Source organism: Panicum virgatum, chromosome 5K (genome assembly GCF_016808335.1).
Source record: "Panicum virgatum strain AP13 chromosome 5K, P.virgatum_v5, whole genome shotgun sequence".
NCBI lineage: Eukaryota > Viridiplantae > Streptophyta > Magnoliopsida > Poales > Poaceae > Panicum > Panicum virgatum.
Window position 1 is genome coordinate 42,061,448 of NC_053140.1, and position 140,281 is coordinate 42,201,728.

A 140,281-nucleotide genomic window follows, 5' to 3' on the forward strand; every position below is an offset into this window, starting at 1 on the left:
GTTAGAATGCTAGTTTTACATGGTTCTAGTTATGCCTTCTTATCATTTTTGTTTCCTGTAGTGTCATCCTGCTCAAGCATTACGGTTGAAGACTATGGAGCAATGAAAGTGGATGGCATAGAAGGTGAAGAGCCAAACTCTGCAGATGATGTTGTAGTGTCCTTTTTTTTGGTACAGTACTTTATCGAGCAAGTTTATTTGGTGAACATAGGCGTCCATTTACTTTAGTTTTGTGTCACTTGGATGGTCCAAAACATGTGACAAAGCGACATGTTATGAAATGGTTGTAATGGCACATGATGTATAAATACCATGTAATTTTGAATGCTTCAATTGAGCAATTTTACAAGGATTGTCTAATACATGTTTGTGTTATCATAATAATTTCTGTCTGTTCGTCATAGACTAGTCATGCTGGTTCATGGTTTGTGACGTTCTGCTAAAGCATTATATGATAAAAAAACAATTGTCATAGAAGGTACAAATTTAGTGACAATAATCGTCATTAGAGGCATTTTATGATGATGAGGAAATCGTCACCAAATGTACTTTTATGACAATAAGCAAATCGTCACAAATGTGTTTCATTCTATGATGATTTTCATAAGAACGTCATAAATGACATTTTGTGACGGTCGTTCTGTGACGATCCTCATGACGCACTAAAAATGTCACTATTGCACTTCTATGACGAAAACCCATATTTTCAGTGACGATAATGGATCATCAAGGATAGTCAAATCTCTTGTAGTGTACTCTCGTAGTAATTATCAGTTAGATGCGGATCTGCAAAAAGGGAAGATAAAAAGAAGAAAGATATTTACGGATTCCCCTTAATTTATCTTTGATGTGTTGTGCTGCGTGCCAGGGGCGAAGCCACGGCATGCTAGCCTGGTGCACAGGCACCAGGGTAATACTAACTTTTACCACTAAATTTACAAATATTTACCGTATATCACAAGAAAAATTTTGTTTGTTACCTAATGGGTGCACTACCTTAATTTTTATGTTAGCTTCGCCCCTGCTGCGTGCTACACAAATAAACGGTACCTGGTAGCTTATCATTACTTAACTGTGTATCAAAAGGCACAAAGCTAGCTAGCAATCATTGGTGTCTAATCTTCTATCTAAAATGTGATATTTTTATGTGTTTTCTTTTGGAATTTGACGTGATTGCAAATTCATTTTATCTATCTCGCCACTGTTACACTTGTTCTCCCATTTCTTTTAACATTGTTTTTTTCTCGCAACACTAGAAAAACTCTCAAGAATTTTTGATGAATTAGAATATTAAATTGCTGCATTCTTAGTCAAATGTAGCGGCGAAATATCTCATATAACCCACTGTAACTTGTCATTTCATTGCCGGTTAGTGACACGTTGATCAGTTTGTACTAAGATCAATGTAAAACTAGACAGGCTAGGCTCTGACTATCTGATTTGTTATTTTGAATGACGGGGCTTCATTGTTAACGTCCTTTCCTGATGACCCGTAATGTGAAGTCGGATCGGAAAAGATGTGCGAACAGGAAAAGTAGCGCTGAAGCAAAATCTGGAGCTGTAAATAAAGCGCTGGCAGAAAGGGATACGAGTTGCGAAATTATTGAAGCCCCGTCAGGCTGAGACTTTTTTTTTTGCGAAAAAGGGAAGATATATTAAACATAATCAAGAGCACAGTACATCCTCCCAATTGCAAACTGGTCCTCGAAGAAAAAGAAAATTACAACTAAGTCCATCTTCTTCTCCGGGCACCAGATCGCCGCCGCCACCACCGTAGCGAGCCAAGTCCACCAGATCGCCGCCGCCGCCACCGCAGCGAGCCAAGTCCACCTCCCCTCCCGGCAAGGGACTCCAAACATTGGAACTGCCGCATGCGCCATCGCCAGGAACTCCAAGAGAATCGACTTCGATGAACGAGAATCAGCCGTCACCTTGCCAGAAAGGAAGAGGAAGAAAAGATTCGCCTGCCAGCCGGAGGGCCGGCGACCGGACCAGGAGTTCACTGCCGCCGAACCCAGCAACAGGAACAAGCCACTCACCCAGTAGGATGACCGGAGCTCTTGCCCTTTCGCAAAAGACCAAGAGAGAAGCACTCACGCTGTCAACGCCGGAGTCGGGGAGGAAACAGCGGAGAAACCTTATTCTCCATGATTCGCTGTCGGGGGAGAAGCAAGCGTTGCCGACGCAGCCGCCAGCACCACCGCGAGCATCACCATCGCCGGCGACCCAGAGCAGCAAAAGAAGTGGCGCACATCGGGGCGCCACTCCACCCTAACCCTAGTACCTAGCCAAGCTAAACACGGGACTGAACCGCTCACTGGCCGATTGAGCCTCCCCTCCCTCTCTGGCACCGGCGAGGATGCCGGAGAGGAGGGGGAAGCAACGAATCGAAAACCGGGAGCCTGGGAATCGCCTGTCGCCTCCGCTCCTTACTGTAGCAAGGGGAAGGGGAAAGGGATAGATGTCCATCGGAGAGGGAGGGGCCCGGGGGAATCGACGGGCGGACTGTATAGGGTAGTTAGTTTTCTAGCTTCTCCTAGGTTTTGCTTACCGGCGTTGTGGCTGGTGAAGCTAGGGTGCCCGTCGGCGTCGGCGTCGACTGGGGCTGCAGAGATGCCGGGCTTCCTCGTCGCCGGTGGCCTTGGTTCCGGGATGGATTTTGGGCTCAGGTGCGTCTCTGCTTGTCCAATAAGGGCTTTTTGTCTCATCGACGTCGGATCCGGCGACGGCTCGGGGGGCTTCGGCTTCAACGCTTGTGCGGTGTGGTGCTCCGCCGGCGGTCGAAGCAGGAGCTTCTTCGACCTAGCTGCTGATGTCGGAGTGAGTTCTTTTCCCCTTTTTCTTGGCGGAAGGGTGGGAATCTGGTGCATCCCTGTGGGTGCGTGGTTTGTCTGGGTCACTGAGCTATTTAGCGACGGCAGACTCTTCTTCCGGTCGTCGGTCGTCGGGCCGGCGATGGCGGACCTCTTGTTCCTCTCCTATCTTGTCAAGGTGATGGCCGATAGGCGTTCAGTGGAATCGATGTGCTTGGTGGAGTACCGGGCGTTGGCTCTTGCGGCTTTACCAAGGTTTGGAGTCGACTTGTTTTCGACAACGACGACCACGACTTCTAGTCCGCATGCATGTCTCGGGTTAGGCAGCAGCGGACCTGGAAATAATGGTTAATGATCGACGATGCTTGAAACAACTCCTTTTTCTCCCACCGGAATCAGGTTCTCTTTGGAAAAAGCTTGAATTAGGGCTTAGAAAAGACACAAGTTGAATAGTGGTAAAAATTAGTCCAGCAACAAAAATACCACTTTTGTGCTTATATATGTAGTATTTTTATCGTAAGAATGTGATTCCATAGCGATTGGAACAAATTTTGACGAGTAATAAACAAATACATCATGGATAACATATCTAACAAAAATGGGATTCACATTGTTAGGCCAACTAACCAAATATATGTTCTAGAATACCACTTTGATGATATGCACAATCACTTGAAATATTAATGAAGCTGGGTCTAGAATAGAAGGCTTTTGCAAGTCCCAACATTAATATGAAAAAAACTTTGAATCAAGAATATCATTGTGTAGTTAAATATTTTGTGAGATTACTTTACCTGACACTGATAGGGGTCAGAGGGTAGATTAGCCTCGTGCCACCCGAGGAACACTCCACCAGAGATGCGACCCGCGGGATTTGAATTCTAGTTGCCAGCCTTGCACCCACGCGGGCTGACCAACCGAGCTAAGCCTCGCTCCCTTTACCTAACACTGATGATACCAAAAGATACTAATTTATCTATAAAAAAGCTTGGATGTTATTTATTCTTTTTTAAATGGCTTGAAGATGCAATTTCACTATAAGCTTCTATGAAAAATAAAGTATTACATGGGACGGTATATGAAAACCACTAAAAAAATGAAACTTGTGACCATATCCATTCGATGACAAACTTGTGACCGAAGTCCAAGCATTACAAGTTGCCCTTGAGATACATAAATAATCTTAGGATACATAGCTAGCAACGTATTCCAAATTTGTCTTTTACTTTGGACATTTGCTGGGGCCTGGAGTGCTGGTGTCTTGAGCATGCTGCACCTCTTAACCAACTCCAACAAACCTTCACTCTATATACACCTGAAAACCACAGCTTTTGTCCTACCTCAACCGTCGCCCCTTATCCAGACCTCCTGGCTATAACAAACACAATGGTCTTTTCTTTTAAAGCAAAATTAAAGGAGCTATCCAAAATCCTTACAAACTACAAGTATTACTGAAATAATTTTGTTAACATACCTGAAAAGAGTATAAAACTCATCTAGTTTCTCCCAAGAATAAATAATATTTGACACATTAAAATCCCCTGCAATTGTGCGATGTCTCTTCAACCTGACAGTAGTGATATATATGCTGTACAAATTTGCGCACATTGTTTTGTCTAACTTTTCTCAGAAATTTAGAACAAACTATATTTTCTCCGAAATAATCACTATAAGATCGAATATATAAAAGACTCAAGCATGTTTTCTGTTTTTAAAAAAGGAACCCCGAATGCTATTGCTTGGACCCTTCCAGTTACACTATCCACCATGAGCCGTCACTTTCTCGGCGTTTTGCAACAGAAATCCAATGTGTTGCAGACCACAATCAGACACGGTAATACCCCCCCACCGGCCACCTGGGCTTGCCCAATACCTGTCCGGCAGCAACCAAAATCATTTCCTTTCTTCATTGTTTATTATACAACATGTCCGAGCCTGGAGGTTTTGGGTTGAGTTTTTAGTTGAGCTCTCTGCTCCCTCCTGGCACCGAGGCTCTATTTAACGGCCCCTCGTCCCCTCCCATTCCAGCCTAAAATCTTCCAACTCTGCCGAGCGCCTGAGCCCGCCTCCAGCTCCCCGCCCCTTGGCACCACACTATAGCCTAGTGCCTACTAGCTCGCTTGCTCCTCCCTGTTGTCCGCAGGAGCAGAGCCAAAAAACCCGTCAGCTCGGCGGCAAGAACGGCCATGAAGTACGTGCTGGTGACCGGAGGGGTGGTGAGCGGCCTCGGCAAGGGCGTGACGGCCAGCAGCATCGGCGTCGTGCTCAAGGCCTGCGGCCTCCGCGTAACCACTATCAAGATCGGTACGGCAGCCATTCCAACTTCCATACCCCCCCCCCCCCCCCCCCCCCCCCCCGCCGGGCGCCAGCTCGCTTCCTGACGATTTCTTTCTTTTTGGGGGGTCTCTCTGGCTTTGGCGTTTCCGCGCCAAAACAACCGCTCCCAGCTGATAATCCGAAAAAAGGGGGCGGATTTTTCGGTGGAAAGGCTGGATTTTAAACTGGGTCTGCGTGATCTCGCCGCGCCGTTTGCTGGCTGGGTGCCTGGGTTGTTGGCCTCGGGCTGAGCCCAGAGCCCAGGGCCCAGGCCCGAACGCCTCCCATTTTGTCGTTTCGGCTGCGGATCAAGTGCTGTTTCGGGCAAAGGAAACAGCATTTCCAGAAACCGGGGAGCTGTCTGGGGCGTGCGATGGCCGCGTGGCAGCCTCTCGAATGAATGCGCTCGGTGGCTAGTTCGTGGCCGTGTTAATTAAGCTGAAATGAAATGAAATAGGCTCTCAAATTCGGGTGAACTATCAACAAAACTGCCTCAAACGCATTTTTTGTGCACCAATCTGCTGTGTGGTTTTTGCTGTTTTTGCGTTTCTTGGATAATATTTGCTTCCCTCTATTACTTTGATGATTTCTGTTATCAAGTTAGTTGGGACCTCCAGCTCATTGATGTTGCTTTTGCCTTCTAGGCCTTGTTCTGTACTTCCACACATGTACGCTAACAGTGCTGTTGGTGATTGTTCACAAAACCTTTTCCCTCTCCCTAGAACACATATAGAACTGCATGCTCACAAAACTTTTGGCTGTTTTCATATTTTCTTTTGGTAATTAGCTGTTTTACGCTTTGTTTTCGGTTGTTGGTTACTCGTTCCTTTCTCGAAGGAGCGGATATCTGAACTTGGTGTCACAATCTTAGTTCCTTCAGAGAGAAGGAATCCTCAGTAGTTTGGGTCAATTTTGTCACCTCATGCATTAAAATTCTTTTGACAAAATTTTCATACCATTTTCTGAAGAAAGCTATTCACTTTGCTCCAATTGATTGGTGTGCAAGTACAAATTTTACAAATGATTGGGAATTTGTGCCTTTGTCTTCCACCGTGGTGCTGTGTACCTTTGTTGGGTTACGTTGATGGACATAACGACTCATTCTACCTTTATCTGTTGGCGCATTCATTAGTTCTCTTATGTTCAAGAATTTAGTTGTAAGGTTTCTATCTATACGGGAAGTTGGTGAAGGGTTTAAGAAGCCATTTAGTTTTGTTAGGTGAACATTATTTGCTGCTCGTAGTTTCTTATGGTTTTTCATTTGTGGCCACCCCTCTGCAGACCCCTACCTCAACACTGATGCTGGAACCATGTCTCCATTTGAGCATGGCGAGGTCTTTGTTTTGGATGATGGTGGAGAGGTAACTAACTACAAGATGCTCCAGCATATCCTTTCTGTTCCTCTCTTAACAGGAAAATACTGTTGGTACCATTTTGTGTGATCATAGATTCTCCCCAGTACCCCTCCTGTAATGGACAATTTTTTTTCATGCATTATCTTGTCGCATGGTTTCATATATCTGAAAAAGAAAAGGGTCATGCCGATATTATCTTTTCAGCTGACCGGTCTTTCTTCCTTCTATTTTTCTTGAAGGTGGACCTGGACCTTGGAAATTATGAACGTTTTCTGGATATCAAATTGACCCGTGACAACAATATAACCACAGGAAAAATCTATCAGGTAATTGGACAGATGAACCCTAATCCATGTGCAACTAAAACTTGTGTGGAAGATTGCACTATCAAGTCAAAAGTTTGCCTTTATACTTCCCTATTTTTTTTAATGAGAGGGGGGAAAAAGTCGTTTTTTCCTTTTTAAATTTAACGTTAACAAACCCACGTCATTCAATGGATATCTGTAAGTCATTGAGCATTTGATTGACTGAATGCACATGGAACCCACAAATCTTTATTGAGTCACTTTACATTTCGTCGTAAGATCCACTACAGTACAATTATGCATGTGAAGAATCAGACGGGCCTCTAGCCTGCCACCGTTGTCGGAAGCAGCTGAATAAGATTCAGCCTGCCACATGGTGGATTAATTGTGGAGTTGATGCTCCGTTGGCTGTTTCTATCAACTGGTTAATAAAGAATCTTTCTTCTATTGACCACCTGAATTTTGTATTGGATGCAAAAGTAAACTAGGTAACTAGGTCTGAAACTACAGTTGAAACAAACGCCACTAGCAGCTATATGTTCTTTTGCCATTGCAAGTTAGTAGGACCAAAAACATTACGCCTTTTTACTTCATTATCATGTGATTGCCTGTCGATTATACATAGTCCAACTCTTCTTGGACTTCACGCCAACTGTACCTGCTGGTTTCATCATCTGTAATTTAACATCAGTTTTCTTTGTAATGCTCGAATCAGGCTGTCATTAACAAAGAAAGAAGAGGTGACTACCTAGGAAAAACCGTCCAGGTGCGTGATCAGCATGTGATGGAGTTTTCAGTGAGAAAAATACCATTGTTGACACTTGACAGAGGTTACTAAACCTGTATTCATTTTCATTATCAGGTTGTGCCACATATTACAGATGAAATACAAGATTGGATTGAACGCGTTGCAATGAATCCAGTTGATGGCAAAGAAGGACCACCTGATGTTTGTGTCATTGAACTTGGCGGCACTATAGGTGAACATAATGATTCTATTATTGCATAGTAGCAAACACCTAGTATAGTTTATATTTGCTTAATTGTTCCCATAGTTGTGTAAGTATGCCGGTGCAGGGGACAAAATCTTTTCGCCGCATAATGACAGTGGCATTCTTGATGCAGGGGATATTGAGTCAATGCCTTTCATTGAAGCATTAGGTCAATTTTCGTATCGTGTTGGTAAGAAAACAACATATCTTTCCTGAGCATGACAATTTTACTTCTGGCCTGGTCCTTTGTACAGCTTCCTTTGGCCTCAATCGATATGCTTGTTCCTGTTTCTGTACTGTAGGACCTGGAAACTTCTGTTTGGTTCATGTCAGTCTTGTTCCTGTCCTAAATGTAGTTGGTGAACAGGTGAGTTTTACTACTACGAAAGGTCCAGGAGACTAGGATGCTCGTATAGTTGTTGGGACTTAGGACTGATGTCAGGTTGTAGTATTGTACAATGTAGCAAAATAGTCATGTAGTAATGTCCCAAAAGATGAAGTTTACTTCAGCTTACAATTTAGATTTAATAAAACCTATGCTTTCTTACTGTGCTAACAATAATAGTATTAACTCATTAGAAACTAAAAAATATTATTTTTGTTTGGTTATTTTAGTTGTGGTAGTCTGTTATCTGCTTCCTTGCAAATGATGTTTCTCTTCCTGATTTGTGTAGAAAACAAAGCCTACACAACATAGTGTTCGAGGGCTTAGAGGACTTGGGTTGGCACCAGATGTTCTAGCATGTCGCAGTACTGAGGTAGTCAGCATTCTTCCATTTTTTTCAGTCCTTCAAAGCTCTTTGCTGTTTATTTCAGTTTGATACTGAAAATACATCACTGATGCTCATTTCCGTATTTTTGGCAGCCATTGGAAGAGCATGTGAAAGTCAAGCTCTCACAATTTTGTCATGTTCCGGTAATGATACTACTTGCCATTTCAAGTACACTTTTGAGATTTTACCCTTGCTCTTTCTGAAAAATGCAACCTATGTTGCAGATCTCAAATATTGTGAACCTTCATGACGTGACAAACATTTGGCACATCCCTTTGTTGCTAAGGGTAGGACACCTTTTTTTTCGGACAGAATACCTACCATAAATTTGGAATCAATATCTTATCTAACCATCTACAATGGAATTTTTTTATAGGACCAGAAGGCCCATGAAGCCATTCTGAAAGTTTTAGAGCTTCAGTAGTATGTATTTCTGAAAGATCACTGCAATTTTTCCTCATCTCGCAGTTTGAAGGAGCAATGCTGATGTGTCCACTGTTTTTTTTATATTCCGGTTAATGTATGCAGTGCTGGAAAGGTACCTAGGGAACCTAAGTTGGCGGAGTGGACAGAAAGGGCCACCAAATTTGACAAACTGAAGACTCCGGTAGGATTCACTAGTCATTATTCTTCTTATTGTTCCCAGGGTGAGGGGTAGAGTGTTGCCTCTTATGCTTTTAAGCGAATGGCCATTTAAATCGAGCACTATTGCACAATCAAATTTTCAGGTCAATATTGCCATGGTTGGAAAATATACTGGGCTATCAGATTCGTACCTGTCTGTTCTAAAGGTAACGTTTTTATTCAGATGCACACTTGTACTTGTAATGATGATAATAATATTCTTACACATGAATTTGAAGTTGATCAATCGATAGATATAACTCCAAGTTTGATTGCGAAGCAACGAAAAAAACACTACACCAAAATGACTCACAAGTTATTTTTTTTCAAATACTACATTATCTTTCTGAAAATAAAGGCAGTGTCCCTCCTTACAACAAAATTCTAAGCTGGTGTTGCAGTATACATCATATATTAGTATCTCAGCTGAATATGAGCAGACCTAGGGAACCTGCTTGGATAGTTTCATTTTTTCTTACATGACGTGTGTTTTGAGTTTTTGTTTAAACTGTCGCTATCCTTCATAGTTCGCTGGAGTTCTGCCAGTCAAAACTCTTCTCTTGCTGGAAAAGCAAAGCTTCAATCCTGACAATATTGCTCTTTTTCTGTTGGCTAATTTACCAACCTGACCTTATTTCAGGCTCTTTTGCATGCATCAGTTGCTATGGAAAGAAAGCTTATAGTCGACTGGGTTCCTTCATGTGATCTGGAAGATTCTTCAGCTAGAGAGGTCAGTTTATTGTGGGCACCAAATCAATTTTATTCCTCGATGGTGCTTTTGCTGATGCTTTCAAGATGTTTGTTTCGTGCAGAATCCTGAAGCCCACAAAAAAGCATGGAAGCTGCTCAAGGTAAGCACACTTTACACCAAATGTATGCATTTCTTGCAAGTACTTCTGTGTGGTCATTTGACAGAATTTCCACCACAGGGGGCAGATGGTATACTCGTCCCTGGAGGCTTTGGAGATAGGGGAGTTCAGGGCAAAATTCTTGCTGCAAAATATGCACGTGAAAACAATGTTCCTTATCTCGGCATTTGCTTGGGAATGCAAATTGCAGTGATTGAGTTTGCCCGTTCGGTCATGAAATTATGTGGTGCTAATAGCACAGAATTTGACCCAGCTGCAACATCACCCTGCGTCATTTTCATGCCAGAGGTAGGTTATGTCAACTTACCATACTTGCTTGGTAATTACTATCCATTACCATTCATTTTCATCTGTATACTTCGGACAACACTTTCACAGGGCTCAAAAACCCATATGGGCGCGACAATGAGACTTGGATCAAGGAGAACATATTTCCATGTCAATGGCTGCAAATCTGCAAGGCTGTAAGAAAACAGTAGCCCTCATATTCTTCAGTCTCATGTATAATTGTGTACTTGATGAAGCGAAATATAATTGTTGCAAATGTATCATAGGTATGGGAATGCCACCTCTGTAGATGAAAGGCATCGCCACAGATACGAGGTAGTCTTACTGAATTGTCAGATAGCCATATTAAATCGTATATGCCACTGCTCTTTGTATAACGACGAAAAGTGTTTTGTATTTCAGCTGAACCCTGATATGGTCCCAGATTTTGAGAGGGCCGGACTTCAATTCGTGGGCAAGGATGAAAGTGGAAGACGCATGGAGGTGGACTTGAAATTTTTCTTGGATACTGTAGACTTACAGTTAGTTCCTAATAATTCAATACAAAACTTTCTCCATCACCTAACGGATGGTGCTCTGCTGGATGCAGATCATTGAACTGCCCTCTCACAAGTTCTTCATCGGCGCACAATTCCATCCTGAATTTAAGTCGAGACCAGGAAAGCCGTCTCCACTTTTCTTAGGTAATGCAACTCGAAAAAACAAAAAAAGGACCACGATATCAGTTTTGTTCTTATATCCACTCTTCTACTAATAACATTAATTCTGCTTTCTGAGAATGGCAAAGTGCTTCATCTGAATCAACAATGCATCTCTGCTGACAGGTCTGATAGCAGCGGCATCTGGACAACTAGAACCTTTGCTCCAACGCAGCTGCAACAATCTGCCAAAGACACATGTGAATAACGGTAAAGTCCAGATACGGAAACTGTACCCAACTGTACCTGTGAAGAGTCCATTAACCAGCTTGGTAAATGGGTACTACCCAAATGGCACCGGCATTCACACCTAGAAGCATAAACACTAAGCCAAGGCTTGATTGATATTTGCTCCTACCGTTTTGCTTGTACCCCTTTTCATCTTCCTTTTTGGTTTGTATTTGTCTCTGATCAACTGAGAAGGCTAAGATTCGGCAAGCCCGGCCCGGCCCGGCCCCAGCTCCAGCGACACACGGTTCCGACATTTTAACGAGGAACGTCCTCCGGTCCGTTGAAGCAGACTAGTAGCTGTAGGGTGGTGAGTTCTAGTGCGCGCGCGTGATGTTTCCTTTTTGTTCGAGGCCTATAATTAAGGCTGGCAGTGTCTTGGTAGCATTAGTAGAGCCTGGAATCTCTCAACTATTTGTACAATGTACATTATGGAAGAACTTATCTAAGGATTGAATACACAAATGCTTGGCCATGGTTGCGTTGCCGTGAAAAATATTATCTGCGACACTCACCGAACAGTTTGACTATCCGATTAAAAAAAATGGAAAGCAATATTGTTGCTATTAAAGTTGGTGCCTGTGTTGCAGATAATACGGGTGGCAGAACATCATATGTGCATTCTTTTGATGTTTCTCATTTCTAGTTTTGAAGCCCCAACAGTACTTTATTCATCTAGAAGAAAGTGCGAATTAAGATATATTGTAGGTTGAATTTGAAATAATGACGGTGGTTTGTTGGAGAGGAATAGTGATGAATTTCTGCATGAACTAAGTTGGGAAATTCTCCTTCATCTTTTCTGAAAAAATTAGATTTTTTTGCAGTTTTCCTACTGACAATGAATTTTACTCCACCAAACGCAAAAAAGGAAAATAACTGCAAGCATTACCTGAAGTCTCGCATAATGTTTTTGCCAAAAAATGACTATGAACTTTATGTAAGCATTTGATTTTAGCAACTATACTAGTCTGATAGTTTTATAAGAGACCAACCTTCTATCAATTGTGTATAGTAAACAGTAATTACTCATACAGGATACACCATACAATTGGCATGTATCATGAAAGGATTTTTCCTCTTTGTTCAGTACAATAATTCCACGGTAATTATACAAAAACATAAAATAGTGTAGTGGAATAAAAAATCCTCGAGAATGTAATAACTGATAAAACTGTCCATACAAGACAGCAAACTTTCAGAATTTTGTGTCGCTGTCTCCGGGAAAACCGAGATATGTAGCTTAAGCTAGCCTCCAAAATCGCTTCCCCATCCAGATAAAACACCTGTTCATTGAGATACTGTTAGATGCCAGAAAAACACTCTGAACACTGAAGCATAGTGGGTTCAAACGATAAGAAGATAGTGGTAAACCAAATTTACCCAAAAAAGCAGACGGCAAAGCAAACACTCAGTAATCACATGAATGAAAGACTGAAATTTAGAGGCTAGATGTACTTGTTAATATAAACCAATAGAAACATAATAACTAAGCCCAAAAATAGTAAGGAAAAAATCAACACTTTCAAAAAATTAAACTATCATATCATGTAGCTTCTCCGCAAAATTACTTGCTGAATTGCCAAGTTTCTATGCTGTAATGACTGACACTGTATTCTGCTAAGATTGTCATCTCCTATGCAAAGTTGGGCAAACATGTTGCAAGCGGTAATAACGAACTGAAGAATCCATCATCCTAGTAAAGGAAAGACTCACCGGTAAGCTATTGACTACAGCCAATGCCGCAGACGCATGAAGCAAACTACTTAAACCATTTCCCAAGATATATGGGACATCTGCAAGGAAAAGGAGTGGCCATCGAGGCCAGTAGGGGGATAACCTAACAGAACGCGCTGCTGATAAGAGATCACCCACATAAACAAAAGATCCCTCACAAGGATTCTGTCCAAGGTCATTATCTGTAGCATGTGATGATGATGATAAATTTCCTCCTCTCTGTAAACATCCCCAAGAGTATGGCTTGGCATAAGAGACCTCAATCCATGAAAAGCCTGGGGTCAGAGCAGGTACCAAGCAGTATTCATCCTGTCAGCATTGATCAAATAGACATGCATGAAGCACATTAAATCATACAAACAGATAACTACTTTTACAAGAAGGGCGGACTTCCTAAAGATTATTCATAAAGACTCTTAATCAATTGTCGCATTGTACTCCCTCACCGTCCACTTATCTTGGGCGACCCTTTCCCATTGATCTGTCCAGGACTGTTAGCGTCATGATCTTTTGAATGCATATTTTTTGCTGTTTGCCAATACTATCCCTGCACTTTAAATATGCATACATACACATACAGCTAGCAGCCATGAGCTCAGCCAGCGCACCAAAGCATAAATGGCAGTACTTAAGTGAATAATTCAGGGGCATTTAAGTCCATATAATTGGATCATTGATATAAGTGCTGCAGGAAAGCGCACCCAACATAAATGGACGGATAAAAACAAATCAGGGCTCTTACCTCAAAACATGCACGACTACTTCCGTTATCTTCAGTCCTCTGCCACCCGTTTCCACATTTTCTAAGCTTTACTACATCTTTTGCAATTAAGCAATATTTTCCCTCAACTTCCTTCTGGTCACTACCTCTGCCGATCTTCTCGGTGAAAATGGCTGAGTCATTAGAGATAGCTTTTTCAAAGGCTATCAGTTCATCTGGACAGGGCAGCTTGTCACTTATCTGCCAGAGATTTTTGCTTGCATCCATCCATGAATCAGGCACACAATAACCCTTGCCAGAATTGGTGGCAACATATCTCTGAGAGCCTTCAAGGAACTCAGGACCGCTGGATTTTGCTGTAGTATCTTGGTTCAGAATCTTGATCCACTCATCAGTTCTTGTTATTTTCATACCATCCACAGAGAGGATAACATCATGAGCAGACAAGTATTCTGACAGAGGTGATGTTCGTGGGATTCCTGAGACCTGCTCTGACAGTCTTTTAGATTCTAAAAGGTTGCCAAGATCAGAATTATTAAATGTAAAGAAGCACACCTACCATAAGGCCATCACCACTCACATAAAGAGGATACAACACCACCGGGAGTAATGATGTCATCAGCACACATACTGCACAGAGCTATTAAACATGAAATCATAACAGAAACTTGCAGAACGTCAACATGAATCGAGTACATGCATATACCATTATATTCCACCCCTGAACTACATCTAAAACCACAAGTGTTGTTACAGAGCCTACAGATCCTGACATCTTGTATTTACAGTTCTCTAAGGTCATTTTTCTAAAAACAGCAATTGTTTCTATTTGGCTGGTATAGATCGAGGCCCTGATTTAGGCTACAAACCTATAGTCAAGCAAAGGAATAAAAAAGGAGGCAAAACCATCTCATCTCCTGCATATCGACATCAATTTCTGATGTCCCAGTCAAACAAAACTCGAGTAGGCTGTAAGCAAGATACCACCGATGTAGCCCTAAAATATCAACTACTCCATACTGTTAGATGATATTGGTCCTTCACTTACTAAGTGCTACCTTATGAGAACATAAGGACATACTTGTTTAGTGTAGGAGCATGGTTTCCATTTTTTCAATATATCTCGACTCACATTGTTTAAACCTAATATTCAGTCAGATAATGGCCAGTTAAATCTTATATACTTATTTCTTGTTTGTTCCCTCCATAGTTGCAAGTGAACAAATAATTATGCATGTTTGTTTGATTAAAGCTTCTGTATGACTTAGCAAGAAGTACCACATATATTCAAGGGGAGTAGATGGCAATATCTTATGGAAATAAAAAGAGACATAACCAAAAAAGATGCTTTACTCATATGTTTTGGAAATAACCAATGCACAATAGCATGGCTTACCATAACATTATGCCAAATTCCTGCACAATAAATCCGGAGCATGGAAAAGAGAGGTCGATTCTGCAGTAGGTCATAGTTCAGAGCAACAAATGCTCCAGGAAAAAGTACAGCGACAAATATGGCAACATACTCAATCTCTACTCCCTCACTGTTGCACATGTAGAAAAGAATGTGAACGTGGCAGGAAAATTATTCATTAACAGGCAAAGTAAAACATAATACAGATGCTCTGAGTATCAAATGAGCACAACGAAAAGACGCAACACATCTAACAGAAAAAAAAGAAACGAGAAGGCAAGACATAAAGACCTTGCAGCAGCAATGGCATGTCCGAATTCATGAAAAGCAATAGACAAGATTGTTGACATTATGATGATTGTGGTATCCATAATAGATATGCTGTGCCCTGAAATCTGCAATAAGTACAACTGCATGGTGGGTTGTTGATGTAAGAAGCTAAAAAAAAGAAGTTCCAAATTCTACTTACCAGTAGGTTCTTTAACCAGGCACTAAGACATCCACTCCGGAGATAAAACACACCAATTGACTCCCAAAGTAGCATCTAGGAAATCAAACAGATCACACTACGTAAGGCTTACTCGAGGGAAAAATATAATCAAAGATATAACTCTGTTGACATTACAACAGAAGATATGTGGACTACCTCCTAACCCACAGCATATTTATAAAGAAATCATGGGAATTGATATGAGTGAAAACCCAGGAAATACAGAAATTTAAGATACATAACTACAGGTTGATAATATTAAATGCAGTTACTATAAGAGTATCAAGTGGTAGACTTAATTAAATTAACAAATACTTAATACTATCATAAATCTATTAGAGCTCTAATCATATCCGTGAGAAAGCAAGGACTAAAAGTTTGAAAACAAATTCTTTGGAAATATTGAACCGCCGTAAGGAAATCCCCGTGCTTTACCCGATAAGAACTTAATCATTATAAGCATAGATGTCAATTTTATATATTATAATAAGTTATAACAAAATTAAGAAGCCAACATATATTTAGGAAAGTGCATGTAAAATATCAGCATTGCCTCTGTCTGGAGAAGCAGAACGTCCATCCATCATGAACCAATACAACTAATGGAGGCATATATAGACTTGTATTAGGCATTGTAAATTATGTTAATAATCACGTCATACTGTGCATTATAAGGTACAACTGCACAAGTTGTTCTAACTGTTTGAGAAGCAACAGTCGGTGACATCACGGGATTCCATGATACAAATGAACATTTTTAACTTTTGTATATAATGTAGAGAACATTGGGAACAATTATCAGGCATCAACTGACCAAGGATATACCGACTAAAGCAATGAGAGAGAAACAAACGCCTATGGAAAACCATCCTCTCATGAATCTGCAAAAAATGGAAGGTAACTCAGTACAACTTTGAAAGCGGTGCTTTGATTGACATTCTGAGAGTGGCAAAGAAACTACACTTCAGTCTTTGTTTTGACACCACTGCTTGAAATGCAACTGAATTTTGAATACAAATGTGTGTACAGCGCATCTAGAAAGATCTATGGTTGTACCTAAGGGGTAAGAACCAAAAGGAGATCATAAAGTTTTGCAATGTAGAACAGCGAAAGGAAAGCAGTGCAAGGATCTGGTCTGAAAAAAGTACATGATGTTTAATATGGAACGGCTATCCCATATGAATTATAGAATGGTAGTGCTACCACTACTTATCAGTACAAAGAATACATACAGTTCTATATGCTTAAAATTCCAGAGAAGAAAAACGGAATAAGGACCCTAGACGACAGAGAGAAATGCTAAATTTCATGGTTAGTTGGTTACACAAATAAGTCAGGCACTGAATTGGTTATCAAACTATTACAACGCCAGATCTACCAGAATGACATGTTTAACTTCAGTCTTCTATATAGATAGCATTGCTTTAGACGAAGTTAAAAGCTAAGAAATTGAGAATACAAATGTGAACAATCTGGCAACAGGGTTTAGGGTATATGTAAGAGCAGAAAATTCTAAATGTATATTGAAATCCGCAACAAAAAAAAATAGTGAAACGAAAGCAATGCATGGATGTCATCTGAAAAAAAGAAGGGTACATCGGTTACGTAGTACTTCAATTCAGAATATCTTGCACCAGATGCTACGGACGTACACAACAAAATATTAGCACCTAAATTTTCTGCTCAAGCCAAAATCAAGGAACTAAATAAAAGCTTCAGAAACCATACCTAGCATACTTCGACCCCAAACTGAACAGGGTGTCATTGAAGCCATATATCTTGCAGTCACAATACCTGAATTTTGCGCATCAACAATAGCAAAGTTTAAAAATAACTCCCACTACGGTTACTAAAGAACAAAACGAAAATACGAGAGAGAAACCTAAGAAGGAAGCAATTTAGATCGAGCTTCACGAGAGAGCGCGAGAGAAGAGGCCGTGCAGTTCACTAACCAGCAGGAGACGGAGTGCTCGGTGCGGCGGGCGGAGGTGCTCGTGGGCAGGGACGCCGGCGGGCGCGCCCGCCGCCTGCCGCGGCCTGCGCCGCCGATCATTCGAGCAGCAGGGCGAGCCGGAGAGATGCGTCGCCGCCGGGCAAGCTAGATTTCAGTTGGGCTCGGTCATTGCAAAGGTTCTCACTCGCAATTTGGAGTAGCGTTTAATTGCCGGTGATTATTTAACCGTCGGATCTATATTGGAGGGTTGACATTGTCGTAAGTAAAATGTTGCAGATACACCCTTCAGCTCTCCCGCATTTACATCTCCCATCCTCCACTCTCTGTCCATTTCGCCGGCGGCCTGCTCCTTCCAAATCGCGTCCCGTTTCCACCAAAAAAGAGGTGCAGATCTCACGGCCTCGCGCCACGCCGCAGCTTCTAGAAGCTCCGTCGCCCGCCGCAGCACGCTTGTAGAACCTTCGGGTCGATTCGATTCGCGAGGGAATCCCATCGGATCGAGCGGGGCGGAGGGGTGCAAGCTTTGGTTGGAAGGAGAAGAGGGGAGGAGGAAGATGATATTGCTCCAGTCTCCGTCGAGGTTCCTGCTCCAGATCCTGCAGGACCGCGTCCTCAGGTAAGTCGTCCGCTGCCGCGCTGCTGTCGGCGTAGAGACCACAGAACCGCGTGCTGCTGCTGGCGGTATGGTTGTTTGCAGCAATTTCATTTCATTTCGGTCTCGGTGCGGTGCAGCGGCGAAAAGGTCATGGACATCGACTGCCACACGGTGGAGTTCGACGACGTGCGGTATCATATCCAGGTGAGTTCTGTCTTGTGTCGCGTCATAATTTGCTCCAAAAACAGTGGCCGCTGGGCCAATTATGGGCAACAAATGAATGGTATGCCACCAATGTGGCATGGGGTTGACAAATTTTGGCGTCCATCCAAATCAGTTTCGAATTCTTGGGCTAGCTAAGTTTTGGCTAGGTGGGTTGGGTCACAAATCGAAAATTTGATCTCAAGGTGGCTATCCATTTGATATTCCAGTGCCAAAAAGTAGATGCAGTTTACATTGTTAATTTCACAGAATAGAACAAGAGTCGCTCGTTGACTGAGAAAATTCTGCCAGTTTGTGCATGCCATTAGCATTTCCCTTTATTATCGTCGGACTGCCTATTTTGTTCATGTAAGAATAACTGTCACCTTTTTACTTTCTTAGCTCTTTCATATGCTGAAATTGTTAGCAGAATATATACTGATCAAGTAAGCAGTCGCAAACTCTTAGAGTCTTAGTGGTGAAATCGTGACTGTAAAGCTTTCTTCTGTGTAATCCAATGTAACAAATATGGACTTGCGGATTTTTAAGTGTTTCAAATTGATAGGTTGATATTGTTCTGTTTTAAGAGGTTTTCATCTAATTTCACTGTGTGTGTATAGCAGCTCCTCTTGGGAGCAGAAGCTGCATTTTACCCAATTGTAATAGTTTTCTTATTTTCAGTGTTGGAAAATTGTGGACATGACTCTGCCGTGTATGAACTAGCCGTTAGGACCAGTTATCAGTTGCCTCATGCTTAATATCATGTCCTGATGTAATTGGTTTTTATTCAGTTTTCTATGAGGAATTCAAAGGTAATGGTGCTATCAGTTGCTTTGCCGCTCCCATCTCCTGAAGCGATTCTGTGTGATGGGCTTCCAGTTGGTGCCATTGAAGCTATAAAGGCAGCATATGGGCTGGTTGTGCAAATTCTTGATCCTCCAAAGGATGGATTTGATCTCACGATGAAGATAAACTTGACAAAGCTTCCGCCAGATGAAGGTTCTAGAGTTCCTTTTCCAAGGTTATAATTGTCTTGTTGTGCTGCATGATCAAATTGGTTGATGCTTCCGTGTATCTTTAAATCTCACTCGTAGTAAAACTTCAATATAGTATAACATATCCAAGGTTATAGTTGCCTCGTCGAACTACACTATCAAATTTCCTGGTGATTCCGTGTGTTATTAGATGCCATTCATGGGCAAAATTTAATTTTAGTGTTGCCAGATAGTTGGAGACTGAGTAGATGCTTCAGATATCATGCACATGTATGATGCAGTTGGTTGCCTGAGACTTAGATTAGTTGTGCTTTGACTAGATTAAAGTAATTTCTGCCCCCACAAAAGAAAAAAGTGACAAAAAAAACTCCTGAAATAGTAAATCCTTCATTTTTCTGGCATTTTATCTATACATGCTCATTTAACTCAAACTTGTTTGCACCTTTGCATCTGCTGCCTAGTTCTGTTCCAATTATATCGTTTTCCTTTGTTCAGTTCTTCTTAATTTATTCCTTTAGTCCGGTAAGTTGTAACTCCGCCTATGCTGACTGGAAGACTCTCTCTCCTGAGTCGTCTCAACATAGCCGGTCCCAAACCCGGGTAAAGGAGGAGGGTTGCGTTAGGTTTTGGCAAACCAGCATAAAAAATGCCACTCTAATGGATATGAAACCTACAAGAAACTCGTTGGGGCGTAATCCTCTTAGCGACGCGCTACATCGGAACCCGGGTGTGGTGATAAATGGGCAAGGGCCGGGTCGCCATCCCCCCAAGGGCGCGTCGTATCATGACCTGGGTACGATGATAAGTGAGCAAGGGTCGGGTCGTCACCTGAATGGCGCGCTACATCTACGCTCGGGTGTAGTGAAAAATGAGCAAGGGTCTTCGCACTTCCCTCGATGGGTGCGAAGGGTAAGGAAGCTAGCCGAGCCAACTAGGTTTCGTATAGGTAGCTGGAACGTAGGGTCCCTAACGGGTAAGTTGCGAGAGCTAGTTGATGTAGCAATTAGGAGGCGTGTAAATATTCTATGCGTTCAAGAGACTAAATGGAAGGGCCAGAAGGCGAAGGAGGTTGAGGATACTGGCTTCAAGCTTTGGTACACGGGAGCAACTCCGGGTAGGAATGGTGTAGGCATATTGATTGATAGGAGCCTTAAGGATGGAGTCGTAGAGGTTAGAAGGCAAGGCGACCGGATTATCCTAATCCGGTTGGTAGTTGGAGATTCGGTTTTGAATGTGATCAGTGCATATGCCCCTCAGGTAGGCCTTAGTGAGAGCACCAAGATGCAGTTCTGGGAAGATCTAGATAGAATGGTTAGTACCGTGCCTACCAGCGAGAAACTCTTCATAGGAGGAGACCTCAACGGTCATGTGGGTGCGACTAATGTAGGGTTCGAGCGAGTGCATGGGGGTTTTGGGTATGGTAGTAGGAGTCAAGAGGGGGAGGATGTGTTGAACTTCGCGTTAGCCTACGACTTGTTGATAGCGAATACCGTGTTTACGAAGAGGGAATCCCATCTTGTGACGTTTCGTAGTGGACAACACTCGAGCCAGATCGACTTTATCCTTACTAGGAGGGAGGATAGACGTGATTGCTTAGATTGTAAGGTGATACCCGGGGAGTGTGTTGTCCCTCAACACAAGCTTGTGGTGGCGGACTTTCGTCTTCGGGTACGTGTCCACCGGGACAAATATACCAAGATTGCGAGAACAAAGTGGTGGAAGCTTAGAGGGGAAGCGGCACAAGCGTTTAAGGAAAGGATGCTAGGTGAGGGGCCTTGGGAAGAAGGAGAAGACGCAGATGACATGTGGCTAAAGATGGCAACATGTGTTCGGACGGTGGCCTCAGAGGTGTTTGGCGTGAGTAAGGGAGGCAAACAGGAGGGGAAAGACACCTGGTGGTGGAACGACGAGGTGCAAAGGGCTATTAAGGAGAAGAAGGAGTGTTTCAAGCGTCTCCATCTTGACAAGAGTGCAGCCAACATCGAGGGCTATAAATTAGCGAAGAGGGTTGCAAAGCGAGCTGTGAGTGTAGCAAAAGATAAGGCGTATGATGACCTGTATCAGCGGCTAGGCACGAAAGAAGGGGAAAAGGACATTTATAGGATGGCTAGGATCCGCGAGCGGAAGACAAGGGACATCAACCAAATCAAATGCATTAAGGATGGGACAGATCGACTGCTAGTGAAGGATGATGAGATCATGGATAGATGGAGAGAGTACTTCGACAAGTTGTTTAATGGGGAGAGTGAGAGCCCTACCCTTGAGTTAGATGACTCTTTTGACGATACCAACAGACGTTTTGTGAGGAGAATTCAGGAGGTAGAGATCGGGGAGGCTTTGAAGAGGATGAAGAGAGGTAAAGCGTTGGGTCCTGATGGTATTCCCATTGAGGTGTGGAGATGCCTAGGAGATAGAGCAATAGTTTGGTTAACTAAGCTTTTTAATCTCATTTTTCGGTCAAACAAGATGCCGGAAGAATGGAGGAGAAGTATATTAGTACCTATCTTCAAAAACAAGGGCGATGTTCAAAGTTGTATTAACTACCGTGGGATTAAGCTGATGAGCCATACGATGAAGCTTTGGGAGAGGGTCATCGAGCATCGCCTAAGAAGAGGGACAAGTGTGACCCAAAACCAATTTGGGTTCATGCCTGGAAGGTCAACCATGGAGGCGATTTTCTTAATACGACAATTGATGGAGAGATATAGGGAGCAGAAGAAGGACTTGCATATGGTCTTCATTGACCTTGAGAAGGCATATGACAAAGTATCGAGAAATGTCATGTGGTGGGCTTTGGAGAAGCACAAAGTCCCAACCAAATACATTACCCTCATTAAGGATATGTACAAAGATGCGACGACGTTTGTCCGGACATGTGATGGCAACACCACTGACTTTCCTATTAACATAGGCCTACACCAGGGGTCAGCTTTGAGCCCTTATTTATTTGCTTTAGTGATGGATGAGATCACAAGGGATATACAAGGTGAGATCCCTTGGTGTATGCTCTTTGCTGATGATGTGGTGCTAGTTGACGAGAGTAGGGCAGGGGTTAATAGGAAGTTAGAGCTGTGGAGACGCACGTTAGAGTCGAAAGGGTTCAGACTTAGTAGGACCAAGACCGAGTACATGATGTGCGATTTCAGCGCGACTAGGCATGAGGAGGGAGACGTTAGTCTAGATGGGCAAGTGGTGGTCCAGAAGGATACGTTTCGGTATTTAGGATCGGTGTTACAAAAGGATGGCGACATTGATGAAGATGTTAGGCATAGAATTTCAGCTGGCTGGTTGAAATGGCGGCAAGCTTCTGGCATCCTTTGTGACAAGAGGGTGCCACAAAAGCTAAAAGGCAAATTCTATAGGACAGCAATTCGTCCGGCGATATTATATGGTGCTGAATGTTGGCCTACAAAAAGACGACATGTGCAGCAACTGAGTGTAGCAGAGATGCGGATGTTGCGGTGGTTTTGCGGGCACACAAGGAGGGATAGAGTCCGGAACGAAGTTATTCGGGATAGGGTCGGGGTGGCACCAATTGAGGAGAAACTTACTCAGCATCGGCTGAGATGGTTTGGACATGTCCAACGAAGGCCTCCTGAGGCGCCGGTGCGTAATGGGATCCTCGAGCTAGTCGATAATGTAAAGAGGGGTAGAGGTAGACCTAAACTGATGTGGGATGAGTCGGTTAAGAGAGACCTTAAGGATTGGAACATCTCTAAAGAGATAGCTTTGGATAGGAGCGCTTGGAGACTAGCTATCAATGTGCCTGAATCTTGAACTTATTTCTTTCGGGTTTCATCTCTAGCCTATCCCAACTTGCTTGGGAAAAAAGGCTATGTTGTTGTTGTTGTTGTTGTTGTCCGGTAAGTTGTGAGCTAAGATATTTTTATGTCTACTGGGAATGAAAGTCGTTTTGTACTACTGAAGTGTTGTTTTGTTTTCCCAGGCCATCATAATAGGTTTTTGCTGATGATGACTATTTCTCATATTTCTCTTTTCATTAAAAGAAATTTACATTTAGGCCCTTGCACGTTTTCTTCTGAATGTAGGCATTTGGTCAGAGGATACTTGTCTGCGGCAATAATTCATTTATGATAAACCTTCGAAAGCCATAGTCATCTCCTAACATGTGATCCTTTTTGCATTTAAGTCATATTCTCAGTATTTATCTCTTCTAACTATCTTTTTTTTACTGTATTCCAGAACAAAGAAATGCTATCTTGACACAAATTGCATCTGTTAGAGAGGTTGTACTGGGTGCACCACTGAAGGTTCTGCTGAAACATTTAGCCTCGAAGACAGTTGCTCCTAATGTTGACAAGCTTGTTGCTCTTGTTCACCGTCCTAATGAATCCTTTTTCCTCGCTCCCCAGGTATTACTTTAGGGGCAGCCATATCATATAAGTGTGCATGTCACGCAACTAACACCTAGGTGCTATATTAGTTTTATTAGTCCTGGTTATTCTCTGTACATGAATGTATTACTTATGTATTTGATGTTACGATCAATCTGTTCAATGCTGCATCTATTTTATTGTTTGCACCAAATGGGATTAACTGTTGGCTTTTCAGGCAGATAAAGTTACTATTGTGTACCCAATGAGATTTCAGGACTCCATTGATATTGTTTTAGCAACATCATTCCTGCAGGTATTTTGGATGCTTCCTTCTGTCTCTTTCTCAGCTTCCTGGCCTCCTGTCCTCATGGCTATTGGTTTTATCTGTATAATATCAACTACAGTTTGCACCAAAGACTAGCATTAACCTTTTTCAGAACTGGTACAATTCATGCTGCAATGTATATATGCAGCAACCCTTTATTTATTGAGTTTTTCAAGCTCAAATAAAACTTGCCCTTTTTTAGGCACTTACTATCCTGCCAAAAGGCATGCATAGTTATCCTCCCAAAAAGCCTTTCCGTAATTCCGTTATGACACAATCTGATGGGACCATTTTGCTTACTCTTTTCTCCTCTTGCTGTTTAAATTTAGGAATTTGTGGAGGCAAGACGAACTGCTGCACTTAATAATGTTCCTTCTTGTATGTGGTCTCCGGCACCTCCTCTTGAGTTAAAAGGGGTACCTGCTGAGGCACTGAATGCAAATGCTGGCTTTGTTACTTTTGGTAATCTGAGCTTTTCCTAGTATGCCTTGTTCCTCCATGAAGCTATTTTGCCTCACAAAAATTTCTTTGTGCAGTTGTTTACCCTCGGCATGTTGAGGGTAAAAAGCTAGACAGAACAGTTTGGAATTTGCTAACATTTCATGCTTATGTAAGCTATCATGTAAAGGTATTTTCTGCATCATTTTTTTTTATAAGTTACTGACACCAGGCTCCCTGGAATATATGGGAATTTATTAGACATGGTGAATTTGCACATATCATATGAATGGCTGGATTTGACTGACAGGAACCAGAAACTGATTGACAAGAGGGTGCCACAAAAGCTAAAAGACAAATTCTATAGGACAGCAATTCGTCCGGCGATGTTATACGGTGCTGAATGTTGGCCTACAAAAAGGCGACATGTCCAGCAACTGAGTATAGCAAAGATGCGGATGTTGCGGTGGTTTTGTGGGCACACAAGGAGGGATAGAGTCCGGAACGAAGTTATTCGGGATAGGGTCGGGGTGGGCACCAATTGAGGAGAAACTTACCCAACATCGGCTGAGATGGTTTGGACATGTCCAACGAAGGTCTCCTGAGGCGCCGGTGCGTAATGGGGTTCTTGAGCGGGTCGATAATGTAAAGAGGGGTAGATGTAGACCTAAACTGACGTGGGATGAGTCGGTTAAGAGAGACCTTAAGGATTTGAATATTTCTAAAGAGATAGCTTTGGATAGGAGCGCTTGGAGACTAGCTATCAATGTGCCTGAACCTTGAACTTATTTCTTTCGGGTTTCATCTCTAGCCTACCCCAACTTGCTTGGTAAAAAAGGCTATGTTGTTGTTGTTGTTGTTGTTGAACCAGAAACTGATTGGTTTGCATTGAATGACACTATTGTGGCTTATTTTAAGTAACATGTGCTGTTGTTCTTTGTATGCCTCACTTACCCATGGAAACACACACGGTCTCTTGATAATGATTGTAGAGAGAGAGAGAGAGAGAGAGAGAGAGAGAGAGAGAGAGAGAGATTTGTGCAACAGCACACACCAAATGAGGTGGGGTGACATTTCATATATATAGCCAATAGGCTTTGTATACAAGGAAAGGAATCACAGTATACATGGAAAGCACAATTACAGCTATATCTGATAGATTTCGCCATTAAAAATATAGCAAATTTCCAACGAAGTATGCAGGCCTCCGTAAACCATCTGGACAAACTATTACAGTGGGGGGGGGGGGGTTGCATCAGACCAGTAGAGCTGCTAATACCTGTAGTCTCCAAAGGATTCTTTTTATTTTATTCCTTATTTGTCACTAGCAGGGTTGAGTGACCATACAACCTTCTTTTGCCTTGGCCTGTAATTGCATAAGGCTATCTGAGGACCGATTAAGAATAGCTCCCTTAGCAGTACCTAGCAGTCTCAATGGTTGAACAGCACTATGTTGAAACATATGATACTCATGTTGTTTCTGTAATATGTTAGCCCTATTTCTGCTATACAGCTTGCCAGTAAGCATTCAGTACTTTATGCATCTCCTCTGCCATTAGCTCAAAGTAATTGTTTCTATGTACTTATAGTCAAGGAGGGTTGCTCTAGTCATTACTTTATTTTTGAGCATCCCATTTGTCAAGCAGTGAAATCTTGGTTCTTACAAACCCCACAAAGCATTAATACCGAGATGCAGAGAATCATAGATTATTAGGTGTCAAACAATACTTATCACTTATATAAACAAAACATGCCTCCTTTTTTCTTTTTATTTGTTGTGGTAGCAGTTTTGTGCTCACAGTTATTATCTCGTATTAACTCTTGATATTGTGTTTACACTAATCTGTTATTTAATAATTGTTCAAGTTCTGAGTTGCTATTTCCTTTATCAGTGTTCCGAAGGATTCATGCATACCAGGATGAGGCGCAGGGTTGAGTCGCTGATCCAGGTAGATTCAAACAACCTCTTATTGGACCAAGCCATTCTAAAGATGTAGTAAATGCTTTATCCAATCTCTCCACTTCTCCAGTAATCTTGCACAGTTCATTCATAATTCTTAGTACCCTCTCAGCGTGAAGTGCTTTAGCAACAGGTGCTGGTTTAATCTTAATTAAGTAGTATTGAGTTGGTTACTACTGAAACAAGAAAAAAATACTGTGAACAATGTTTCTACATGAGCAGTGTTTCTATGGTTATTAATATTTTCTTTCAGATATCTGTATCCATCCATTAGGAACATGGGATGGTTACTACTTAAACAAGAAAAAAAACATAGAAACATTATTCAAGAAAAACTTATTTCCAAGCTAGTCCCTCCGTCCTTCAATGTTTGTTAATAGCACACCATGTGCACTAACCAAGAAAGCAATAGTTCCAAGTAAAAGTAAATGTGAAATTACGATCCATACCCGTACTGAACAATATGATACAAACAACCACGATTCTTCTTTTAAATCATTTAACTAGGGGTAGTGAGTGGAAGTATTGCAATGGAAATGTTTTTCTCCCAAGGCCATGGACAAACATAGTGGAACAGAGGGATTAGCTTTGAAATAACTTCATAGAAAAACCTAACTGAAATACTGATTGCTTCAGAACCATGCAATTTGTAGTTCAGGTACACAATGCTTGCCTGACCTGCTTGCCACTGCAGGCTTTGGACCGAGCGAAGTCTGATGCGGAGAAGCTGAAAAAGTTGGTCAATGGCGGATCTTTCAAAAGACTGGTTTGTACTTTGTGCAAGTAGCTAGCATAGGTGCATAAGAACATCCCTTGTACCACTACTGATTCGAACTATCCTCGTAGAGTCTAAAGAATGAAGGGAATTGAAGCTTGCGCTTGGAAATGTTTGACAAATGAGGTTGGACTTTCCTTGATGCTACTTGGTTGGTGCATTGAGCACAAAATCAAAAGGGGTGGAACCGTGGTTCTTCTCTTATATTTCGACGAATATTTGTATTCAGTGCTACTTGGTGATGTCCGTTCAATTCTATGGAGCACAAGATTGAAAGGGTGGAACAAAGCCGGCATCATATTGTTCCTCTTACATTTGGGTGAATATTTAATGTATTCAGTTCTCACAACGGAATATTGATGAGAAATACTAGGTGCAACATGCCTCTATAAATCATTGAGCAGATGCTTTAATAACTTATGAAAATTTTGCTCTGGAGGCGCTGTATTTACTGACTCTATTTACTTGTTGTACACTTCTACTGCAGAAAAAATATTGTACCTTCGAAGTTTGATGCACAATCCCCCCCCCCCCCCCCCCCCCCCCCCCCCCCCGGGTCCTTGCGCATGTAGCCTGGATCCCTCTAGCGTGCATCCTCTCGCGACCTATAAGCTGTAGCTCCGCCATGGGACAAAAACGTAGTCCCGCCTGGAACTCATCGATCATGAAAGGGTCATGACCACTCTTTCTTTTGAGGAAAGTGGGCACGTTATATTCATTTATAATAAAAATGTTTACGAGCACAATTCGAATATTGGAGATGCTGCTTTTGGGAGATGTGAAATCCTGCTTCTGTGCTTTATACCGTAGCTAATATGAAATGTATTCCCTCCGTCCTGGAATGTAAGGCATCGAAGGGTTTAAATTTGTACCCAAATATAAGATATCTTAAAGTCTTTTGGATTAAAAGGCACGCTAATCTTCTTGATTTTGGTGCCAAATTTGTAAATAAATCAATTGCGGTGGGCCAGAGTAGTAAAAAGAAAAGAAAAGATATGTCAATCTCCTTGGTTTTGGTGCGGCCGCTGAAAAGTAAGCAATTGATTAACTAAACAGTGCACTAATAAGGGATACATATGTTTTTTTTCCTACTTTCTAGGACGGAGGGAGTAGGCAGCAGCCCGTGGTCATCCACAAATTTTATTAGGTCTGCTGATTCTATATGAAAATATTTGGCTCGGTTTGATTATTCCACACACTGGACAGTAAAAGAAGAGATGAAAATAGAACGGCCAGGGTGGTTGCTCTGCCACATGCCAAGGGAGCACACTACATTCACTTTACAAAACTGCAAAAACTAGTAAACTACCATAGCTCATGGATTTTTGTCAATATAAGAATTCTTAAGAAAAATGAAACTAGAATTTTCCACGATGTTGTCAATCATGTTTTTTTTTGAGATGGAAAATTCATCGCTGTAAATCGGCAGCTACAAGTTTAGTAACATCGCAAGGTAACCCATCAGGCCACAACAACACAGCACCGGGCATCAATTTCGCATCCACTCTAGCTAAATGCTGCGCTACAGAATTACAGGAAAGCTTGTTTTGTTAATGTGGCATACGACTTCCGTCTTTCATCCCGTCGCGTGTTGGATGCGCAGTGATTCTGGGCCTGCTAAACCAACCTCTTGAGTCTTGACCCATTGGATATTGGGCCGCAGAGAGCTAGCTTCTTGTGAGTTGGGCCTCTATCTATTTGGTGTTATAAATTTTTATAATATTTTCTATAATTTTAATTAAATATGTAAATAATTGAACTCTCCAAGAAAATTAGGATAAATTATAATTTCGCGCAGAAAACTTGACTCGTGAGAAAACCACGCGCTGAGGATACTGCTGCCTGCTGGCTCCGTACTGTGCAGCTCGGCTCTTGGACTACTTGGAGCCGTCCCACGGTATCACCTGCAGCCGAGGACGTACACGCCCCCTGCCTCTGCAGTCTGCAGACGGCTGGATGTGCTTGCAAGCCACCTTGCTGGCTCGCTAGCGGAGCTAGACGCTCGGCTCCGGCATGCAGCTGTGACCGTGACTTGGAGGTCACAAGTCGTCGGACTAGTACACGCTCTGGCTCAGATCTGATTGTAGAATCTCCTTGCTGTCTAGTGATACAACTACCCTTGCGGCCTTGCCGCAATCCACCACTCCCGGAAGCTTTCGTCGTCGTTACCGGCTCCGGCAACCCTTTTCCCGTCGCCGACTCGCCGTTCACTAATCCATCCGTGTAAGCTCCGCAGTCTCTTCTCTTCCTTCAGTGTCTTGTTGTTTCCCTCAGTTCCTCTTCACAGAAGCATCCATTCGAACGGGGGGGGGGGGGGGGGGATCCCCCGCAGTTTCTGACTAACAGGCTGCTGTTCATCCGCTGATGTGCTGCAACTTCAACTTGCAACAGGTCATCCTTCAACAACGTAATAAACACGTGCGCTGAAAGAAAAAGAACAAAAAAAAATCAGAGTCTAAGATGCTATTTTGTTTAGTTGCTCATATTTTCATTTGTTCATGTTCTTTTTCCTCAGAAATCACCGCCGTCTAGATCTCTTCGTTCAACAGCACCCGTCACCCACAGGCCAACACCCTGACACGCACACGAAAAAACCGCCAAAACCTCACGCGCGGGAAGATTCCTGCCTCCGCGCCGTGGCCCTAGACGCCGTTCCCGCCTCGGCCTTCTGACGGCCCTAGACGCCGCCCGACGCCCGTCACCTCCTCGCCCGCAGCGAGGCCCTAGACGCCGTCGATGCCCGTCGCCTCCGTCAGTCCCGAGACCGACGCCCGTGCCTCCACGACTTGGCGTCTTCAACCACCGTCCGCCTCCTTGGTTTTGTGGCGCAAACCAAGAAACCCGCCTTCCGTCGCCGCTTGCGCCCTTGATCCAGGAGTGGACGCCACAGCTGCCGCCCGGTCCGAGCTCCGGTCCCGGTTGCCCTTCACCGCCGTCCACCACACGGTCCATCGGCCACAGCACCTCCACGGCAGTTCCCCGTCGACACTCGACGCCCGTGTACCTGCAATCCAAAGACCAAGCGCACGATCACACCGCACGGTTGACAATTCACTCATCACAAGCAGGATAGAGTACTCACGTTCCTCAATCTCCCCCTTGATGAGTGCATTGTCAACACACCACAAAACGAACCAAGAGAAGTGAACCAAAGAGAAACAAGAAAGTGAAGAACTCAAGCAAGTGACACAAAACTCAGAAAAGCAGAAACAGTCACTTACTCAAGCAGAAATCGATCCCCTAAGACAAGGGCAACGGCTCGACGCAATCGATCAAAAGCCAAAACATGACTCCTCAAAGACAGAGGTAACGTTCGACGCAGTCATGCAAGAAGCAGAGGGAAAACGAGGAAAACCAAGAGCCAAGAACAAAGCAGAAACTCCTCAAGCAAAGTTTTTCCCTCTCACAAGTGCAACTCTCCCAAAATGATGCACTCTCAAAGCCCTGTGCTCAACAAGTTTTTCAAAAAATCAAACAAGTCTCCCCTTTGTTCGATCACTTCTCTCAAAAATTCTCCCCCTTGTTGGCACATGCACACATCAAGCCTAAAAAGACCTAAAGCTCCCCCTGAAGCAAAAACTCCCCCTGAACCGATGCTATGCGATGAATGCAATGCAGGAGGTGTAAGTGAAAGCATTCAGGGATACAAAGGTATGAGCAACATCTAGTCTCAAGCACATGTGCATCCATAAACAGGACCTGCATCTAGCTCAAAAGGGTATATCAAATCAGTCTAGAGCTAGGCAAGTTCAGTTTAGGAGAAATAAAAGCATCACCCATGATCTAGCACTAACAAGTAGGAAATGGAAAGCAGTGCTACTCAAACTCATACAGGTGAGTCAAACCAGCCAAAACAAGTTGCCAACATTCCTTTTTCAATCAAATTTATCTCAATCAATTCTTAATGCCAGGGGTTGAAAGCTTGTCATGCTTTACTTAGCAACGAGGCCAAGCCTATGCCAAAAGACAATCAGAAGCTTAAAGCACTCGTTTCAGTCATGCACAGCCTTGCCCGGGTTCTCACAAGTGCAAAGTGAGCCGTCCCGAAAGCTCGATCAGTGCGACAAGCAATCCCACCTGGATCTTTTCAATCCATTTCAAGAACAGTTCAAGCAATTTTAACAGATTTAGATCATTTCAAGTATGAATTGCTGAACGAAAAGCCACACTAGCGTGAATAAGATAGCAAAGCATATCAACACGCCCTAACATGCTAGTAGCCAAGACAGGGTGATCATGTTTTCAGATTTTCAAATCAAAATAGCTTAACTCAGATGATGTCATATACACAGTGGAGCAAGCTATACATGATCAAGTTTATCAACTCACACTAGCATACACTAGAAGATCATAGCAATGTATATAAGAATGCTAGTGCAAGTGAGACAATGCAAAATGCAAACATGTATAATAAATATGCACAATGCAACTACCAAACCTAGAAAAACACAGAGAAGCAAAACAAAGACCTACCAAGCTAACCAAAACAAAAGTCAGCGATCAAAAGGGGTAACAAACCCCAAGCTCTCCTCGCAAGCGAGCAAAGGTGTCCTGCTCTAGCGGTTTCGTGAGGATATCTGCGGTTTGCCTCTCTGAAGGGACATGGATCAGGTCTATGTGTCCTCTCTCATGGTTGTCTCGCAGGAAATGGAATCGGATGTCTATGTGCTTGGTTCTGGAGTGTAGGACAGAGTTCTTTGCAATGCTAATGGCTGACATGTTGTCTATAAAGATGGGAACCCTACCGAAACTCAAGCCATAATCCTGCAAGGTTTATTTCATCCAAAGTATCTGGGAGCAGCAGCTAGCAGCGGCAACATACTCGGCTTCTGTGGAAGAAAGCGCTACGCTAGCTTGCTTGCGAGAGGACCAAGACACCAAAGATGTACCGAGAAATTGACAAGTGCCGGATGTCAACTTGCGATCCAACCGACACCCACCGAAATCGGCATCAGAAAAGCCCAAAAGCTAAGCAACTGAAGAATTCAGCAAATACAACGGCTCAAAGACACACAGGACTAGACCAATGAATCCAACTGAGTACCATGGAAAAGGCAACAATCAGAAAACCACCAGTCCATCCTGAGAGGAAAACGTACAAGCCGAACGCTATCATACCTTGATGAAGATCCCGCTGGACCTAGAGCATAGCAAGCTCGAGGTCACCTCCCCTGCGTCCTCAGCGGGTCCACCTTCTGCTCGACCAGGTTCTTGTAGAGGTGAACGATCGGAGTGGAAGTAGTGGTACTGGATCGTCCTCCTGAGCTGAGGTAGTCAAAGCAGAAGGGGCCGGAGCCTGCAGCTGGCGCAGTAACTCCGGATCATCATCGGCACCTGAGGTAGAGCTCCCCCTCAACAAGTGATACCTAGCACAAGAGAAGCTAGAATACAAGGAAATAGCAAACACCAAAGATCCAGAGCAAAACTCAAGCAAACGGTTAGGTGTTAGTCAAGCTACATGCAAAAGTATACCAAAAGACACTCTAGAACATATCAAGACAGAAGATATTCCTAGAAAAGTCTAAAGGCACTCAATAGTAAGAACCAATGCAGCAAGACTATATGAAGAAGATACTTGAACTAGCAACCAGAACTAAGGAGCAAAAGCTACACAAGCATGAGGGGAACTGAACAAAGCACACACCCTGAGCTAGCAAGAGTCATGACAATATGGAAACCACAAAAACTAGCATACAGAGTGGCTAGTCCACCATAGCACAAGAACAGTCCTAGCAAGCAGAGCAAGTAGAGAAGTAGAATCTACAACAAGTCACGCAGAAAATGTACAAAGAACTCAAAAAGCAAACTCAAATGTACATATGATACACAAACCACCACGGGCTATCCATCAGCCTTGGAGAACCATCAAGTCTTGATGAAACCTGCATAAGACCAAGATCCATGGAGCACTTGTTCTCCAGGCCTCCAACCTGCATCACCATCGAGACAAAGGAGGAGCAAACGTCTCGACACTGGGGTTAGCAAAGTGAGAAGCAAACCAGTGACGAGCCATCTGCTCTACAGAAGGGTAAGCAAAGTCAGGCAAAGCGTATCCCCTGTCCTGCCTACCGCGAGGCTGACGATCACCACCGCCAGGAAAACGTGGAGCCGCAAAACCTCCTCCAAAGCCTCGGTCTGGTGGTCCATAGCCGTACTGAAAACGACCAGGAGCACGGCCGACAAAGAGACCACCCGCTGGAGCACAGTAACCACCACCGTCTCCCTGACCTCCACCTACACGGCGCGTCCTAGCATCTCGCCTACCACCACGCCGAGAAGGATCATGCACCCGAGCAGAGTACATGTCTGCGTTCCGTCTCTCCTGCTCTCTCCTCACAGCCCGCTTCCTCCTGAAGCAAAACTCCTCCAAGTGACCTTCCCTATCACAGAACTCGCAGTGGTACCTCACCTCACGCTTGGGAGGTGGAGGCCTAGCCTGCGGACGGGGAGGAGCAGCCCTCTTCTTCTGGGCAACCTGGGCTGTGGCAGCAGGGAGCGTGTCGAGGGAGTTCCTCAGCTCATTGGGCTTTGGAACCCAAACCTGCTTCTGCGGAGGTGCTTTCGGTGGTTCTTTAAGCACACCATCCGCGGGGTCAATAAGCGAAGGCTGCGTGCTCGTGCTAGCAGTGTTTCCAGCAGCCTTGCCAATCTTACCGTACAACCTGTCAAAGTCTGACTTCGTGTATGTGTAACCGACCCCAAACCCATCACCACGCTTGAACTGCTTGATCATCATGCCCAACTGCGGCTCACTAGCAGAAACCCAATTAAGAATTGCCCTAAGATAGGTATTCTCGTTCTCCAGGTTGGCTTTTTCTACCGCAAGATTATCCAAATCAGAAATTAAATCAGGGCAAACAGAGCAGTCAATAGGTGGGCTAGACTCTATGACCTTAGTCTTTCCAAAAGACTTGATCAAAGCGTTCTTCTCCTCTAGCTCCAACCTAAGCGTGGGACAAAGCTTACAAGCACCAAGCAAAACTGGCCTAGACTTCATCTCCTCTAGCTCGCACACAACAGTAGCAAACTTGGACTGCAACGAAGCTAGATCGGACTTAAATATAGGACACTCCTCGTATTCAAGCACATCGCTAACAATAGGAGCATCCTTAACCAGTTCTAGTTCATGCTTGGCCTTAGCGAGCTCATGAGAAATGTCAGCAAGCAAAATCTTAGCAACATCTAAGTTCGCGACGTTCTCATCATGCTTGGCACGGAGAGCAACAAGATCGTTCATGTGAGATATGCAGCCAGCGCACTCATCCTCACTAGAGTTCTCCCTAGCACAAGCCAGCTCAGCCCTAAGCTTTCTACGCTCTCTAGCTGCTTCCTTAAGCAGCCTCTTCTGGTTGTCGAGAGCGGCGTACAACTCCCTAACCTCTGTATCAAGCAGGTCGATCGTGGAGTTTACCTCTGAATCGCTCTCGGATCCAGGAGAAGAGCCGGAGTGCATCGGTGTAGCGTGTCCACCCGAAGACGCACGAGCACCATTGGCTTCGCCCGCCATGGTGCAGAAGCTCTTGCGCCGACCGGCCGCCAAGCAAAGGCCGATGAAGCCGGTGGCTTCCTTGTCCCGCTTCTTCTTCTTGTCGTCGTCGTCGGAGGTCGGTGAAGAAGAGCGGTCGGTGTCGGAGCTCTTGTCGAGGTCGCTGAGCTGCGCCAGGAAGGCCTTCTCCCGCTTCTTGGCCTTGTACTGGAAGCGCTTCTTGAGCGACTCCTTGTCGAAGCGTCCTCCCCGGTCACGGCTGCGGTGCTTGTGGCGCCGACGCTCCTTGTTGGAGCCTCCCTCGTCGCGGTCGCGGTGGCGGTAGTAGTCGAAGGAGTTGTTCTGGCCACCGCCGGACTTCTTGGGGCAATCGGCGATGAAGTGGTTCAGATCGCCGCAGTTGTAGCACCCGGGGTTCTTCTTCCTCTGCCTGTTGTGGTAGACGCGCTGGAACTTGCTGATCAGAAGGCACAAGTCGTCGTCGCCCAGCGTCTCCAGCTGCTCATCTGAAACAGAAGGCAAAGAGGCAAGAGAAAAGCCAAGAGCAGAGTTAGCGTTAGAGCTCGATCCACCTGAGCCAGTCACAAGAGCGACGCTCTTGGAAGGAGGGGCACCATTGAGCTTGGCTCGTGTCTGGTTATCCACCTCCGTGGCCTTGAGCTTGCTGAAAAGCTCGTTCACCATCAGAGTCTCATAGCCAGCAGACTCAATGATGGTGTTCACCTTGAGATCCCACACAGAGCGATCAAGTGCGTAAAGCAACTTGAGGGCCTTCTCGTGCTCTGTGTACTCAAGGGCACCAGCAGATCTGTTCGCATTGACCTTGTTCACAATCGACTGAAAACGACTGAACATCAGGTCAATGCTCTCACCCGGCTCCTGTGTGAAGTTCTCGTACTCACGCCGGTGAGTCTCGAACAGTCTGGCCTTCACCTGAGGTGTACCCTCGTGGTAGTTCTCAAGGCACGTCCAAATTTTGTGGGCTTCCTGAAAACCCTGGACGCGTGAGAACTCCGCACGAGAAACGCCAGCGAACAAGGCATTGACGGCCTTGGCGTTAGCCTCGTGCTGGGTCACCTGAAGAGGTGTGGTCCGAATAGCCAGCACCTCGTAAAGCTGGTTCTTGGTAATCTCCCAGACCTCGGCTCCCATGCTCTGCAGGAAGGCTCTCATGCGAACCTTCCAGTAGGCATAGTTCTCGCCGGAAAACACCGGGATCTTACCAAGACTCGTCATGGTCGCCGAGTGGTTTTCGAACCGGTTAAGGTACTGAAAACCTCAACCGAGCTCTGATACCAATTGTGGGACCGAAGCCGGCGACCAGAGGGGGGGGTGAATGGGAGCCGATCAAAATTTCTTACGAAATTCAAACCGTCGGCCTATATCCCAAAATCGCCCAATCCCTCAAGCGTTCTGACCAAAGTTTGGAGTAGCTATGGAAAAGCTAATCCAACACAAAAGGCCTCGAACGAGTGAGCGAAAACACGAAGCGAATCGGAAGCAAAGTGGGAAAACTGCAGAACTGATCTGCCTGGACCGGTCTGACCGGTGCGCTGGACCGGTCTGACCGGTCGTGCCTACCTGTCTGACCGGTAGCACCCAGAAAACCCTCGAGAAATTGGATTCAAACGGTGAATCCCGAGCAAACGACCACGAAAACCGATGAAACTTGGGGAATTGCTTCGCCCCTACCCCGTGAACATATCCCCAAAAGATCTCGTCCTAAAGATCAACGAATCGTGAGAATTATGGGGGAGATCAAAAGGGATTGGGGTTTTCTCAAACACTCAAGAACTCGAATTCAAACACGCCAGTGATTCCAGAGGGTTTGGGTCAGAGTTGGGAGCACGGGAATCACAGCAAAGAACTCGTAGCCTCCTCTCAATCAAGTGTGCCAAAAACAAAATCGAAAATCCGTTGCACAAGGCACAAAACCAGGGAATTGAATCAAATCAAAAGCCCAGAGGGCACGAGGAGGATAGGGCCTCCTTTCCCAATCAAATCCCTTACAAAGTTTCAACAATCCATGGACAAAATCAACTCAAACGAGAAGAACAGAGGGAGGGAGACGCAGGGGCGGCGGCCTGGAGAAACAAAGAGTCCACGAACAGATTACAAAAGCCGCTCTTTAACCTAACACAAGTGAAGGGGTATTTATACCCGCGGGACCGGTCAGACCGGTACGCTGGACCGGTCAGACCGGTTGGTTAGACCGGTCAGACCGGTGCCAGGGACCGGTCAGACCGGTTGGCCTGCAGCACCCCCTGTACACGATCCCATCCGACGGCCGAGGTTCTTTCTTCGGAACGAAGTCTTCTCCGCGATGCCGCCGTCTTGATGAAGATCCAGTCCGCGGTTTTGGAGGGTCCAATAACCCGGGTAGGTGGCCGGTTTTGAGAAAACCGCCAAAACCTCACGCGCGGGAAGATTCCCGCCTCCGCGCCGTGGCCCTAGACGCCGTTCCCGCCTCGGCCTTCTGACGGCCCTAGACGCCGCCCGATGCCCGTCACCTCCTCGCCCGCAGCGAGGCCCTAGACGCCGTCGACGCCCGTCGCCTCCGTCAGTCCCGAGACCGACGCCCGTGCCTCCACGACTTGGCGTCTTCAACCGCCGTCCGCCTCCTTGGTTTTGTGGCGCAAACCAAGAAACCCGCCTTCCGTCGCCACTTGCGCCCTTGATCCAGGAGTGGACGCCACAGCTGCCGCCCGGTCCGAGCTCCGGTCCCGGCTGCCCTTCACCGCCGTCCACCGCACGGTCCATCGGCCACATCACCTCCACGGCAGCTCCCCGTCGACACTCGACGCCCGTGTACCTGCAATCCAAAGACCAAGCGCACGATCACACCGCACGGTTGACAATTCACTCATCACAAGCAGGATATAGTACTCTCGTTCCTCAATAAATAAGTGTGAACTCTTAAAGAAAAGCTGCCAACCTATCGGGGAAAACTGGCCAAAGATTGCCCATATCTGTTGGAAGCGTATCATATGAATCAAGCTTCAGATTCCTTGAGAGAGAGAAAAAAGGTAATCCTCCCTATAGTGTGTTCACACGGATAGCTTTAGCTTGTTTACCAGAGTACTGCTTCATTTCATTCATCCCTTCATTCTATTGGAGAAGATCTTTTATTATTTTGATATTTTGAATACTCATTTTCCTTTTTTTCATGAACATGAACAAATACTCATGTTTTTCATCGTTTTTTATTTATTATCACTGAAAACAGCCACTCATTACAAACCAGGCGCTAGCTGAAGTGGAATGACGCTCGTTCTATGTTCGAGTCCCTCCCTGACAGACTGCCGCTCTGCCTCCACTCCCCTGTTCCTTACCATTGCCAGTCGTTTGAGGCAGGACCGCAGGATGATACCATGTCTTCTAATTGGATCAAGGACTAGCTACTTCCTCCATTTTAAATTATATGTTGTTTTAGTTTTTCTAGATACAAAAGGCTATGCTGTTGTTGTTTAGTTTTTCTAGATACAAAACATTTGCTATGTATCAAGATATACGTTGTATGTAGATACATAGTAAATACTATCTATATAGAAAAATCAACACAATCTATATTTTGGAACGGAGTGACTATATACTTTTATATTTTGGATATTGCTTGCATACAACTGTGTACGTTTTTTTCCCTCCCAAATTGGTGATTTGTGCTAGCACAGTATAGTCTTGTTTCCGAATTCTGTTGTCTTGAAAATTGAAATGCTCACGTTCAGTATTCCTTTGTCTTTGGTTAGTTTGCATGCGGAGGCTACTTTTTATACTCCCTTGTTTTTGTTTAAAGGACTTTCACACAACAACTTCGGCCTGTTGGGGAAAAAAAAGAGGATATGAAAAACAGGAAAAATAGAGTATCATTTATCCGCGCCTTGATCGGAGGCACAACCGAATAATGGTTGCTGTTAGAGTATATTAGGGATATCTCTATGTTAGGCAAATTATGATTGTATCCGTATTCCACCATATCTGTAGAGAGGCTCCTTGCCTTTCAAGTCACGTACCCCTATATATTCAACCCCAAGACTCAGACTAATACAATAATCCATTATACACTAATTCAATTCTATTCTCCTACGAGAAATTTGATCCTCGGTGACAAATCCGAGGTGGATCATATTGATCTGGCCTTCTTCATCGTCGTGTCAAGCAGATGGAATCTACCTTCGCACAGACTGTGCTGCCACCAGCCAGCCCGGGGTGCGGGGCCAAGGTCCACTAGGCCGCCTCCGCTCACCGTCGCCGACATCGAGCCGCTGCCCAGTTGTGTGTCACTGTTCTCCACGCCGTCTGTCCGTGGACGGACGCCGTCGCCCACTTATATATGGCTATGCAGTCTGAGCCCGTTGGCCCTGTTCGGGGCCCGACTTTTTGACTCCGCCCAACCACGGCCCGGCCCGTTGACCTACGGGCCAGGCTGGCACAACCTGGGGGAGTAGGCCGTGCCTGGGCCGCACCTCAGGCATGTGGCCCGGCATGGGCACGCCCGCTTCCAACGATCGGCCCGTTGGCGGCCCGTGCCCCAACGGCTCCCCCGGCCTAGCCCACGAATCCCCCCTCCCACCATATAAAACTGCATCCCTCCCCCCGGGCACCACCCCGGCCTAGCCCACGAATCCCTCCCACCCCACCAAAAGTTTGAGGTATTTTGAAGATGTTGAACTGTAGGCTGGTACAGCTCGTTGCATTTGCCTTGCTTCATGGGCCGGCACGGTCCGAAAAACAGCTTGTAGTGCCGTGCCTTGCCAAAGACCAGACACGAAGCACGCAACGGCCCAGCCCGTGAGATACGGTGGCCCGTGACGGCCCGAGCATTAATAGGCCGTGCCGGCCTGACATCGTGCCGGGCTGGCCCGTTGGCCATCTATACGCCCACTCACCCTGTGCTCGCTGCCTCTGCCCGATAGGGATCTGCAGCTTGCCGTGTTCCTCTAATCTCTGTCTAATTTTTTTAGTCCTTGAGTTGATCGGTCGGTTGCCCATGGACGTGAACAGATAAAGATAAGAGAGGTGACGAGGAATTGCTAAGCACACCGTTATACTTCTATAAAGAGGTTTTGTGTTATCCTGTGGCTCAGATTAGAAGTTTGCATGATTGCATATTAGTTTGCACCTGATACATTGCTAAAAAATTATATATAACTGATCATCTTTTTATTTATAGAATCAAACAGAATAAACATTGTTGTGCTGGTGCATACTGCTGAATTCTTATCTTTTTCTTCCTCAATTTGCTTGCTAAGAACGTCTTAGCAGGCCGCGTTGTTGGGGCTGCGCAGAGGCAGAGCTTCGTGAGGGCCAAAGGGGGCCAGGGCCCCCATAGTTTTTTCAATTTCACACTAGATGAACAGGGATTTTGACACTGTTCATCACTGTAGCAAAAGGGTGGCCCCTCATTCTTCCGATTTCTTCGATCGAGCTCCGCCAGTGGGGCTGCGCAGTGTGTGAAGGAGGCGTAACGCCTGGGCTCATGCGCTCTTCGATTGCAGGCAACGGCAGATATGCATCGACTGCTCGGAGCAGTCACCGAGGGCGACGTCAGGTGATCCGGTTCCGCGGGGACACGGTATTTTCCGTTTTACATTAGCCATTGTTCCTCCGTCTTCGAGGTAAATTTTGTTGATCGGCAAAAATAAAAGAAACGTAAAAGAACTGCAGTTGCCACTGTACTAACAAGAAGAATAAAGCAGTTCAAAAAATTATACAGTAAAATAATTAAAGCACTTTACTATGCCTCTTAATGAAAGCAGTTCCCAATTTTCATATGTGTTATTTATCACTTTACTTTCCCTCTTAATAAAAAACATGCTCAAACAAGCGAAAAAAATTTATCACTTTACTATGCCAAGTAAAATGGATCCATAAAGTTGTCTCGAATCCATGAAAAATAGATAGAAAGGTAGTTGATTACATAATAACAGTAATTTGCACAAAGATAAGATAATCTGGCATCTACCACATTATACACTATTGAACTAGGCAGAGGCTGGACTCATTGGTAGCATTGCCTTTGAACAGCAAAGTCTCGCAGCGAAGATATCCCAACCCCGCCACCTTTCCCTCCACGTCAAACTCAGCCTTCCCCACGACCTGCAGCTCGCCCTGCACCAAGCAGCTCACCTCCTCGCGCAGCACAGCGCCCTCCGCTTTGGCCTCCACCGTGACCACATCATCGACGCCGCCGTCTTCAGTCGGACTGCCTTCAACACAGAACCAAGGCACGCGACCCCATGCCAGGATCATACCGTGGTAGTGGTAGGAGACGCGCAGCATCGAGTTGCCGCCTCCGCTGCAGTACCGGTAGCGCGCCGGCACCCAGGCCGCGTCGACGGCCAGACGGAAAGCCGGTGGAGCAGGTGGTGAGGCATTCAGGTCAAGCCCTTCGACGCCTTCAAGGCGGATGAAGAGGTTGGGTGGTGGTTGGACCACTTTCTTGGCCGCCGAGGCAGCCATTGCGCGGTCGTGCCGTACGGTCAAGATGATACCTGAGCATACAAGTATATTGAAAAGGGCACCAACGACGATGCCAACCAAGCGGCTTTGGGTGACCCAACGCCACCGATCACTGAAAGGGAGACGGGCAGTGTCATCTTTGAGGCAGGGGCCATACCTAAAGCCGAACCCTAGCCGAGTAGCCGGCTGACCGCCTCCCCACTGCCACGCCGCCACACCTAAATTTTTAGTCGTCCTCCGCCACTGCTTTGAGGTCTTGCATGGACCCAGCCGTCATCGCGATCAGAGTTGACTGCGCTCGAAAAGCCTTGCAGCTCAATTGATGCGTTGAAGAAGAATCAATCATCTAATAAAAAAACGTAGAAGGATGGATTCAGGCGGTGATTGGTTAAAAAAATGCAGTGCAAACTTTTCAAATAACATTGGCATTGCAAACGCAATGGGTAATCTGATTTTGTTTGGATAATCCTTATTAAATGGGAGCAAATGGCAGGAAAATCTATTTCTCGCATATGCGAGTGGAGGCTGGGACATCGCAGAAGAGGGACTCGGTCGCTGTAGGTGGGCCCGCGCCTCATATTCTTCTTCCTCCTCTCGACCTCGCGATCACCCCGACCTCACGATGGTGATGGCCGCCAGATTAGGGGAGGGGGCTGCTGAGGCTCAGATGGTCACTGGCGGCCTTAGAAGAGGGGGGAGCAGGGCGGAAGGGAAGACCGGCGGTGATGGCGGATTGCGGGCGACGGTGGTCGGAAGCAGGGGCGCCGCCAGCCGGGGCAGCGATTTGATATCTAGTGGACTAGGTCCCAGGCGGGGAGCTCAGGTCGGATGATTAGCGGCGGCGGCGATGGGTGATAGCAGAGGTGTCGGAGGCAGCGCCGGAGCCAGAGGAAGACGGGGGCGCCTCAACTCTAAGCTCCCGTCGCATAGAGCTACGCATAGACGCCCCTACTATGCGATGCTTGGATGAACATATTTTTCTTTTATTTTCCTTTTAAATAAAACTCTCTCTCTCTCTACTCCGGCACAACAAACAGGAGTTGCTGGACGGACTGATTAGGAAAGTTGGAGAAGTATTAAGAATCTTAACACTTTAACAGTCTAGAGCATTGTCAAACAGAGATTTCATGGGCGTGAATCTTAGCTGTACCCTCGTGCCGGCTGCCGTGCCGGCTGCCGTGTGACGAATTCCGTAACTGCTCCGTCGAGAGCCGCGCTGCCGAGGGAGTGGAATTCCAGCGATGCCCGTCAGCGGGGGAAGGATAGGATGGGAAGGTAATGGAGTGGATCGTGTGTATGACGAAGGGGATGCAAACGTGCCCTGTGTCAAGTATATTCCGGATTCGATGTAGTTTGTGCGCACCATCAGAACTCGGTCAGATCCCATAGGACTACCTTCGAACAAGGGGAAATCCAATCAACTAACGCAATTGTAAGCTAGGATTACTTACCAACAGAAGAACAAGCTGATTCACGTCCGGATGGACTCTGTCTAGCTCCTACAGAGAGTCGCCTGAAATAAAACCCTCCTGCGCTGCTTTCGTAGTTTTTATAGTTTACCAGTGTCCTGTTTCGATCTTTAGCCCTTGGGCTAATTGAGAATTAAAGTTGGGCTAATTGAGGACTAAAGTTTATAGCTCTTCAATTAGCCCTCCAAAATTTAGCCTGAGTGGTTTGAATCTATAGACTAATTTGAGGACTAAATATATATCCCAATTATTAGCTATGCATGGGAACGAGAAAAAAAGTAACTTTTCAGTGGAATCTACGCAAAAATAGCCCCAATAAGCAGCTCTTGGAGGGGCTAATTTTTTAATGCTAATTCACTTAAACCCAAATAGTCTCACATTTTGGATCTATTGGATCTATTGAAGCTAAAAGAGGAGCTTTTAGCACGGGGATCCTAATTTTTGTGGATCCATTGAAGTAAAAGGCGAGCTGCTAATTTTTAGCACCGGAATCCTAATTTTTTGGATCCATTGAAGCTAAAAGGGGAGCTGCTAATTTTTAGCACCGGATCCTAATTTTTAGGATTGGGATCCAAACAGGGCCTAGTTTCCGAAATTTTGTGTTTGCACAGAAAGTACTATATATTTTTTTTTTAGATTATCACATATCGGGTACCCGGAGAAGACGCATGTCCCGATTTGGTTTATACAAAATATAGCCATGATGTTTTGTTTGTAAAAGTAGTTGAACCGGGATTAGTATACACACTTCCTCCATTGTTCCCGCACCTTGGATCAAGAAACTTTAATTCCAAGTAAAAAGGCAATATGAAATTATAGTGCTCTCTTTTTTAAAGAAGAGAAATATGATCATCACCCACTTAATGTCAGAATCCTGGTGCTAATTGGTCAGTTAATGGAAAAAAAACACAGCATGCATGAGCAACCCAGCCTGCGCTGCTTCCTTGTCATCATCAAGCTTAGGCGTGGTCTGTGTCTGCTCTGCTTCTAGTGTTAGATTATTTCGCATCTATCGGATCATGGCCTCTTGGGCCATGTCCAAGTTTTTTTTTTCTTTGGTTAAAGATCCAAATTTGCTGTTAGAATAATGAACAAAATGCGAATTTCAGAACGGGTTGCAGGGAGTAAAGGTAGGATTCAAACCCGACGCTCCGCTAACATGTTACATAACATATTTTGTATTTTGCCAACTTTTAAAAAAATATGCCAAATAAAAAAAAATTTATCTCCAACAATTTGACATAATTCACTTGTCAAATTCAGATCTAACTTACATCAGGAACCCTGAGAGAGAAACAAAATTATATTTATGCCATTCCACTTTTTGAAAAGTTAAATCAGAAACCCTTCTCTTTTATTTATTTCTTTTTTCACCCTCCCACTTGACTAGAAACCACGATGCCAACCGCGCGCCGCGCGCGTATATTTACGCGTAGAGGTCTGGTTTTTCCCAAGTTGTCAAAAATTGCCAAGTTTTTTGTCAAACTGTTGGAGAAGTATTTTTAATATTTTTGCCAAAAATAAAAATGGCAACTCGATTTGCCAAACTCTTGGAGGTGCTCTTATTTCATTCATCAGTCGTTGCCATCAGAGCAGGAACAAACGCACAGCTATCGCGGACACGCGCACAGCACGAGCGCGCGAGCCATGGCCCCGGCCGGTCACCCTCACGCGCCGGTGCCGGTGGCCCCTGCGTCGGCGTCGGCGTCGGCGTGGCGGCCCTCCTTCTTGTCGCCGAAGGCGCCGCGGTCCACCCCGCGCCCCGCGGCATCGTCGACCTTGTCCTGCACCTTCTCGATCTGGATGGCGCCCTGGTCCTCCCGCGACCGCACGTCCGTGCGCGTGCGGTTCTCCCCGCCGCCCACCGACTCGTACGTCGTCGGCGTCGTCTGGCCGACCGGGTGCGCGCCCTGGGCTCCCGACATCCTCCTTCCCTGTCACTTGTTACTCCGTTCAGAACTTCAGATGCTGCTGGTGCTGTTGCCCGTCTCGTTGCAAGCGGCAGATGAATAGGTGAGCTGCGGCGAGAGGGTGCGTGCCCGCGTGGGGCGCGGCGTCGCCGCGTGGCCTCGGACGTGGTGCGACGGGAGCGGCGCGCCGGGGACACATGGGCGGGAGCGTCTTCGTCGCGGGTATCGGGAGCCGACGTGTGTCCGCTGCTGTGCAGCTCCGCCGAGAGCCCGAGACGCCGGAAGGGCAGGGCAGGATAGACTCGACGTACGAGCCACCTGGACGTGGGCACCAGAGAGTGGTCGGCGACGGCACGCCCGGCGAGGCGACGAACCACCTGGCCCGGCGGTTAGGCCAAGCGTGTATATTTGGGGTGGCAATGTGGCATATGCTGCGGGCGTCTCCACGTCGCGAGTGACTTTGCATAGCGTGGCATTTAGTAATTAGTAGGTCGTTTTATGCTTCGCAGACGTCATCTCTTCCAGGATCACTTCACCGGCAGCCAAATTCCATGCAAATGAACTCCCAACTCTTTGTGACGGCTAAATGAAACAATTGTGTAGCATAATTTGTTCGCTTCAAAAGTGCTAAAGTTAATAGCTAAATTTAGCATCTAGTAGCATATCTTTGCTAAAATTTTTAAATCTTAACTAAACTAGCACTCCTATTTGGATACACTGGTATTAAAGTTTAGCACTTTCACTTATTAGCACTTGAATTAAATGGAGCCTAAAACGACGAAGTCATTTACGAACTGATAGCAGCAGACTGAAACATTGGTACCATGGAAAGTGGCATCAATCACACACTTCATGCTTTAGAGCTTACAACTCAGCATATTGATCATTTTTTCCCCACATTTAATTATGGTTGACGAAGGACCCTTTACTGCCTCCTAAACACAGTAGAAAAACTGATGATTGGTGAACGACGAAGAAGCCATGCAATTCAAAGGAGAAAACAAGACACATCTCCACAAATACGATGGAGCTTATTGCTGGTAACCTAATCACAGCACTGGCCAACTCTATGTCCTTTATTCAGAGCGCGCATAACACTAGTAGCATCTTGAATTAGCTTACATCCAAATGGCAGAAGGCACATTCACTCCATTGCGAAGCGTGAATAACAATGCTAATGTAGCCGAAATGACTTAGTAGTGGTGGGTGGTGAAGCACTAAATTTGCCAAAAGCTTCCTGTAAGCTCAATTGGCTGCCAGTTTTGATTGGAGCTCAGCAGCAACGGCATCAATGAACTCTTCAGTGTTCAAGTAATGGCTTCTCGTGACGCTACAAGTTAGAAAAGAAAGTCACACATAAATAAGGGCAATACGAAAAGTCCGCAATCATGCAAGATGAAAATGAAGTACTCCAGAAGTAGATGAAGCAATAGCTTATAAAAGCATAACATACTTGGAAGAGCCGTGAACAAGAAGTGCAAGATCTTTTGTCATCTTCCCAGACTCCACAGTTCCAACACAGGCAGCCTCGAGTTTGAGTGCAAAGTCAAGTAGCCTATCATTGTCATCGAGCTTTGCCCTGTGATGCACAAACAGAGTACTTAAGTGAATCAACTAAGCCCTATAACCAAAGTCCAAGTAGAAGAATGATAATTCACATCTAAGCATACACTTTCAAAAATTCACAATTTTAGACTTCTGCTGAAACAAATAAATGATGATTCTTGGGTACTAATATTATGTAGCTGAACAAAGACAAGCTCCCACATTACAGAGTGCAGCCTATAAGCCAGCAAGGCTTGGGCTCAAAGCAAGTAGAAGTTATACCTGTGTGCAAGTCCTCTCGTCCAAGCAAAGATTGAAGCGATGCTGTTCGTACTGGTTTCACCTCCTTTCTGGTGAACACGGAAGTGGCGGGTAACTGTGCCATGAGCAGCTTCAGCTTCGATGGTTTTCCCATCAGGGCACACCTACAGACAGAATGGATCAGCGTCATTGTATTTATTTATGAGAGTGTGAAGCATGTAGAGATAAAGAAATATGTCCAGCTATGCCACTGACCCAACAAAAAATAAAGTTTTCTTTGGCATAAGACTAAAATTTGTAGTCAACGTGAATAAGAAGTCAGGAAGTACATACCAACACTGATGTCATCAAACCCAGCGAGCCAAAACCTGCACATTGATAAATAGAGTCATCACAGCGCACTTTAGCCCACATAAGGGGAAGACATAACATTAAGCATCTTCTATACATGGATTCAGAAGTTAGCATATTATGACCTTGAGCCAAGAAATCACTCTGCACATCTCCATCATAGTTCTTGCAAGCCCACACATAGCCTCCTTCACTCTTAAGCGCATATGCAACCATGTCATCGATCAGACGATGTTCATACCTGCCAGATTTCAGTATCATGACATACAGTGAGAACTTTCTGGAAGATTTTGGCAAACAACACAAGATGGAAATTTACCATATTCCAGCAGCCTCAAATTTGGATTTCCAGTCTGCTTCGTAGACCTCCTGGAAAATGTCCTTAAACCTGCAAAGTAAAAGAACATAAAAAATAAAGACCAATTTGTCTAGAAGACAAAAGGAAGCTATGAATAATAGGATCATATTAACTATGTAAGTACCTCCCATCGTATTTCTTCAGGATTGTATTCTTGGTGCTAAGGTAGAGCGGCCATTTCTTCTCATAAGCAGTTGTCATAGAAGCCGCAGCAAAAGCTCGAATTGACTATCCATAGCAATAAACAATCTTTAGAAAAAAAATACTCACAATCGAGAATTATTTGTAACTAAGACATCGAGCTAGCAGTGAAAAGCGGTACCTCATCCGTGTTGTACATAGACAAGGCAACTCCTCCAGCACCAGTGAAGTTGAATACCTCCAGATCGATCTGCTCTTCCTTCCCCTCTACCAATTGAGAACAAAACAAGGAAAAAAAGAGGATCATTTCTTTTACTCACAGCAATTCTGTGAATGACAAACAATACAATAATAATATGCACGATGTGAAGATGTGAGACAGAATACTGTTCAGAAATTCAGTTGAATGATGTGACGTAGGCAACCATACCAAAAACTAGCTTGAGCTTCCCAGGCCCCTTCAGAACAGCATCAGTAGCCCGGTACTGATCACCGAAAGCATGCCTTCCGATGCAAATGGGCTTAGTCCATCCTGATTTCACCAACATTTCAATTTAGAAGGAAAACATTCACATCAAAATGTATAGTAGTTCCACATTTTCCTTAAATACCTGGAACAAGTCTTGGAACATTTTTGCAAATAATTGGCTCTCTGAAAACAGTACCTAAAGATAACAGGCAGAAAGAGGAACATGAGCAACCAGATTATAGGCATTGCAAAATTACAGAAGCACCTTACCATTTATAATGTTCCTAATTGTTCCATTTGGGCTCTTCCACATGTGCTTCAGGTTGAACTCCTTAACCCGAGTTTCATCTGTCAGTGTTGAGAACTTAAGATAGTAAGAGATCTATAAACTTGCAGTGTAAAAATTTCAACAATATGAAATTATGAAGAGTGCATGGTTCATCTGCATAACAATCAAATGTACCTGGGGTAATGGTAGCACACTTAATAGCCACATTGTACCTGCAGAACATTGGGTTTGATGTAAGAAATATGGAAAAGTTATAAAAGTACATGGAACAGTCACTCAGCAAGCACCTTCAACAGAAAAGCTGAATCTCATTGTTAATCAAATAAAACAAAATTCCTAAGAATCTAATAAGTTAATGATGATAAAAGTTGGTTTTACATCAAAATGCAACTGAAAAAAAAAAATCGGGAACAGTAGTGATTGCAAATCAAGCATGTCCTTTGGATGGGACTGAAAGTATTTAAACAAACATACTTGAGAGTAGCCTCTGCAGCCTCCACGGTGACCTTGTCATCAGTTGCATCACGGTGTAGAATCCCCAAGTCATAGTACTTGATGTCCAAGTCCAAAAATGGGAAGATAAGCTGAAAGAACAAAAATTATCAGAATTCAGACTAATCAAACCAGGAAAAACTAAAGAACCAACCCAGATTAGTCAGAAAATGGAGAGACATTAAGTATTGATTACCTTGTCCTTGATAGACTGCCAGAATACCCTGGTCATCTCATCGCCTGTAGTAAGAAAATGACAGAAGATATTAGTGCCACAGTGGATGAGCAAAATAATTAGTTTTGCGCCATTAGGGTGAAAAACGCTGATTACTGTAATTTATGTACAATAATTTACGAACTCGTCAATTATCATAAGATGGATTTATTGTTTTTTTCTTGGTTTAAAGATGGAAGAGCGGGGGGTTTTCGTTATTTGAAGATGGAAGAGTGGTTAGCGTATGGGTCGCGGCCACAAGCAGAGCAACCATGGTGATTGAACGAAAAGTCAGACTGTTGCCCTAAAATACAAAAGTTGCAGCTTAAAAAAAAATATAACTAAGCGAGATCCAGTCGCTAGGCATCCAACACCAGGAAAGCACTAGCTCCCCCCACTTCTTCGTTATTAACCTCCTCCTTCACAGGCTACGTCCAAATTTTCTGCACCTCCCTCCGTACATAGATCATCATCTGCGCACCAGCGCAGCATCTGAATCTCGCTGCGTGCCCAAATTTAATGTCTCAAGCGGCAGGGAGCCGCCTCCCGCGTTTTCCGCGGACTCACGCCGCGGCAACTCGACCACACAGTGTAGAGAGGGTTTCCTCGCTAAAACCTCTGTACACGAACCCAACCACCCAACAAAACAAAATTGAACCAAGTATAGAACGGCGTCAACGGTTCAGTCTCACAGATCTCGCCGCACCCGGAAACCCCCAGCGGAAAAATTAAATTCCAGCAGCGCAACGCGAAGGGTGCGATTGGATTGTGATCGGCGAGCGAGGGGATCTCACCGTCCATCTCGACGATGGGGTTGGCGACCTTGATCTTCTCGAACGCCATGGCCGCGGCGGCGGCGTCGCAGCTTGCCTCGGAGATCGGGAGGGGCGAGGCGGCGGCGGCGCTTGCGGGAGGAGGCAGAGAGAGATGGCAGGCAGAGGCAGGGGGAGAGAGAAGTGAGCGAGTTTGCGAGCGGATTTAAAGAACCGTGGGCGCTCGCTTTGGGATCGGATCGGACGGTGGGTGCAGCGTGTGTGGATCGGGGGCGTGCGTGTGGGTCGTCGATTATGGTGTTGTGACTTTATTTTTGTTTTTGTTTTTTTTTGGATGAGGGGATGGTGTTGGGACTTGGGAGATGACTTTGGTGGCCGGAGGTGTTGGTGTTTGTTGGAGTGTTTGGCCGTGGCAAGTAGTTGTGGAATCATGGGTTTCGTTTTGATTTTTTTCCAGCAGCCTTGGGTTTGGTGGGCTGTCACCCGAGAGTTTTGACAAATCATTGGGGATATAGGTAGTAAAGGATCAGTCTGAATCTTCTGCGATCCTCCGACCTCCATGTCTTATCTACAAGTAGACTACTTTTATGAGACTATAAACTGCCAAATACTTATCAAGAAGTGTGGGTTTTCAAAACTCCTATACTTGATTTAAACGTTGAGTTGGATATAGACAAATGGCTATGGGCAAAAAGGCAATGCTTAAAGACTTTGGAAACTTTAATAGAAAGACTAGTTAGATCCATGGTAGGGCGGGGACACCTTGGCATAGTAGAAGATATCATTTCGAGCCTTATAACATGTTATATGCACATAAGTCGAGTTAATCTTGTAACTCCCTCTAGAGCAGTAAGAAATTGTGTGCATGTCGGACTAAATCTCTAGAGACTAGTTTTTTCGAGATTACAGAGTACAACTCAGACACTCACAACGCACGCACACTCAGTTAAGTAGGGAGAAATTGTCCTAGAAATAGTCGATATATGAATAGGGAAGAAACCTAATGTCTAGATAGGAGGTTGCCAGGATGAAGTTCTTGAGGACTCTTACATAGAAAAAAAAGAAAACATGATCCTTCCTCCCTTTCATGAATTTATAAATTTATAAAATACATGGAGCGTATGGTAAGTGGACTAACATATACAAACATGACACGCTATGGCTCTTTTATAGTGCTTGGAGGTCTGTTTAACCTTATGAGTTGTGATCACTAAGTTGATCCTTACTCCTTTCTTGATAATAATTTCCGCATGAACCGTTACCAATATCAGTGGACAAGGTCATCACGCAGTTACTAAGAGTACCATATCAGCTTGATACCGGAATGACAGTGTCTTCCTTAATGTACAGTTACTGATTGATATCAATGATCAAATGTATCACGTGAGTACGTGACCGACAGAAGTTGATGAATGTGTGTAGATGGAACTCAAATCCTCTTAATAGAGTTTCATTCTAGTTTTATGGCTCTCGGTATCTGTGTACACTAAATTTCATCACCATAAAACTCTATTTTTGTCTTTATTCTTAAATTATACTCCCTCCGTCCTGAAATATAGGTCATTTTAGGATTTTTCCAACAGATAATGGAGATGGAGAACTCTCCTATCTCTAATTATTAAGCATTAGAACTCTATATGGTTAATTAAATATGTACTAATTAAAGTAACATACTCTCTTCCATTCACCTCTCCCACATCCACCCCTACATGGTTGCATACAGATTTTTCTATTGAGAAAGATCCAAAAACAATGCACAATTAAGATGGTTTGGTCCACTCTCAACCTAGAATGCTTTACATTTGAGTATAAAATTTAAACTCTAGAATGTCATGCATTTCAGGACGGAGGAGGATGATATATTATCACTTTTGTCTATGTGACATGTCATTTAATGAGAATGAAACTCATATACTACTTGCATTGAGAATGGCCTAACGGATTAGGGTGCTTAGAGCAACTCCAACAAATTGATTTTCTCCTTTTCTCTTTCTATTTTTTTCTCAATATAAAGGATTGATGTTGAAAAAACCTACTCCAGCAGATTGATTTTCCATCTCCCTTTCCTTTTTATTTTTTCTCAATCCCCAATAATTTCTCTCCAATCCTCAATAGAAAGAGGAGATATCGCATCTCCCTTTCCATATAGAAAGGGGAGAATCAATTTGCTAGAGCACTTTTTCCATATATATTGAAATTGAGAAAGGAAATTTCCCTATATAATAAAAAAGGAAAAAGGGAAAGATCGATGTGTTGGAGTTGCTTTTATTCTTTATCCGCACTCTACAGTCCACACCTAGCGCCCAACTCCAAAAGCGCTCAGTAATCACTAATTAGCGACAGCGTAATACTTGTTGCTTCAGAGACATATTACAACCAAAGAATACTGTATTGTCACCATCATTCGTCAGTGCGTCCCGCAGCATCTGCACCAACCTGAGCCCACTTCATATAAAATCAACCTTGTCTAATCATACTATGTAACATTCTTACGCAAGACAGTCCAGTTAGCTTTATCCAATGCACTGACGACCGGGGCCCCACGAGATGTATGTCCCACGTGTCAGTCACTCGGAGAACGTATCGCCATGTTTGTTGTTGTTGGATAAAAAGCGAAGCAATTTCCTATCCCACCTACTCTTTTCCACCTGCCCCTCACGATCAGGTCCGCACCACCAACAGGCTGACAGGCAGCAAGCAGTCCCAGCACTCGCTGAGGGGGCGTTTAGTTTCCAAAACAAAAAAAATTTTGGATGTCACATCAGCGTTTGACCAGATGTCGGAAGAGCTTTTCGAACACTAATTAAAAAACTAATTTCAGAACTCACTTGGAAACCGCACGAATCTTTTGAGGCCTTTGACCGCATCATTAGCACATTGTGGGTTACTGTAGCACTTATGTCTAATGATGCCCTAATTAGGCTCAAAAGATTCGTCTCGTCGTGTACATCCAAACTGTGTAATTAGTTTTGTTATTTAATTACGCCTGAGACAAATGACTCCGTGGCGTCAGAGAAATTTGTATAAATGGGACTGCAAATCATACGAGCAGCTTCCGTACGTGCTGACTCCTGTGCATACCATACGAGCTTGACCGTTGAGATGTCCGAGCCGCCATGCCCTATGCTGCAGCTCTGCGAGAAGCAACTTTAGCCATATTTTGTTTTTGTGCAGCAAAGATTATGCATTAATTAGTATTTTTTTTCTCGAATATGCACGCAGCGTATCATTGTATTACGTGTACGACGAAGTAGGGGTGGTAATGGGCCATGACCCTAGTGGCCTCTTCACAGCCCAATAAGGCCCTTAAAATTTTTAGTTCAAAAATACATATGTTTAGAGCCCAGCCCTTTTAGGGCCCGATCCTTAGATTTTCTAGTTCAAAATGTTGGGCTCTTTACCACCCCTACGACGAAGATGTTTTAATTAGTTGAGTACATATATAGCTATCGGTTCTGTTGACTGTCAATCTTTCAGACCTTAAGGGCATGTACAACGCGGCTGTATTCACTTTCTCCAAACTTTTTAAACTTTTCATCACATCGAAACATTAAATATAGTAAATGCCTCATGTATGGAGTACTAAATGTAGGTAAATAAAAAACTAATTGCACAGTTTTGATGTACGTTGCGAGACGAATCTTTTGAGCCTAGTTAGCATATAATAGAATAATATTTACCACGAACAAACAAAAAATATTACAGTATACTACAGTATCCGATACAAACTTTTTCTATTAGATTTTCGCGTATCTAAACACACCCGCGTCTTTTTCAGCCGTCTGTATGCTGTAACTTGTCGTGAGGCGACGGCACGGCTCGTTGCCCCAGGCCAAATCGACTGCAAGCTCCCCCGTTGTATGCAGCGTTGCAAGTCACCGACGGCTCCACGGATCGAGTGCTCCGAGAGCATGTATTTGGCGCGGGAAATCAGTGAGATGGTGGCGGGAAATCGAGTAGCAGCCCGGCGCAGGGGAAGGAGCGGCGGCCGCCGGGCTGGACGACGGAGCCCCCGGCGGCCGGCGAGGCGGCGCGCCACGGTGGCGGCGAGGGCCTGACGGGTTCGCGGGCGGAGCCGCGGAGGTGGCGGCGGAGCGCCAGCGCCGTGGACTCCGCCTGGCGCACGGCGCACCAGAAGCGGGCGGCGTGGATGGCAGCAGCCTCCATGGCCTGGGCGTCCGTGGTGAGGTCAACACAATGCATCCACCACGGCTGCTGCTGGGGGCAGATGCTGCTATGGTGAGTGAAGCGGCGTGGGGAGTCGTCGCCCGTCGTCCCAAGCACAGGAGAGGATAGAGATTGTCTTGTCGAGAGAGATCGAGAGAACAGGACAGGAGATATTTTCTATAGCATACAACACGAGTTCCCATTGCGCGTACTATGTATATGGTTTTGTATACTGAGTTTTTTTAAAAGATTGTATACTGTGTTGGAGGCTAGTGTGCACACCGCAAGCACATCTTTATTTTTTTCACAAGCATTTTTCTCGTGTAGTTATTTAGATCCCAAAGCGTTTTTTTCATATATACAACAAAATAGTATACAAAGATTAATTTATAGCTGATCATCATGTTTTATGTGCCCATACATAGATTAAATAATTTACAGACAGACTAACATGCACACCATTGTACAAGTTGTCTGTTTGATTGTCTATATACGGTGTTCTAGACACTTACAAACAGCACACGTTGTACATGCCCTAATCCGTGCCAAGCTTTCGAATTGAAGGACCACGCTGCCGTCAGACGGGGCAAAAATATCTACGAGGCAGTGGAGCCATGAAATCCGGCGTTCTCCTCATGAGAAGCGGCTCCAGTTGGCGCACCAGCACCACCCCAACGGCAGTTCGAAGAGCCGGCGCCGGCCAGAAGGGGGGCAGCCAGCAACACCTGGATGGCACACAATCAATGACAACAAGAAGGACACTACTACACCGTGTCATTACCCGTCCCCGTAGGCGTCCAGGTCCACCTGCTGTGATCTTCCTCGTTGCAGTCGCTGCAGCGATAGATGCGGGGAGCCCAAGCCTTTTCCGTTTCGGGGTTTGGGATTATCAGATCAGATAAGCTCGGCGGCTCCTGATCGGAGCATTCTGTTCTTCGTAGGATAGCGTTTTGGACCAGGAATCCAGGATAGCAACACGCCGGAGCTGTCACACTTGATTTCTGATGGGTGATGGGCCGTTGCGCTGACTGCTGATTAAACTCGTCTGCTTGGGAGTTGGGAGTCGCTGTTCGTGGGGTTGGCCATCACCATTCACCAATCGCAAACACCCGGTGGTCTACCAGCCCGGAGCAGGGTGAAATCCTCTGACGGCCTGGAGCAGAATCATGTTTTTCAGGCCGCGACACCGGCCTCGTCTCCAGCTTCTGGCGTCTCTCTTAGCGCAGCATATGCATCATCTGTGTCCGAGAAAATGCAAAGACTGCATCGACCACTGTAAATATCCGGAAGCGACACAGGAAATCTCTCCCCCCTGCTCTTGAGTCTTGACAGCCGCTGTCTCAAGCGCTGATTGTCTTTTATGCCACTTCTCAAGCACTGATTGTCAAGAACCGTGATCAGTTCATCCAATTGCTAGCTGAGACTGACCGAGCGTGTAACTGCGCTGTCCCTGTCAAGGAGATCCGAACTCGCAATGCACCGCGAAACCGAGACCAACTGTTTTACGCAAAGCTAGACAGAGGATTCAACTCATTGGACTGCCAGCCTTTTCATATGTCGGTTTTGCACGGCGCAATCACTCTTTGGTGGGCACGGACACCGGGTGCTTGGAGCTTGACTGGCTTTGTCAGCGTAACGCGAAACATGGCGTTCTCTTCTCTCTCAGAGAAAGACGAGCACTCCATGTGGCGTGTGCACGGTTCTATCCTATGCACGACGCATCCCCAGGACCAGGAGGCAGCACTCGATGCTCGACATTTCATTCTTGACCCGGTGGTGGACAGAGGGAGGAAGCTTGGCGCCAGCGCCAAAGCAAGGACTGAAAGCAAGACGCGGGTGGACGCCTTGGCGAATGGCGACTGGACTCTCGCCGCCGGAGGCCGGAGCGGCGCCGCGGCCGCCGGCGGGGCGTACTGTATGTGACGCAGCAGCCCTCTCCAATCCTACAGGTTGCAGAAAATGCATACTGACAGAAACTCTCCAGAAAGAACATCAAAGTACACTACATGGCAGCAGAGTTGATTTCTCAGGGATTGTAACCCAAAGAACTCAAGTTGAAAATGCATGAGCCATGACCAAAAGAGCAGACAGAACACGCGATTCCCAGAGGGAACGGACGAGTAGGCTCGCAATCATCAGGAAAATGCTGGTAGATGCCACAAGATCTTTCGCAGTCGCAGGTAAACCACATGCGGCTGCAGCCTGAAATCCGACGCCGCATCTCGACGCGCAGGGGCGCAGCACGGGGGAGTTTCCGCACCAACACGAGCCCGTGCGCGCCGGCCGGACGATTTCCCGCTTCCGCTGGCAGCACGGTCTTGGCCTGTTTGGCGTGGGCGCGTGGCCCGAGCGGCGCGCCACCGCCACCCCACCGGCGGGGCGAACGCAAAGCCGCCGCCTTCCCCGTGCAAACTTTGCCAGGCTTGAGCGGGGCGGGCGGCTGTGTGCTTTGGTTGGGCGCTTGGTTACCACAGGCAGGAGGAGGACCCCCTCTCTATCCAGTATCCACCTCAATTCCTCTGTGCCCTAATTGGGCGAGGTGACGTCTCCATGGCCATGGGCGCCTGCCTACCTCCGGGCCCTCCTAGTTGCGCAGGCTGAAGGTACACGACGAACAAAAACGAACTGAGTTAGCTAGCCCCATATCTAAAGAAAAAAAATACGGCAACAACAATAGCGCTTCTAGAAGGCTCGTAACGAAGAGGGGGACTGGCATTGGAGCGGCGGGCTCGACGGCGGCGCCCGCTCGCCGACTCTCAACCATGCCATCACAAGACGTGGCGCCAGAGCTGGAGCTCGCCGGATCGTCTTGGACATCGCCGGCCGGGGGGGGAAGAAACGCCGCACCCGCTGCTGGAACGAGCCAGGCGGCGCTCGCATGCCGCACCCGACCCGACCTGCCCAGAGTTCCGGAAGCGGAGCCACCCCCGTGGCTCGTGTCATGGGCCGGCATCCTCGGTGGTGGTTCACTGGTTTGTACGCGCGCGCGCATCCTCTCCGTCGCTCCCCCGCCCGCCTCCATTGGCAGAACAACCCAGCCCGTGCCCATGGCACAGACCGGGTGTTGACTAGGACGAAGCTGTCGCCGCCGCCTCGCTAATCAACAAGTCTCCCTCCCCTCGCACGAGCGCGCTGGAATCCAGCGCACCGGATCACCGTCAGAAGCCACCGCCGTGCGTGCCGCGGGAATACTGAACCGAGCCCCGGACGTGCCGCGCTGCGATTGGTCGGGCCTCCACCATCGGAAGTCCGTTCGCAGTCCGCCCAACTCCGGCGAAGTCGTCGGTCACGGCAACAAAAACGCTCCGGCGAGCGGCGGCCGGGGTTTAGAGCAGAGGAATCAGGCGAGGCTGCGCGAATGCACGGCGGAGATGCGGCGAGAGGGAATCACACCGTCGTCTCCCCCGCATCCGGCAAAGGGATAAAGAGGCACACCTTTTTTTTCTCCGCCCGTGGATTCGAGCACGGCCACCAGCCCACCATTACCAGAGAAGATGACTGAAAAGAGAGAGAGAGAGAAAAGAACAAAACAGAACAGGACTCCATTAATCTTTCAGACCTTCGTCTTGCTCGGACTCGCAAACTTCCCAGGTCGCTCGGCTCGTGCTGGATCTACGCCTTCCCAGCCGACGAGCGCAACCGGCCGTGCACGATTTTTGCTTCGCCCAGGGAGGTCGATCGACACGAGACCGCCGAGAAATCGAAGCTCCGTAGGCAGAAGAACAGCAAAATCGTTCCACGGGCCGGATTGGGCATCCCAATCAGACCAGGCTTCTTCGTCAACATCTGCTTCCGTCGAGATGGCCAAATCACCAATCCATCGGGGGGCCTCCTGTAGTATAAGCATCCGAGCTCGACCTCCATCAACAGCGCCTGCCACCTGCCTACGCTACTCGTGACATCATCCATCCCCGCACGGAGGTGGTGCGCTGCCGCTCCGCCGCTGAACAAAACTTGTTCATGGCCAAACCTCCCTCCAGACCACGCCAAACCACCAAAATTTCCTCACCAAACCTTCACCAAAAAATCGAACTCCCAAGCACAAATCATCTCCAGTCGCTCGAATCCCAGATCAAACCCAAGGCCACAACAAGCTCAAAATCATACACCGAGCCGCCCGAAAATCCGAGACCGAAGCTGCCAAGGCAGATCGCCATCTGACCACGATGCCACACCAGAGTGCCACGCCCAGAACTCGTGCCACCCATCCCTCCTGCTCCATCTCCATGGACGCACACCGCCGCGGCCACCATCAGCGACCACAAAATCGAGACGGCAACCGCACGAGCACGAGCCGCTCTCCCCACGACGAAGACGACGACTCCCATCTAACGACCCTCCCTATCCGATCCACTCCCCCCGAATCGCACGAGGAAACTTAGGGGAAAAAAAACGCATCTCCCTCACCACCGAGCCGCACTCCCATCTCTATTCACCCTGACACTTGGGAAGCCCATTAGAACACACAAAGAACAAGAACCGGAGCGCGGAGAAGAAGAGAGAGAGAGAAAAAAAAATCCCCAAAATCCCAGGACGATTCCTCTTCGTCAACATCTGGCCATCCCATCCAAGGTCGTTTCCGGTTCGCTTTCCGCCGCCGCCGCGAGGGATCGGGAGGTGGGAGGAGCACCCCAATTCACCGAATTCGCGCGGCAGGCTGGTAGGGTTAGGGTTTGCCAAGGTGGTTCGGGCCCCCACGATTCGCCGGGGCGGTCTAGCGGCCTATCCGGCGGTCCGGGATGATCTTCAAGCGGAACCAGCGGTCGGAGATCCTCGCGCTGCGGCGATGCAATGCCGCGGGCGGCGGAGGGGAGGACGAAGGGGGAGGCGACCCCCGCCCGAGGAAGAGGCGGAGGGGCGACGAGTTCTTCCCCGTCGAGCTGCTCGGCCACGTCCCTGCCTCCGGCATCCCGTACGCAGCATATGGGTTCCGGTGGAGCGAGGAGCCCGAGGCACCGGCAGAGGCCGCGCAGCCGGTGGCCGCGGCGAGGCCGCCGGTGGTGCGCACGTCGCGAGGCCGCACCCAGGTATTGCCCTCCAGGTTCAATGACTCTGTTCTTATCGACCCCTGGAAGAAGGAGAAGCCGGCAAAGCCCCCGGCGCCTGTCAAGACAGAGCAGTTGGTGCGCAAAAATGGGGTGCTGCACGACAGAGGTGCAATCTCTTACAGGAGCTATGCATTGTCCGAGCTGGATGACGATGATGATGATGATGACGCCATTGTGGCTCCTTACCAAGCACGCCGGAATTTTGGTGGCTCCAGGAAGTACTTAGCCTCCCACAGCACGCTTACCTCGGTACACGATGAACTGTACAGCAGTTATCACAGAAAGGAAGTAATGCTTAGGCATTATTACGAGGAAGATGATGAGGAGGATGAGGAAGAAGAGTATGAGGAAGAAGAGGAGGAGATTTTTTACTGTACAGAGGAGTTTGTGTATGGGGACATTGTCTGGGCAAAGCTTGGCAAGCGGCAACCGATGTGGCCAGGAGTGGTGGTCGACCCAACTCAGGAGGTCGCTGCCGAGGCAATGCCACCACAGCCTCGCGGTGTCTCTGTGCTTTGTGTGATGCTATTTGGCTGGCGCGCAGAGTTCAGTGATGATGAAAAGGTACAATTTTGTAATGACTGCTGTATTCAAACTGGCTGATATAACTGCTGCCGGTTTTTTCTTTGGGGATGTTTATTGCTTAATGATGCATTTGCTGATATGGTGGATTGCAGAAGTATGTGTGGGTGAGGCAAGGGTTGATATTTCCATTTGTTGACTACATGGACCGGTGAGTAGTAATTCAAAACCTACTATAGGAATTAAATTTAATGACAAAAGCTGTTAAAATGCTGCTAAAACCCCTGCTCATGTATTTTTGACAACTTCATTATGGTTAGAATAACACCAGCTTGCGTGTTAAGAACTAGCTGTATTGCCATTTCAGATTTCAAGGGCAGACAGAACTAAGCAGTTGCAAACCTGCTGATTTCCAGAGGGCAGTAGAAGAGGCCTTTTTGGCTGATCGGGGATTCGCTGAAGTTTTGATGGATTGCAGCACCAAGGGCCAGCCTGTGGTGTGTCACTCTTTCCCAGATGATTTACATGAAGTGACTGGCTCAAATGAGTTGGAGTACCAACCACAGATTAAGGCAAGTTAATGAATTTTATTTTAGTTGATGCACAGCTAAGGATATGTGTGTATGTAGGAGATTTTAACGATAAATCAATTATGTATGCCTAATCTTCTCTGTTTTGTTTTATTGTGTCTGTTATGTTATTTCATGCGAAACTTTATGATGCCACATTACCTTGCCTCAAATTGAAAGTTTAGGTGAAGTCAAAGGGCCATAGAAGAATTGGGTGACAATGTTAAAATTATGAAAGAAATAAACTCTAGCTGATCATTTACTAATTACTATGTATAAGCAGAATAATATTGTTCAGGATTTCTCTGTGTGGAACATCAAAGTTTTCCCCTAGCTTGTTCTAGGTTTATGATCTACTGGCAAATGGTAGTATCAGGTCACTTCAGCATAGATGGCACTGTTACTGTGTTACATTTTAAGATCTTGTTGAAATTACTGCAGTTATATCATGTGTTGCCTCAGTAGACTAATATTTGTTTGATCTTTCACACAGCGGTACAGAAGAGCACTGCAGTGTGAGTGTTGTGGAAATTGCTTTCCAGATAAGGATTCAAACAAAATGGTGTGTGTGATGGAGCAACTTGCTTGCAGACTTTGTGCCATGGTATGTTTTGGCATACGAACTTGACTACTTTATTGTTATTATGTTCATATGTTGGCATAACTTGACCGAGTACATGTAGACCTTTCTCCTAACACTACTTGTTGCATCTGCAGATCTTGAGATCAAAAAAGTACTGTGGAATTTGTTTGAAAAGTTCGCAACATAAATGTGGTGGAAGATGGGTAAGACAATATGTACACGTTTGAGTATTATAAGTCTATCTCATCATCTGCAGCTCCAAATGCTCATGTTGATAAGAAATAACCAGGTTTGCTGTCATGGTTGTGAAAGCTGGGTTCATGCAGAATGTGACGAAAACTGCAGCGACCTCAAGGTTTGTGTTTATTTTCTCACAATAACCGAACTGATACATATGAAGTATTTTAGAAAATGGAATTTGTGATATGCTCACAATTAAATGTGATAGGCACAAGACAACAGTTATCGCTGCCCTTACTGTAGAGTTAAACTGAATTCAACTCTCCCAGGGAAGAATGCAAAATTTTCTGATGTCAAGTAAGCTAAAATCATTTGTTTTGTAGCACTCATATTTAAAGTTTGTATTTCATTAACAAGGACATGTATATATACTGTATAATTTTTTGTTAAGCAGAAAAGATAGTTGGGTGCAGAAAGGAAGCAAGCCTGACAAAGTTGCACTTGTCTGTTTTGACATGGAAGGAACGTACCTACCAGATCTCGAATTGTGAGCACTGCACTGTGTTAATTCTACGTGAAATTAGCAACAACAGTCCCCTTTCTGTCTGATGCTCATAGTAAAATTTGCTTATGACTACTGGAAAATCTTTTTCTGCAGAATTTCTTGTCATTGTGGCCCTTGCAAAGGACAGAAATTTTTGTTCAATGAATGGGAGAGGCATGCTGGCTGCAGAAGTAAAAATTGGAGGTCCAGTATTAAGCTTAAGGGCTCATTGATGCCATTTGGAAAATGGGTGTGTACAGTGGCCACAGCATACTTTTATCTTTTGGCACTAAATAATAAACAATGAGAATATGTTATCATCCAAACAAGTTTGTATCTTTGTTTTCTGTGCTTTCTGTTTTTGTGTATTAAGATTGCCAAACATTTTGATTTACAGATAGATAAACATCAGCCAGGAGTGTGTCCCACAAATCCTTCAAAACGCTTATCTCAGAAAATGAAGAAACAGAAGTTAATTGATTTACTAAATGGTATAAGAGCTTTGATTTTAATCTTAGTAGTTATTTGAAGATACTTCTCCCAACAGATCTGAATTCGTGGAACTTGATTTTTTTTCCCACATGCAGACCCATATGATCCTGTAAATGTAAAATGGACAACAGAAAGATGTGCGGTCTGTAGATGGGTTGAAGATTGGGATTACAACAAAATTGTGATTTGCAACAGGTAACTGAACTTGTATTATTTGCAAGGTTTTCCTCAGTGTAAATAAATTTGTTTTGAAATATGGTGCCAACCCCTGCAACTAACAACACTCATGTTCAGATGTCAGATAGCAGTTCATCAAGAATGTTATGGTGTGAGTGGTAAGCAAGACTTTACCTCATGGGTTTGTCGGGCTTGTGAAAAACCGGGACAAAAGAGGGAATGCTGTCTTTGCCCTGTAAGAGGTAATCCTTGTGCATTTGGTAACAATTTTGTAATTCTTTCCTTCAGTAACTGGGTGTGTTTATGTGCTTGAGAAACGAAAGTGGTAGTACTGGAATGAAAAACATTATTAGTACTGCTACAGACGTTCAACCTCAGTTCTGTTAAGCTATTAACTGTAGGGACATGCTTTTTACATGAAGACCTGTTTGAAATTTGCTCCCAACTTATATGGCTATAACAGTAGCTAAAATTGAACCAGAATTGGACAGGATGAGTTTACCAAATCTCTGGATTTGAATATTTGGGCAAGTTTTCTTCTTTTTTATAAAGTATTTTGCTAATCATTAACCTCTCCTGGTGACTGTACTTATTGCAGGTGGTGCTTTGAAGCCAACAAATGTTGATAATTTGTGGGTCCATGTGACATGTGCATGGTTTCAGCCACAAGTTGCTTTTGCTAGTGATGAGCTCATGGAACCTGCTATTGGGATATTGAACATTCAACCGCTGCTATTTATGAAGGTTGTTTATCTTTCATACTATTATTTAAGTTTCTTTTGCCAAGTATTACATTATTTCACATGCTGAACTGTGACAATCTAATTATGCTCCATTCTCATCTATTTCTCCAGATGTGTGTGATCTGTAGGCAAATACATGGTTCATGCACTCAATGCTACAGGTGCTCTACGTACTACCATGCTATTTGTGCATCAAGGGCAGGATATCAAATGGAAGTACGTCAACACTGAGTGATGGCAACAACCTTTATGCTGAATTAAATGTATCAATGATTATTTTTTTGTGTCCCACATTTGTATATAGGTTTAACTTTTAACATTAATTTTCATGTATGCAGCTGCACTGCTTGGAAAAAAATGGCAAACAGACGACAAAAAAGATTTCTTACTGTGCTAATCATCGGTAAGGCTTCTTTTGACTGGAGGAAATATGTGGGGGGGGGGGGGGGGCTCGGGTCGCAGATAACGCTTTACTACCATAAGAGGTCTTTGTTCAGTTCAGTGGTTTGTTTGCTAGTGAGAGTTGAAAGACTTCTTGTTTCTATATGCAGGAGCCCTAACCCTGATAATGTTTTAATAATTCAAACTCCTGCTGGAACTTTCTCATCAAAGAAGCTTGTTCAAAGTAATGGCAAAGTAGCTGCATCGGCATCAAGACTGATTAGGAGAGATGTACCCATGGATTCACCATTGGAAGTTGAAATTTCAGATAATTTATCAGCTGCAAGATGTCGGATTTATGTCAGGAAAGATCTAAAGGTATTATTGTATTATATTCTTATGAATGTCTATTTTCTATTTTTCTTGGAGAACTTATTTTCAAGACAGAATTAGGGAATGCAAAGCAATACTACTAGAGAAGCTATATAATTGACATTTAACATGGTAACATAAACAGTCCTTTGCAATGAAGTTCAAGAAAGTTGATTTTTGCATCATAGGATGCCAATGTTTTAATCTTATGGAAAGTTCTACTTAAGGATGCATGGTTCACTAGAAGAAAGCAATAGCAATTAACTACTAAATGTGCGAAGAGGCTAGTACCGAATGACTATTTTAGTGGTGGTCTTGGATGCTTGGTTTTTACTTAGCTTTGAAATTGGTCATACTATGCAAAAGCTTAAAGAAGATGTTCCATATGTACCTGCACCCAACAAGATATGATTAATGCTCTTGCCAATAATGTTGTTCTGGAAATGGTGACTTGCAGTCTGTGGTAATAGTATAGTTGCTACAATACTTTTACATGGAAACTTTGTATCTGTAGAAGTATAAGCAACTATTCCACAAAAAGTCAAAAGGCCTAGTTGTTGAAATCTTTTTTCTACCTTTCAGAATGCTGTTTTCATCACTAGTAGGTATCCTATACAGCAAAGAAAGTATGCATGGACCACGGAAATAAATTTGATGTTTATATTTCATGTTTGGGGCCAAGACGTAGATAGAAATAATTGTGGACTTGTAACCTATCCTCCCTTGGTCGATCATATGCTAGTGAACCAGTTTCTAGCGTGCCAAAGGGCCTGCCGACCGCAACTCCAAATCCACAAGAATATTAATTATCCTATGTTGATGTTCAGCCATTGGTATGCCACCTATTTGGAAAGCATAACTGTGCTTTATTAACATGCAGAGATCTAGAGAGGGAGCAATTGCACATCGTGTGAGGGGTCCTTGTCAACACCGCTGGGATGAAATTGATAATCTGAATCCACCGAGGGTAATTTTTCTGATTTACTGCACAACTTATTCTTTTATTTGTTTTTTTTCATCTCTTGTATTTAAGTTCAGTTTCATATAAAGGGTGCTTTGTACTACTCTGCAGGAAGAGAGGGACCCAGAATCCTTTTCTACTTTTAAGGAGCGTCTGCGCTATTTACAGGTTAGTGTTTCAAGTGTTGAAGTTTCTATCATACTTTCTGTGCTAGTATGATATATTGATCTTTTTACTTAAATATATTTCAGAAAACAGAGCATAGTAGAGTATGCTTTGGTAGATCAGGAATTCATAGATGGGGACTTTTTGCTCGTAGAGACATTCAAGAAGGAGAAATGGTACTTTCCCTCATTATGTGTTGCGCATGCCATGTTTTTTTTCCAGAATTGTGGCTATTAGGAACCTAGATTAGCTTCACTGTGATGGCTCACTCTACTTTCAAGTCATTTTTTTTTGCTACAATTCTATATATTCTGCAATAATTGGTTGTGTGCTAACCCTGGAGTAAATCGAGTTTCTTTTCTGCATCATTCCTCTCACTTAGCTTGAATCACTAGAGTTTATTTCTGATAAGTGCACTGCCTCGACATTCAACAAATTTGCTCATGCAAGCACTTTTTCACTATATATTTTTAGGTCCTTGAGTATCGTGGTGAGCAGGTCAGACGAAGTGTTGCTGATTTACGGGAAGAAAAATATCGTGTGCAAGGCAAAGATTGCTATGTGAGTTATCTGACATGATTATAGCTCCGATGAGCTTATTATGCTAACTTTGTCGTTGTGGAAGCAAAGTATGGTGTGCTGACTCTGAGTAGTGGTAGAGAAAGATCAAACAGTTTCATCTCTGATAACCCTTTTCTGCTACTTTTGATTTTTGGATGGTTATAGAGGAAAAGTTGCATTTTTATTCATGCGGGGGTGTATTCATATTTGATGTTTAGTGATATCATTATTGACCATGTCTTTCGATAATTTATCTAGCAAAAAATGATAATTACATTTTGTTGCTATCTTTCTTGTGTGTGCACAGCTTTTCAAAATCAGTGAGGAAGTTGTTGTTGATGCCACAGACAAGGGAAACGTGGCACGCCTAATCAATCATTCTGTAAGGATCACGTGCCCTAATTTCAAATAAAAATACGCAGCTCTGAAATAGATGCCCATTTGATGTTTCTACTTTTCTGTGCAGTGCACACCAAATTGCTATGCAAGGATTATGAGTGTTGGGCATGACGAAAGTCGTATTGTTCTAATAGCCAAGAGAAATGTTTGTGCCGGTGATGAGCTAACGTATGTTGGGTGACATGATTCTCTTTCTCGGTTGTTGAACATCTCTTGAAGATCACAATCCCGACTAACCATGTTATTTGTAGGTATGACTACCTGTTTGATCCTGATGAGGCTGATGATCGCAAAGTGCCTTGCCTCTGCCAGACTACTAACTGCCGGAAATTCATGAACTAGTTTACTGTAGATGTCAACGAGCCACTCACATAGTTTTTTTTTTACGTCTGTCCCCCCGCCCCTACCTCATAGCTCATTTTTGGTACATGTTGATCTGCCCCCCATTTTTTTTACATTAATTGTTAGAATAAGTTAGTTAGAGCTCAAAAGCCTGAGCTTCCATTCCTGTAAATAGCACAGATGTATTCACGGCCAGTTCATTTTTTTCTAATAAAAAATTTGCGCCATGCTGAGCTCAAAATTGAACATCAGCAGACTTGTGTATTCCTTGTGCTCGTGCAAGAGCAAAAATGGAACCTTGTTGGAATCATACGGTTGAGGCTTTATTAGTCTGCAACCAGCCAACAGTATTTTTCTCACACCAAATCAGCACTAAACAGTAGTATTTTTCTCTCACAACAAATCAGCACCAGTCATAGTTACAACCAGTGGTAGTTATTGCAGTTGCTGACTGGCCTTTTTTTTTTTTGATGCGGCAGTTGCCGACTGGCCTTGCCGGTGGTGAGAAACGTTGGTACGATTGCTCCAACATTTCTGTTATCCACCGCAGCTCTACCGGTGGTCCAGGAGCATCATACGGTTGCTCCAGTAGGACTCCAACCATACTCCGGTGTGGTGGCCTGGTTGGTGGTTGAGACGGAGGAGCGCGAGTCATGGTCGTAGTCAGGCAGGTTACCGCACCGCACAGGTGGTCCGCTGCGGGGTTCCACCTCACTACTGGCTTTGATGCGGGTACGATACAACGTGCTGCTTCTCGGCTGTCGGAGCTTCCGGGCCGCAGATTGCGGGGGCGCGAACGCGATCGCCACAGCTGCCGCACGTTTGCACGGTAATGAGCAGCTGGTTGCTTTTGCCGCTCGATCAGAGGCGCCCGAACCGCCCAAGTGCTTCCTGCTTTGACGAAGGGGGCCGTCGGGGAAGGTAGGGAGGCAGCGCACGACGGGATCGTCGTGGAGGCGCGCTTCCGGATTCGGGTTTTGTTAAACGCTTTCCATCACAGACCCCTTTGCGATTCGGAAGCCGTACCATTTGCTTGAACACAGTATTTCTTCTATTCGACTCAATGATCAGAAAGCTAGCGCAAATCTTTCCTTTGCGTGTGTAAATTTTAAATTCTAAAACCTACTTGAAAACAGTATTTTTTATATTCGACTAACGATGGCAAGCATTCTTTTTGTCGCACTTTTTTTTCAACAGCGGATATTATTCTCTAGCCTCATGAGCTGCCATAATATTTTGAAAGTTATTCAAGTTTAACCGTGTACTATTTTTGGCCAGTAAAAATTTGAGAACCAGGAAATTACTTAAGTAAAATTCATAATTACTGTCAAATTAAAACTACTTCAATTAAAAAGTGATTAGCAATAGAATTAAAATCATTGCAAGCCAGAAGACTATCTCATCAAACTTGAAATCGAGCCACAATGTCCCCAGGAGGTAAAGACACGAGTAACGCCCAAAATAGGACCATGAAGAACCAAAGAAATGGCCAATCCCAGAAACAAATCAAACAAGAATTTAACCACATATATTTAGAACAAGTTCCAAATGCGCTGCCGTTTGCGTTCTAAGAGGGTAATGAGGTATCTAAGTGAGCTCACAGATGGATGAAACACTAGTGCACTGTCTTGGAACCCTCTTTTTTCATGCAATCAGTGGCAGAGCTATAGGGGGACACCTAGCCAAAAGCTGCAGTTGAGACATTCATGTCTATAGGGGGGCACTAGTTCGTGCAAGCAGAAAACAAGGAATGCAGCTGGATGGGCACGGGATGTTTGAGAGGCGTCCCACCACAGCAGGTCCTGCATTCTACAGGCACATCCAAGTTCCCATAACCATACCTAGTACACTGAGAACATAACACTAAAGGAGAACGCCCATATGTAAAGAAAACAACGCAGCTCAAAAGGCTCAGCTGAGGGCACAAGACCCTCAGACAAAAAGGAATTAAAATGGAATAAAAAGGAGTTCAATGTGTACTTTCTGGGGAATTAGGTATCCGAGTTAAATTTACCCTACTTTCCACCAACAAAGCTCCAGAATCCCGATGATCGCTTGCAGCGACATCAAGCTTGGTGGCAAGGATAGAGCTCACCTCACCATCCCCAGGATTATCATCAATAACTTTATCAATCTCATCCTCAATAACTGTCTCCGCATCTGTATGCATGTTGGAGGGTCTCTCTTGACCATCAGGGGGGCTAGCAACAGCAGGATCAACCACCTTGCTTAGGCTCGGTTCTGTCATAGCAGGGGGTATAACCTCCACGTTATCACCTGAAGGTGCAACATCCTCCAGGCCATCAGCAGCGGAATCTTTCGGTAAGTCAGCAACATGTTCTAGAGTTGTCTGAGGTTCACCATCCTCCAGGCCATCAGCTGGAACTTCATTTGCTGAAGGTACCACATCTGTCATTTCCTTGTCAGGCACTGTGGTTGCTGGTGGTGCCACCACCAACTCCATCTCTTCATCAGGTTGTGTGCTTGCTGGAGATGCCTCAACACCAACAGATTCTGTAGTTGCTGCAGTAGCCATCCCTACCGTATCGCCAAGTTCCTGTTTTGACGGTGACCCCTCCTCCATGGCATCAGTTTGATGTTGCAAAGCAGGGTTGCTCACCACTGATTCCTTCGGGTTGCAGTCAAGCATTTCCATGTCATGGCCATCTTCTCGTTTGTCCATCTCCTCTTCCATTTTTACAGATGCAAAGGTAGGAATTAAAACCTTGCCAGTCTGGTTCTTGTGCAGGGCCAAAGCTCTCTGTATTGTGGAAAAGGAAAGGGGAGATATTTAACATTCCCATATCTCTATAAATTGATGGCCAAATCATAATGGAGCTGATAAACAGATTTCAATTTTCAAATACAGAATCATGGAGAAGATTGGGAAAGCAAAATGAGAACTTGCCTGGAAGATAGTGTTGTTACTCTTAAGGTAAAGTGAACTGAAAGAATTTGTGCTTCCATATTTTTGGGTTATCTTTCCAGCATTTCCATCAACCTGCTGCATAAAACATAGTAACATAAGAATAGAAAAACTGGATGACGAGACAGATATGCAAATTTCAACGAATGTGAATACCTGAGTAAGCTCATTCCTTACAGGGGCTTTTGCTATGCCTAAGTCTCCCAACAAGGATATGCACCTTTTGTACAGCTCAGACTCAACTAGATCATGTGACACACTAATTCTGGATAGATAGCTTTTACAAAAGACTGCACCATTCTTTGACAGCATAGAAGTCAGAAGTTGTGCTCCTTGAGGAGCTTCCAAACTTTTTGAAGCACTCCTAGAATCATCTTTTGCTTCAAAGTTTTCAGAACTCAGGTGTTCAATTTCCTTTTGCTCAACCTGAGGTTGAAGATTATATCCGCTAGAAGACTCAGAAATAGCAGCAACTGCAGAGTCAAGCTCTTTCCTAGCAACTGGAAGTTCAGCATCAGGCACTTCATTTAGTCCCTTAGATGCATCACCAGTCAGCTCCCACCCTCTGCTGCCAGCATGAGGTCTATTCTGATCCCACTCTTGCCTACCGTACAGATATGGTTCCCCTGGAAACACACCACTGCCTCCAGTCCAAACTTGCATGTGAGGTGGGCATGATTCATCCAGAGGATTAGGCCACCCAAATGGACGCATGTGGGTTGAAAACCTGTCAACAGCATCATGCATGGGATATGAAACTCCTGGTTGGTTCAACTTATGAGGCCTAAGGTTAAACATAGGTGGGCCCGGAAACTGAACAGGTGGGTGAAATCCAGGAGCACCATGTTGCATGGGGACAAAACCATTTGACACTGGAGAAGGCCAGTTTGGCTGATTGTTCCAGGCATGTCCATGTCCACGTACAGAATTCATATCATTCCTCTTTTGATGGCCATGGAACCTCCGATCTCCGTTTTGAGGCCTACGGTCATCATCATGTGAACCCAAGAAGGGGTCATCATTTCTGTGCCTGACAGAGGGTGGCAGAGGATGATTTGGTGAAGTGCCTGAAAAATGACCACCTCTACTTATGGATGAACCAGAAGGTGTTGGCTCTCTGAACGGAACTTTAGCTGGTGTTCTATCTTGATGATGTGATCGTTCTTGGGACTGATCACCATCTCGATCTCTGTATTTTGTAAGGTTGTTTCTTTCTCCTTTAGTATCAAGACTACGCCCACCACTAAGGCGGCCTGAAAACCTTTGGTCACCTGAAGATGGAGATTTTTCAGATAACTGTTTTGGTGAACTGTGTTTATCTTTCCTAGGCGTGCGATCATACTGGGATGATGTAGAAATTTCCAATGGTACATCACGAGGTTGGTGATCCTCCTTCTGTTTGAGCCTTTCAGAAGACCAATTTTCTGCATCCCTATCACGAAGTCTAGAAGCAGGTGTCCTTTCTCTCCCAGAAGATGTTCTCTGACGATTATTTCTCTCATCATGCTGTAATTCTCTCTTTCCATGATCTATCGCTTTAGATCCATGCCTGGACATCAATCAATTAACCATTCTAGATATTAGAAGAGAGCAAGCATTCAGGAGAATTATAGATAACTTACAACGTCAAAATCTGTTAATTGGTTGCAAGAAATTATAATGTTTGCCATCTAAATCTTGTTTACAGCAGTAAAAAATAAAATAAGGCAGGTGTACCAGGCTAGGTACGATAACCCTTCGTAAGTCAATCCACTGAAACGATATATTCTTTTTTTCTACGAGGCCTAGAAACAAATCAACCTCACAAGGACCCAAACTATTTTAGATGGACATATTAGGCCTCCACCTCGTAGATGAACTTACCAATTAACTAGTCTATTCCAGACCATACTAAAATCATATAAACTTTTTGAGGGCTACAAACAAAACAAACCACAAGGAACCACCAACCAAACTATATTTGATAAATAAATTTAACCCTGTATCACAGAGGAACTGCCCAACCTACAGATTTATTCCAGAACATGATAGATATTGTCTTCACATAATTTCTCACCCAAAATAACTAATTTAGTCAGCAAAAATAACTAACTATAGACGCTCATTCATAAAAGCTATTTTCATGGGGCGCCCTCGGAAACTTAATTCATTATCCCGCAATGCCAGGAGTTATTCAGTATTCACCTTGAAAATTACCCGTTAATAAAAATACAATTCAACTTGGAACGGTTATAAAATTTCTATCAGGCTTTCTCTGCCACAAAGAGGTGGCTGCTATACATAGAAATATCACAACAGAGCACAAACACCTAAAACATGTGCATAGTTAGGATTAAACAAACATTCTCATGATTAACATTAAATAGCACATATAATAAACAGTGTACTGAAAAACTAGGACAAGATACAGCTACAATGCTGTAGCCTTATAGGAGATGAATGCAAATAGAAAAGTTACCTGCTTTGATCTTTGTCATGATAAGAACTTGGGCTAGGTGAACTTCTTGAATGAATTTTACTTGGACTAGAACTACGATCAGGTCTTACTCTCTCAATCAGAGAATCCATGCGCCCACTGCCTGAAGATTTTTCCAAATTTACACGTTGATCACGTGTGCTTGGAGGCTTTAAATCATATTGGTCTTCGTTGTCCTCAGGAGGTCGTTTTTTCCCTCTACTTTCCTTGTACCTATTGCCATAATCCTCATAATGATCACAATCCTGAACTGCATCCTTTCTATAATGGCTCTCTGAGCTTCTGTGCCCATCTTTAGCACTCTTATAATCACTTCTATCACCTTCATGACGAGTCACGCGCTCATCAAGAAACTTGTCATCTTGTTGTCTTTTATCCCTTCCATAATCATCCTTGTACTTTTCCTTATACTTGTCATCGTCAAACCTTTGTTCCTTAGAACTCCTAGATTTCCCATGTTCATATCTGGACGCTTTTCTGTCATCACTGTCTCTATTATCAGCATGCCACTTATCTGTATCTTCAGAGTCATCTTTTCTTCGGCTATGTTTATCAGATTGCATCTCAGGATTATTGTACTTCTCTTTCGCTGAAATTTCTGCTTCCAAAAGAACTAGTTTAGTAAATTTAGTAAACAATACGCAGCAAAAGAAAAGGAAAAAAACATACATGAAGGAACTCAAATGAACAGCAGTCAAGCAAAACAAGTAAATAAGCATACACCATTTGGCACCCAATAAGAAGTTCTTATACAATCCAGCAACTTCACCGATACACCATACAATTGCAGATAATGAAAAAAAGATAGAGTTCAATCACATCAATGCTAACACTACTATCAGTTCTCTTAGATATAAATACACAGTATTCTCATTAAACAAATCTCCAATTAGAAGGCATGTTATAATTCCTAATGATCAATTGCAGACAATCTGTTCAATCTAACAGGTGAGAGGACGTACCAATGTACCAAAGGAAAATAGACATTACATTGTTCCAGTATAGCAGAAAAGAATACAATAGACAAACTGTTAACTCCACAGGTCACAATCACTTTCGCTAAGGCTAAGAAGATAAACTAGGAACTATTAAAACAATAGTAACAACATGCAAACCAAGTCTAAATACAATCTGCATAAGAAAAATGTTACACAAGATAGTATATCCCGATGACCCAAACAGTAGTAGCAAGAACATAGCATATGATTGCGCATACTGCAGGAATGCTATCAACATTGTAGAACATATAGAAAAAGGGTTAATTACCATTGACCTCGGTGTCTCTCCTATATGAGTAGGCCTCCTCTTCTGCCCTATTTGTCTTCGAGCCACTCTTCCTGCTACCCCCATCCTCATACCTCTCGTGTTTGGAATCATAGTCTTTCCTGTCCCGCTCCCGCTCCTTCTGCCTCTCCCGCTCCCTCTCTCGTTCCCTGTCCCGTTCACGATCCCTATCTTTCTCCCGCTCCCGCTCCCGTTCTCTATCCCTCTCCTTCTCCCTCTCTCTTTCCTTCTCGCGCCCTCTGTCTCTACTCCGTTCCCTGTCCCGCTCCTTCTGCTGCTCCCATTCTTTCTCCCTCTCCCTTTCCCTGTCCCTCTCCTTATCCCTGTCATCCTTATAATGCCCAGTACTCTCCCTCCTGCCCAAATCCTTCTCCTTCTCTGACCGCCTCTTCCCGGAGTCGCTCTTCGACGCAACCTCCTCCGCTCTATCATCCACAACCACCGCCCGTCTGCTTGACCTCTTGGACTCATCCCCTAATCCCCTGGACTTGTCAGGCAGTTTCTCCGCATCAGCATGCCCAAAAGTCTCGCTCTTAGACCTCTTGTCCACCAGGTGATCATCACAGACGCCGCTGTTCCACCTGTCGCTGACCACATCCACTACGGCCTCCTCAACCCTCTCCTTCCTCTTCTTCCCGTGCTCCACGTACCCGTTCCCCGATCTCACTGCCTCCTTCCCCGAGGACGAGCGGCGCCTCTCGGGCTCGGGATCTCGGGAAACCCTAGCCGCCGCCGAGGCCTCCTCCCGCGCGCCGGAGGCCGGCGCCGACTCCTCGCCCTCGGACTCCGACCGGTCCGCGGAGCCTCCCCGCCTGTGGGACCGGTGCGACTTGTGGCGCGAGCTCCGAGTCATGGCGGGCCAAACCGATCGCGAACGCCACCACCGAGTCAGATGCAGGCGCGGGCGACGCGGGGCCCTGAAGCCCTAGGGCGCGCGCGGGATCCGGGGGGGATCTAGGCGGCCGTGGCGGTGGGGGGAGAGGGAGCGGGCGGGCGCTGGGGTACGGCGGCTAGGGTTTTGGTGGGGCGGGGCAACGGAGGGAGGTGGGGTGGAAGGGGTGGAGGCGGCGGCGGGGGATGGGAGACGACGAGTTCGTGGGTGGAGAAAATGGGGAAGGGAAAAGGTTAGCGCTTGTTTAGTTCCAAAAATCGAAATTCTAATTTTTTTTCCGGCACCTGCATGAGATTTAAATCTAGACGAAATAAAAAACGCATTGCGACTGCTGGCTGTAAATCGCGAGACGAATCTAATAAACCTAATTAGGCTATAATTAGATGCTAATTTGCTACAGTAATACTACAATAAACAATCTCTAATGACTGATTAATTAGGGTCATTAGTTTCGTCTCGCGATTTACAGACGAATTCTGTAATTATTTTTATAATTAGTCTATGTTTAGTACTTCAAATATAGAAATATGGTTTTTCAAAAAAATTAAGAGAAGCAACTAAACACGGTCTAGTTGTTTTTCCGGCTTTGGATTTGGGGGGACGGGGTTTGTTTGAGATTTGGCCCGGCTGGTGGTTGCTGCGCGATGCCATGCGGTGCGGTGCGGTGCGGCAGGATTGGACAGCAGAGACGAAAGTCGAGGCGCGTCGCGCGGAGGTCTTGGGCTTGTGCTCTTCCCGGACCACGGTTTGGTGGTGTTTGGTAGTTTTGGAGGCACGTCATGCCAAAAACTTAAAGCATAGTACTCGTTTAGGTTGCTGTTTGGATTGTGGATGTACTTTCGGCGTATCGTATTTGTATAGTTATGATTACATCTTTTAATTTTAACGGATCAAAGAGCCGTGAAACTTTGACGCCGCACCCAGTTAGGTCAATGTTTGGTTTGTGGATGTGCTTTGAACGTGTGCATAGTTTTTAACTTTTTAAAATCTTGACAAACAAAGTATCGCCGTTGTTTGCTTTGTGATTGTACTTACGGCGTGTCTGTTAGCATGATCTTCATCTTATTTGAAAATTTGAAATTTTGTTGAACAAGAGCTCCACTGATCATGTGGCATGTTGGATTGATGATACGAACCAAAACACTTTCCCACACAAGGAGTTGTGTCTCGGGTCACCACCATTTCACTCCATGGTTTAGATTAAAGATTTGGCAAATTTTACTTCCGTTGTTTCGTTTCACATCTTCTCTATAGAGTTCAACTTCTCTTAAGATGCGCACGTATCAATTATAATTACACACATAAAACAAACTAATGTTTAATAGTTGATGAGAGTGAGTGCTTAAACACACGTGCTACATTTTAAGCCTTGTGCTGATGTGGAGCCTATTTTGGTAGAACACTAGTTTACATTGCAATTTCCATCTTAGAATTTGAATTATTCATTGCCGCATGTTCAAACACATCTTAGATGATGAAGGGTCTCATTGCCACATTTGGTACTTAGGATAAAGATCCCTCAAATAATCTAATGGTGAAGATAGACTTCAGTCTAAAGGGTGAAGATAGCCTTTGTAAAAATATAAAGTTGATGTCTAAAGATGAAGATTTACTTTATGAAATATAAAGCGCTACTCTGCATTTAAATATGAAGGAGCTTTTTAACAAAACAACATTAATATCCCATACATAGGATACACCATAAGTCCTACCCATAAACATTTTTTTAAAAAAAAGATTACCTATAAACATATAGAGGCACACCCTACCCTATGAGCATCCTTGAAGATTGGCTCAGTAGAACTTGGGTTGATAACTAATATTTTATGGACATGCTTTGTCTACTACAGAAAGAATCTACCACTAAAAGAAGTGTGTTGTTAATTTCTAAAACAGATCAGGAAAATGCAACCCACGCCATGCAGGAGTTCAAAAGTATTAGTCAATACTTACAACCCAATAGTTCTTATATGAATATATCACAATACTTTTATATAAATTAAATTTTACTAGGCAAATATGCCAGTGATTGATACAGACAAAATTGATATAAGTATTGGACAGAATAACTAGATGCTCATGTGTTAATTTGTAGGGATCTACGTGATAAAGTCGTGAACGGAGCGCTGGTCTGACTCGCATACAAGATGAGCTAAAGTCTAGCTATCAATAACACAAGGCAGACCGAATCGAAAATTTATGTGGAAACATAAATGCTTCTTTTTTAATACAGCTCAAGATCAGTCGAGGTGATGGTAAAAAAAAAATTTACAAGGCAGAACGTACGAAAATCCGTTGTTTGCTTTAGAATTAAAAATAGATTATGATGATATACCAATATCAATTTTTCTTTACTGAAAGTACATAATTTTTTCAAGAGGGAACTAGACCCTGTGTCATCATTTTTGCAATCTTTAATATATTTAGCAGAAATGATTTTTACAGTACGTGAACTAAATTTGTTCAAGAAATTTATATCACCATGCAGCAACATTAAAGCTTGGCAAGGCATTATGTATCTAACAAGTTTCTTTAATTTAATCAGTTTTGTTTGCATTTAATTATCATAATATGATATTGCTCATTTTCACGAGTTACAATGTTCATAATGATACACCTAATGGAAATTTGCATGGCAGTGAATGTAAGATTTGGTTAAAAAGAGTGCTTACCCAATTAAGATGAACTCGTGTGAAACACTTTCTTGCGGGTGATTACACCCAACAATTTTCTTTATATATTACATAGTTATACTACAACAAAATGATTACATTCAAAATGCTTGGAAGCCCTAGTGTCAAACCTAGTATCAAGATTCCCAATATATTGATTAGCGTCGCTAAATAAGTTCAACCGCTACATCATCATAGCGCCATACAGCATAGAAAAGTGCAACATCGTAGCGGCTCTTTTAAACACTCATGTTTTTTCGCGATCGTGCCTAAGCACGACTTAAACACTCATGATATAGTATTCTTTTATGTATGATGCTGTCAAACATGATGCGGAGCATATTGTTACTTGTTATTATTAAAACGATACTACTTTAAAAGTATGTTCCTGTTAGATCCTTCTTGTTAGTTCCTCCCAATAGCAGGAAAAAGATAAAAACGTACGCATAGCATAATCACTCCGGTCAAGGTAGAAATACCGTTCTCACACTTGACTGCCGCGCTTAACTTTGCACAGTGCGACAATAGCTGCCTAGCTGGACGGTAGACACAGCCCGCGGAGCACCACTCGACTTCGTCGCTCCACCTCAGTTGCCCAGACGGCGGAAACGGACAGCCCCGGCGCACGTCCGAGCTGGTGCACCGGGCCTCTAAAAAAATCGTGCCCCCCGCACGGCCGCGCGGCCGCTGGCGCGGCGCGGGGTGAGGCGGACGCGCGCCGGGCTCATGGCAGCTGCCGCCCCACCGCTTCCCTGCACGCAACCGCCTCGCGCCTCCGCCTCTTCTTAAGTCAATCCCCCCGCGTGGCCTCCCTCCGCTGCGCCGCGACGATCTCCTCCCACTCGCAGTCGCGGACCAACGGCGGCGACGGTACTAGGTACTAGCAAGTGCCGGCCCCACATGCCTCTCGCGGCGGCCGCCGCCGCTGCCGGCGCCTGCCCCATCCCGGTCGGCCTCGGCCGCCCCTTGTGCCGTGTCCACGCACATCCGCGCCGCCGGTGGGGGTTCCGGTTGGAGGCTAGCTCATCGGCGCCCGCGCCCGCGCCCGCGCCGGCCGCGGCGGATGAGGGGGCTGGAGCGGGGCCGTGCCCCGTGGTCAGGTTCGACATGGACGACTTCGCCATAGCTGACCGCGTCAGCGTCGGGCTCCACGGACGGGTGGGTGCTGATCGGGATCCGCTGATTCGCTCTCCAGCTCGCTAATTTTGTCGCGCTTCTACCTTTTTTGCTAACGGTTTGAGATTATTATTTTTTTTGGTCCGTGGTGTAGTCGGATGAGACGATCTTCGAGGCCACGGTGCGCGATCCGAGCAGGTCAGTGTCGTAGGACACTCTAGAGAGTACGAATTCGTTGCATTCGTGGCGATTGTTTCTGATTTTGGTGTTCAGCGAGCTGTACGGGTCAACGGTGGTGCTGCGGCAGCTGAAGAGCTCGCAGGCGAAGCGCAGGGGCCGGCGCGCGCTTGAGGTGGGTATCCTCTCTGATGAGCTGTTGATTTTAATGCGTTGGAGTACGTGTGGAACTCGGTGGTTCAGCTCGAGTTGGCTGTGTGATACTGTGATTTCAGGTACTGAAGAAGCTGGCTCGCCGCCAAATGATGTACCACTCGTACGCACTGCAGGTCCATGGTTACATCGCCCCGGGCAATGCCGTGGAGCAGGAAGATATCCCTTTCGTATTGGTGCATGGGGTTAGTGCTTTTCTCTGATTTGCTCAAGCTGATCTGGCTGGTCTTAAATGCGTTACTGTCACTATCAGGTTTCAATTTTGGGCCTAATTGCAGTTTGCAGTCATTTTCGTGTCGGCTCATGGGTTTTAGGGTGTATATAGTTGTACTTAAAACATTAATTTGCATATTTGGAACCCTTCAGAGTTATTTTTGTGTATATTACCTTAACTCTTCAATAAGGTGTAGGTTTAGCTTGCTTCTGCATCGAGCAACGCTTTGGTTGAGGCACTGCTTTCGTTGATTCATCATTTCAGTTTTTTTTAAAATACAGTATCATGGGAGTTATTCCCTACGTCACTGGTTGCAACTCTCGGATTGGCTCCCAACCTTGGAAGCAACATTAGCATTGGATGAAGAACAAGTTAGGAGGGTAGGAGATGACTCTGTTGGAGGACCGGCTGTATCTCGACAGCTACGTTTAATTAGGATTTTGATGAGAGACCTTTTGATTGGTGTAAGCTGCAAACACTAGATTTCTTGAAATGCGCTCATTACCTGTTCATCTGGAACTGAAGACACATTTTGTTTGATGCAGGTAAATTATCTACATAGCCATGGGCTGGCACATACTGAGCTTAGATTAGAGAATGTTCACGTGAGCCCAATAGACAAGCATGTTAAGGTGAGCAGCCTTTCTTTTTGTTTATATTTATGTAAATTGTCATCATCTGTTGTATCAATCATGCTTCATGTTTTATTGTGGACATTAAATTACATTTTTGTGCAATGTAGTCGAACAACTGAAAGTTACATTGCTCATTGCACAAGATTTTGCATCAACATGTGGTCAGCATTTGCATTGTACTTGGCTGTGATTTAACTGTTTACTTGTATAAATTATTTACCTTGCAATTTTTAAGTGTGTTTTGTAAGTTATGTTATCCTATTCACCGTTTTCTGCTGAACATACTCGTAGAACCTGTTAAAATGCCAAAATCAACAATTGTCGCTACCTTTTGTATGCCAATAACAAACTTATTTATGTTTGACTCTTCTTTTAGTTAAGGAATCAGACACGATGGTATCATAGGCTCTCAAATGTTAACCGTTGTTAATCATGACAGTTATAACTTGGGACACCGATGAACAACTGAATGATTGTCATGTGGGCTACACATTTCTGTTTGCTCTTCTGCAGCTTTATTTCTTGATAAATGAAAAGATTGAGGTCATTCTCTCTTCTGGCTATAAACTCGCTGCTCAAACAATGAGAGCTACTTGGAAAAATTCAACTTCTAACTGGAAAAATATGCCGTACCAGATGTTGATTAGTCTAAGATATCATTATCAGTGTTGTTGAAATGTCATAACAGTATCTTTGTACATTAACAATCTTACATTCTGATCACCCGCAATATTTTTCAGCTCTTCGCAGATACTGTGTTTCTGTTGTTGTTTTTTTAAAACAGAATTCTTAATGAGTTGATAATTCTCTCTCTCTTTTTTGGGGGGGGGGACCTTTTCAGATTCATACTGTGGTGAAGAATCCAAATGTCACCAACTTGATTTGGTTTATGAAAAGTTCGTAGATCTGTTGAAATCTTCTATTAGGAAGACCTGCGACTATTTCTTGAATGGAAATATTAAGTACGGTATTGATTGAAATAAACACCTAGACCCGGATTCTACTGTTTCTTGAATGATATTATGTGAACCAGGTCAGCAAGAATAGCTATTCTCTTCTTTTATAATTAAATATGACATTTGAACTACTATGATACTTAGCAATCTTAGGTCGTAGCTAATCCTGTCTCTAAGGAAACTAACCCCTAATCATTGTTTGGTGCCAACTTGCCATGAGCCCGTTTGGCCCAGCTATGCCCTTGACCCACACCCATGAAAACACTGATGCATAGAATGCACTTATACGAATTGCTTATACACATACGCATGACATTAATCTATGGAATATATAAATTGAACCAAACCATCGAGTTAATGTTCAAGGCTCTGGTCCGTTCAGTAAACTTTTTTGATTTTCTCATATGTACCTAACTTAACTAGCTTCTTTGTTGATTTATTTATTTATTTATTTAGGTTGGTATTCTTGGAAATGCTGCTGATTTTCATGACAATGATCCTAGCAGTAGCACAGTAGCAAGTAACAATGAAAGACGGAAAATGATGATAGCATTTGACATTAGGTAAGGTTTATATGAAATTAAGAAGCTCTTGTAGGCTTGTACACATCTGTCTAATTGCGTTTAAATAGTAGGTAGCATGAAGCATGAACCTTATATACTTTAATTTAAGGGTCTTTTTTCTCTTTGGTCTCTAGATGTGTTGGCTTCATCATGGCAAAGATGGTTTTAAGAGAGCTAATGGATTCTTCAACTTTCTTTAAATTCAAATCATTCCTGACAAAGGTTTGTTATATGCACTTTCCTGGAGTTATATCCTATTTGCCAGTTTATGGTTAAAGCCTTTACCTTACTAAGATATGTGTTAGCCATAGTATGCTCATACTGTCACATAATATACTTCCTAGCACATATCACAGAAGGTCCAATGCCATTTTTATGAGCTTTGCACGGAAGTAAGAATTATGGAAGTGGCATCCTGAGCCAATGAATGGTCTGCCTAATGAAACATATGCTCCAGAGTTCTCAGCCACATCGTGGTTTTGTTTTATTGCAGGATATTAGATGTTCTTCTGACCTGCATTATTAGACTTTGTTTTGTCTTACTGAAACTACCTGGTTTCAATTTTTAATACCACATGTTGGTGCAGACGAGTCCAATATTTAATAAATACTAGTACTAGAACTGACTAAACTATCATTTCCTTTCTTAGTCTGCTCTATTTCAGGGAAATGATCCATCCTGTTTGCGTGAGTTCCTTCTACCAATTCTGTGCCAAAATTCTCCATCTGGGAATATTGGTTTGCAGGCAAGTATTTATTTCCAGTAATCTATTGGGATATTATTTCTTCAAGCAATCTGATAGTGTCTTTTCTTACTGTTCCTTAGATGCTAGATAGGCAATGGGGTGCTGGTTGGAATCTTTTGGCCTTATTGCTGGCAACAAAACCTGAGAAAAGGATAAGGTAAGATTATCATTCTATCAAGTATCAACATTCCTAGTGAATTCACAAGCTAAACACTACAAATTTAAAGATAGGATGCTTTCCGGCATTATAGAGTTGTAGATTCTTATTTTCTTGTGCCAAATCTGCAGTTGCCTTGATGCATTGCGGCACCCCTTCCTCTGTGGACCAAAATGGCGTATAAATCCATCAACTAGTATCATTCGATGGGGCTTGGGATCGACTGCTGTCCGCATGGCTGAAGATTATATCTATGGAAGTCATCAGGTACTAATTTCTTCACATGGGTGGACCATGTCTTAAGCTGCATCTCGTTCCTAGTCTTGCCAAAAGGGTTGATCTTTGCACCTAAACTTGCCAAAAGCTGCATCTCACATTCTTTTTGCATATTTACAGCGTAGGCGGTTAGCGTATTTTGTTGAATTGATGGAGGTCCTCAACCCTAATTTAAGAACAGAGGTAATGTTTTACTTCTTCGAGCCCTGACAATGATGAACTATGTTACATGAACATTTTCCTGATATAGTTATGCTGGTAGCAACATTCCACTTTGGAGATTAGTCATTGTTTCTTGCATACAATAATTGCTCGGGTGTATATGCTATGAATTGCTCATACTCTATCATCATGATGAAGAAATGGATAAATATTTGTTTTCTTTTTTGGTATTACCTTCTATTTTTTTATTTATTGCTGCAAGATGGATAGTCTGGCTAAATTTTGGTTTCAGTTTTTATCTCTCTCCTCCCCCCCCCCCTCCCCCCTCTTCATTTCTTATTCTTTGGTTGACACTATTGTTTTTGCTTTTATTTATTATTTATATAGAACTGGCTTCAGCTCCTACATGGTCGCTGGCGTCTCTTGTACTGCACTGGAAGACACATTGGCCTCACGCTTCGTCAGCCGTCCCCTAGAATCCTCATCATTGATGTGTTCCTCACAGTTAGTTCAGACTCCGCTGATCCAGTCTTCTCACTGACGTCAGATATTGGTTTCAGAATTATGCCAGAATCTAATTGGCCTCATGACAAATCTGGCACTGAAGGAGTTTTGTCTGTCACAACATCAGCAAGGATAGCTGCTGGGAGGATTTATATTAATGAACAGGACAGTAAGGAGAGTAGGGCTGCATCTTCTAGATCTTCTAGGAGATATAATCGCGGTAAATGGAGAACAGCTTCAAAGATGAAGGAGCTGCCAGCTAGTCTCCCCAGTGTAAACATTGCCATGGATGAAGTCGACGTATCGATGAGCTGCAACTCAACTTTGAATGTGAATTCTGCACAGAAAGTGCTGCAAGAGATCCGCACGCAAACCCCACCAGAAATGTTCGATTTGTCAAAGATTGTCTGCGGGACATACATCGATGCAAGGTTGATGGTTCTTCGTGGTGTCAACGGGTCGGCTCTGCTTTTCGTTAGATCAAATCCAATGATCGATTCCTGAGGAGAATCCATTCGCCGTGTAATGTAATGCGTATTCTCTATGTACATTCTGTATTCCTAGCTGCGCATTCATTTGTAGCAAGTGTGGATAAGATGCTGTAGGCCATAGTTACTGCTAGACTGTTATATTCCTTTGAATGATCCTTGGTCATACGCTCAGCCCAGGGGCTGAGGCGCTGGCACCGTGCGTCTACATTCGCCCCCTGTATAGAACTGCAAGACTTTTCGCCTTTTGGTGAGCTGATAGCTACACGATGGTCATTTTCTTGGTCATCCACTCAGATTTTGGTGCAGTGACTGTAATGTCGTTTCACAATTTTTTTCTTTTTGTTTACTGGATCGTGTTTTTTTTTGAAACGGAAACTTGAGCTTCCATTAACTAATGGTTCCAAGCAAATTGCCGGAAACCAAGTCAGTTACAAAGTTTGGTGCATCACTCCAAAATACACTTGAATCTGCATCTAGCACACACGCACCATAGGCAGCAAAACAATCCGCCACTTTGTTACATGCTCGTGAGCAAACAGAGATCTCAAACTGAACAAACTGAGATGACATAAAGTCTCGTATTTGCCTAAATTAACATCCATTTGAACTCCTATCCATCACCTCCGATGTCAAAGCATTCCCAAGTGTGGCAGCATCTATCTCCAGAACAATACGAGTCATCCCCAATTCAGCTGTTTTCTCCAAACCTCGCAACGCAGCCATTGCTTCAGCCTGCAAGGCATCAGCTGCCCTGCTGATATTGCCAGCCCCGGCCTCAAGAAACATGCCATCATTGTCCCTGGACACAAAGCCCCATCCACCTTTCTTTGATTCAGCAAAAAAGGATGCGTCCACATTCAGCTTGTAATAGCCACTCGGTGGTGGTTTCCACTGAGCGTAGGGCCTGTGAATGGATTTCTTCTCAGACTTAGAGAGCTGTTCAAACTCATGCGAGTAATAACTAATAGCACTGCAGACTTCAGGAATAGTATCTTTCTTCCCCCCAGAGTTAACTTTGTTACGCACAGACCACCATCTCCATAACAGCACAAAAACTTGTTGTTGTAGATTTTGCTGCATAGCCCAGATTTTCCTGATGGTGTCTTTCCCCCACTGACACTTCTCCAGATCAAGTCTGACCTGCTCCAAATTCATCCTCCTCCAGCATTCTTTAGCACATTTGCATTTGAAAAATAAATGGCCACTGTCCTCATCAAGGCGATTACAAAGCGGGCAAATTGTGTCCAGCTTCACCCCTCTTCTTTGCAGGTTTCTTCGCACAGGTAAATTATTATGAGCAAGACGCCAGATAAACATCTTCACTTTGTTTGGAAGCTTGGTTTGCCAGATTTTATACCAGCTGAAAGCATCTCCCTCATTTGTTGTTGAAACTGAGGAGGAGGCATCCTTACCAGTTAACTGATCCCGGCCTTGAATTGCTAGCTTATATGCTGATTTAACAGAGAAAACACCAGCTTTATCATAGTGCCATGCCGGCCAGTCTACCATCTCACTATCAGCATGGATTGTTAGTATAACTTCAGCATCTTCCGGCCAAAAAGTGTCCATCACCAACTGCTCATCCCAAGTTCCAGTAGCAGGATCAATCAAGTCAGAAACTCTAGTGAGCAGGGAGGCTCCCCAAGGTGTAGCTGGTTTTCTAGTGGTGCCCCTCGGGACCCAAGGATCAGACCAGATATTCACATGATCCCCATTCCCAATCCTCCATATCAGGCCATGTTTAAGGAGCTCTATGCCCTGCAAGATGCTTCTCCAGGAATAAGAAATACCTTCACGTGCAGTACAAAGTAGGAGGCTAGTATTTTTGAAATATTTTGCCCTCAAGACCTGGGCACAAAGTGTTTCCGGTTTGACTAGCAGACGCCACGCTTGAAGCGCTAGCATTGCTTTATTAAACAAATATAAATCCCGGAAACCCAGCCCACCTTTTTTCTTAGAAAGAGTCAATTTCTCCCAACTCAACCAGTGGATCTTGTGTACCCTATCCTGATTGCTCCACCAGTAGCGCGCAACCATCGAGCTCAACTCATCGCATAATCCCTTTGTCAAGTCAAAGCATGACATTGCATATATAGGGATAGCTTGGGCCACAGCTTTAATAAGAATCTCTTTCCCAGCCTTTGACAAAAGTTTCTCCTGCCACCCCTGAATCCTTGTCCACATTCTCTGTTTGATATATTCAAAAGCTTTCCTTCTCGACTTGCCAATTGAGATGGGAAGTCCCAGATATTTCTCATTGCTTGCCTCACTCCCAATAGACAGCACAGTCTTCACCTGCCATCTGACATGACTGTTAGTATTTGGGCTAAACAGAATGGATGATTTGTCTTTGTTAATCATTTGGCCCGATGCCTTCTCATAAACATGCAATATTTGTTTCAATTCCTCAGCATCATTTCTATGTGCTCTCATGAAAACCAGGGAATCATCTGCAAAAAAGATATGGTTAATCCTAGGTGCCTCTCTGCAGACCTTCACTCCCATGATCTTGCCCTCAAGCTCTGCCTTTTGCAGCATAGCAGACAGGCCCTCGGCACACAAAATAAATAAATAAGGCGATAAAGGATCACCTTGTCGCAGCCCCCTTTGTGGAAAAATTTGTTCTGTATATTCTCCATTGACCTTTATTCAATATGACACAGTAGAAACACATTTTATTATCAGATTGATCCATCTTTCCTGGAAACCCATCTTCTTCAACATTTTCTGCAAGAAAGACCATTCAACTCTATCATATGCTTTACTCATATCAAGCTTAATAGCTGCTACTCCATTAGAGCCCTGTCTTTTCTTATTCAAGTAATGTGTTAGCTCATAAGCTAGCAATACATTGTCAGTAATCATTCGGCCGGGAACAAAGGCACTTTGAGATAAAGAAATAATATCTGGCAATACCTTTTTTAGTCTATTTGCAATGACTTTTGAAACAATCTTGTACAACACATTGCAAAGACTGATTGGTCTGAGATCTTTCAGTTTTTCTGGCGCCTTTGTCTTGGGGATGAGCACTATTATAGTATCATTCCAACCCTGGGGCATTTCACCACCATTTAGGACAGCAAGGACCTCCCTTTTCACCTGATCACCGAGCAAAGACCAGAACCATTTATAAAAAACTGATGGCATGCCGTCAGCACCTGGTGCTTTTAAATCACCAATGCTTTGAAGAGCTGACCACACCTCATCATCTATGAAAGGTGCAGATAGGTCCTCATTCATTTCTTGTGTGACTCGGCTCTGAACACAATCTATGACTTCGTCATCACGTCGACCTGCACAAGATAAAAACAAATTTCGATATTGGTTAGCAATATAGTTTTTCAGCCGTCTCCCTTCCACGACTCCACCCCCATCCTCCTTCAGCCTTCTCACATAGTTCTTCCTCCTCCTCTCTGACGCATAAGCATGAAAATATTTGGTGTTCCGGTCTCCCTTTGTCAACCAAGCGGTATGAGCTCTTTGCTTCCAGTAGACATGTTGTTGGTCCTGCAAGCGTTCGAGCTTGTACCGCAAAATATGCTCCCGGTTCACCTGATCTTGAGAAATGCTTCTCCTTCTACACTTCTCCAACTCCCTCTTTGCTTTGCTGATCCGCTTCTCCAATTCACCCAAGACATTCCTATCCCAATCCCACAACTCCTCAAGCACCTTTCGTTGAACCTCCACCAAAGTTGTGTTTCCCCCCTCCTAGCCGCTACCCAAGCCTCTTCTACTTTCATAGTGCACTCCTCCTCCTCTAACCACTTAGCTTCGAATTTCTTCATCACCTCCAAAGGCTTCTCCCACCTTCGTAACTCCCTTTCTCCCACATCCACAATAATTGGCTGGTGGTCCGAGTGCCTCTGGTCACCATTTGTGACACGAACCAGAGGAAAGCGTCCCCGCCAAGTGTTGTTGGCCACAGCCCTGTCCAATCTTTCCTTAGTGCAACTTGCCACAATATGATGGTGGTTCCTCCATGTGAAAGCATCACCTACAAAGCCAAGATCCTGGAGGTCGCAATCCTCCAAGGCTTGTCTGAACTTCTCCATGCTCCTCTCCACTCTCGGAGGGCCACCTTCCTTCTCATAATTGAAAAGTATTTCATTAAAATCACCACAGCAGAGCCACGACAAGTTAAATTTATCCTTTAAAGAGCGCAACGTATCCCATGTATTATCTTTGTCCTCACTTCTCGACTCCCCATAGACACCAGTAAACCGCCATTCCATCCCGTCCTCTTCCTTAATCACAGAGTCAATGTGGTATTTAGATAAGCTTTTCACTGTTAAATTCACCTCCTTTTTCCAAAAAAGAGCGAGTCCACCACTCGCCCCCACACTGTCTTTCACAACCATATTAGTCATGTTCAGCCTCCATCGTAACCACTCCATCCACCTCCCATCATGCTTTGTTTCAGATAAGAAAAGCACATCCGGGGCCTCCCTCTTCTGGACATCCAGAAGACCACGAACTGCCGGGCCATTCCCCAATCCCCGGCAGTTCCATGCAATGAGCCTCATTTATCCTGGCGGAGCTGCCCATGCAGCCCCGCCTTTACAGCATCGATTACCTCATGGATCACCTCCTCTTCGTGCAACGTTGCTCTTTGTTTTTTTTCTGCCCCCCATCTATCACCACTTCTCCCTCATCCCACTGTCTCTTACGATCATTCAGCTTCCCTGTATGTTGTGCCTCCTGACTTTTAATATTATTGACCCCCTGCACTATGCCTGGATGCAATTTAAGCCCATGTGCAGCACCTTCCTCCACAACAGATTCCTCATCAACCTCCATCTCCTTTTTGTCTCCTTCCTCATCTCCCACTATCTGCATGACACTTTTTGGGACTTGCCCTCCCTCCTCTACAGAAGCAGTTCCCTGCAAGCCAAGCCCCTCAATGCTCATTTCCTGTTCTCTCCTTGCCAATCCTATCTGGCCCTCCTTTAATTGGTTGTCATTTACCCTCTTTTGCTGCTCCTCTTCCTCCTTCTCACCTCCCTTATTATCTGTACCAAAGGACAGCTTACGTGAGGCTTCTCCACCTTCCCCTTGAGCCCTTTTTGTATTCTTAATTGGGCTAGTGCCATCACCACAGAGATCGGGATCATCATGGGATGAGTCCTTCAAAGACAATTGTTTAGGCTTCTCCTTTCCCGAGCTTCGACCCCTACTATCCATGCTCCTCCATTGTCGACTGCTCTCTGAACTTCCTCCTTCCGACCATCTGCTCCGAGATTCCCCTGGCATTTTCCACTTTGCCGGAGTAACTCGCAGCCAATCCCCAAACTGTTGCTCCTCCTCTTTCCCAACCCCCACATCACAATCTCTCTCCACGTGGCCCAGCAAGCCACAAGCATAACAGAAATTCGGAAGAAATTCATACCTAAAAGGACAACATCCCCCTTTCACATCATCCTCATCCTCCAACATCACCCCCCCCCGAAGAAGTGGTTTTCGGATATCCACCCTCACCTTCACTCGGAGGTAGGTTCCCACTGCTGACCCATCTGTATCAGCATCCACCATCAACGCCTTACCCACTTTGTTCCCAATCCGCATGCCAGTGGCTGTGTTCATCATTCCAAGTAGGAGATTGAAGACCCTAACCCACACAGGGGTGTCAGTGAACTCCAGGTCCTTCAGCCTTTTACTTGCATCAAAATCCACCACAATTATCAGATCACCTCCAAACTCCCATGGCCCCTCCATCAAGGCCCTCCGCTTTCCACCCGACTGCAAGAAGGCAAATAAGAACAGATTGTTGCCTAGCTCCTTGCATCTGATTTCTTGTTTGGGGCACCAAATTTTCCCCAATGTCTGTACCATGCCATCCACAAAGCCCGGCTTGCTGGAGAACAGCTTCCCTACTGCCTGTGGCGCTTGGTCCGCCTCCTCCTCATCCGGCCTCCACGAACCTCTCACGCCCCTCCTCTCCTCTTCGGACAGCTTGAGCTTCCCCAAGAGCCCTTCCAGGCCCTCACCACTAGCACCGCCACCAGCCTTCACCATCAGAGCCCTACACTACAGAAAAGGATGGGAGAGAAAGCGAGAAGCTCCACCGCTCCAGAGCTGGGACCGGTTGAGAGGCTAGCAGATCTGTGAGTAGGACAAGGACACGGATCTTTTTTGTTTTGGAAGGATTGGAGAAACCAACCCGAAGCTCTGGATCTAGGAACCAGAGGTCGGGACCTCCTCTGAGTCGCTGGGGACCAGAGACATCTGCACCTCTTGGAGCCACCGGCCGTCGCCTCCCTGGGCGGGCGCATCGCCCGCTGCCTCCTCAGGGACGCCGCGGAGGGGGCTTCGCCCGGCGGCGCCCCCTGCCTCCTCTGGGACGTAGCTCTCCCCCGCCAGCCAGTCCGCGCTCAAGGCGCACCTCCTCACTGCGCTCCAGTCCGACCCCCAGAAGCCCATCGCGAAGAAGATCTGCGACGCCATCTCCGAGCTCACCGCCTCGCTGCCGCGGCCGCCGGGAGTGGACCTCCTCCCCCTCGCCTTCCCCTCCGGCGATGCCTCCCCGGTTTGTCCTCCCCATCCTGCACCCTAACCTGCCTACAACCGCCGGGCATGGCGCCTGCAGATCTGATGCCGCCCCTGCCCCTCGCCTCCTCCTTGCAGGACCTCGCCGGCCACTCCGGGCTCCCTGCAGGTCGGCACCCCCGGCTGCCCTGCAGGCCGACTGGTCGCCTGGTCCCTAGAGGCCGGCGCCCCCTACTGCCTGCATGGAGGCCGACACCCCCTAGATCCTGCTCCCTCTAAAGGTTTGTTCAAAATTGTAGTCAATATGGTACATAATTTTGGCCACATTATTGATTATTGATGCACTTTATTACTTTGTCTGTAATCTGTTGAACAATTGAACTATAAAGAGTAATGGGGATATTGCTAAGAAAAGCTTCAGTCAAAGCTAAGAAAAGAAATAACTTGGGTGATGCTCTTTTGTATGATTGTCTTTGTCAAATTTATTGAGCGGGATAGTTTCTTTGAGGTGGATGAGAATGACATAATCGAGACTTTCATGAACTAGTATGTTTGAAGTACTTGTATTTAACTGTTGAATTTAAGATTTGGAATGTAATTTATGTTTTTGGTAACTGAATTTCTCGGTAAAATTTAAATTTTATTACCGAATTATATAAGGATTATACCTAATTGCAAGTGGAAAAAATGCAATGAACTAGTTCATTGATTAGCATATTCCCTGATCTTGGTCAAGTATGATTTTTTTTTCATTTGAGCTTAAGGACCATGGCCTTTGATTGTATCTGTGTTAATCATTTTGAAAAAAAATGTGATCTTTGATTTTTGTTTGTTTTTTAATGTAGATGGTACAGCACCCACGGTATCCCCTCCTACAAATGGTTTATGATGAGCGGCACTGTGGCAAGATACTAGAGGAGCGTACGGAGGTGAACTTGTGATTGAATTTTTTTGTGTGAAATTACTAATTTGACTTTAGTTAATTACAATGTTGACTGATATGTTTATAGGTTTTGAGGCCTCTACGTCCCCGCCTTCACAAGACTCACACTTAGGACGATAGGTACGCACCGTACCTTAAACGGGCTGGATTCCTCCCGTTGGCGTGGTTGGTCAAGGATGGGCTCCCCAGGATGGATAATGCAGCTCTGACAGCACTTGTTGACCGATGGAGGCCTGAGACACACACATTCCACCTTCCTGCCGGTGAGATGACCATTACACTACAAGATGTGGCTATGCTCTTTGGACTTCGTATAGATGGCAGAGCTGTGATCGGGAGCATATGTCCAAATGGATGGAGAGATAGAGTGGAGTTGTTGTTTGGAGTGCACCCACCCGAACCACCAGAAGACACGAAGGACAAGAAGCCTACAGGAGTGATGTCAGCATGGTTGTCGGATCATTTTGGTACGCCACCTCCAGCTCATGCTCCGGAAGGGGTGGTTGCTAGGTTCGCCCGAGCGTGGCTATGGCAATTGGTCGCAGGGTTTCTATTCCCGGATTCGAGCGGGAACACAATCTCGTGGATGTGGATAGAACTAATTGGTCAGGATTGGGACAACATTGGCAATTTCAGCTGGGGAAATGCAGCACTAGGATGGTTGTACCGTCATATGTGTGATGCGTGTAGGCGGAGCGGAGATAATGCAAACCTTGGGGGTTGTGCTTACCTTTTGCAATTGTGGATGTGGGAGCGCTTTCCTATTGGCAGGCCCAAGAGGCATAGTATTGGTGTAAGGACCTGATTTGTGCAGTTGTTTGGCACTATTGTTGTCTGCTTCATATAATCTTGAATATTGGATAACCTCATTACTTATTGTCTTCAATAAGGTTGTTCCATCATACGAGGAAGAGGCGGTGGGTACTGTGGGTTGGCTGTGGAACAATAGTGAAACCGTGCACGGGAATCCAGGAAGGCGGTACGTAGACTACAACAATGCTCTTGACTGCCTCAGTGCTGCACACGTAAGTCTACTACGACTTCCCTACCGCAAATCATGTAATGTAGCCTAGCCATACCATTGTTGTAATCATATTGAATATGTTGTCTTAGGTTGAATGGCAACCATACAATCGCGAAGAGGTGCAAAACATGGAGCATAGTCCGCAATGCACCATGGATACTCAATATTGGCGCTCCGTCTGTCCTTTTATTTGCTACTATATTGTGGAGTTTCACCTCCAAATCGCGTGATGCGCCAATTTGGAATACTTCAGACATGTCCTCCCGAGCATCTTAGTACTAGCCAAGAGCTGCATGTGTAAGTTTTTTATGCAATATCATGTTATGGAAATTATTTGCTTGCTTTGCTATAAATTGGAACTGCATTAATGCTTGCAATATTTACATGTAGAATCGATCGTCGCAAGCAAAGGGGTATGAAAAATTGGGAGGAGAAGCACGTTGCGCATGTCAATGCTTTGGAATCTCCGGGCAAACAACATTATTTTTGGCGGACCTGTTCACCGTGAGTCCCATTTCAAGACATACTTGGAGTGGTTGAAGCAACAAACAAGGCTGAAGCTAAAGGTTGCAATGGACACTACCAACATCGAGGATTTGCCTTCGGACCCCGAAGATGTCTTCGACGAGTATGTTGCTCACACGAGAATGGGTAGACAGCCAGAGAGAGGACCCTTTGAAGATTACATTGTAAGTTATAATTTACATTACTTGAATACAACGAATCATGCAATAGATTGTGACCTGTGTGTATATGACCTATGCACCTACAGGGTCATCAAATTGGTCCTCAACTGCTTGCTGCCTTACCTGCTTTGGTTAGGAGCTTCTTGGCACCTTTTGCCTATAGATCTTGGTTGGGCCTAGAAGCTATTTGTTGCCTTGCTTTCTCCCGTCTATGCACAAAGTATGAATTGACCTTGTAGAAGGTGTACTCCACAATGGCAGAAACGGGCATACCACGGATCCCTTTAAGAACCTTATTCAACACTTCTGAGATATTTGTGTTACATACACCATATCTAGAACCATCATCAAAGGCAAGAGTCCACTTAAACTTATTTTCCATTTGGTCCTCCAACCACAGCGTTGCCGGTTCGTTCATCATACCTCTTAGTTTTGCAAGCCTAGTTTCAAATGTCTTCTCCGTCTTTGATGCACATAATAACTTTAGCTGCTTTATGACCTTTTTACTCTTATGTCTTTGCCATATATTAGCAGCGAAGTATCTCATACACCACCTATGCACGACTGGTTCGTAGCCTTCCATGTGGTCCTCAACTGCATTAAGAATTCCTTGATGCCGGTCTGAAATAATACACACCTTACGGTCCGGTCCGGTCCAACAACATCTCTACGCACCAAATGCAAGAACTATGATCAGCTGTCGTTGTTTTCACCCTCAACCAACGAAAATGCCAGGGGGATCAAACGATCCTCGCCGTCCATGCCTGTTGCAATCAACAATGCCCCTCGGTACTTCCCTGTAAGAAACGTGCCGTCCACACTTACAACAGATTTGCAATGCCTGAATGCCTGTACACATTGTAGGAAGCACTAATATGCACGTTTCATTACGGGCTTCATGGAACCCTTGTGCATCTCCTGCCTGCCAGTGGTATGAGTGCACCATTTTGTCCCCGGGTTAAAGTGTGAAATTGCACTTAAAATTCTTGGAACCCTTCCATAAGCTTCCTTCCAATCGCCCCATAACATTGCTATAGCATGCTGCTTGGCCCTCCAAGCCTTTCCATATTTTACTCGATAATTTGTAAAACCATGAATAGCTTCAATAATAGCCGCCACATAAATGTCAGGGTTAGCATGAACCATTGTGGCAATGCGTCTCCCAATGTAATGTGCAGTACATTGGGAGTGCTCTTGAGAAACCTCAGATGTCCCACATGTGTGAGGTTGTTTAATATTACTGATCCTCCATTTCACCCTATCATCAGCAACAGGACATGCCCAAACCTTCCAAGGACACCCCTGCTGGCAATGAACCATGTACCTCAATTTAGCCGAGGAATGCACCACGTCATACGGTCTATGGTGCCGCACAGAGTAGTCCCTCAAAAAAAAATTTAAGATCCTCAAGGCTATCAAATATCATTCCCTTCTCTATCAACTGCTCACCACTATCGGGCTCCAGACATGCATGACGCAAACCCGAATCACAAAAACCCTCCTTCGGAATAGAATGGAAAATAGGGACCTCTGGAACATCAACATGCACAGCCTTCAATTGCCTCAACTCAACTGTAGTCAATTGGGGTATACGTCTTCCAAAAAGTGTTGATCTATGTTCTCTAACTGTCTCTTCTGGCATTTCATCTCCAATTGGTGTTGGTGTCACGAATGGAGTTTGCTTCTGTTCTTCTTGGAAGAAATGCAGATGCTTGGCACACCCAAACCGACGGCAGCACATGTGTTTGTTACCCAATATGTGTCGTATCAGTTTCTGGAGGTACCATGACATTGTTGTCTTCACCGCCCTCATTTTCTTCTGAGCCCTGAGATATGTCATCATCATCGACCTCCTCATTCTCAAAGCCGCCTTCATCGAAATTATTGTTTACACGGCATGTGTCAAATCTAATTTCATCACCACTATCATCATCATCTGAGTCATGAGAAAGATCATCACCACAACTTTTATTTTCCTCCTCTGGTGCATTGGAATTATGATCCAGTAAAATGCCTTCTTGAGTTACATGTTCAATGGGGTAATCATCACCATCTTCAGTAAGGACATCATACTACGATTACACACATCAACCACGATCTCCACACAACCCACTTGTGAACCTCTGACCAACTCTTTGTAAAATAACCAATCATTCTCACAACCAATTGGCATCACCACATAGTGAGACTTCCCTTTCCAGCATCAAACCTACCACGAAGTCTTAATTCTATTCGCTCATTTCCTACTTTGAATAATGAATTTACTCGACACATTATACCATCAAATGAAGGTGCCACATCGAATCTTGCTACTTCTTGGCTCATTCTTGCAAACTCTCCATTATCTTTAACCGTCCCTCCAGAAAATGAACGAACTAAACGATCCATCTACACACATACATATACACAAAATGACTAAGACAAAACTTTACTATTATAACTACACCACATTTCATTACTTCATACATGAAGAAGATAATATAACTATATATAGCATAACATAAAAATCTTTACCAAAATACACAAAAAAAGGTTTGCTACTATGAGCATTATTCACACTTTATAGCTCTTTGTACTAAAAAAATCTAAACAACACTATCACCTCCAAATTGATACATGCAACAATTATTACATGATACAAAAGTGTCACCATCGTTCAATTGTACGATACACCACAACTAATCCTACCCGATTCGTACGCAATCCCCATTTCAACTCAAACCCTACATAAACTCTACCCAACTCAAACCCTAAAAAATCCACGAAATGGAGAAAAACCAATCGGATAGAGGTGGAGGATGAGGCCGTCCAGCGGGTGGGCCTATATCAGGCTGAGTCGCGCCACGGCGCATGGCGCGACTCAGTCGTGCCAATGCATGTAGCGTGACTCAGCCTTACCACGTCGGCTGCCTGGCCGCGGGGGTTCCAGCGTGGCAGCTTGGTCGCGCCAAAGCATATGGCGCGACTCTTCAGGAAGTCACGCCACGGAACTTGGCGTGACCAAAAGAGCTAGTTTTTTAAAATTTAAATCTGCATGGGTTATTATTAAAATATTAGATTAAAAAGGATTAAAATAAAAAAATTTGTCGAAGGCGGGGACGCGATGCTGCGCGCGGGTGTCGTACCTAGGCGCCTGATCCTTGACTGGGGCAATGTGTCGCGGTTCACCAATCAGCATCGACATCAGGCGGCTGGGGCGGACGCGATGCTGCGCGCAGGTGTCGTACCTAGGCGCCTGATCCTTGACTGGGGCAATGTGTCGCGGTTCACCAATCAGCATCAACATCAGGCGGCTGGGGCGGAGCGCGGTAGGGATGTAAATGTTACTGATATTTTCGGGCCATATTCGAATTCGATCCAGTCTGGAAGGGTTTTTATCCATTCGTATTTATTTTCGGGTATTCAATATCCGTAACCGATCTGTATCCAAATATTAAAAAGTTATATTTTTAGGGTGTCGGTATCAATTACAATTTTATCCAAAATAAATTATTTGTATTTGACTCTGTATTCGAATAAAAATATAAAAATAAATGTGATATCAATAATATCTGTCTGTATTAAGTCAGTTTACATCGCTAGAGCGCGGCGAGGGTGGCAACCGTAGTGGTTAGGGCGGAAGGATCTGTGGTGCGGCAGGAGATGTGGAACATGATACGGGCTGAGCAGCGGGCCTTTGGAAGGGTAGAGTTTGACGTCGACACGGTGGGCTTCCGAGTCACCTCCGCTGCAAGAGACCTATCTGCTCCGAGGTCAGCCCATGGAGGCGCCGTCTCCACGCTTGGGTTCAGAAAAAGGTGAAGTATTAGTAAGCTTTTCAGCTTGTTTTGACGAGACTAAAATGCAAAATCAAAACTATCACCTCGAGAGAGAGAGAGAGAGAGTTCCTCCACAAGCTTACCTCCATTTCTAGAGGTTCAACCAGATGGTGATCTTCATGCACTACAAGTCATTTTGGAATTTGTGTTGGTCGCTGAATGCCCTTATTTTGATCTGCAACGCATGAAATGGTTCCTTTGGTGAGGAATGAGCATGGTATTAGAGGTGTGAGTTTAACAGGGTATTTATGTTGTGGGGATAAAAAGGAGAGCTTAAAAATAATCATTGGATATGGATCGAATAGCCTAGATGCATCCCTCTTCTCTTCTTATCTCTTCTTTCTCCTCCCTCCTCTCCTCCCATTATATGTCTTCCTCGCGCCGGGGCGCGCGACGCACATGTCTGATGCCATGCCCCCTCTATTCATTTGACCCAAATGCCCCGCTACCTCCACTACCCACCGGGATCCTCCGCTGTCGACTCTAGCGGCGCCCTCGCCACCTCCGCTCCGCCATCGTCTTTCCCGCCTCCACCGCCGGCCGGCGAGCCACTCAAATTTCCCTCTACAACCGGGCACCGAGGGTAGCCCCGAACACCCCCCCCCCCCAACCCTAACATGAAACCTTCATCCTCATTCAATTTTTAGTATGAATCTTGGTGATTGATGGATAAGTAAGATTTTAATCGGTTGGCGAGGAGTAAATCTGTAAACGTTATCAGCTACTTGTCCTTCTTTGGTTCATGGGTTTGGGAGTGAAAAAAATTATATCACAAGTTACTAAGGGGTATGATATGTTCGTCCACTTAATTAAACCATAGTTTCCATTCAATTATCACCCCTTCCCTCCGAATGATTTTGGACTCATCACTCATGATCTCTCATATATCCTCCGCCCTACTAAAACTCCTATTTTCTTCAAACAATAAAGAATCTTATTTGTTCTTATTTCCTTTCACTAATTCACCCCTCCCCCGCCGAACACAATCGTGCTCCAGTAGTTTTGGATGGCGTTTACCGACGACACCTCGGAGCCTCGCATGTTCGCCGGCTCGTCGATGCCATGCCAAGGCCCACGCCTTGGAGCTGGCCGTGGACGTCGACACGGTCCCGAAGATTGCCACCTCTGGTTGGAGATGAGTTCACGGAGTTCCACCCCCATGTTGGGTTCAAAAAAGTCAAATTTGGACTCTTAGTGACCATGGTTGCTTATAGCAACATCTTTCTTTTTATATAAAAAATTACACATGCACTTTTAAAACTAAAGTTTAGTCTTTAGTAACAGTTACTACTTGGTGTATGCTTTTCGCTGATGATGTCGTGTTAGTTGATGAAAGCCGTGCGGGAGTGAATATGAAGCTGGAGTTGTGGCGGCAAACGCTAGAGTCTAAATGTTTTAGACTTAGCAGGACTAAAACTGAGTATATGAGGTGTGACTTCGGCGCCACTCATGAGGATGGAGATGTTAGTTTGGAAGGCCAAGTAGTGCCCAAGAGGGATACCTTTCGATATTTGGGATCGATGCTACAGAGAGATGGAGATATTGATGAGGATGTTAGTCATAAAATCAAAGCAGGATGGATGAAGTGGCGCCAAGCATCTGGCGCCCTTTGTGACAAGAAGGTACCTCAGAAGTTAAAAGGTAACTTTTATAGAACGACGATTAGACCGGCAATGTTGTATGGTGCGGAATGTTGGTCTACAAAAGGCGGCACGTCCAACAATTAAGTGTTGCAAAAATGCACATATTGCGTTGGATTTGTGGGCATACAAGGATGGATCGAGTTCGAAATGATGATATACGGGATAGGCTAGAGTTAGAACCAATTGAAGAAAATCTTATCCAACACCGGCTGGGATGGTTTGGACATGTCCAACGGAGACCGCCAGAGGCACCAGTGTATAGTGGTATCCTAAAGCACGACGGTAATATGAGGAGAGGCAGGGGCCGGCCGAAGTTGACATGGGAAGAAATAATTAGAAGAGATTTGAAAGACTGGAGTATACCTAGAGATTTGTCCTTGGATATGAGTGCTTGGAAAGCCGCGATTCACGTGCCAGAACCATGAATAATGGTTTTTGTTGGATTTCAACTCCAGCCTATCCCAATTTACTTGGGATTAAAAGGCTTTGTTGATGTTGATGTTGATGAGTCTTTAGTAACAGTTAGTCTCTAACACTTAACGCATAATTTTAATCAAGATTCAATGCGTTGTTTATAGTGTCGTCTTATAGTTTATTAGGAAAATAGAAATTTACATTTAGTGAGTAGTTTTACATACCGCGCGCGGGCACAAGTCAAAGAATGCTCAATGCATTGAAATTGATTTCCACAGTACGAACATGAGTTGGGGAGATGTACAAGTTTGCCTGCAGAAATAAATTGTTTCATGTGAACTGTGCTGGAATTAATCACAACTCCGTAGAATGATGAGACTGCACTAGTGCAGGCACGGCAGCATGCGTGCGTATAGGACGGTAGCAGCCGGATGACTTTTGTCCTTCCTTGAGTTCAATCTAGTCTTTTCCAACCGAATTATATTTTTTTAATTACACAGTACAACTCAGACACTCACAACACACGCACACTCATACTCCTATGAACACACATACGCAAATCCTACCTCTATGAGTATCTTCGAATACTGAGCCGGCAAATCAGACGAAGTCACCACATGTAGCATATTCGAAGACTGAGCCGGCAAATCCTCGAGATTGACGTCGACGGGAACGTCGCCTACCACTTAATGCACAACGCCGTTAAATCTCAAAATATTCGCTCTCATGAGAAATTGAACCCAAGACCTCAAATGCTACCGAGACTCTTATAATCACTAGACTACGAACCTTTCGCTTCCAACCGAATTACGTGACCCATATGGAGGCCGGCCCAGCCGGGAAACGCGCACGTTCTCTTATGTCTTATCGATCTTTTCGGAACCCGTCAACAAAACTCTCCGCCGCCATATATTGGCATAAATAGTAGTATGATTGATCTAATCTAATATAAGCACCTAGCAGTCCCATCTTTTCGTTTATTTTCTTCTCTTCGCCGTAATTAACCTAGCGATGTGCCTCCTGCCACAGGCCACACGTACGACCCGAGCGCAGATGGATGGAGCCGCCGAGCCCCGCCCGCAGGCGGCGGAGGCCGCGGGAGCCTCCCACAGCTCAGGCAAGCCCAAACTAACCATCATGGAGCTTTTCGGCGGCCTCCTTGCCTCATTTGCCATAGTATTCATCACCCAAGCTGGCCGTCTTCGAGGCGGATCTAGGCTCCGACGTCCCGGAGCCCCGGCTGTTCATCCGGCTGGTCGAGGGCTCGAGGCCCGGGGGCTGGATCCACAACCACAATGTCCGTGCGTCGCGCTCGCGCGCGTGCCTTCCCCCGTCTTCGAGCTGGCCGTGGAGGCCGATCGGGTCCAGGGCCGGCTCTATGATTTCGGGGGCCCTGGAGCGAACTAGATACTATGGGCTCTTCTTTTTTTATTTGTACAACGTGATAAAAGATATAGTAGTACTAATGATATATGTTAAATTTTTTACGAACATTATGGATAGTACAAACTAAAAGAATGGCAAAAAAAACTAGTATAATTACCTCAAATACCTCAGTCCTTCGAAAAAAATCTCCAAACATTTCTTGATGCAAAATCATTAATAATAGTATCAAGATCAATGATGTCCAAGATGGTGTTTTCAATCAAATACTTCAGACTTTCAAAAAAAACTTCTCTGGGCATTTCTTGATGCAAAATAATTAATAATAGTATCAAGATCAATGATGTCCAAGATGCTCAATGCTACACATAGCCAAGCCATTTAATCTTAACATAGTTGACCACAAATAATTTTTCAAAAATTTCAATTTTGAGAAACATTCTAACACCTAAATTATAAAGGAAAATAAAGAGTGATTAGAAGTTTAAACCTAGAAATGTAAGTATCTAACACCATTACGAAGTAACAGATTATTAAATTAGTTACTCACTGATTTTCTGTTGTTGGTTGCAAAGTGCCGCTGCGGTGGAGGGGACGAGTGCTGACTGCTGAGGCAGAGCGGCGGTCGATCACCAGTCGCCGGGTGGGTGGGTGGGCGGGCGGCCGCAGCCAAAAGGCAGAAGCGAAGTCTGCGAAGCCGATAACGGACGACGCGATGTTTCAGTTCTTTCCGATTGCCAATGCCAAGCCGAGGATCGAGCCCCTGCCCCTGATTGCTGAGCGATCGAGGCACCAGACCTGCAGCCGGCTGGGCCTAATGTGTATTATAGGTGTATGCATATTTTATCCTGGGCCCGTCGTGGCCATGGGCCCTAGGCGGTCGCCTGTCCCGCCTAGGCCCAGAGCCGGGCCTGATCGGGTCCCGGACGGCAAGCGGGGCCCTGTGCCGGCGATCCAACTTCTCTGACTTCATGAAGCGAAGTCACAAAGAGAAATAGTAATCTGAGTCTGGATGAACAGTGCTCCCTGTCGTGATTCACTACAGCAGGTACTGTAGCGATCGGTCCTATTCATCCATCTCAAAGCGGACGGCCCACGGAGACTCAAAAGTCACGGGGAGATGTTCAGCAAGTCGGGAATCCCGATTGCTGCGCCGGAGGCGGGGGCGCCACGCGGCGGGTCTCGTACCGCGTCGTCGTCTTGGCCTGGGGCAGCGTCCCGCGGTTCTGCGTCCACAGCCGGAGCGTGGCGAGCGTGGTCGCCACGGCGGAGGGGTTCGTTTTGCGGGAGGAGCTGCGGAACCTTGGTACGGGCTGAGCTGCGGGCTTTGGGCAGGGCGGAATTTGATCTGGACGGAGAGATTCCGGGTTTGGGCGGCCACCTCTACTGCAAAACCTACTTGTTTGAAGAAGACGAGCACACACATGCGCCACCTCCATGCTGGGTTCAGAAAAGAACAAAGTAGTACTTGGTAATTTTTTTTGTCGTGGTTCACACCTATATTTTTCATGTCTTAAACTTATAAGTTACAGTTATTAGTAAACAACCTGAACAGTCATTGCATTTTATTTTCTTTGGTATAATGTAATAAATAAAAAAACTAATGGATCTGTGCTTTTCCTTCGGTGCCGCCTGTTTGACTTTCTATTGAATTGCAGCTTTGTTCGTTGAATATAGTAAAGGTGCAGTAATTGGAGTGCGCAAGTTATGTTGTTTGGTTCAGACAAATTTATGTTGTTTGGTTCATCACAACATGTTTCCATGTTAGTCACAAAAAAAAACATATTTCCATGTTTGTTTTTCAATCCATACATGAGGCGTGGAAAATAATTTATAGGCAACTTTTTCCAAACAAAGACAACCCACTCAGCAACTCTAGGCACTACCAGAAATAAAAAGACTTTCATGACCGTGATGTATTTTCGTGGGAGGCATTAAGCAACCGTCATGAAATTTTTTAGTGAAGGTGCATCAAAACCGGCCACGAAAATGTATTTTTGTGAAGTTGTTCCATACACCGCCACGAAAATTTACAATTTTCGCGATGTTATTTTGTAAACCCTCATAAAAATGAACCATTCCCTTCACGAAAACGCAGGGGCACAAGTGATCTAATGGAATGTTAATTCCCTTTTAAGGGAAGATCTGTGATGAAACTATGCAAAGAAGGGCCACTACGACCTTTAAAGCTCGAGCCATGTTGAGCTACATTATATCACACCGAATTTCCACCATTAGATCGTACTAGTTCATTTTCACCTAGCCATTCTTAGCTTCATCTTCCATTGGCTCCATTTCCTAATTGAAGCAACAGCTGAACCATGTGTGCCTTCAGCGGCTTATTTGCCTCTTCCTCCCAGGAGCCTGTTGCTATACAAGTACAAATAAGCTATATCGATTGTGGATTTCTTAACGATGAGGCTGAGTTACAACTTTAACGTACTTTTTTTTTTGAAATGGAACAACTTTTTTAAGAAAAATAAACGGAACAACTTTGACGTACTAGTGTATACAAGATTACAAGGTAAATTGCTTCTCCCAGTTTCGCTTTCTAGTGATGATAACTTAAACTTCTCCTAGTTTCTTGTTGAAACAGAAGAGCTCACGAGTCACGACGCCACGCCAATGTTTCCCTACCACAAAAATCGCAGCATTCCCATGCGGATGGACGTGTCACGGAACGAATGAGAATGACCTCGTTGGCTTGATCAGGAAGAAAGTCCAGATCGCTGGTCCCAGCGCTTAGGCTTTCTCCAACCATTCCCCCCATCCAACTCCTCCCAAACATACTATTTACTATATTTTACTACCTCCCTCCAAAAGATTTCTCCCCCTATAACTCCTTCTCTCCAACCATTCCCCCATATCTATTCCCCCTATATACTATCACTCATTAACTAACTATTTATTTAACATTTTTGAATTTAAAAAAAATCATACAGTATTTGTACTGTCATAATACGCATTATCATCATGTTACGGGGCTCAAACGAGATTAATATCGCGAAAAAACGGTGTGATTACAGATATAGAGGGAATTGGAACTCACCCCATACGTAGGGAGAGTTTCAACTCCCTCCGTATATAAGGGGAGCTGTGGGGGAGCCGTTGGAGCGCTCCCTCCCCAAACGCCCCTACTTAGAGTGGGGGGCGCTGTCCAGGGCGCCGTTGGAGGAAGCCACCAACCGCACCCACCCGAACCCGATGATGCTCCGTTGGCCCATTGGCCGGTGGGGCCAGCGTCGCCTCCGTCCTGGAATTCTCCTCCACTCCCAGCGGCCTTTGCTTTTTAATCCCCCGTCTTTGCAGGCGTCTCGCAATTCCATCCCTCCCTACTCCCTAGTCCCCCACCCCACACTCGCTGAAGTCCAAGGCAGACGCTGCCACGGATTCACGAGCGGCGGCGAGGAGAGGAGATGCAGAACGTGGTTGAGGTCGAGCCAGGCCGCCCGGCCGCCGATGGCCGCCCCTCCGTGGGGCCCACCTACCGGAGCGCCTTCGCCCGCGACGGGTTCCCGCCCCCGGTCCCGGGGCTGGACAGCTGCTACGACATCTTCCGGTGAGCTCTCTCTCGCGCGCTTCCGTGCTGCGGGTGCGGGCAGGGTTTATGGAGCTTGCTGTTCCGCTAGCGAGCCGTGAGGCGAGAGAGGTGGCGGGAGATTGCTTGCTTGGATTTTTTTTTTCTCCTTTTGGCTTCGTGTGGTACATGTGTGTGCGCTGTTCGTGCTCTTGCACAAGATTCGGAAGCTGTGACGAATGCCCCTTTCGGTTATTTGCCTCTATTCCCTTTTAGGACTGGGATTTCAACATGACCAATTTTTCCGTTAGTTGCTTCTTTATGCCAGCATGGGGATTTGTCTGATTTTTTAATACCCCCGAATTAAATAGAGTAGCGGATTAGTTGATTTTTATCTGCTGCCTTTGCTTTTCAAACCCCCCGAAAAACAAAGTAATCCAATTCTGTATGAGATTTATTGCCATGCTCACCTACTACCTTTTGCTGTGAATGCTTTGAGATCCTAGTTAGTTATAGTTCAGATTCGCTTGGCTGTTATGGGAGCAATCACTCTCTTAGACTTTCAGTTGTTCGGATCCGGTCCTATTGTAGCCAGTGGGATACGAATCATGGACGCTTCACTTCTCTCCGTTTTTGTAGCCAGATTTGCCACTTTGGCCTGGTTGCAACGTTTTACTGATCTTCATTTCACCGCTGTTCCTGGTGGGTAAGATCTCATAGATGTTGGTCGGTAGCCACTGCTATTGTTTTGTTCAGTCTCGTGATCTCGTCTATCTTCCTGCAAAAATGTTAATCAAGTTTGGAAATGTATCCGAACAAACTTCTCTGAATCAGGAGAACTGGTGGACAATATAGGCGTGTCATACACTTTGACGAAGCAATTTTAAGTGGAATATGAATCTATATTTTCATGTAGCGTCGCTAAACCTTTGGGTAGTAATGTTGATGTCACATGGGTGATGGGTCAGTGCATCAAACGGTCTCATGTTTGGTTTGTGCAATTGTGCTGTACTGTTGGCCTTTATATTCTAGGCTGCAGACTTGCTTCTGACAACTATTACAAATAATAAATTAGCCGAGGGAATTGACAGGATACGTCGGCCCTTTGCATTGTAGGCTTCCGACTTCCCTCCGTACAGCTCTTAAATATGGTGTCGTATTTTTCTTATTCCAATGAATCCGGTGGCCTCTCTGTCTCCAAATACTAAAATATTTCAATCTGTGGGTCTCACACTGTATCTCCTTACACAGGATGGCAGTGGAAAAGTATCCAGACAACAGAATGCTTGGCCACCGTGAGATTGTTGATGGAAAGGTAACTGCATTACTCTGTGAACAAATTCTGTTGCCCTTGAAGACTCCAGCGATATGGTGCTGGCTCAAAGATGGTTTATCTTGAATAATAGGCTGGCGCATACGTCTGGAAGACATACAGGGAGGTTTTTGACATTGCAAGCAAAATTGGTAACTCTATTAGGAGCTGTGGACTTGCAAAGGTTTGGTCACTGTTCTTAGTGTTCTGCTAATTTATTCACTAAAATACTAATTTACCTGAGCATTAGATGTTGAATTTTTATCTCACCTTGCAAAAACAGTAGAATTAAACACTGGGAACTTTTGATCATCTAAGGTGCTTCAATTTGATGCACTGTTGATTAAAGAATCATTCCATCTTTTGCTGACTAAAAATTTCGAGTTGGTGATTTTGCAGGGCAGTCATTGCGGTATCTATGGTGCTAATTGTCCTGAATGGATTATCACAATGGAGGTAAAATATTTTCTGTTGGCGGCTTTTGATTCAGTGCATTCTCATCTTTTGGTTATAACTGGGAAAAATTGGATCCGCTAAGTTTGTATTTTGAACTTCTAAAATGCTGTGTTTTTAAGTTTCCCTTGTCAACTTATTCACCTTAAAATCTTTATCCTTTGCAGGCTTGCAATGCCCATGGAATCTACTGCGTCCCATTATATGACACACTCGGTATATATTCTTCAATCTTCATGGCTTCAGCTTTGGCTATACATGAATGAGGCCACCATGCTCTGTTTGTAATACATCTTGCTAGGCATTTTTATTGTGCATCGGTGGAGCATATTTCTTTCGGGTTAATATTAACATAGGCCTATTAACATAGGACTACACCAGGGGTCAGCATTGAGCCCTTATTTATTTATTTGCTTTAGTGATGGATGAGGTCACAAGGGATATACAAGGTGAGATCCCTTGGTGTATGCTCTTTGCTGATGATGTGGTGCTAGTTGACGAGAGTAGGGCAGGGGTTAATAGGAAGTTAGAGTTGTGGAGACGCACGTTAGAGTCGAAAGGGTTCAGACTTAGTAGGACCAAGACCGAGTACATGATGTGCGATTTCAGCGCGACTAGGCATGAGGGGGGAGACGTTAGTCTAGATGGGCAAGTGGTGGTCCAGAAGGATACTTTTCGGTATTTAGGATCGGTGCTACAAAAGGATGGCGACATTGATGAAGATGTTAGGCATAGAATTTCAGCTGGCTGGTTGAAATGGCGGCAAGCTTCTGGCATCCTTTGTGACAAGAGGGTGCCACAAAAGCTAAAAGGCAAATTCTATAGGACAGCAATTCGTCCGGCAATGTTATACGGTGCTGAATGTTGGCCTACAAAAAGGCGACATGTGCAGCAACTGAGTGTAGTAGAGATGCGGATGTTGCGGTGGTTTTGCGGGCACACAAGGAGGGATAGAGTCCAGAACGAAGTTATTCGGGATAGGGTCGGGGTGGCACCAATTGAGGAGAAACTTACTCAGCATCGGCTGAGATGGTTTGGACATGTCCAACGAAGGCCTCCTGAGGCGCCGGTGCGTAATGGGGTTCTTGAGCGGGTCGATAATGTAAAGAGGGGTAGAGGTAGACCTAAACTGACGTGGGATGAGTTGGTTAAGAGAGACCTTAAGGATTGGAATATCTCTAAAGAGATAGCTTTGGATAGGAGCGCTTGGAGACTAGCTATCAATGTGCCTGAACCTTGAACTTATTTCTTTCGGGTTTCATCTCTAGCCTACCCCAACTTGATTGGGAAAAAAGGCTATGTTGTTGTTGTTGTTGGTGGTGGTGGAGCATATGCTTCTTTCCTTTTCTTTTCAGAGCAAGCATTGATATGCTTATGTGTGTCCATTCTTATTTATTTAAAAAGAACTAAGCCTTGCAACACCTCCGGAATATTTTAACAAGTTATTTGATGTCTTTGTTAGTTTATATGTGAAACAATTATGTAGGGAATTAACTAGGAAAGCGAATAGTATCATATAAGTACTAATCTGTCCCCCCTTCACCACCACTTGTGCATCTATTAGCATTAAAGAGAACATATGAGCATACAGCTGGTCTTCTTATTGAACACAATCTTTTTGTAGGAGCTGGTGCTGTAGAGTTTATTCTATGCCACGCAGAAGTTGAGATTGCTTTTGCTGAGGAAAAGAAAATTGAGCTGGTATGGTTCTTTACCTTGCATCCAGAATTAATATGCTTGCATTGTCTCATGTAATCTGCGTCCTGTCATGGAACTTCTCTTAATTTGGTATTCTTGTCTTTGATTGGGTGGTGAATACATGAAGTTGGCCCTAATTTGTTAGTGTCTCTGTAAACATATTTAGATCAGTTCATTAGTCTACAAGAGATATATATCAGCTATCTTTATCCCTGATGAAGGTCTATTGTCATTTATCTCTCAATAGTTCTGTCACTTGTCTGGATCAATAGAATCACAGTCATATATACACAATGAAAAAAATTGCCCAAAAAATTCTTATCTGATGAGTTTTCTATAGCCTATCTATTATCTTGGTGGCATTGTGGAAGTGGACGAGCTTATGGAGAGAGGGGGGACTAGGCTTAGAGGTTCCATGGCTCTTGATACAATGTTAGATTGTTAGGAATGTTCCTTATCCAATCCACGAGTCAAGATTTATGCATGTAGAAGGTAAAGCAAAACGACAGAAAAGCCCCTAGCTAACCATACTTATAATACATAACTAACAGAGTAACAGACTCAACCTACTCAACATGACCTTTCTATTGTTACACTTTGGGACAAAATTTTGAGATGTGTTCTGATATGATTATGTGTCTTATATTTCGATACATATGTTTAATGTCTCTAATGGCATGCTGAATATTTTCAATTTGGGCAGCTCTTGAAGACCTTACCCAAGTCAAATGAGTTCTTGAAAAGTAAGTCAATATATCCTAGATGAATCCCATCATCAAGAAAATATATCCTAGATGAATCCCATCATCAAGAACTAAAATGCTTCTACCATGGACCTAAATATATAATCTTATTGCAGCGATTGTGAGTTTTGGCAAGGTAACTCAAGAACAAAAGGAAGAAGCTTCCAAATACGAGCTGTCAATCTACTCATGGGATGAATTTCTGTCCCTGGTAAGATGCTCCAGCTCTTTGTGGAATTCATTTTAATATTATTGATCTACACCTTTTTTTTCTCATTGATCTACAACTTTGCTAATATTTGTCTTTCCACACATGAGTGAATAACTGCATAAGCAAATACAGTCATTCATGGAAAATCAAAATGAAGACTTTGATCATTTAAAATTAGTTTAGTCTGCTGTTGTTGTGCGTGATCAAATAAATATAATACTCCATTAAATTTTTGTAAGGTCCACGAGCATTCCGAGATTTAAAGTTTTTATCCTTGACCGAAGTTTAATTTTGGTGACCACATTGGTCAAACCATGCCCTATATTTGAAATGGAGGGAGTACATTATTGCTGACTAAATATCTGAAGTTAAATGCTACTTGAACTGTTTAGTTGATATGACCTTGCAGTGACCTATCTGTGGCAGACACAAACATATTTTGTTTAACTGTACAATTCATATAAAGTATTTAACTAGGCTGATCTTTCTATTGTCGCTGTTAATTACTATTCACTTTTTATGTGTCGTGCACTTTCTGCAGGCAGCTGACCAAGAATTTGATCTTCCAGACAAGGAGAAGACAGATATATGCACTATAATGTATACTAGTGGAACTACTGGTGACCCAAAAGGGGTACTGATATCCAATGCAAGCATTATTTGTCTCATCGCAGGTGTGGACCGGCTACTTAACCGTGTAAACGAGAAGGTGAGATGCTCTGGAAGCTCTTGCATTATGCAACCTTAACTCACACACTGTATAACCTTTAAGATCTTCAACAAATATTCGAATTTCAGCTGGCAGAAAGCGATGTTTACATGTCTTACCTTCCTCTTGCGCACATCTTTGATCGTGTTGTGGAGGAGCTGTTTATTTTCCATGGTGCCTCTATTGGATTCTGGCGTGGGGTAGGCATCAGTGTGTTCACCTGAATACCTTTTTGTAATTTTACTTTTGGGCCTGTCCTGACTGTTAACTTCTTTGTCACAGGATGTTAAGCTGCTAGTCGAAGATATTGGTGTGCTGAAACCAACAATCATGTGTGCTGTCCCACGTGTTCTTGATCGGATATTTTCTGGTAAGGAGCTACTTGAAACATATGTATCTGAGTCTCGTAAATAATTTTCGTGGATGGGATATCTAATGTGGTTATAAGCAGTACAATAATACATATGTATCATATAATTATAATCAGATCATTTGGGCAATTGCATTGATTATGATAGGTCAATTTTTTTACTAACACTACAATTTTCCTTTGCTAAAGTACCCTTCTGTGCTAATATTCTATTAATAGATGCTTATGGTGTAACTTTCACCTTTTGTTGTTAGAATATTTTGTCAACTTTATCTGCCCCATCAATAATCTTGAGGCGATTTAGCCAGTTGGCCTGACCTACTATTCACCTCAGTAGATTGTATGTAGTCACTCTGTATCTACTCTTACCTACTTTATCTATCACTCATTTAGGGTTTACCTCATTAGTCTGTTCCATTTATGCATCTGCATGTTTCATTTCTGCTCTTACTATATGAAGAATTGGTAGGTGAGGTTGTTTTAGTCTTTCATGTAAGCTCATGTGTGAATGTGGTGTATAGTTCTTGGTCAATCTATTGGAGCAGTTTGCTTTCACTGTTGAAAAGGCTGAAACTGCCACTATGTGTGCAAGTTTGAGTGTTATGGGTATAATCTTCTCACATTTTCTGATTTTTCAGGACTGCAAGCTAAAATTTCCTCTGGTGGTTTTATAAAGAGTACACTATTCAATCTTGCTTACAAATTGTAAGTTTACTATCCTAAATGTTCTAAAATCAAAGTTTCTTCTAAGTGTGCTATATGATGGATTTGTTTCTTTAATTACTAAGTGCCTGTAGCTGCAGACTGCAGTTAAACTTACCTTTTACAAGTCCAAGTGTTAAGTGAACATTGTATTTTGCAGCAAAAAGTTTAGAATGATGAGAGGAGCTAAGCATGATGAAGCTGCTGCCATATGTGATAAAGTAGTTTTTAGTAAGGTAGTTAAATTTGGCAGCCAATGATTCTTGACTGAATTATTTTGCCATTTTCAATTTAACTTATTGATCTTCAGGTGAAAGAGGGTCTCGGTGGCAATGTTAGAGTTATTTTATCTGGAGCTGCTCCACTTGCTACCCATGTTGAAGAATACTTGCGAGTGGTGACATGCGCACATGTCTTACAAGGATACGGTACATTTCTTTTGTGATGTGAAAACAAGAAATTCCTACTCTTGTGATGAGTTCAAGTTGCATCCTTGCTCCTGACATTTTTCTGTTGTAGTTCATCTAGTTGTATAGTGTAGTAGTGTCTGTTAGATCTAGCATTAAAGCATGGAAATTGGTGTAGCTATGTAAATTATAATTCATAGTTGGCTGCTTAGTTAGCTACTTGGTAGAATGCCCTCCTGGTTTCTGTTCATAGCATCCCTAATGCTTCAGGCTTGTATTATCTGTGTAGTTGATAATCCTCGATAAATAAGGATCTATCACCTTTTTTTTTTTGCATGACATGCACTTAGTTTTGAACAGGTTTTCAACATAAATAGAGAAAAATGAGTCTTCACCATAAACAGGGAAAAATAAGGGTCTAATGTGTTAGGTCATATATGTGCAAGCTGATGCTTTATTGAGGGTGTGAACAGAATTTTGACTTTTCAACCTATGTCTGTACTGGAATATCTTGACTCATCTTTTTTCTTTTTAGGTCTCACGGAAACTTGTGCTGGATCTTTTGTCTCATTGCCAAATCAGATGTCCATGATAGGAACTGTTGGTCCCCCAGTGCCAAATATTGATGTTCGTTTGGAGTCTGTCCCAGAAATGGATTATGATGCACTTGCGAGCACAGCTCGTGGAGAAATCTGCATCAAGGGAGAAACACTATTCTCAGGATACTACAAGCGTGAAGACCTTACAAAGGAGGTCTTGATTGATGGGTGGTTCCATACTGGTGCGTTTTGCTCATTAATTGCCCATATTGCTGTGTAAAGTTTTGACATAGTGGTCACAATTTTTAAGGTGTGCATTACTAGCGGTTCAATTTCTACGTAAAATTCACTCAGGGTTCCAGACTTCCAGTGATGTAGCAGATCCAAAATGTTCTATTTTGTAATTCAATCCCTATTCTGCTTGCAGGTGACATTGGTGAGTGGCAACCTGATGGAAGTATGAAAATCATAGATCGCAAAAAGAATATATTCAAACTTTCACAGGGAGAATACGTGGCAGTTGAAAATTTGGAGAATATTTATGGCCTTGTTTCTGCTATAGACTCGGTATGTAGTGTTCAACCTTTAAATTTCTATGGTCTTTGAATTTTTCTGTGACATTGTTCTGTATATGAAAATGTAACAAAACTGGATTGGCTGGAACAACTTTTCAGATATGGATATATGGGAACAGCTTTGAATCCTTCCTTGTTTCTGTGGTCAATCCCAACAAGGAGGCTCTTGAGAGTTGGGCTGCAGCAAATGGAATAAGTGGTGATTTTGAGTCCTTGTGCCAGAATCCAAAAGCAAAAGAATACATTTTAGGAGAACTGTCAAGAATAGGAAAAGAGAAAAAGGTGAGGATATGATCGTTCTCTTGTTTTTCTGTTTCTAGCAATTCTTGTCTGCTCGATCCTGGTACTCATGCCTTAACTCTACTTGTTCCGCAGCTCAAAGGTTTTGAGTTCATCAAAGATGTACACCTCGAACCAGTGCCCTTTGATATGGATCGCGACTTGATCACTCCAACGTACAAAAAGAAACGGCCGCAGCTGCTCAAATACTACCAGGTACTGCTCATTGAAATATTATTAGAGAACCTCCAGTTATTTTCTTTATTTGCACAATTGCACCCGTTTGACCTTGTGTCATTTGTTGAACTGTCCTTGAATTAGTTTAAGCTGTATGAACTAGAGAGCACTAATCTTTATGCCTGCAAGCATTATAGTAGATGCTTGGATCCTCCTCGATGCTATTGATGTTCCATTCTATCAGAATTCTTTTACTTGTTTATGGGTTAGGATGTCTTGGGCTCAAACCAGGCAGCTTTTCTGAGTTAGTTTCCTTCAATTTGCAGGGCGTGATTGACCAAATGTACAAAAGTGCCAAGTGAGCTCACCATGTTGTATCGAACAACATCCGAGATGAAGATTCCCAACGCTGAAGGAGTTGATGGAAGTACCAAACCGAGAAATATTCTCTTTTGATGTGTATATGTTGATAGGTCGGGTCGGATGCCAGAATCATGCGTCAGCTTTCAGGAATTATAATTTTGCCATATACAGTAAGCGGGCAATGTCACCATCGCCAGCATGTAGACCGTTTCAAAAATCGCTTGGACTCTGAAAGCGCCATCCTGATTAGCAGAATAGTCACATGTCGGGCGAACTCTTTCAGGTGTTATATTCTTGAATCGCACCCTTGACTTGTGCCGCCTCCAGAATCTCGAATTCTGCTGAGATCCAGGAATACGTTTTTGTTTTGAGTGTGATCTGCAAGAATCTTGATATCATGACATGCCTCTTGTCCTCCACCACTAATAATATATCTGCCGGTCTCTGTGTTGCATTCAATGAATCTTGTGGTGTCTATGCCTGTTCTTGCACAGTGCTGCAGTGAGAGAGTATTATGGTAGACTATAAAAGCAGGGTTAATGGATACGCTGCGTACCGGCAGCAAGAAACTCCACGTCATGGGTCGCTCGCCTTTCGTCGGTGTCTTACGAGTCGCCGATTTCTCTCTCTTATTTTTCATGCTGTAACGTGTTGGATTTTGTCCGCTCTAAGCAGGCCAGCGAGCGCTAGACCGGCTGCGCGTTGTAAAAAAAATTCCCTCGTTTGTATGACTGGGACAGGGGTTCGGGGATTTTCTAGACTTGCGTGAGAAGGTCTTTTTCTTAGTGTAATGCCGTGGGGGCGGTCTCCCCCATAGGTCTAGTTTTTTTTAGCAGGCTGAATGTTGAGGTGGAAGAGAGGAGAAGTGTGCTGTAAGTTTATAGTTAGTTTTGACATAAGAATCAAAAAATTTTGTGAGATAGACAAGTAGACCATATATTAATGGTGGAGAGCTAAATCTCTATACAAGTGGGTTGAGAGATAAGCTGCAAAGATTTTTGCAACCAGCGGCGGGCTAAATCATTAGTCTTGCTCTAATGAAACTTGTGGGTGGTGGCCCACCATAGAAACCTCGCTGCTGCTGGTTCGTTTCTGGTTATGGAGCAGTTGTTCGACGTGCCAACAGACCAATATACAGTGCAGGATTATTCGTTTGACGCTTTATGACAGTACAGTGTAAGAACGATAGTATCGCAGCTTCCAAATGTACTGACCTCGTTGAGCCGTCTTTCAGACCGGGACCGCAGCTCAGTACGGCAGATTACGCTTAACAGAAGAGGTACTATGAAAAGGCGCAGGTTTTTATTTTTGCGAAGGTACAAAGTTATGGTCTCGGTTGGGCTGACAAAGCTGCTGCCTACTAAGCCGAAAACAGAGAACAGGAGCACTAGGGATGGTAACGAATCATGAATGATCTTAGTAGTCTCTTACAATTCAACAAATTTTTTATATATTTTTAACTCAAAATTATATAAAAGTAAAGGACGGCCCTTAGATTATCTAGATCAAATTTTAAGACCCTCTACCACCTACCACCTCTAGGAGAGAGGATGCAGCTCCTAAGCTTAGGTCAAAATTTGGGCCGGTAACTTTCTCCTGTGACCACGTTCGTTCATTTTAGTGACCAAGATTGGTTAATTTGACGGAAAGCCAAAATTTGATAGCAAATCTCGCCAGCAGGGACGTTAAAGTGAAGCCCAAAGGAAGTCGGGCGTGCACGTACGGAAATCTGATCTCGCGAAGCAAAATGCAAATTGCTTGGCTGGAGGACGACGTCCTTTCGACGTCATGTACGGAAATCTGATCTCGCGGCGCAAAATGCAACGTGCTTGGCTGGAGGACGACGTCCTTTCGACGCGGCACTAGCGGTGCAAATTGGTGACTTTTAGATGCACATTCAATCATATTTAGTTTAAATATTTATATTATTTTTAAAACAACATCTTATTTTTGAAGACGTAATATAAATATATTTAAACTAAAGAGAATTTGACGTACATGATTACCAATTCACACCCCTACACCGCTACACGAACAATACGTAGACTGTAGTATACTCTGCCAGCGGGTGCGCCGCTTCTTCCTTGCCAGTCGGACAGAGGACGCTTCACGTCTGCGCGGGCCACTGCCCGGTCCGTACTGCGAGGGCCGGCCCACCCGGAAGTGGACGACGTCCCTTCGCGTATGCCACGTGGACGCGGGCACGTGGCCGACCCAGGGCCCACCGGCCCGCCTTCAATTCTTCTTCTTCCGCAAGAAAAAATCTCGCGCGGGCCTTCACGGTCATGGAAAAGGGGAAAAAAAATCTCTCGGCTCGCTCGCGCCGGCGGCCTCCGGCGCGTCTCCCTGCGCCATGTTTGCCCCTCGTTCAAGTAAGTCCAAGGGAACCTCCTCCACGTGCGTGTATGGCCATGCACGTCCGTGCATGGACGCCAGATGCAACCTGCCCGCTACGGATTGTGTGGCTCGGGATTTGGCGCGATGGATGGCTTCTAGCTGTTCCCAGCAATTTTTTTTTTGGGGAGAACCTGTTCCCAGCAATTTGACAAGGTCCAAAACACCTAAAACTGAGGCAAGGAAGAGCGTATTTCAAGTGTGAAAGAGAGAATAATTAAACACACTGGTCGATACAATCTGTGATATAATCAATAGGTAAATGCACCTCCTTCGAAATCATAATAGAACTCTCCAGAAGTCTTATTGGAAAGCTATAGCTTCTTTTATATGTATACGGAATTATATAATGGCATACCGGAAGTTTCATCTTTTCTCTTTTTTTAGGGTCAGTATGGGAAGAGCTATATCCCCCATCTATTTTTTTCTAATATAGAAATACGCACCTAAGTTTTCGTTGGGCTTTTGCAAACCAGTAAAATGCCCTGAATGTACATTGGATTTTTTGGACTTTTTTATATTGCAGCATAAGATAATAGAATTATGACAGTATCTATATTTTCACGCATCGATTTGGTATACGATATGTGCATTATTGAAATCATTGTTCGTCATTTGGCGCACCACACTATAGCGCCAATGTCTTCGTCAGGATCAACCTACATTCCGTGGAGCAAGTGTGAAGCCACCGTACCTGAAGGAATTGATGTGCCAATGTGCTTCTGCGGTTCGTTATGCAAGTTCATGTAATCTGAGGTTTTAGGAGATGACTACGGCATGAGGTTCTTTATGTGTGAGAACTACGAATATGATCCACCTAAGCGATACGGCAAAGACCGGGCTAAGGTAGCAGGACAACAGACGCTATTTTTCTTTGTGACCTAACATTGAGTTATGATTCTAATTTTTATTGGACAAAGTCTCCTCCGCCTCTTTGTGATTTTATGCAGTGGTTCGACACCGTGCAATCGCAGCAGGCAAAGGACTTTGTTGAACAACAAGCAAGGTGGGCTGCAGAACGTTGGCGCCGAATGAAGCGTAAGAAAGAGCAAGAAGAGATCCGCAAGAGGATGGAGGAGGTGGATCGTAAGGCGGCGGCGGAACGTGAAGCTGACAGGGAGAGAAAGCGAGAGAGGGCACGCCGTGCGAAGGAAGCCGGACCCGAAGCAATTAGGAAGGGCAAATATCCTCGGTGCACTCAGTAGAGTAGTACCATGTAATCCCGGCATTTTACATTCCATAAGGCATGGTAGGTTTAGATGCAACAAGAAATTACCTTGTCGCGTGCACATGCCACTGCAATTAGTTGTTTATGTTTTCAGTTGAGAGCTTGACTCTATGTGTTGTAACTTTTACCATTAATTTGCAGTTGTAGCCGGGAATCTATGAAATCTTTGAACTTATCCTTAATATTTTCAGAGCTTTTCATGTCACTAGAATACTAAAAAGCACACATTTAATTAATATAACGAGAAGAAATAAGAACTAAGAAATGCATTACATAATGTAAACCATCAAGTTTACATCATAATACAACAGTAATGAAACACACGTCACACATACAGTGGCATGGCAGAACCCGTTGCAAACTACGGTAAACAGATTCTGGACTTATCTAACATGCCTTAGGTAATTTAAAAAAACGTAACAAACACAACAATGCAGCATGTCACTAGCACTAGGGTAGTCCTAGTAGCCGTACCCCCACGCAGCAAACTGCGTTGAGCCTTCTCCACAGTATTCACCCATTGCAGGTGGTGCAGGCGGTGGTGCCGGAGGCGCAGGGCCCTTCTTCTTGTGACAAGGGCAGTTGCAGTAAGGAATAGTGCATGGTTCATCCTGTGAACCGGCAGCATTGCTGGTATCATCATCTTCGTCATCTTTGTTACCCTCGCTCACTTCCTCATAATGGTTCACCTTGCATTCCAGATCAAAGATCTTTATCTGGAGGTACTCGATGAACTCCTGAACAGAATCAATTGGTGCAGGATCGACCCATCTAGTAAAACCACAGTTTTCTGGAGCATCGGAAGACTGCAAAACAAATTTCATATAAGGTGTCTCATCGAAGATAAAGAAATGAAACAACCGAGTATTATCCATGCGTGTGGATATTTAAAGAAACGCCGTCCGCCATCCATCCCGTCGGTGCACATCTGCACTAAGCAGTCCTCACCATGTCTGTATTTTGGCCACAGTTCTCTACGGTTATCGTATTGTCGAAGAGGAGTTTCATTGGTAAATTCACTCTTGTGCTGTGGCGGAAACTCAAACACTGGTTTCGGAAAGGAATCAGGTCCAAGAGACCCCTCCCATATTATGGGGTCTCCCTTTCTTCCCCATTTTCCTTTCCCAAAATCGTAGTAATTCTTCCCGCTAGACCCACCTCCAGACATTGGGTATACAATGAGCTTTGGTATTTGAGTGCTGCTGGGAGTTCACAAACTTCGGAGTATTTATAGGCGCACAAAGGTCTCATACCCGGAGTGTGGAGTGTAAATGCACCTAAAATGCCTACATGACAACACAGTGAAGATGCTAGCTGACCTAACACTGAAAAGGCTAGATTCGATTCTCGAAATGACTACTCGATGCCTCTCTGTGCATGTAGAGCATCTAAGTGCATGCATGTAGGATCGAGATGGCGGACTAGAGGGGGGTGAATAGTCCTTTTTTAAAACTAATTGCGCCGGCTAACCGAAACTTATGCGGAATTGAAACTATTCGCTTAGCCAAGACTTCACCCCTCTAACTATGACTCTAAGGCACCTCCCAAAAGATCCTACACAAAGCAAATGGAGTGCCAAACTAGCAAGAGCTCTCCTAACAATTCTAATGCCAAGCCACACAAATTTAAGCACTAGTACTTCACAAACAAGGGGAGCTCCTACACAATTCTAATGAGCAAAAGCACAAAGCCAAACCTAAGCTCACTAGATGCTCAAGGACAAGGATACACAATCCAAACCTAAGAGCTCAACTTGCTTAGCTACACAATCTAAGCAAGAGCAACTAATTAAACTACACAAGCTAACTAGTTACACTATGAACTCTACTTCTAGCTACACAAGCAAGAAGATGATTAGCAAGATATATATGAATGTAAATACAAGGCTTGTGATTTGGAGAATGCAAACCACCGAGAAGAGTAGACAAAATTGACACGGTGATTTTTATCCCGAGGTTCACTTGGTTGCCACCAAGCTAATCCCCGTTGAGACAAGCTCCAAGGTTGCCGCCGATCCTCTTGCTAGTGGTGACTCTCAAGTCACACTCTCCCACGTGGAGTGCTCACACCGAGCTCTAGAACATATGATCCGGCCGAACCACTTGTTGCTCTTCACGTCTCGCTCAACTAGAGTCGCTCTTCGCGGCTCCCGCGGGGTGAGCACAATACCCCTCACAATCTCTTCTCCGGAGCACCGCACAATCTTCTTGCGGGCTTCAACAGAGCCTCTTGGCACCAAGCCGTCTAGGAGGTGGCAACCTCCAAGAGTAACAAGCACACCGGCTTGCAACACGATCACCTAGTGCCACTCGATGCAATCTCTCAAAGCAATCGCACTAGAATCGCTCTCTCACTCGATCGGATGATTAATATCAAGTTAGAGTGAGTAGAGGGCTCTCAAGCACTCTCACACATGGACACCCAGTCCCCAAGGTGCTCAGCAACCTCAAATGGCCGGTCACACCCTCTATTTATAGAGGATGGCCCCAAACTAGCCGTTACACTCAAATTCCGTGAAAACAGAGTTTTCGCGGACTGTCCGCCTCACAGAGATCGGACCGTCCGCCATTCAAAACCAACGGCTAGAACTGCAATGATTATGTGTCAGAGTCGACCGTTAGAGCCCCGGGCGGACTGTCCGCACCCCTGGGGCGGACCGTCCGCGGTTCAAAACTTCGAACCAACCGATTCGCAAACATCTCTGACTAAATCTGGAAGTGACCGGTGGACTGTCCGCTCCCCATGGGCGGACTGTCCGCCGTTCAAAACGTGAGCACACACAGAAACCACAGTGTTTCTGTCCCAGAATTTTCAGTAGGAGGCGGACCGTCCGCCCCCAAGGGCCGGACCGTCCGCAGTACAAATTGGACACCCAAGATAGAACTACCAAGTTTCTGCGCCCGTTTCAGCTTTTAAAGGCGGACCGTCCGCCCACATGGACCGGACGGTCCGCAGTTCATTTTGGACCACCAACAGAGCCAAAAACGGTTCTGTTCGAGCACAACCGAGATAACGGCGGACTGTCCGCCCCCAGGAGCGGACCGTCCACAGGTCTATTTCCAGCAGAAATATACTATTTCCAGCAGAAATGTACCTCGGTAAAACGACCATAACTCTTAGCTCCTATGTCCAAATTTGGTGATCTTGGACTCTATGGAAAGCTTATTCAAAGGGCTACACAACCCAACTGAATACTTGATCCAAAACATAATGGATCAAAGCAGTATTCCACTCCAAGATCCAATCTAGCTTCCGAAGAACACCGTAAAACCTTTCTTACTTTCCCAAGTTGATCAACATCAACTCCAACACCTTGTCCTTTGCAAATGTGCCAATAACACCAAGTGAACAACACCATGTGCATGTGTGTTAGCATTTCACAAACATTTTCAAAGGATTTTCACTTGATCTCACCACGCCACTCGATCCTAGCAACATCGCAATGTTAGATCGCTCAAGTGGCACTAGATGACCGATATGCAATCAAGTTTGCCCCTCTTGATAGTACGACCATCTATTCTAAATCCGGTCATGCACTTCTCTACACAACCTTTGACCGGTGAAATGAAATGCCCTACACGTCATACCTTTGTCTTGCGCATTCCATTTCATCTTCCCAAATATTGATGCCACACAAGTACCAAACTCCATCAAGCCTTTTGATCATCATCATGAGTCAACACTTGCCTTGATCTTTCTTGAATGATATGATCCACTCCATATCATCACATGACATCTTTAGTCCATCGATCTTGACCTTGCTCACTCTTCACCGTTGCCTCGGTCCATCGGCGCCAAATCTTGCCCAAGCTTCACCGCCTCGCGGTCCCTCGCTTCAAAGCCTTGACTTGCCCTTCTCCATTGCAACCGGTCCATCAAGCCAAGCCTTGTCTTGATCTTCTCTACTTTGGTCACATAACTCCATGTCATGTCTCATATGCAATGAGCTTCTCGATCACACTATATGAGCATAGCATCAACCCTTAGCCATTTCTCCTCCATGGCACATGTTGCTCATAATAGTGTCTTTGTGTGGACTAATCTCTTGTGTATCTCAACATAAACACTTATTAGTCCACCTAAGTCGTCACTCAATTACCAAAACCAAACAAAGGCATTTCAATCTCCCCCTTTTTGGTAATTGATGACAACTCTACAAAGATATGGAAATTAAGTATATTCCAAGCTAGCAGTTCACACACGTGTAAATAGCTAACTTGGTTTGGATTTTATGTTTCTTATCCACCATTAAGACCACTTGTAAAAGATTGGATAAGCACCATAAAAATCCGACTTGGTAGTGATAACTCCCGCTACATGTGTGCTCAAGAGATTTGGTTTTAAACTCACACACATGCATAAATATGAAATTTGTGGGATTGTTATCACTACTAAGTGATGCTAAGGTATATAGGATAAACCTTTGAAGTGTGACACCAATTGGAGTTACATCCTTGAAGTTCATTCCTTAGCATCAATGAGTAACTAGACATTCATCAAAAACTCAAGATACCTCATGAGATCAACAATATTAGCAAGGCTCTTGATTCACTTGTAAAAAAATGTCTAGCTACAATCTATACATGCTAGTTATCAAATCATAAATCAAGTTCTATGACTAGCATACATCACACACAAACAATGCATATATAAATTTTAAAACTTATGCAAATGCAAGCAAGCACATGAATGCAAACAACCAAGTTCATGAGCTTGCTCCCCCTACTTGTGTGCTCCTCTTGTCCAAGAATATTGATCCTCCTCAATATTGCTCCTCTTGATCTATGTCCATGATCGCACTCTCATCTCATCTCCCCCTTTGTCATCCAAGGATAATTCATATATTTGTTCATTCCTCTCCCCCTTTGTCATCAATGACCATAAAAAGGGCCGAAACCACATGAAATTGGCCATGTGAAGATCAATGGCTACCACTTGAAGTTGTACCTCTTGTACTTATAGGGTTACCACTTGAATACCCCTTGTAGGCAATCATATGAAGCATTTGTGGTTTGATACAAAGAGTTGGACTTGGGTAGATGGTTGAGTCTTGAATCTTCATTTTTGATGGATACTTTCAAGTTGATTGGAATTGACACCACTTGTAACAACAACATGTGGAAGCATGAAGACCACCTTGAAATGCCACATGTAGGACACTAGTAGGATCCTTGACCTTGATACCTTGTAGTGGGGCTCCTCCCCCTATGTCAAAGTGTTTGTCAATCTACTTGAATCTTGAGCTCTTCTTGATGAGGGTAGCTTTCTTGATTTGAATTGATCACTTAAAGTTGAGGATCACTTGTAGAACCACCATTGTTGCACTAAATCTACTTGAATGAATACCACTTGTATGACCATGTATATCACTTGTAGAGATACAATGATATACCTTTTGTTGAATCTAGTATCACTTGTAAAATCATGATGGATCACTTTGTTGAATTTGACATTGATAATCAATTCTTGAACTAGATTGTTTCCATGAGTTTCTTTCTCTTTGACTTGATCTAGACTATTTGCCCAAATAATTCAACTCGGTTTGAACCAATGACAAGCTTCTTCACACCTCATTCTAAGGGTTATCTTGACAATATTGAGTTAAACACTTGAAAGCTCATTTTCTAGATCAACTACTTGGGTTTACTAGCTCATGAACATGTCATATGTTACCACTAGATCATATCAAGCATAGAAGCAATAGCGGCAGCATAAAACATTTAAAATTATTTTATTTTTCATGAATGATCACTATATATGATTATATGCACTAATCATGTCCTTAGCGTAGTATGAATGCATATGTCAAGCAATTTCACCTTGCTATGTTGGAGTAGAGGATAGTCATTAGATTCCAATTTAGCTTTCCAAATAGCATGATGAAGTTCAATTATAATAGCTTGGTGAAGACAATGAATACCAATATGAAAACCATTCTTCACCCATATGAAATGAATATCACTGATCATCAAATGCACTATCTTGTTGTGGTTGGCTTGCTTCATCTCTTTGATCCTTGCTTGCATGAGAGAATACTATTTGAATATTCATGAATCTCTCTACTTTGGGTGTTGTTTGCTTTTCTTGATCAACCCATTTGATATATTCAACTAAGCATCTTCAATGACTCTAGATAACCACTTCTATGTTGGCCTTCCAAGCACTTTGCTTTTCAATCCCATTCTTGGGCGGCTCGCCCCTCTCCAGAGAGAAGTGAGCTCTCCAAGAACCATTCTTGACACTCACTTGAAATGAATTTAGTTGATTGATCAAACAATGGACATGTCATGATGTGTAATTTTGGATTCTTCTCTAAGTCCTTTTCTTTCTACTTGAGGTTGGTCTTGATTCTCAACTTGAGTACCAAAAGTATGCCAAAAATACTTCTCAATCAAATGGCCTTGTACCCAATACTCGTCATGCTTCTAGATCATTTCAAAACCAAACCTAGATTCCTCAACCACTTGTAAAGATGATTCCAACTTGAGGATCTTTAAATTTAAGTGACTCAAGATCAATCCAATAATTGTCACTTTTCTGAGCACATTCAACTTATCCCAGGCGGACCGTCTGCGGTTTACTGGCGGACCGTCCGCGCTTGCATAGTGGACACATCATCGGTGTAACCGAAACTTACCGGTGCATCTGGCGGACCATCCGCGGTCCATGGGCGGACTGTCCGCGCTTCAATTTCTGCTGATCAGAGCCTCTGGTGAAAAACTTCATGAATGGCGGACCGTCCGCCTCTTACACGCGGACCATCCGCGCTACCAAATTTCAGATAGCCCAGAATTTTTCCAACTTTCACAATTTCAACTTTGAATTGGGATTATTGCTCAAATAACATTCCAAAAATCTCAAAACTAGCATGAACACCATCCAAAGACTCATATGAGTGAGTAAGAACGAGAAATCAAAAATAAATCAAGTAAAATCAAGGAAACACATAAATAGCCCATAAAAGCTTTGAAAAATCAGAAATTTTGAAGCAAAGAGTGCACATAAGAACCAAATGTCATATGTACTAGTTTTCAAGCCACATTTGAGAAGTAAATGACATTTAGCTCATTTTTCAATTTGCAAAAAGATTTTTCATCCAAAAGCAAGATTTAACACAATTAAGTTTGCAAGCCATCAAATATTTCCAATGAATTTCTCACAACAAGAAGAAGATACTTGTATGTTGTAGCACTTGGACTTCATTATTTTGACTTGGCATTGGATTGTATATATGCAAAGAAAACTTCAATTCCTTGATTCAATCATAAGATCAAAAATAAGAATTTAATTTGAATCAAGCTTCCAATGCCTTTGGTACCTACACACATTCATCCACGTTTTGATGGTACCCAAACTAGGTTGGGTCCTCTCAAGTTTGGAGCAACATACTTTGGCAATGACTTAGTATGAATAGTGGGATGTTTTGCAATAGTAACAAATGAGGTACCATTACCATTCTTTCTAAGCATAATATTTGCATCAATTGAAATAGGCTTAGAATTGTTACCTAAGGGACATGAATAAGCCATGTGTCCCCTTTCCCGGCATAAGTAGCATCTTCTTTTTTGTTGAGCATTTTCTTCCTTACTCATTTGATGCTTCTCATTGCCTTGCTTCTCATAGTTTGCTTGAGCCTTCTTCTCAAGCTTGTTTGGGCAACCCGAAGCTAGGTGACCCAATATTGCACAACTGTGACACTTGATGTGAGCATGTGGATTCTTCTCTTGAATTTTGTTCTTGCTCAACATCTTGGCATCTTGAATATGAGTTGGATGCCTTGCTCTTGCCTTGCTACCCCTTCTTGTTCTCTTTTTCATCATCTTCAAGTCATCAACTTGATCATCATGGTTGCTCTTGACTTGAGGTTGGGGTGGCTTCTCTTGCTCAACTTGTGGCTTTGATTGAGGTTCTTGTTGCTTCACCAATTGTTTGGTTGGGCACATTGAGGTGAGGTGACCCTAAGTGTGGCACTTGAAGCATTTTATATATTTAAGCTTCTCTTCTTCCTTCTTCAACTTGAGCTTTTCTTTGTTGGGGCAACCAATTGCAAGATGTACCATCTCATGGCATTGAAAGCACATGAAATGAGATAGCTTCATTTTTTCTTGCTTCTTCATCTTCCTATTATATTTATTTTTGCCCCATTTCTTGCCTTTGGCTTTGCTCTTGTTGGAACCAATGCCACTCATGTCACCGAAGCTTCTTTGATTTTTGATTATGCTTTCAAGAGTGACTTTTGATTTTGTCCACCTCTCTATCTTGTTGCTCAAATACTTCACTTGACTTTGGAGCTCTTTGTTTTCTTCTACAAGGTTAGTCTCATATTGCATAGTAGAAGAAGAACAAGCATCTATATTTGAAGTACATGGCATAGACAATAAATCATCGCATGAGGTGGATACATGTGTCTTGCCTACATCACAAGGGTTAGCAACATTTTGCAATTGATCCTTTGACCCTTGTGATGAGGTCTCACTAGTTTTAATTACTTTACTAGAAAGCTTGTTAGTGAGTAAAGCATGGTCTAGTACCAAATTCTCATGAGCAACACTAAGCTCCTCATAAGTCAATTTTAGCTCCTCATGTAAACAACTTATGACATAAAGTAGATGCTTTTGTTGTTCACATGTGTCTTTGAGAAAAGAGTTTTCTTTTTCAAATTTGATTGTTTTGGCTAACACTTCCTCAAATAATTTGGTCAAGCTAGCATATCTACTCAAGAGCTCATCATATGAATTAAGATCAATCACATTGCAATTTGATACCTTTGTGTCACCTTGTGACATGAAGCAATGTGGAGATGGAGATGAGCTTAACGTAGCAATATCATCCGTGCATGAGCCAACTTGATCATCAAGTGTGCTTGGAGTAGAATCATAATTTGCAATACTTGAATCATCATCATCAATCATGTTAAGTGAACTTATAGTAGATTGATTATCATCATCATCATCACTTGTCCATGAGGTGGAGCAATCTTCCACAATCACCATGTCATGGATGTGCTCATCATCCTCATGCACTTTCTCCTTGGTCTTATAATCATCATGATCATCGGAGCCCGCCCCATATTTATCATTTAGATAACTCCAAATCTCATGGACGGTTTCCTTGTCCATGATCTCACCAAGAATGCAATTATGCAAAGATCTAAACAAGATGTTAGTAGCTTGGATGTCTAGATCTAGGCATTTCTCTTGTGTTGGAGTTAGATTTTCTTCATCTAACACATGAGAAAAACCTACATCCACCATCCACCACATTTGAGGGCAAATAAATTTAAAATTGCATATCATCCAATTTTTCCACCGTGCAAAGTGTGTGCCATCAAAAATATGTGGACACTCAACATCTAGCCCATAAGTCGCCATCCTCTCGGGTCGGTAAAAACCACAAATGAGAGACCTCGGCTCTGATACCACTTGTAGGATCGAGATGACGGACTAGAGGGGGGGTGAATAGTCCTTTTTTAAAACTAATTGCGCCGGCTAACCGAAACTTATGCGGAATTGAAACTATTCGCTTAGCCAAGACTTCACCCCTCTAACTATGACTCTAAGACACCTCCAAAAAGATCATACACAAAGAAAATGGAGTGCCAAGCTAGCAAGAGCTTTCCTAACAATTATAATGCCAAGCCACACAAGTCTAAGCACTAGTACTTCACAAACAAGGGGAGCTCCTACACAATTCTAATGAGCAAAAGCACAAAGCCAAACCTAAACTCACTAGATGCTCAAAGACAAGGATACACAATCCAAACCTAAGAGCTCAACTTGCTTTGCTACACAATCTAAGCAAGAGCAACTAATTAAACTACACAAGCTAACTAGTTACACTATAAACTCTACTTCTAGCTACACAAGCAAGAAGATGATTAGCAAGCTACACAAACTAACTAATCACTAGAGAGCAACTACACAAGCACAAGATATATATGAATGTAAATACAAGGCTTGTGATTTGGAGAATGCAAACCACCGAGAAGAGTAGATAAAATTGACACGATGATTTTTATCCTGAGGTTCACTTGGTTGCCACCAAGCTAATCCCCATTGAGACAAGCTCCAAGGTTGCCGCCGATCATCTTGCTAGTGGTGACTCTCAAGTCACACTCTCCCACGTGGAGTGCTCACACCGAGCTCTAGCACATGATCCGGCCGAACCACTTGTTGCTCTTCACATCTCGCTCAACTAGAGTTGCTCTCCGCGGCTCCCCCGGGGTGAGCACAATACCCCTCACAATCTCTTCTCCGGAGCACCGCACAATCTTCTTGCGGGCTTCAACGGAGCCTCTTGCCACCAAGCCGTCTAGGAGGTGGCAACCTCCAAGAGTAACAAGCACACCGGCTTGCAACACGATCACCCAGTGCCACTCGATGCAATCTCTCAAAGCAATCGCACTAGAATCGCTCTCTCACTCGATCGGATGATTAATATCAAGTTAGAGTGAGTAGAGGGCTCTCAAGCACTCTCACACATGGACACCAAGTCCCCAAGGTGCTCAGCAAACTCAAATGGCCGGCCACACCCTCTATTTATAGAGGATGGCCCCAAACTAGCCGTTACACTCAAATCCCGTGAAAACAGAGTTTTCGCGGACTATCCGCCTCACAGAGACCGGACCGTCCGCCATTCAAAACCAACGGCTAGAACTGCAATGATTATGTGTCAGAGTCGACCGTTAGAGCCCCGGGCGGACTGTCCGCACCCCTGGGGCGGACCGTCCGCGGTTCAAAACTTCGAACCAACCGATTCGCAAACGTCTCTGACTAAATCTGGAAGTGACCGGCGGACTGTCCGCTCCCCATGGGCAGACTGTCTACCGTTCAAAACGTGAGCACACACAGAAACCGCAGTGTTTCTGTCCCAGAATTTTCAGTAGGAGGCGGACCGTCCGCCCCCAAGGGCCGGACCGTCCGCAGTACAAATTGGACACCCAAGACAGAACTACCAAGTTTCTGCGCCCGTTTCAGCTTTTAAAGGCGGACCGTCCGCCCACATGGACCGGACGGTCCGCAGTTCATTTTGGACCACCAACAGAACCAAAAACGGTTCTGTTCGAGCACAATCGAGATAACGGCGGACTGTCCGCCCCCAGGAGCGGACCGTCCGCAGGTCTATTTTCAGCAGAAATGTACCTCGGTAAAACGGCCATAACTCTTAGCTCCTATGTCCAAATTTGGTGATCTTGGACTCTATGGAAAGCTTGTTCAGAGGGCTATACAACCCAACTGAATACTTGATCCAAAACATAATGGATCAAAGAAGTATTCCACTCCAAGATCCAATCTAGCTTCCGAAGAACACCGTAAAACCTTTCTTGCTTTCCCAAGTTGATCAACATCAACTCCAACACCTTCTCCTTTGCAAATGTGCCAATAACACCAAGTGAACAACACCATGTGCATGTGTGTTAGCATTTCACAAACATTTTCAAAGGATTTTCACTTGATCTCACCACACCATCTCGACCCTACAATGCAGACTCACAGCACTGCGTTGCTGCCGCTCGGTCGATCGCGCCTATATGCTGCCTTCCCCACTACACGCCACAGACCTTCGCTGTAGAATGACAGGTCCGTCGTCCTCGCCAGAGAGACTGCTTTGAAGGTGAGCTGGTGTGGTTGCCGTGTTGTCACATTTTTTTGAAATGGTGGAAGGGCACTGCTATTGGGTTGTCATCTTTTGTCACGTATGTCTGGGCAAACAATGCGACATTTGGGAAACCCGTGATCGCCGTGCTGAGCAGAGGCACCCTGTGATCTTTTACTCGCAGATATATACACTATGGTCTCTATTTTGAGCTATTCGAGTGTGTCACGAAGTTTACACTATATGTGGTAGTCATCATCATTGTCGGCGGGATCTCGGCCGCTAACTCCTACCGCACCTAACTTGTCCTTCATTAAATCACGGAAAAAATTCACAAGAACTTCCCTTATTTCATGAGCATTATGGAACCCACAAACATAACAATTTCACATCAATAGTATCTATAGAAACAAATGACAAGTAAACTACCACAATCATAAACATCGGATACAAATAAGCGGTCCACAGCTATCTCATTACAAATAAACATCAGAGATACAAACATCGGATATATCTAACCACCCCTAGGGCGTCGGACCCTCTTAGCCCTCTATTGGGCACGTACATGGCCCTCGGAGTAGGTGTGACGATCCGGAGACCTCACCTGTCGCTCAGGACGCAAAAGGGGTTGCGGTGTCTGCTGCTGAGAGATCCCAAGTGGTGCTCCTCCTAGCTGTGAATACCCCAAGACATCGGGGTCACCGTGCGCGCCAGGTGAGTCTGGAGTCAGGCTGTCAAGTTCGTCTAAGGTGAAACCCTCGATATCTGGAACGAACGTACTCGAAACAAACCCTACGTAACATATAAACATAAACCAACATATGTTGCGTGGTAAATTAGTGAGTGCATTGAGAGAGTGTTATGTACCAGGTCGAAAGGAGGAAGAAGAAGGTCCGGCGCCCGCATCGGGGTAGAATCCTACGCATAAAATGCGGATGTTAGCGTACGCTCGTGTCTTTCATCATGACATGTAGAAACCGAAATACGAAACATAAATTAACCTGTGTAGGACGGTATCTGTGGCCCCGGTACCATCCCTGTATACGGTCCGCCAACTGGTGCTGTCCCTCTAAACATTCCAGTATGGCCGAACGCAGTAGCTGGATCGTATCCTGTTTGTGATAGTAGTAAATATGTTGGAACACTTGATCTAATTTTAAAGAGATATCTACGTTACCTGCAGTTGTGAAGAACTGCGACGTCGGCCCGTGCACGGTCGACGGACACGGGAACGACGACGAGGCCTGTGATGACCCGTGACTGTCTTCGTACTGCACACGGCTTCCCAAGTTGTGCACTACCTGACACAACTGGTCACGCTGCCTCGACCATGCCTCTGTCTGCTCAAACTGGGTCATTGGGGATCCGGCACGTACCCTCGTCAGGTAAGTCGAGCAGTCCGTCTCCATCATGTTGCAAAGGCGAAACTGCATCCATTCAGTAAAGGAACAGTTAGAAACACATGAATTATCTTATGAATAATATATATATATATATATGCAAATATGATCAAGAGACTCACCGCGCCAGCTAGTGCTTCCACGTGGTGCCGGGCATAGCCATCCTGAGGCCTCGCCTGGTGTGGCTGCGGGTGAGTGTCAACATAAACCAAACGAGCCCGAGTCCGGGGTAAGTACCAGGTGAGGTAAGTCCTAAAGGAGCTGTCTGTGTGTGGTCCTGTTGGATGGACCAAGTGCAGGTCAGCCTGTTCCCATTGGTCCACCCACGGCTGCATCTTGGTGAGCCAATCATCAGAGCACGGCAAGCCACTCCTTGACAACCTACAAAAGTGGACCATGAAGAATCGTTAGATTCGACACGAATGTATGAGCCAAGTTCATTCATAATTACCTGTGGTCCTGGTGACTGACACGCTCCAACGCGGTGGGCACCGGAAACTCCTGGCGATGCCCAAACTGTCTCCTGACTCTCCAGGGGCAATATGCCTCAACCGCGATGTCATAAACCAGGACTGCTGTAGTAAGCCACAGGCTCGCATTCGCAGAGCAGTGCGAAGACAGGCCTGCTGGTGCACGGGTAGCCACAGCCTATGGGCTGTAAGGCTCCCAGACAACGTCCTCGGGCGTCAGCATGTCGAGCTCCGAAACAAACTCAGGATGTGCGCGTCTAACCTGCGCATGCACCCAGGACCTCTGCAGTCCGAATAAGTAAAATTAAAAGTAAGCTAATGCATCATGTAACAATGAATAACAAAATTAGATTTGTTGCGAACGTACCTGACACCAGATCCAGAGAGTTCCCATAGTAGTCCTGTCGTCCTCCTTGTCGCCGTACATGGCCCCGTGGTAAGGCTTGTGGCTGACAATGGGCCGAACAACGGCTAGCCTCTCGTACGACCAAAGCTGTAGCAGTAGTGGGCACCCTACCAGGATAGCGTTCCCATGTGTCTTCATGCAGCCGTCGCAGAGTCCACCGTAAGTGGCTGCAAGTACCGCCTCACCCCAGCTGTAGGCTGGTACGTCCTCGTCTCCATCCGCAATCTCCCATGCATACGGAAGGAGAATCCTATCGACCGAGTTACCATGAGTGTTGTTGAACATGATGTAACCAAACAACCAAAGTAGGTACGCCTCCAGCGATCTAGTCAAACTGTACTCGTCGGCATCCGCAGCCAACAGGGCAGGCTGCATAAACAATTAAGATTAATGGTTTCAACTGACAATGCAACATGTGAATTGTAACAATTAAATTTAAATATGCAATGAATACGTACTGTAAACTGTAGGAACCAGGTCTTCGAAGGACCTGCTGCAAGTGGGTGCGGGTTGATCGGACCTGCTTCTTCCACGCGGTCAACCAGGGCAAAACGGGCCTCCAGGTCATCCTTCCACGAGGCCGCCACCACACGTGGACCTACAGCCTCCCCGACGATAGGGAGGCCGAGGAGGTAGGCCACGTCCTGCAGCGTAGGAGTCATCTCCCCACACGGGAGGTGGAACGTGTGTGTCTCCGGCCTCCATTTGTCAACGAGCGCCGTCAGGAGGGATCGGTCGAGCTGAATAGGCCCACCCTCGACAAGACGGCCCAGAGTCAGTAGACCGGCCTCACATAACCTGCAATAAACAAAATTGTTGAAATAAAGGAATATCGACGAATACATAGGTGATAAACAATAATATTTCATTACATACCTGTCACACCAATCGTGGTGTATAGAGATCGCCTCCCCAGGTGGACGAGGACGTAGCACCTCTAGGGCTCGGTGCTCAACTGCTGCAAGTAAGACCTGTGGCTCGAGTCGATAACTGGGTCTAGCAAGGGTTCCATCTCCATACCTGCATTCAAAAATATATGAGAACACATAGGTACATATATGTTTCATACAAACTGAACGCGTAATATTTATACATTACAGATAGGTTCGATACAAACTCCACGCACGATTACTACATATTACTGATAGGTTCGATACAAACTCCACGCACGATATTTATACATTACAGATATGTTCCATACAAACTGGATGCATGATTACTACATATTACAGATATGTTCGATACAATTGTGGATCATGACACTGAATGCCTTCCACGAGCAATTCTCGCCGATGGTCATCTGAACGTAGGAGGTGCTCCATCTCTGGGATTTCCGGAAGGACCGATGTCAGCAGCATCGTGAAGTGCATTCTGAGGATACTTCTTGTAGTTGTGACCCAATGCTCCACATTGGCTGCAACACTTTTGTGCTTTGCTTGCTTCGGACTCGTCCATACCATTCCGAATATGACGTGTCTGATGGCGGCCTTTACCTTTCTTAGTGGCTGGATCAGGAATAAACATCTTATTCTCATTATTCTGAATAAAAGGCCCCACTATTCCAATTCTGTATACCTCATGTCCCCAAGTGGATACAGCTGCTTCCTTGCTGAAGTAAGGTGAAACAAATACTCCTGGCTGCAACCCAGACTCTGCACATGCCGCAATGAGATGCGAGCATGGCAAATGCAATAACTTAGGCTTCACGTAGGAGTAGAAGGCTTTGCCATCTACTGTAATCAAACTCTCTCCTATACCACCCTATCTCTACGGATACCACGACCAGTTCTATCCTTGCATAGAACCTCAAATCTATGCTCCATTGTACCTGTCGATATGACGCAGTACAGTTTGGCCTTTTCAATCTTCTCTTGCATATATTGTGTCACTCTTGTGCAAAGCTGAATTTGGGGGTTGTTGATGTTTATGCTTGCAGCCATGTAACGCTCTCTGAAATACTTCATGCACCCATACATGATGAACTCAACAATTCCCACAAGAGGAAAGGCACAACAAGAACGCATAACCATATTGAAACACTCTGCATGGTTCGTTGTCTGAATACCATACCGTATTCTGTTGGTATCATAAAGGAATGTCCATTTCTCCTTAGGTGCACATTGAATCCAGTGTGAAAATGGCTTCTCAATTGAATCCCTAGCCTCTGCAGCCTGACTCGTGCTTGTTCCTGATGCCCTTACCTTCACTAGCTATGCAGTCAACTGATCAAGCATCTGCCATAATGCATTGAATTTTTTCTGTTGATTTTGGGTGCACAACCTCTTAAACATGTTCTTAAGATCCTTGTTCTTGAAGTGGTCATATAAGTTTGCACCCATATGCCTAATACACCACCTGTTTTGGACATCGGGCCGCAATGGAGGCGTTGTCGCAGTTCCACGTTGCAATTTTATTATTGATTGCAGCAGACCTGCATGCCTATCACTAATAAGGCACACATCTGGACGTGCAGCAACAACATGAACCTTCACTCGTTCAAGGAACCAATATCAACTGTCTAATTTCTCATTCTCAACAAATGCAAATGCGAGCGGAACTATTTGGTTGTTGCAATCTACCCCGATTGCGGTGAGTATCTGACCTTTATACCTTCCAGTCAGAAATGTGCCATCAATGCAGATCACCGGAAGACAACACTGAAATGCTCTAACACATGCACCTATGCAAAAGAAGGCTCATTGCAGAATGCTTTGCCCCTAGTCACGGCTTGTACGAGGTATGTGTCATAAAAGCTTCTAGGATTTCTAGCAGCAACCTGGGATAACATACGAGGTAGGTTATCATATGATGCCTCGTATGTGCCGAACCGCATCTCGAACACCTTTTGTTTAGCCCGCCATGCCTTCAAATAACTAATAGTGTACTGGTAAGTCTGCTCAATGTGTCGAACAATCATTTTTGGCTCATAATTTAGGTTGTCCATAATCAACTCATATATTTGCTTTGCAACAAAGTCGCATGATATATTGCGATGCGAGGGAAGAACTTCTGACAGCAAATAAGTGTGCTCTGTCACAATGGAATATTTCTAGTTTGACTTCCATTTTCCCTTGAATGCATGTACTCGCCATGGACATCCATCATTCACACACTTCACCTCATATGCTTTACTGACAGACTTTACGACTCTAAATTCTCGTTTTAATGATATTGCCCATAGTCTTACATCATCTTTTACGGCTTCAATGTTTGGATATGTTGCACCTTGCACTACCTCATTCCCTCTGTACTCCCACTCCTGATTTCGTACGTCTTCTGCGACATGACTGCCAAAACCTTGCTCCTTCCACTCTTTTGGCAATGAGTACGGCTCGTCATCAGATGAGCCCTCATATTCTTCCATCTCTATTGCGGTTTGGTCTTCTGCCTCCATCTCGTCCACAATGCTATGTATCATCTCTCCCTCATCAGCAAGGCCCTGTGGTCCCATGTTTTGGTTCTCTATCTCTTCTGACTCATCTTGCTCAACATAGTTGGTCTCTCTTCGAATACACGGAGTTGCTTGATCTGCACCTTGTTGGATTTCATTTTGTGTCTTCTCCCGGATTTGAACAAGAATGGTCAGAGGACACTCACGCTCTAGAGCTGCTTGCATGTACTTCTGCCAGTCATCAGTGCTGTGTATCATCATCAATTCCCATAAATCACTTTCTACCTCCCAATTAACAAGAGACTGGACGGTCATCACATGTGTCAACGGATCAACACGGAACCCACGCTGCAGCCACTTACATATGGAACCAAAACTCCTTTTCAGAGGTTTATCTATGGCGCTAGATGTGCACTTAAAGGCAGAAAGGTCTACTCCATTTGGCCCATACAAAACATTGTAGTCACCATAAAATACTTGAAACTGCATCTTGCTCGACATATCTGTATGTCACAGAATACTTATCGAGTTATACTCTTTACTTCACTACCTTATTCAATAATCCGTAAAAACTAAGTATGGAATTCAACTACAACATATAAGTATTCATAACTACGTGATGACACTCAAATTCTATACTGCATATGCGAAATTCTATTCTAAATTGTAATTAATTTATAAACACGTCTCTAATAGTACTGCAATTGTAATAATAAATGCGTAGTACTAATTTTCTAAACTAATTTACTATTACGTAACTAAAGTATCATTAAACTCCTATTTAAATGGTTCTACTATAGCACTAATTAAATTAAATTACTCTACAATACCAATGCAAAAATACATAAACTAAATGTATTAACCTGCAGATCACAAGTGCGGAATCCGGCAAGGCTTCGCCGCTTCCCTTCTCCTCACCCCTCTCTTTTTTTCTGGATTTTTGGTGGAATTTTTGGGCTCAAATGAGGAGAGAATGAGGGTAGAATGGTTATATAGGAGGGCAAGACCCGGTCGCCCGAGGGGGGGGCGATAGGCCCCCCTTGCACGCGCGCGCCCCCGGTCAGGGACCTCGTTGCAAATTTGAAAAAGAAAAAATTACATTTAGGGCCTGTCGCCCCCCAATAGGGCGACCGGGGTATATTTTTGAAATTTTTCAAAGCGGACATATATTTTTGAAATTTTTATTTTTTTTAAATATAAAAAAGAAAAAAGAAATTTTTCTATGAAATTTGAAAACGGGAAGGGTAAACCCTGCAGCCTGGATGGGCCGGCTGGCGACACAGCGCCCATATCCTTTGCCTCTTTATATTCGGTGGGCTCTTCGATCCGGTGACTTGAGTCATGCTAAGGTACTAAAAAAGGAAAAAGAACGTGCCTTCCTCGTGAGTCTTGACGTTTCCTACTATGTTTCATGATTATTAATCCTAACCCTAAAAAATCAATGGTTCCATTTAGATTTTATTTTTTTATACTCCCGTTTTAAATTATAAGTCAATCTAAGGATTTTGGAGAGTAGTTTTTCAAATTTGACCAAAATTTATATAACAAGAATCTTGGAATGACTTATAATTTGGAACGGAGGGAGTGTTAGAAAAGAAAGCGGCCGGGGGATCGATGGAGAGACTAAAAAGCTGACGTGTATAGCTCATGTCCTGTACCCAAGTTGTTGTGGAACCTTTGTCTTGCATGGATGGCCGATAGTTCCGGCCTGCTGTTGTTGCTGCCCATGATGCGTTTGTTGGATTCCACATGATTCCATCCGAAGGAAGCCGAAGTGACCTCTACTGTGGGCATGAGATGCGCGAGGCCGGCCCCACATGCCAGCCGGCGAGCGCACGGCCGCTTGCACCGTCAACTGCTGCGTGTCTGCGGCTCTGCGCGTGCAGGCTCCCTCTTGCTCCCTCTTGGGCCTGCGTCTTCGCCTTCCGTTGGTAGTTGGTGAAAGATGCTAGCTAGCTGGTATGCACACTGCAGACACTGTGAGTCAGCGAGTGTATCTGATCCACCAACAAAAAAAATTAAAGTCAGTGAGAGTGTATCCACAGTACGTATACGGCGTGTACTCTGATCCACCGAGGACGATCGAAAAAGAAACTTTCGTTCTTTTCCTTGCACTAATATACGAATTCGAAACGAAAAGACCAGGGAAACGGCGATGGCACCATGCACACATCGCGTTCACGGTACCATTACGCGTTTCAGAAATAAAGCAAGTCTTTTTAATAATCTTTTCTGGCTACACGCCGGGGTGACTCATCACCAAGGAATCACTTTACAGTTTCTTTAATTTACTAGATAGACTGCCGGCAACGCTCGGCGCTCGCAGGAGTCAGCCAGTCAGGACAACTCCTCTTTTTTTTCTTTTTTTTTGAACTTAAGGGTCAGGACAACTCCTCACAGTTACTACTCGTAGTAGCAAGCGTGGGAACTTGCATTGCTTCTAGGCACACCACGTCACCACACCAGGCTCTAGGAACACCTGGTGTTTTGGGGCTTTGGGCTGCGATTAGCGTACAGGCGCCACGGAGTCAGGTAGTACGTGCATGTACGCGTACCGTCTGCGTACTGTAGGTGGGTGCGAGGATCGGAGCACAGCAGCCCACAGCGCACGGACACGTACGCGTGCAGGTGGGTGCGCGCAGCAGGCGGGCCCGTCTGCGGTCTGCCCGAGCGCCTGCGCGCCAAGGCGCCGCATGCAACCACCACCTCGGGTCCGTGTGGCGTTAGGCCAGTGTAAAGTTTTATGAATACAGATATCTAAATTGAGTACTAGATAATTATGCTAGATGAATTTTATGGTGATGAAATTCTTATCACATCCCATAAAATTATATCTTTCTCCCTTCTTTTCACGTCTGCAAAATTAATAATATTTAATACTATGAAACTCTCCGTGAAACTCCACTGAAACTGGCCTTAAAGCGTGAGACTGATATCCCTGGTTGTCGCGCGCATGTCAATGATCAGCCAATGCCGGCGTGTGATTGTTTCGTTTCCTTTTCGTTCTGCACGTACATGCATGCAAGGAGTAAGGGGAAGTAGCGGGTGCCAATGCACCTAAGAAAAAGAAACTGACTACAATTATATTTCAAGCACCCTTTAAATATGTTTTTTTAAACAAACCGGACAAAAGAGCTGCCGATTATATTAAAAAAAGAAAACAATGCCCAGACTAGACAACACTCTCCAAATATAATGCTAATGGGTGCACCCACTCGTGTTTACTCTAGCTTCGTTCCTGCAAGGAGTGTTAAGCAAAACCATCAACATGCAAAAAGTGTGTTTGAATATGGATGTACGACAGGTAAAATACTATTTGTAAGAGCGAGTGTGGTACCTGCTTCTACTTTTGTAGCCATAAATAGTCGTTTCGGTAACGTGCTCTTCCCAGCAAACCGATTTTTAAAAATGGGTCACGCCATCACCCGTCAATTGCCGATGCAATATATTAGTTGTACATCCTGCAACGAAGAAAATTGGGGTAGCACGACATCATATTAGGAACCGGAGCAACATAATTGCATCTACCACTTTAGGAGCCACTCTGAAGGAATCTAGCATCGACGGTGCTGGTACATTTGGCACTCTTCGATGAAGCCACGGCCAACATTGTACTCTCAGACATCTGGTGCACCGTGCACCACCTAACCCTATCTCTATGCCGCCACACATCAACCTCGTAGACCGTGCACCCCTGAGTTCTTTCCGCTGCTTCCTTCCACTCCACCGCCGCTCAATCCACGACGGCAACACATCATCGCTCGAGCTCAACCACCTTCCAAAACGCATCCGTCGCAGCTAGGACTCCTGCCTCAACGGCGCAACACGACAGACCGTCCCTCCCTCGGCGTACCCGGGCACGTAGGCCAGTAACGCCACCACTCCAGCTGGAGCCTTCGAACGAAGCGTCAAGCGGCCGGCCGGGCCGCCGCGTGCCGGCGACAACACACTGTACGCGTACGAAGGACCTAGCGGACGCGCGTCCGTCCGCCGCCGCTCAGGCCCCGCCCGGCTTTCGAAAACCAGCGGAACTGGAGGCCGGGCAGCAGGGGTCCGGGGCCCCCCGGTTTGTGGGCTTTCCGGCCGGCGGCGCCACACGTGGGACGTGGCGAACGGGCGGCGGGCCTGCGGGCGTGCGACGGCGCGGCCCGCCCGGCGTCGCCGTACTCGTGCCGAGGGCGACAGGACGGAGAAGAGACAGGGGGGAAAAGCAGGGGGGCACGCGCCCGTTACAACTGCCAGGGTTCTCCACGTCGCGCGCCGCCCGCAGACCACACCGGCCGCCGGCCGGGCCCTCTCCTTGGAGCCGGAGCCGAAGAGAGAGAGCGGCAGCGGCAGCGGCAGCGGCTGCGACTGCGAGCGAGACGTGGGCGGGCGCAGCCCGCGCCCTGCGCCTGGACCCCGGCATGGCCCCCGCGTCCTCGGCCGTCGACACGCGTCCCCGCCGCCAGGCTCCAAGAAGCGCAGGCCGCCTGCTATTTCTCCGCGCTCCACCCAGGCAACCGTCCACGCCCCGCTTCCGTGGCCCGCCCGCTGCGGCGCCTGCGCTCCTCGTGCAGCGTGCGTGCCCGGTGGCCGCGCCGCGCAGGCGTTTGGTTAACGTCCCCAAGCCGGTCAACGTCAAGTTGTGAGAAGTGCTCATTGTCGCGGCTTTCACGAAAAGTTAACCCTAACCGTTGCCCAAAGTGCTCTGCTATCAGCCTATCACCATCGTACATGTATGTGCGCACTATAATATGACCGATCTAGGCTAATACAATATGAAAACTTGTGTAAGCTACGTACTGACACTATAGTTAAAGTAAAAAAAAACAGAAAGGAATTCATTCCTAATGATTTCTTTCCTTTTCTACTGGTTGGGTTTCAAAGTGCTCGATATGGTCTCGCAGTTCATTTTTTATATCATTGTGTATGCAGCTATAAGGGGCAGTTTGGCACGGCTTCACCCGAAACAGCTATTCACTAAAGTTTTTAATGAATCATGGGTTCAGAAACTTGCTCTTGGTTCATTCTTCTCCGGTATCATCCAAGGAGATAGGGAATCAAGGGAGATAGGAATGATTTGAGTATGTTTGGTTCCAGTGGTGATGGTAATGGGTTAATCGAGGCTGGTTGGAGCTGGATATACGAAAGCGAGGCCACCGCAACGACGAGCTGAGCCACCAGTCGCCACGCCAGCCATAGCCCTGCTGAGCCACTAGTCGCCACGCCAGCCCTAGCCTCAACCATCCGAATAGGCTGAATAACAAAGCAGCTTGTTCGTGTCAACTCTACGACTCTCACCATCGATAATGCACATGAAAAATCTATGGCTCAACTTTTTCCAAGAATAAAACTTTGTTTGAGATGCATTGAAATTAACTATACTCATCAAAACACTAACAATTGTTCTATATATCAAAATTATCTATACTCATCAAAACACCTAGAAAAGGAAAAGTTGCTAAACAAAAATATTGTTCTATCTATCTAACTGGGGTGTGGGCCGCGTGGGCCGTGCATGCGTATACGATAGCCTTGGACATGAGTTTGTGATTTGCTCTCTAAAGAGACATAAAGGCTCTTAGCAATTGGCTTAAAAAAAAGGCTGTTAACGGTTTTTTCGAATCCTGAGGCCCATTTTTTTCCCCGCTTGTCATAAAGTTTTTCAATCTCAAGGCCCAATTCTTTCGCGCTCGATCCAAAGTTTTTGAATCTTAAAGCCCAATTCTTTCCCGCTCAATATGGAACTTTATTGTACGTGAATATGAATATAGAAGATTGCAATCTCGTAAATGAGGCAAAGCGCGGCTCATGTTTCTCATAACCTATCATTTCGTGGTCGTCATTGACAATGTGGCTGCATAACTATTTTCCTTAATTGTTAATAGGCATTTTGAACCATGTTTGAACATTTCGTCGGTAGAAACAACCTAGCTAAATGGGGATTTTTTTTAGAATCCATTAATGTATGTTAACCTAAAATCTACTTGAATTTTTTTTGGTAAAATACTTGAAACCTATTGATGCATCAAATGAATATCACATTAGAAGCTATTATGCTATGTCGAGCAATGCTTTTAAGAAATTCATGAAATGCTTAGCTGCTCAGTTAGTATGCACTGATTTTACCACTAAAAGTTTTGAGAGACAACCGATTGCCTAAGTTTGAACATTCTCAGGCGCAGGCTTGTGCTGTGCACTCAACAGCTGGCGTTCAAAAGCACCTGAATCTTTTGCACATTGGCAGGTGGATTCGGCGTGCTCCTACCAATTCACTCCTACCAGTCAACGACATGCCTCCACCGATCGTCTTCCTTCTCCCCTCCACGTCGCCCGAAAGGAACCAGACGGTGCCGGGCCGTCGGCTGCGCCATCTGCCCGCAGGCACGCACGCCTTCGCCTACGGACAGCTGGGCCCCACCGCCTCGCTTCCCTGATCCGCCTCGACCGGTCCACGAGAGCCGCGCGCACCACCACCGGCTTCCTCGGCACGTGAGATCGAAAGCCGCCGCCATCGCGAGCGCCACGCGAGTCCACGTCCAGGCCCCGCGACACCCACGTCAGGATACCCATCCCGCCGGGCCGTCCTCCTGTCGCGCATCCGCGCCATGCAGCGCCGATCCGACGGCTGCCCGCCGCGGCCGGGGGCTATTTAAAGCCGCCCCGACCCCACCCCTTGCTCACTTGTCTTGCGCTCCTTCCGCTACCGCTAGTGTAGAAGAGGAGGATGAGCACCGGAGAGGCCAGCGCGCAGGATCATGGCGTGCCCGTGCCCGAGCCAGCGGCTCTCCTTCCGCTAGTAGCAGTAGTAGATAAGAAGGAGATGAGTAGCAGTGAGACGAGCGCGCAAGATCATGGCGTGCCCGTGCCCGTGGCCGAGCCTCAGCCTCCCGCAGCCGAGACCGAGGCCACGAGGATGGCCGCCCTGGCGGCGCGCCGTGCTAGGCGCCGGCGGCGGGAGATTTACCTGATGAACGGCATGGCGTCCTCGGGCGATGGGGAGAACGCGTGGGCCAAGAGGGCTCGCCTGGCGCCCGGCGCCTCCGCGTCCGCGGGGTCGGCCAAGGTGGCGCCGGAGCCGCAGCAGGGGTCCGCGGCAGCCACGGCGGTGGCGGTGTGGCCGAAGAGCCTGTCGCACGGCGTGCAGTCCGTGATCGGGCGGCGGCGGCGCATGGAAGACAAGGTTGCCATCGCGGCGCCGCTGCTGGGGGCGGCCGCGGCGGGGGAGGAGAAGGGCGGCGGCTGGGCGCCGGAGTTCTTCGCGGTGTACGACGGGCACGGCGCGGCGTGTGTGGCGGAGGCGTGCCAGGCGCGTCTGCACGTGGTGCTCGCGGAGGAGCTGGCGCGCCTGCACCTGGCGAACGGCGGCGGCGGTGACGCCGCCGCCGCGCGGTGGAGGGAGGCCATGGTGGCCGCCTTCGCCCGCGTGGACGACGAGGTCGCCGCCGTCCAGATAGCGACCAAGGACAGCACCAGCGCGGAACCGCACGGCTCCACGGCCGTGGCGGCGGTGGTGGAGCCCCGCCGCATCGTGGTCGCCAACTGCGGCGACTGCCGCGCCGTGCTCTGCCGCGGCGGCATCGCCGTGCCGCTCTCCACCGACCACAAGGTAACTCACGACAACCAGTGTGCCCAGCTCACGCCACGCGCTCCATTTTATTACCCCGCCCCACCAAAACAAGCTCAGGTAGGGGGCGGCGGCGAGCTGGTAGCTCGCCAAGTGCCCCCCAAATCCGCACTAGTTTTAGACCCGGCTGCGAATTAGGGAGTGCATCGCCTCTGACGCACGCGTCGACGTCGCCGTCATCCCCCCCCCCCCCCCCCCCCCCCCCTCTTCCAGCGGGGCATCACGCACGCAGGTGGCGCGCGCCGGCCGGCCGCAAAGCCAGGAGGCTTTTATTCTGGCGCGGTGTCGAAGCATGGGCGCTCGCCTGACCTCGACCCTGCCGCAGGTTGGTTTCACCAGCCAGCAGCCAGCAGCCAGCAGCCAGCAGCCAGCAGCCAGCAGCGTTTCTCGCTTTGGGCAAGGGCGCCCCCGCACGGCTAGCCCCCGGGTGCCTTCCCTTGTATCGCTGCGCCAAACTGGCCAGGGGTTTGTTACGGTAGTCGGTAGACGCCAAGCGGCGGGCGGGGTGGCCTACACCTGGCCGGGGGGCCCTAGTCACGCGGCGGAGCTGGCGACACGTCGGGCGCGGGGTGGAGTTCCCCATTGGGCCAAGCCAACGGTGCCCCGAGGCCGAGGGGGCGGGCGTGCCCGGCCGAACGGGGCCCCGGCGTAAAGCGAGCTCCACTGCATCTGGCATGCATTCTGTGCGTGCCTGGCTATCTGTGATGGGCTTTCCTTTTGCACAGGGAAAGGATGCTTGCCCAGGCCATTTCAGTTTACCAAACCGGGAAGAGATGGATCCCCTTGTCCCGTATACAGATCTCGTGTACAGATGCCTGAAACGATTTAAGGATCCATTAACAGAACGATTTGGGCTCAGTATTATTTGCCTCCAGCTCATGCGGCGCTGAGTGTCGCTGCCGTTTCACTAGCGAGCAGAGTTGTTAGTGCTGCACTGCTTTTAACCGGGCCAGGCCATTACTGGTTACCACTTTTAACTGGTCTCTGCAGACACAGCTCGACTTCGTTTCTGACTTGAGAGCTCCTACCTCCTGTGGGGCTGTGACCTCGTCGCCTGTCTCTGTCCAACATACACGCTCGACTGCTCTCTTGCAGACTGAAACCGCAAAGGTTCCATTGCAGTAATCGGATCGTGCTATCAGTTCAGCGGGGTAGCTGTGTGCACTACATGCAGCAAGAGAGAGAAGCCTTTTGTTTCCATTTCGCTAGTTAGCTTGGTTCAGTCCCCGTGATTAGTACTGACATCTGCTCCATTA

At 45.0% G+C, this 140,281-nt stretch overlaps 11 protein-coding genes and 1 long non-coding RNA gene across 23 annotated transcripts in view; 7 read left to right on the forward strand and 5 right to left on the reverse strand.

The window, feature by feature from the left end:
- Positions 1-4,801: 4,801 nt before the first annotated feature.
- LOC120710023 (CTP synthase-like) lies at positions 4,802-11,736 on the forward strand. 4 transcript variants are annotated; one of them, XM_039995659.1, is made up of 21 exons: positions 4,840-5,117; positions 6,411-6,490; positions 6,724-6,810; positions 7,505-7,555; positions 7,652-7,769; positions 7,867-7,971; positions 8,084-8,148; positions 8,456-8,539; positions 8,647-8,697; positions 8,779-8,841; positions 8,931-8,977; positions 9,083-9,161; positions 9,283-9,345; positions 9,819-9,908; positions 9,991-10,029; positions 10,108-10,335; positions 10,426-10,511; positions 10,602-10,650; positions 10,738-10,818; positions 10,925-11,018; positions 11,160-11,736. In XM_039995659.1, exons 1-21 carry the CDS (start codon positions 5,000-5,002, stop codon positions 11,345-11,347), a joined length of 1,866 nt encoding a protein of 621 aa, XP_039851593.1. In that variant the 5' UTR covers positions 4,840-4,999; the 3' UTR covers positions 11,348-11,736. The 4 variants fall into 4 exon arrangements, with proteins under 4 accessions (XP_039851591.1, XP_039851592.1, XP_039851593.1 ...); XM_039995660.1 differs by having other exon boundaries at positions 7,915-7,971; XM_039995657.1 differs by having other exon boundaries at positions 4,802-5,117; positions 9,991-10,335.
- A 561-nt stretch (positions 11,737-12,297) lies between these two features.
- LOC120710024 (membrane-bound transcription factor site-2 protease homolog) lies at positions 12,298-17,750 on the reverse strand. 4 transcript variants are annotated; one of them, XM_039995661.1, is made up of 10 exons: positions 17,573-17,750; positions 17,349-17,414; positions 16,435-16,501; positions 15,600-15,674; positions 15,422-15,525; positions 15,113-15,260; positions 14,276-14,356; positions 13,738-14,202; positions 12,975-13,304; positions 12,298-12,544 (listed from the first exon to the last, which is right to left on the reverse strand). In XM_039995661.1, exons 1-10 carry the CDS (start codon positions 17,671-17,673, stop codon positions 12,368-12,370), a joined length of 1,614 nt encoding a protein of 537 aa, XP_039851595.1. In that variant the 5' UTR covers positions 17,674-17,750; the 3' UTR covers positions 12,298-12,367. The 4 variants fall into 4 exon arrangements, 3 of the variants coding, with proteins under 3 accessions (XP_039851595.1, XP_039851596.1, XP_039851597.1); XM_039995662.1 differs by lacking the exon at positions 17,573-17,750 and having other exon boundaries at positions 16,446-16,501; positions 17,349-17,415; XM_039995663.1 differs by lacking the exons at positions 16,435-16,501; positions 17,573-17,750 and having other exon boundaries at positions 17,349-17,396.
- Positions 17,751-17,873: 123 nt separating this feature from the next.
- Positions 17,874-27,712, forward strand: LOC120710025 (actin-related protein 2/3 complex subunit 2A-like). Of its 3 annotated transcripts, XM_039995666.1 has the most exons (11): positions 17,877-18,190; positions 18,307-18,373; positions 19,162-19,369; positions 23,569-23,738; positions 23,938-24,015; positions 24,357-24,489; positions 24,564-24,655; positions 26,358-26,414; positions 27,120-27,191; positions 27,272-27,326; positions 27,430-27,712. In XM_039995666.1, the coding sequence occupies exons 1-10, from the start codon at positions 18,129-18,131 to the stop codon at positions 27,293-27,295; spliced, it is 963 nt and encodes a 320-aa protein (XP_039851600.1). In that variant the 5' UTR covers positions 17,877-18,128; the 3' UTR covers positions 27,296-27,326; positions 27,430-27,712. The 3 variants fall into 3 exon arrangements, with proteins under 3 accessions (XP_039851599.1, XP_039851600.1, XP_039851601.1); XM_039995665.1 differs by having other exon boundaries at positions 17,874-18,190; positions 27,272-27,708; XM_039995667.1 differs by lacking the exons at positions 26,358-26,414; positions 27,120-27,191; positions 27,272-27,326; positions 27,430-27,712 and adding an exon at positions 24,776-24,826 and having other exon boundaries at positions 17,883-18,190.
- Positions 27,713-37,476: 9,764 nt separating this feature from the next.
- Positions 37,477-38,306, forward strand: LOC120710026. The gene is made up of 2 exons (XR_005689806.1): positions 37,477-37,712; positions 37,913-38,306. It is a non-coding gene; the product is annotated as an uncharacterized LOC120710026 (long non-coding RNA).
- Positions 38,307-40,569: 2,263 nt separating this feature from the next.
- LOC120710027 lies at positions 40,570-41,164 on the reverse strand. Its single transcript, XM_039995668.1, has one exon. The coding sequence runs from the start codon at positions 41,143-41,145 to the stop codon at positions 40,660-40,662; it is 486 nt and encodes a 161-aa protein (XP_039851602.1). The 5' UTR covers positions 41,146-41,164; the 3' UTR covers positions 40,570-40,659.
- Positions 41,165-44,153: 2,989 nt separating this feature from the next.
- On the reverse strand, positions 44,154-44,598 carry LOC120710028. Its single transcript, XM_039995669.1, has one exon. The coding sequence runs from the start codon at positions 44,537-44,539 to the stop codon at positions 44,282-44,284; it is 258 nt and encodes an 85-aa protein (XP_039851603.1). The 5' UTR covers positions 44,540-44,598; the 3' UTR covers positions 44,154-44,281.
- A 758-nt stretch (positions 44,599-45,356) lies between these two features.
- LOC120710029 (cytosolic isocitrate dehydrogenase [NADP]-like) lies at positions 45,357-49,826 on the reverse strand. Its single transcript, XM_039995670.1, has 15 exons — positions 49,439-49,826; positions 48,627-48,670; positions 48,413-48,522; positions 48,113-48,150; positions 47,920-47,997; positions 47,792-47,845; positions 47,611-47,712; positions 47,362-47,447; positions 47,164-47,267; positions 47,001-47,069; positions 46,807-46,922; positions 46,664-46,698; positions 46,352-46,494; positions 45,978-46,103; positions 45,357-45,854 (listed from the first exon to the last, which is right to left on the reverse strand). The coding sequence occupies exons 1-15, from the start codon at positions 49,485-49,487 to the stop codon at positions 45,770-45,772; spliced, it is 1,239 nt and encodes a 412-aa protein (XP_039851604.1). The 5' UTR covers positions 49,488-49,826; the 3' UTR covers positions 45,357-45,769.
- Positions 49,827-56,388: 6,562 nt separating this feature from the next.
- On the forward strand, positions 56,389-65,874 carry LOC120710031 (histone-lysine N-methyltransferase ATX4-like). The gene is made up of 23 exons (XM_039995671.1): positions 56,389-59,196; positions 59,310-59,365; positions 59,522-59,726; positions 60,217-60,327; positions 60,441-60,509; positions 60,596-60,661; positions 60,755-60,843; positions 60,941-61,033; positions 61,145-61,280; positions 61,428-61,521; positions 61,618-61,717; positions 61,817-61,941; positions 62,298-62,443; positions 62,554-62,658; positions 62,781-62,845; positions 62,994-63,201; positions 64,076-64,162; positions 64,268-64,324; positions 64,408-64,497; positions 64,796-64,882; positions 65,190-65,264; positions 65,349-65,449; positions 65,533-65,874. Exons 1-23 carry the CDS (start codon positions 58,324-58,326, stop codon positions 65,621-65,623), a joined length of 3,129 nt encoding a protein of 1,042 aa, XP_039851605.1. The 5' UTR covers positions 56,389-58,323; the 3' UTR covers positions 65,624-65,874.
- Positions 65,875-67,136: 1,262 nt separating this feature from the next.
- Positions 67,137-73,327, reverse strand: LOC120710032. 2 transcript variants are annotated; one of them, XM_039995673.1, is made up of 5 exons: positions 72,292-73,327; positions 71,008-71,623; positions 68,706-70,098; positions 68,532-68,624; positions 67,137-68,384 (listed from the first exon to the last, which is right to left on the reverse strand). In XM_039995673.1, exons 1-5 carry the CDS (start codon positions 73,160-73,162, stop codon positions 67,593-67,595), a joined length of 3,765 nt encoding a protein of 1,254 aa, XP_039851607.1. In that variant the 5' UTR covers positions 73,163-73,327; the 3' UTR covers positions 67,137-67,592. The 2 variants fall into 2 exon arrangements, with proteins under 2 accessions (XP_039851607.1, XP_039851606.1); XM_039995672.1 differs by having other exon boundaries at positions 68,532-68,627; positions 72,292-73,326.
- A 3,233-nt stretch (positions 73,328-76,560) lies between these two features.
- On the forward strand, positions 76,561-82,376 carry LOC120710033 (probable plastid-lipid-associated protein 14, chloroplastic). 3 transcript variants are annotated; one of them, XM_039995674.1, is made up of 13 exons: positions 76,561-77,031; positions 77,144-77,187; positions 77,263-77,341; positions 77,442-77,564; positions 77,875-78,057; positions 78,139-78,225; positions 79,641-79,747; positions 79,882-79,969; positions 80,398-80,493; positions 80,574-80,650; positions 80,782-80,917; positions 81,047-81,109; positions 81,476-82,376. In XM_039995674.1, exons 1-13 carry the CDS (start codon positions 76,774-76,776, stop codon positions 82,094-82,096), a joined length of 1,962 nt encoding a protein of 653 aa, XP_039851608.1. In that variant the 5' UTR covers positions 76,561-76,773; the 3' UTR covers positions 82,097-82,376. The 3 variants fall into 3 exon arrangements, with proteins under 3 accessions (XP_039851608.1, XP_039851610.1, XP_039851611.1); XM_039995676.1 differs by having other exon boundaries at positions 76,696-77,031; positions 80,413-80,493; XM_039995677.1 differs by lacking the exon at positions 77,875-78,057 and having other exon boundaries at positions 76,699-77,031.
- A 19,417-nt stretch (positions 82,377-101,793) lies between these two features.
- LOC120710034 (long chain acyl-CoA synthetase 4-like) lies at positions 101,794-110,933 on the forward strand. Its single transcript, XM_039995678.1, has 19 exons — positions 101,794-102,036; positions 103,246-103,309; positions 103,401-103,490; positions 103,706-103,762; positions 103,927-103,975; positions 105,384-105,460; positions 106,161-106,200; positions 106,317-106,411; positions 106,953-107,120; positions 107,210-107,320; positions 107,403-107,490; positions 108,129-108,195; positions 108,353-108,428; positions 108,503-108,620; positions 109,135-109,380; positions 109,566-109,705; positions 109,813-109,995; positions 110,089-110,208; positions 110,496-110,933. Exons 1-19 carry the CDS (start codon positions 101,894-101,896, stop codon positions 110,529-110,531), a joined length of 1,968 nt encoding a protein of 655 aa, XP_039851612.1. The 5' UTR covers positions 101,794-101,893; the 3' UTR covers positions 110,532-110,933.
- Positions 110,934-138,140: 27,207 nt separating this feature from the next.
- Positions 138,141-140,281, forward strand: part of LOC120710035 (probable protein phosphatase 2C 8) — a 4,449-nt gene continuing 2,308 nt past the window's right edge. The window contains exon 1 of the mRNA XM_039995679.1: positions 138,141-139,007. Coding sequence (XP_039851613.1) covers positions 138,222-139,007 — 786 coding nt within the window. The 5' untranslated portion in view covers positions 138,141-138,221. The remainder of the gene's footprint in view (positions 139,008-140,281) is intronic.

Excerpts from the sequence above, each read along its gene's own strand:
- LOC120710027 (XM_039995668.1), bottom strand. The coding sequence starts at position 41,145 with ATGGCTGCCTCGGCGGCCAAGAAAGTGGTCCAACCACCACCCAACCTC.
- LOC120710025 (XM_039995665.1), top strand. The coding sequence starts at position 18,129 with ATGATATTGCTCCAGTCTCCGTCGAGGTTCCTGCTCCAGATCCTGCAG. Across the intron at positions 19,370-23,568 it reads AAAGCTTCCGCCAGATGAAG|AACAAAGAAATGCTATCTTG; the intron begins GTTCTAGAGTTC and ends ACTGTATTCCAG. Across the intron at positions 24,656-26,357 it reads ATGTAAGCTATCATGTAAAG|TGTTCCGAAGGATTCATGCA; the intron begins GTATTTTCTGCA and ends TTCCTTTATCAG.
- LOC120710029 (XM_039995670.1), bottom strand. The coding sequence starts at position 49,487 with ATGGCGTTCGAGAAGATCAAGGTCGCCAACCCCATCGTCGAGATGGAC. Across the intron at positions 48,151-48,412 it reads GCTGCAGAGGCTACTCTCAA|GTACAATGTGGCTATTAAGT; the intron begins GTATGTTTGTTT and ends AATGTTCTGCAG. Across the intron at positions 46,495-46,663 it reads GTTTGATGACATCAGTGTTG|GTGTGCCCTGATGGGAAAAC; the intron begins GTATGTACTTCC and ends TTCTGTCTGTAG.
- LOC120710028 (XM_039995669.1), bottom strand. The coding sequence starts at position 44,539 with ATGTCGGGAGCCCAGGGCGCGCACCCGGTCGGCCAGACGACGCCGACG.
- LOC120710033 (XM_039995674.1), top strand. The coding sequence starts at position 76,774 with ATGCCTCTCGCGGCGGCCGCCGCCGCTGCCGGCGCCTGCCCCATCCCG. Across the intron at positions 77,188-77,262 it reads ACGGTGCGCGATCCGAGCAG|CGAGCTGTACGGGTCAACGG; the intron begins GTCAGTGTCGTA and ends TTTGGTGTTCAG. Across the intron at positions 79,748-79,881 it reads ATGATAGCATTTGACATTAG|ATGTGTTGGCTTCATCATGG; the intron begins GTAAGGTTTATA and ends TTTGGTCTCTAG.
- LOC120710034 (XM_039995678.1), top strand. The coding sequence starts at position 101,894 with ATGCAGAACGTGGTTGAGGTCGAGCCAGGCCGCCCGGCCGCCGATGGC. Across the intron at positions 105,461-106,160 it reads AGGAAAAGAAAATTGAGCTG|CTCTTGAAGACCTTACCCAA; the intron begins GTATGGTTCTTT and ends CAATTTGGGCAG. Across the intron at positions 106,201-106,316 it reads GTCAAATGAGTTCTTGAAAA|CGATTGTGAGTTTTGGCAAG; the intron begins GTAAGTCAATAT and ends ATCTTATTGCAG.
- LOC120710031 (XM_039995671.1), top strand. The coding sequence starts at position 58,324 with ATGATCTTCAAGCGGAACCAGCGGTCGGAGATCCTCGCGCTGCGGCGA. Across the intron at positions 61,942-62,297 it reads CTGTCTTTGCCCTGTAAGAG|GTGGTGCTTTGAAGCCAACA; the intron begins GTAATCCTTGTG and ends TACTTATTGCAG. Across the intron at positions 62,846-62,993 it reads TCTTACTGTGCTAATCATCG|GAGCCCTAACCCTGATAATG; the intron begins GTAAGGCTTCTT and ends TTCTATATGCAG.
- LOC120710024 (XM_039995661.1), bottom strand. The coding sequence starts at position 17,673 with ATGATCGGCGGCGCAGGCCGCGGCAGGCGGCGGGCGCGCCCGCCGGCG. Across the intron at positions 14,357-15,112 it reads GAATTTGGCATAATGTTATG|CTCTGTGCAGTATGTGTGCT; the intron begins GTAAGCCATGCT and ends CATGTTTAATAG. Across the intron at positions 14,203-14,275 it reads TGAGTGGTGATGGCCTTATG|GTCTCAGGAATCCCACGAAC; the intron begins GTAGGTGTGCTT and ends CTGTCAGAGCAG.
- LOC120710023 (XM_039995657.1), top strand. The coding sequence starts at position 5,000 with ATGAAGTACGTGCTGGTGACCGGAGGGGTGGTGAGCGGCCTCGGCAAG. Across the intron at positions 6,491-6,723 it reads TTTTGGATGATGGTGGAGAG|GTGGACCTGGACCTTGGAAA; the intron begins GTAACTAACTAC and ends TTTTTCTTGAAG. Across the intron at positions 8,978-9,082 it reads AAAGTTTTAGAGCTTCAGTA|TGCTGGAAAGGTACCTAGGG; the intron begins GTATGTATTTCT and ends TAATGTATGCAG.
- LOC120710032 (XM_039995672.1), bottom strand. The coding sequence starts at position 73,162 with ATGACTCGGAGCTCGCGCCACAAGTCGCACCGGTCCCACAGGCGGGGA. Across the intron at positions 68,628-68,705 it reads TAAGGAATGAGCTTACTCAG|CAGGTTGATGGAAATGCTGG; the intron begins GTATTCACATTC and ends TGTTTTATGCAG. Across the intron at positions 68,385-68,531 it reads GTAACAACACTATCTTCCAG|AGAGCTTTGGCCCTGCACAA; the intron begins GCAAGTTCTCAT and ends TCCACAATACAG.